A 141,984-nucleotide genomic window follows, 5' to 3' on the forward strand; every position below is an offset into this window, starting at 1 on the left:
CCAAGCCAACCACTACACCAGGCATGTCCAAACTTTTTTCGAAGAGTGCCAGATTTGATGAAGTGAACATGCGCGAGGGCCGACCATTTTGCCTGACATTCTTTGAACCATTAAAATTAAATGCAAATTAACTATTTTATGCAAAGTTTATTGAAAACGGCATACTTTTCATTTTGTGACTTGGATGACAAATCTAAACAGGTGTTAAATCACTCTGCCTTTAATATAAAAAAAAAAAACAGATCTATATTTGGGCAACTTATCTGTGGCGCCTTATCAATCCGGAACGCGGGCCGAAATTGGCCCTCGGGCCGGACTTTGGACATGCCTGCACTACACCTAAGGCCGGCCCAATTTAACTTACTTGCAGACGAAGGGTGGAAGGGGGTTAATCTGGATTTAGGGCAGTATGATGGTAACTGGGGAGTTGTGTGTTAGTCTGAGTGTCTGGGTATGTGTGTCTGTGTGTGTGTTGCTGTGAGTGATTGGATGTGTGTTAGTGTCTGAGTGTCAGTATGTGAGTGTCTGGGAGTGTGAATGTCAGTGTCTTGGTGTGTGTCAGTGTATATGTGTGAGTTTCTGGGTGTATGTATGTTAGTGTATGTTCATGTAAGTGTGTGTTAGTGTGAGTAGGTGTGTGCATGTTAGTTTCAGGGTGTGTGTTAGTGTGTGTATGTTAGTGTGAGTGTCAGTGTCTATGTTTGAGTTTCTGTGTGTGTGTTAATGTGAGTGTCAGGTTGTTTGGATGTGTTAGTGTCAGTGTCTGTGATGTTATGAGTGTCTGGGTGCATGTGTGAGTGTCTGTGTCTGGGTGTGTAAGTGTTTGTGTTAGTATGAATGTGTTAAAATGATCATGCAGGTGTGTCTCACTTGTCTCTGCTGCCAGTTTTCTCTATTGTGTGTTTCACTGTTTCCTTCTTTCTTCTCTTCTTTTCACTACTTCCACCCCTCTCTTCTTACCTTCTCTTATTTCTTCTTTCTGTTTTCTTTCTGGTTCACAACTGGTTCTGTCAATGCATTGTTTTTAAATATTTTCTTTAAAAAAATGAATCATTGGGTTATTCCATATTCTTAGGGCCATCTGGAATGAAAATTCTGTATAGGTCATGTTACCCTTTTTTTTTTTGCAGGATTATTCATTTATATATAAAATCATGGAACAAAAGCTGAGGACCTGCTCTGTCAAGCTCACAATTTTGCTTTATATACATTATATGCCCCACAACAGTGTCAGTTACGCTATGCCACTCACAGGAGTTTACAAGGGAGGCCGGGGAACAATGGATCTGTACAATTTCCCTATCCTAAACTCTTGCTTCATTTCTAGAATATAGAGGTAACTTGTATAAGATATGGATGCATTAAGAAGAAAGCTTTTTGATTCCAAACCTACGAACATTGTCAATTTACTAAGCAATAACCTGCATAACCCCTCCCTAGAGATCAACAATATATATCTGTGGGCACCACAGTAACCAATGGTGTAGCTAAGGGGATGGCTGCCCTAGGCCTTGCCCAAGATACCTCCATTGGCCACCTCCCCAGGTCCTACATCAAGCTGTGTGTCCTCTGTTTTGGAAAGTGGGACACAACTTCACTCACTGAAGTACGTGCAGCACAGGGGTTCCACTACACTACAGAAAAGTGTTCTTAGTGATCACCAAAAGCAGTCTTTTAGTGTATAGCACAGAGTGCCCCTATGTAAGAGATATACCATATAGCTGGGCTGAGTGGCACAGGAAAGGAGCCAAAGTATCTAAGCCTACAACTATAATAAATATGTTAATTTTAACAGACTCCTGTAGATCATTCAGTACAACTAACAAGTGAACAACACTGCTGCAGTGAGTGGTCACCGGCTAGATGTGCATGCCACACACTACGTAAACAAACATAAACATGTGACCTTGCATATGCAGCCATTGGCTACACTTGAGGTGGCCGCTGGTCTTAAAGTGCCAGGACCGCTATATCATTCCCAGACCATCCTTGCACTTACCTACTTGCAGCTACTTCTCACAACTAGGAAGCCACTTGGAGATCTAACACAGCTATGATTACGTCACATGCAACGTAGGATATATGGATAGCACATGTGGCATCCAATGTCGCATACACAAGCCGTGTAATGACGTAATACATGGCTTCAGGTATGTGGCCCCCCATTAAGTTTGAAGCTGGGTTGAGAAAGGCAAGACTGAAGAGATGTGAATACAATATTTACTGCCAGCCATTAATGACACTCATCAAAAGCTTCTGGTAACTTTCCCGGCACACTGCTTCACCTAGCACACGTTGCTAGGTACCCTTCTGACTGATTTACTATGCAATCAATAAACAAAAATGGTGGAGGTTCCTGTCTTCCACAAAAATATTGTTGTTTGCAAGTGTCTTGAGAATTCTGTGGCACAATATGATTTTAGTCTTTAAAGTGAATCACAATTGTTTTACCGTGCAGCCCCATGCTTTCTGTCTGAGGAATCCACCATTCTCTGTAGAGAGTGTGGGAGCAACTCGCAGTAGATGCGTCCTTGAACTTTCCAACTGTGAGGTAACGAGTAGCCAGGGACAACCCACAGTAGGCAAATCAGGTGTCCAAAATGTATAGTGTAGATGGAGTTGGTGCTGAAGAAGTGGAAAAGTTGCCAATATCAGTATTCTAAACAAGGTCAAGTTGGGAATCAATTTAGAAAGAGATGACACACTAAACTGGTCCGGAGGGGAGCGGGTGCCGACAGTGGAAAGTGGGGTACCGGTCAGGCAGCAAAGGAGTATAAAAAACAGTTGCCACCAAGACAAAATATTGGAGCTATTGGTAGGCAGTGCTGCTCATGACACCTTCAACATTACACTTAGCCCTTATTTATGCCATTCATTTTTCTATAAAATACATTCACAACAGAGTAAGTTAACATACAGTGTGGCAGCCACGTACATTGAAATATTGACATCCATTTTCCTCATGTCATGACTCTCATTTACTTTACCCCTCTTGCTGTCAATCAACTGGCTGCATTTTGTGTCATCAAATACTCCTCATTCCTCTATATAAGTGGCAAACCTTACTTCATTCTCACGACCCATCTTCCGCCGAACTGATTTTACTAAACATCTTCTTTGGAATTCTTGTCATGCATCCATCAAACTTTCCTGAGCTTTGAAAAAGAACTAGAATACGCATGATATCATAATAGGATCTTTACAAATGCAACATAAGATTGTAAAAGAGGCACATTTGTGACTTATTGAATAAAATTGGAATTGGTAGTTGAGTATGGAGGAGAGTTGCAATTTCAACTCACCAACTTCACTATACATTATGAAGGGTCAACACAACTTGGCCCTGTAAAATACATATGATGCAACGTAAGCAAACTCATCTGCCAAGTGCCATTGAAATAAACCCCTTAGGGAGGCAAAGAAAGAGTGGGAGAAGACAGGCCAATAGAGATAGGAACCAACAGAGAAAAAATAAATCATATGACGCACCGACACTCAAGGTGAGACTGCTCAGAGAGTTACAAGACAAAAGTTACTCACAAAGGGCTGCTTAGACACTTTGAAGACATTATTTGAATATTTCATAGCCATTCTATAATTGTTGACCTTTAGCTCCCTCTGGTGGAAACACGTAGTGACAGCTGTTTTATTTTTATTTACTTTAGACACATACAGTATGTGTCCAATACTGGATTCTGTCATACACTAGAAAATAACACAACTTTACACAAAGTGGCGGTGCTCAGAGTATTAGGGCATCAGCTAGCGTGAATCAGCTAGACCCGAATCCATAAGGTTATTCTGGGGCAACAGAGAAAAATATTCCAGAAATACAACACCTACTTACAGAAGTTTATTATGCCAAACAGGAGAGGGCTTGCACGATTAAGCCGTATGTCGAGCCAAAAAGCACCATAAATTAAATGTCCCAAACAACATTTGTCAGACTATATGTTAAATGGCCACTATCCAGCTCGGTCTTACAACGATGCACCAAAAGGGACTGTAGTGAAAGCGCATACATGGAGCACATAAATAACCCAGCCAATATGTCCTTCTTAAAGTTTTGTAACTTTGGACACCCTGGTGGCATAATGTGGAATAAAAAATATATATATACAGAAAGGGGGCACGGCCTCCCAAGTTGCTGCTACAATAATGACAAATATATACACAAAACAAAACAAGCCATAAGTGCATAAGGCGTAAACACCTATTTAAGACATGAATATTGGGAATGGTCACACTATATGGCCATATATTGTACCAGAAGAGGCCAGAATAATGCAGATAGATTCACGGAGAAAGATATGTGGAGTAACACAATTACCCCCAAATGCCTAACAAAATAAGTTAATAAAGAGAGGAGGCCCCTGTCGGCGACCAATAAAGTCGTTCTTATGGTTGATGCCAATCAACCATAATTTTTAGGTAAAATATGCCTGCAGGGGCCTCCTCTGGCATTAACCAATAAAGTGCAGGAGCACTTCATTGGTTGATGGCAGAGGAGGCCCCTGCCGGCGACCAATAGAGTTGCTCGTAGGGACCTTTAAAATCCTGGTGCCAAAGCTGCGTAGTGCGTACCACGTTAACCCTGTATTAACCCCTTCTACAAAAAGCAGCACAAAAAGGAACATAAAGAATGTACACGAATATTCGCCCGAACCGAACATAAGAACGGGCGATTATTCGTGGAACACGAAGATTTTTTTCCTCACGAAGACGAACACGAATAGTTAGCCATCACAACCATCCCTGGACACATTCATCAATTTGACTTTATTGTTGATTTATCTCCCTCCCACCACTACAGTACACCAACATATTAACTGTTGGGGTCTGTTTTTCCAAGCTGGTACATTTTGTGCCACTTCACAAATTACCCTCTGCCTAAGAATAGATAGTACCATCTTCATTAAACAGGTTAGCCTCTTGCATAGATTTCCCTGTGAAATAGTGTCAGATTGGGTAACTTGATTCATATAGCTTTTCTGGAAAGCCTTTAGCAGCAGGATGGAGATCACTCTATCCTACTCTATGGCTTAGAGTATCGCCCCCATACTATCACATGGTGATCAAAGTATTGAACAATATCTATTTACTTTTGTAAATGCCAATCAGGACAATTGGTCCAAACTTTTATCCCTGGCGAGTTACTCCCTACAACGAACTACTCAAACCTCTCCCCTCTACTGTGTATATGGATTACACTCTCTTACTCTTGGAACCTCTGACCCATGTGTTCTTTTTGGTGCATGCTGCTTTCGTGAATACCTCCACACCTGGAGAGAGGGTCTGGCTGTCTACTCATCATATTCGCTTACATGTACCATCCATAAAGCTGGCACCTCGGTACATAGGTCCTTCTCATGTCCTCAGATCTATTAATCACTTCATGTATTAGTCACTTATGAACTGGACTTACCTCACAGTCTTTGGGTTCCTCACAATGAGCAATTGTTTTACCAAGTGAAAATACAAAACAAAGTGGCGCATATATATGTGGAGAATATAAAATATACTTCCCACTTTACAGAGAAAGCCTTTAAGCAATCCCTGCTCAGGAGATCTTTCCTTAACGAACGCCTCTGTCCAAAAGGTGGTATGTTTTGATCGAAGAGGGTACTCAGATATATAGAGAGACCGACAGCAGCATATTGAGTATAGCAGAGATTGCTTAAAGACACTGGTGAATTTCTCTGTAAAGTGGGAAGTATCTTTTATATTTTCCACATAGATGTGCGCCATTTTGTATTTTCACTATGTTTTTGTGAGCAGTTGTGAAGATCGTCTCTTTTGTGTGCTGCACTCACTAAATATTTATTGTATGGCTATATTTACAAACCACTTAAAATATTGCGCTCATCAGCACCCATCGTTATTTAATTGTTTTACCAAGTTTATAACCCTTCTTGGCTCCTAACTGGCACATCCTCCATGGTGACTTTACAACATGTCGCATGTGCAGCTCACTTGGATATGATGCCATATATTGGTGCTTGGTATGGTTCATGGCGGCCATGGAGGTGTCTGGGGAATTCCTGCAGGTCAGGCCTAGCCAAGATATGCCTCTTCCTTATTCAGGAAGGAAGAGGACTTGAAGTTTGAACAGTCTTTCTCCAAGGCACATGTGGATTTCCATCAAATAAAAATATAATGCCAGCTTCACAGCTGTTGCATACTTGTCAACTTTTTCCCTGCAGACGCCCCAGGACAAAAAGCCTAAAGTGGGAAGGGTTACACAGTGCTGTGTAACCCTGCAGTATTGAGCTCCAGGCTACCCAGTACAGATACTGGGTGTCCGCAGCTCACTTACCGGAGTTTAGGCTCTGTATGTCTCTCAGACATACACAGTTTAAATACAATGCTGCCTGCCAGTATTTTTATGCTGGCAGAATTCAGATTGTTGCCAACTATGCTGCTGTTTACCACTCTTGTATTTGCTGTATATGACGGTTTCTGATTGTATCAGATGGTTTGATAAAAACCCCTGAGCAAGTTGAAACGTAGCCACATGTTTGGAATAAAACTGCACTAATTTATCCCATTGCTGTTCCACAACAACGGGTTTTAGACCCATTTGGGCAACACATTTGATGAGGAACTATGTAGAATCTGCATGATGGGCTATTATGGGGTTAATATTTAGAGAGTCTAAATGTTGGAGAATTCCCAGGTATGGATGTTACCCCATATCACCAGACACTGCAAGCACTAGGGAAAGTGTCAGGCAGCAGAAGTGAAGGTCATCACAAATTAATTTCTAGAAAATCTGATGTCGCCTGGTGGAGCCCCGTCGACTCTGGTGCCCATATCATTAGTCTTCATTCCCGGATAGTCTGATTCAGCAACCCATTTGGCAATGAAAGTAGTAATGCTTGTTTGGGAGGAGTGAGAAAGGCACCGTCCTGAAAAAAACAGCATACTATAACGCTCATACAGCTCATCCATCTTGCCTACAGTCTGTCTGCAAAGTCATGATTACTGGAATTAATTTGTATTATGTTCCAAACAGCCTCGCCAATTATATCTGCATATTAAATAAGTATAGATTGCTTTCTTGCCGGTCCCCTGAGAAAATATCTTGCAACTTCTAAAGTACAAAATGTCGCTCAAACTACCTAGAGGGTATGTGGGGGGTGCACTCTGTCCCGGGTGCCACTCATCAGGGGGTTGCCGCCAGGGCTGGCCCCTGGGTGTGCGTCCCTCCAGAGAGAGACAATACTGTCCGCTGCTGGAGGAGCAGGGTCGGTTGACGGAGAACATTGCCCCAAAACCAAGGTTCTAGGTCTGTTCTATGTGTGCAGGCTAATGTTAAGTGCCAGGGTATGACTGAAAGGCCTTATCAACGCAGACAAAGACAGAAAGAGAGGAGCTGCAAAAAGATAGACGGGGAAACAGGAAAGGTTGGGAGACATTGAGAGAGTGTGTGAGTTAAGTGAGTGTGATAAGAATTATAATGTCTTGCTCATTATATAGGGATAGGAGTTATGCTATACCACCATCAATGTCTTGCCCTGTATATAGTAATGGGAGTTTTGCTGTACTGCTATCTGTGTCTGGCTTGCTATATAACAATAGGAGTCATGCTATACCATTGTCAGTGTCTGGCTCGGTATACTGTATAGTAATGGGAGTTATGCTGTACTACCTTCTGTGTCTGGCGTGCTATATAATGATAGGAGTTATAAATTTAAACTATTTGTTTACAGCTGATGGTTTACTTGAAATGTTGCTTAATTTTGCAGCATATATACATCTAAATTAGTTTTTGTTAACTTTTTAATTTGGAAGCCTAGGTATGTGAGAGCATAGATGTGTAAGTGTGTGTGAACATGGGTGTCTATGTTTAAGTGTGTGAGATATGAAGTGTAAGTGTGTATAAGCATTGGTACGTAAATGTTTGTTTGTGAGCATGAATGTGTATGTGTGAGCATGGAGGTCTATGTGTAAGTTTCTGTGAGCACGGGTGTGTAAATGTTTGTGTGTGAGGACAGATGTATATTTGTAAATATGTGTGAGCATGTATGTGTAAGCGTGTTTGAGCATTAGAGTGTAAGTGTGTGTCTGTAAGTATGAGTGTTGATATGAGTGTATAAATCTGTGCAACTGAGAGAGTGTGTGTAAAAATGTGTGCCAGTATGTATGTGAGTTATTGCTGGTGCCAAATATACGATCCATCCTGGGTGCCAAATACTTTAGGTATGCCTCTGTGCTTATTTTAAAGAAGCCTAATTTATTTTTAAAATTTACCTGCATGAGAATCACCCAGAATTACCCTGTGACTGCAGTGAAAGAACTGATTTAGACAAGCAGAACTTTTATTAACGTATATGTAAATACTGTACTACATTCTTGTACATCTCATTGAATGATCAATTAAGGAAAATACATACTCATATCTATTTTTCCCATAAAAGTGCCTCTCATATTGCTGGGAATGCTATTCACTGCTTGTGGTCAGATGAAATCTCAGCTGTGCACGATTAGATTCCTTGGCTCTCCCGTCAAACCACACAGCGCCAACTAGTGGATTCTAGCTGAGCTTGCACTTTGCAGAAGCTCCTATGAAGAGTGCAGATGCCGCAGTGCTCGTAGCCCCGCCCAGTAAGAGACCAAAACCGATAAGGAGGCGTGGTATCGCGCCGTGCGTCAGAGCGATATGACGAATAGGCAGTTGTGATTATCCTCAGTTTTGGATCGGACCAATCCGCACGTTCTGGGAGGAGTTTTGCGGTGACCGTGCGATGATCGGCCCTGAGGCAAGGTTCCATTGCTTTGTCTACAAGAACCGGGTGCTGGAGGAGTGCAGGTAACAAACCGGGACGCAGGAGTGAGAAACCCACGTCACTGGTGTAAGTGTGCGCTCCGCTCCAGCGAATCATATATATCCGTCATACACCCATATGGGCAGCTAAGGACAAGCCGAAGCTGCACATAAGCGCCTGTGTCAGTGTATCTGTCGCTGTGTCGGGTATGCTAATATTGCATGACAGCTCTAAATGCCAAGTGTTTTGGTGCTCTAGAGTGCGGAAGATGTCACTCGATTAAGGCAGCCTTTCTCCAGCTCTGTGATTCAGAGCTTGAATGTTCGGCCGCTAGTAAACAATGTGGGCTCAGTTCTCCGGCAGGAGACAGCTGTCATCTAAGGGTCACACGCCGCACACACAGGCAAGGCAGTTCCTTCATAATATAGGCAACACAGCAGTATACAGTACATTGTACACAGTATAGTACTATACTGTATGCTGAAATAACACAGGAAATCTGTGATCATTTAAATGGCATCACATTCCATATTACTTATAAGTATTTAAAAGCAGATTTTATATATATATAAATATATATATATATATATATATATATACACACACACACACACAAACAAACAACCTTCTACCTGTCAAAGTATAGGTTGGGCATTAGATGAATACTGGTTCTTGATTACCCTTTGGTAATTCAGCTCTCTCATCTATATCAGTTAACCCCTCTTGTCTGTCATGTGTAATCTTTGTGATCACAATGGGTTAAACACAAACTCTGTGTTGCTAATTGTCATCTGGACGTGCATGTTGTTTTTGGCTGTACGTGAGTACATGAAATCTTCACTTGAAAGAAGCTGTTTGGCTTGGAAGGGTATGTACGAGTTCAGGTGTTCGGGAGGAAGTGTAGTTTATTAGGTTGATTTGTACCTCCACCTACCTTAGTAATCGCCACCTCTAACTATAGTTGTTGTTTGTTTTTCCTGTACAACTACCTCCCAGGCGTTTAAGGACATTTTTTTGCTTTCTGGTTGCTCGGCAACCTGTAAACGCTAAATGAGGAAGTGAGCAGTCCAACTGCTTTGCCTTTTATTCCCAGGCTCCTGTCTACTTATTACGTCTGTGCGATCATGTGTTCTGAGTGTAACCCATTCCAGGCAACGCACTGAAACAGATTTCCTGACAAGTTTACCGACCTTCCTTTTTTTCTCGTATAAAAAACACAGTTTTGAGCTGAGAGTGTATACGTCTAAATATGCAAATCCTTAAAGTATGGAGCATATCAGCATCCTCAAAAGAAAGAAATACATGAGTCTTGCCTCAGACCCTCAACACCTCCAATGACCGCAAAATAAGGGGCCTCGGTTTGGACACCGGGAATATTGGAGGTTACGTTCTATAAAGGTATCTCACCCTCGGCCTCGCTGCAGAATTGGGAGTTATCTTTTACCCAATCTTTCTGAAAGAATTGGAGAGAAAAACAGATTACCGGTACTTTTACCACCTAATGTCAAGAAACTCTCTTCAGTATTTTGCATGTTTAAGATTATTATGATTATTGAGTTAAATATTTACACATCTTTAGGTAGATCAGTTGACTTTGTCTTGTTGGTCATAGATCTCTGAGGTGTAAGACAACAGCCTCCAGTTCCATACCTCCCAACTTCTACTCACTTAAACTGGTGGCACTACTGTAAATGCGCAGAATTCTGTAGGGGACTGCTAGTTGCAATAATGTGTTCTGCGTCGCAAAGGGGTTAAAGGGGGTACTCCTTTTTTAATTACCATTAGCAGAATAAAAAAAAGTTTTGAAAATAACCTTGGACAGATGCATATCAGCCAATCTTCTTATCATACTGCCTGTGGTAAACAATGGAATGGCGCATTGTTAATCGCTTAGATGGACACTCTAACTAATGAAAGTTAATATTCCTGTAAAAGTCGAAGTGTGGTGTTTGAGCAGGAAAAGTTACCAGAGATATAGCTGACAATGGCCGGCTCCGCAGATGGGGCGGCAAGCAGGGTATAAGAAAGGGATGGTGGAAAGTAAAAACAATAAAAGTGTGTAGGAAAAAGAAGAAAAACTTGCGGGTGGTTTTTCGGGTGTTGCAGACGGGAGCTCGCACACCTTGTCTCTTCTCTTGTTCCGCCCAGAAACCCATCGGAGTCACGTGAATTTACATCACATTACTCTGCTCCGTTCCGGCGGGACAAGAGAAGAGACGCTGTGTGTGACCAACGCGAAGGCAGCCTTGCAGGAGTGCACGGGAAATCTGCAGTTCAGGTAACAGGGTGGGGGAGTTTGTATGAATGAGTATGTGTGATTGAGGGAATGAATGAGTGAATGAATGTTTGTGAATGTTGTTTGAGGGAGCGGGCGGGATTGGACACATATGTTGCAGGAGTGAGCAGTAATGGTCAGAAATTTTGCGGGGGGGGGTTAAGAAAACAGTCCTGCGCAGGGCTCTAGTAGAAACCTTGCATTGGTCTACCAACAATGGAGAACTGGGAGTCTTGCTAGCCCTGGAGAGAAAACCAACCATAGAGAAACATAGTGATGACTCATAAGTTATAACAGTATGATGCATCTCTATGGTGTTCTATGTGTGCAAATAAGTCCGCCCCGTCACTTGAGACAGCAAGACCCCAGGTCAGCATGACCTAGGTAACAGAAGCACAAAAAAGCGTGCGTTCACAGTTGTTTTCTAGGAATGCTTCCTTTCGTTCTTACACAAAGGGTTAGGATTGTTAACCTATGAACCAAACATATATTGTTTACTGTTGAAATATATTGTGAATATATAACCAAACTGGGAAACTGTGGGTATAAAGGTCCTTTTTTAAAAAAAAAAGCGTATTAAATTCCATCGTAACACTTTATTTTTCTTCAGAAAATAGTAAAATGTGGCAAAGTGTGGGCTTAACGTTCCTGGTCTTTGTGGCCACGCTGATCTGTGTCCTGCTATTTATGCTGTGCGGTGAGTACATTTTTTTTCCTTCCATCAACAATACACTGCTATGTCTTGTATAATCTAGCTTTCTACCAGTAGGCTTTATCATTGACCTGAAGATCTGATTTTACCACACAAATACTTGGGTCACTGTCTAGTTTTTTTTAATGTGATTTATATATAAATCACAAGTAGATGTTTGAACTGTTTTATCGAAAGTAGAGCTCGGTGTCTCGTTGACTCGTCTCAGTATCATTTATAAGTGTGCTGTTTGAGTTACTCATTGAGTTATTTGCTGTGTTCTAGTCCCCTGTTCATGGTGGTGACTTATGGTGGTGCTTTGTGAAAATTTTACTTTAAGGCTATCTTTATTTCCATTTAATTGTGATCATGCTCTTTGCAGGATGGTACGTGGTATGGCACCTCTTTCTTTCCAAGTTCAAGTTCCTCAGAGAACTTGTCTGCGACACCGGGTCTCTGCATGGAGAAGGGGAGTCCACGGAAACACCTTCAGAGCAAGAAGCTCCGCCAACTCCACAGAGATCAAGACCTAAGTCTGCAAGACAAAGAAGAGTTCCCCCTGAAGAGGCAACTTAAAAAAATAAAACACATTGCACTACAGGAATTATCAGTGGGCTTCTCTGACATCATAATTTTAGCATCTGCACTGTATGAATTAACACTATACTGATGGAAATACCAGCCTTGTGAAAATGTGGCATGCAATGGATACATAAATCTCCCATGTCACTGCTTATATCGGACTTAAAATCCATTTGCTGCTTCATCAATGCAGAAAAAGTGCTCATCGCATGACATATCAATGGAACATGGAAAAAAAACCTCTGGTAGACATCAAAAGATTGAATTTAAGCAGTTTAAACATTCCCTTACCTGCTTTTAGAAAGGTTGGGACTGTCCCACTAGATTGCCTGTAAAACCACCATGCTTGCTCTACAACTCTGGGTTTCTGCTAGATGTAATCATGTTCCAGCCTCCACAATGTCAGTTCTTAGACCATAGGTTTTCTGGCCTTGCCTTCTATACCTTTGACTTACCACCCCGTATGCAAGAAGAAAGACTGTGTTTCTTGAATCTAAACACTTAATCATGTACGTTTCCAATGCGAAATTACATTGAATTGTTAAGTGTACAAAAGTATATTCACATATATATTGATATATATATCACTTTTTACTGACCCTGAGCATTGATGATGGGTGTTTGTCAATTGGAATATCTCCTTAGTTCAGTTAGAGGAAATATTTCTCTGGAAATCTTCATGGACTTCACTCCAAAATGGACTTGTCAGGACACCAGCTGGATGTCACAAAGTAAAGTGTATGCAAAGAGGTGGTTAAATGGCCCCTAACCTTTATATGCTTTTATTTCTTTTTTTTTTGTTTGGTTTCCTGCATTTAAATTACGTAATCTTCTAGTGTCTAGGGAAACTGTTACTTAGTTTTTTTTTTTTTTCATGTAAACTGTTACTCAGTTTTCAGGGCTGAATTAACAAGGATTTATGGAATTGAAGACTATCGGCTGCTTCCAAGTGTGCGATATCATTGACCTACGAGGAGACGGGAAACAGTTTCCAGCTCAAGGCCCTCCAATCCCCTAGCCCGGCACTCTCTATTCTCTCCTTTCAAGTCAGACAGTATATTTAAATGTATATTAGAGCACCTGTGTATGTTATGGAATTTATATTGAAATAATTCCATGCTGCTTTATGGGTTTTCTTAAAGAAAAGCTATGTAGTGCTTGGTTACTTCATTTTTGGTGGCCTAGCTGCCAGGAGAGCATGCACTGCTCTGTCCCACCAGGTTTATTTCACTGAACCTGCAATGCTACTGGAGCAGCAAAGCCACCAAGTATTGATTCACTCTTACCTACCAAAAATAAAATGGGGCATTAATTCTCTTTTTTTTTTTTAATGCCTGGTTAGCGTAAATTAACCAGATTTTGTTGCCCGTATACCAAGCACATTTCCCTCAACTGACAGAATTCAGAGCAAGTTGTTGAACTTGACGGTTACTGGAGTAAGGTAGAACGAGTTGCTTCATGAACTATGACAAGCCTTGTAAGCATACTTGATTTTAAAAGTTACTTAACTTACAATGAACAAGTATCTTAATACAGTGCACTGATTTTAAATGTTTTTACGCAAAAACCATGACCTGTTTAAGCTACTAAAAACAAAGGAACCTATTGTTAACTATTGACGTGTTAACTTTGCTATGCTGTTCTTGTATGTCCAGGAACCACCCGGTCTGGTTCCAGTAGTTAAAAGAAGTTCTAGCAGTAGATGTGCAATGCTTTTTAAGTGAATATGTAACCCCCATCCAGTCATTTAGTTTGCCTGCTCCGTGACAACTTTAAATCTAGGTAAATGCTATGAAGCTTTAAAGTAGTCACGACATAACGGCAAAACTCTTAAGGCTTTTTGTGCCCCAAGGTTGGTGGCCCAGCAGTTTACATGCTCCACTATCCTATGTGGGCATAGTTTGTTTAGCAAATTGTTTAATAGTTTACACCTCATGAACAGCTTGTTGTAACTAAACTGATCAAAAATGTTTTTAACCAATATTTAGATTTCCCACAATGAAAACAAGGGACTGTGTTTTTTTTTTTGTTTTTGTTTAAGTAGTGCTTTACTTATTTTTTGGGTGTCATTTTTTTCATTTGTTGATATTATGTCACATGCAATAAGGGTCGGGATATAGTTTTTAAAGTATGAGGGTTTTTCTCATTCTTTTAGGAAGATGAGAAGCTGTAGCTGTAAGTGTATGAACTAAATTTTTTGGTGGAATGTGAGGGTTTTATATTCATCTGCAATAACGTTAAGTTGAGGCTTTCAATATCTACTTTTAGTGTACAACAGATTTGCCTTATGTGTTAATTTTAAATAATTTTCAAGGCATTAAGTACTATTGAAATATCAGTATCTCCGTATAAGCTAGCATCTTTAACCTGTGGGTCTTTTTTGTGCCTCTTTTTTTTTTTTTAAATGAACCGTCCAATTTGAATAAATACATTCAGATGTAAATTTTGTTGTGAAATTTTGTTTTGATTGTGAAATATTATTTTGTATTTTGTAGTACAATGTTTTTTTTTTTTTTTGTTTGTTTTTTTTTCCCTTTGTATGTTTACCCTTTATGGTTTATGTGCTTATTTTGAACCATTTGTCTTTTAGGATTAAGAATTGGAGGCTTTTTTTGTCTCGATATTGTGAATTTTTTTTTAAATGTAGAAAAATAATCCTTTGTATACTTTTTTGTTTTCACCCTCGCCTCAACCTACTGGTATTCTTATCTGGCATAAGAAATTGTAATGGAAAGGTAATACCCAACCGCTGCGGCACTGTGCATGGAAACAGCTCCGTGACAGCTCCAAGTCTGCAACATAAATAAATAATATTTTGAAGCACACATCCCATTTATCATTATTTTCTTCAATGGGAAAAATGCTGCTCTACGGAAGTATTCAAGGGGTCCAACTTTCTGGTTAAAGACTTATTTTATAGTAAAGGTTTTTGGTACCTTACAGTTATTGGGCAGGTAAGTACATACCAAAACTATACAGTGAATACTTATATGTGTTGTGTGTGGTTTGTTCGCACACATCAATTTTTAGTTTTGTAACATCTATTCCTTTCACAGACTAAAAGGTGTGGTCATCTAATTCCACTTTTGTGAGGCCTGGAATGAAATCTAGGTCTATACACTAATAATGAATGCATAATAAAGTGCTTTAATTTACATTCCGTACTTCATGCTAAAAAAAAAAAAAAGTACTTGCCTCAAAGCACATAGATGGACAAAAGTATTTGGACACTTGACCATTACACCAACAGGGACTATTACATTGCATTCTAAGTACATAGACATTTAATATGCAGTTGGTCCCCCCATTTTTAGCTAGAACCACTTCCACTCTTCTGGGAAGGCTTTCCACAAGGTGTTTCTGTGGGAAGTATGTGCCCATTCATGCAATAGAGCATTTGCGAGGTCAAGCACTTGCTCGCAAATTGTTCCAGTTCGTTCCAAAGGTGTTCGATGGGGTTGAGGTCAGGGCTCTGTGTGGGCCAGCCAAGGTCTTCCACACCAAACTCATCCAGCCATGTCTTTATGGACCTTGCTTTGTGCACTGGGCACAGTCATGCTGGAATAGAAAAGGGCCTTCCCCAAAAGCATTGTCCAAAATATCTTGGTATGTCCTCTTCTGCAACTAAATGCTCCACTGGTTTAATGGGCAAACATTCCCTCATAAAGACTCCAACATCTGATGGAAAGCCTTCCCATAAGAGGGGAAGATGTTATAGCTGCGAGGGGGGGGCGATTTTATAGTGTCTATGGATTTATAATGCAATGTCATAAAAGTCCCTTTTGGCTGTAATGGTCAGGTGTCCCAGTACTTTTGTCTATATTGTGTAGGTTTTGCCCTGAGTTTTGTGACTTTTTTTCTGGCTGCTATAAGCCAGTCACTCCTGTTGAAAGATGTTGGGCCTCCCTTGACACAGTACTATAAAGGTCCCAATATCACTATGAGGGTAAAAGGAATTGACCTTAAAATCCCCAGTAGGGGGGAAGAAATTGCACCATTAAAGGGAGACTTCAGCCATCATATATACAATGTGTATGAGCTGAGTGTAATGTAATAAGCTGAGTGCCCCCTTTATGTTATTGTTTTGTTCTCCTTGCAAATGCTTTCTGTAGAAACCTATCCCATATCATTTGCTATTTTCCCACCCCTGTTAGCTCCTTGGTTTGCAGCTGAACATGTCTGCTTGCACTGTACTCACCACCGGCCTGCTCTGCAGTTGGCTTGTGCAAGAGTTTCATTGGGCCTAATAAAACCCCTTGCACACATGCCCATTGATATCAATGCAGCTTCTCCTAAAGTAAAGCATTTTTCTCCTACAGGTTAAAGCATGCATATAAAGTACTTACAAAGTAATCTTCCTTCGTCATAATTTGGGATGTATGGGACACTGGAGAGCCCCTTTAATGAAGCACCTGTCTGATGTCTGAGCAAGCACCCCTTCCACACATGATCATTAGTGGTGTCCAAAGAGGGCTATAACTAGAGATTGGTACTTTGCAAGCTGTGGAAATACAGGCATATAGAATAAACATGATACATGGCTGGATATCAAATCTCCATGCAAAACTGGCCATAGAGGTCTCTGTTCTATAAATCCTGGCCCGATGGGGAGTAAAACACCACACGTAAACCCCCTCCCAAAATGCAGGTAGCCCAAATCTGTGTTCGAGCTCAACAGTCTTTAGAGTCTCTGGTAATTGGGGAAACGTTGCACTCTGTGCCCACCTCCCCAAAACAGAACTCCTTCCAGGAGCCCAGGGCACAGAAGCTTCCACAATACTATCTATGCTCAAATTTCCCAGGGCACTACAATAAACATTGAAAAGCCACTTTGCCCAGATGTCGATATACAGAACATCTGACCATTCGACCTGAAAAGTAACATTTTCTACCGCAGAAACACAAAAAACTATAATCTACAAACAGGGCATCTGTTCTGACACTACAGGTGAGATGTGATGGGTATCAACAAAACCTCAGGGCAGACTTGCTAAGCTCCAACATCAACAACATCAACAACTAGCTTAGCAGACTTGCTAAGCTAGTGATACAGTGCCAGCGTGACAACGTTCACATACACAGGGCCAACAACATTCCCAGTACAAACCTACAAAAATTTAAAAAACCACATAAAGGAAACCAGTAATTAGTGGTTACTTACATCCCTCAATAGCTTGTAGCTCACACTTACAAATGGGTGGATATGACCAATCAGCAAGGGGGCAATTTGGACCAAATCCAATCCAATCCAAATTTTTCCATCAGGCAGGTCCGAATTGGTTCGGCCTCCTTTAGGATGTCTGCAACGAGCACCATACAGGGTAAGTTAATACATATACAGTGACTCCGGTAGAGATTGCGCAAGAATAAGTATGTGCGTAGTTGAGTAATTGAACCCTTACAAACGCCAGACCCTCCATTTTCTAACATGACTGAAGTTGCCTCAGCCAATAAATGAATCTTTTCTTCCACTGAGGGCTATAAATTGCAGTAGAATGTTTGTGGTTTTAAAAGTAGTAACAATGCCTCGGTTTCATGGTAAGAAAATAGCCATTGAAGGATAAGATAAAACTCATCCAAATTCTGATACGCAAGATAGATAGGACTCGTCACACAATGTGACTAAATCCCAATTTTTTTTTAGGTGTTTCTAAACAGATTTTATAGGATTTTGCATTGTGTGCTCCTATAGCAGGATCCCCATATTACCAGGACCCCACAAAGTATCTTGTGTTGCCTTTAATGTTAATTCCTCATATCATGAGTTTCTCAATACCATGAATGAGAATGGATTGTATGTGGATGTAAATCCAACGTAAAAACCTTTACTGCCTACATTCATGGACTGCAAACCATGGCAAGGTCCACAAGGTGGCAATACACTACAGTAAATGGTGATTCCCCCCCCCTCAAGAAAACATTAAATGATAAATTGTTTTTTTCATTTCTAGGTGTGGGAATGGGTGTAACTTAATTTCTGAAATCTTAAATCTTTCTTTAATCACAATGACATTATTATGATTTTACTTTTACAGTACCAACGGTGTCATGTCTCATGGTTTATTTTGTATTTTGATTTATATGCTGTTTGCTACTGGCTAGTATGTTATTTGTCCCTGCTGGGCTCCCTTAGTCAGGTTGTATTCAGCTAACCCCTCCCCTTTCCGGCAGATTCTGTGCTGTTAACTATACTGTCTGGTAGCAGCCATTTTTATGTGATTTGTTAGCAAGAACTACTGTCTTTTCACCTGCATATCTGTACATGTTTTCAAGGATTGTCAGCCTGAAGATTAAAACTTTACTGACCCTCTTCTACATGTCAGTTTTGCTGAGTTGACACTGTCTGCTGAACTTTCATTGTGTGAGTACTGGTCAATACAGACTTAGCAGTTGGTCTCAGGAACCCATATCTCACAGCTTTGTTAAGTGAGGCAGAATAGTGAAAAGACAGTTACAACTGCTAGCAACACATCTTAGCAGCCCTATTGTACTGGACCTGTGTAGATAAGTAATACCTCTGCCTCATAAGCCTGTTAGACAGCCAGCTACCTCATCTGTGTGAAACATGGCAGAAAGAAGTAGCTCACTATCATCACAGGAAAAGCAACATGCCTCAAATGAGGAAATCATAGATGTCAATTCAGCTAGAAGCAAACGCAGCATAAGGCCTACCTGGAAGATCATTGAGGCACTTAAAGACATAAACTGTGAAACATTGCAACACATGGAATGTCTTTGGGAACAGGTGATGAGTTGTACCACCACTATCACACAGACCGCTTCTGATGTGTCATTACTAGAGGAAGCTCTAGGACAGCTCTCTACAGCACATTCACAATATCTTGCTCACAGCCAAATTTATGTCTCTAATTTACAGAAGATTAATTCAGAAGATGCTTTAAAGGAAATAGAACATTTCCAATGCCTTAATTCAGAAAGAGACAATTTAGTACATGAAACCAATGTAAAAGCCAAAGAGAGAATTGCTCAACTCCAAGAGATTGCTTCTCACACTTCGGCATCTAGCAAGCATTCAAAGCGCTCAAACTTCTCAAGGTCAAAATCCTCGCAATGTTCAAAGAGTTCAACACTCAACCAGCAGCTTATCCAAGCCCGTGCTAAAGCAGAGGCTACTAAGATACAGGCAGCCTTTGCGCAAAGGAAGGCTAAAATAGAAATGGTAGCTCTAGAGAAACAATGTGAGCACGCCACAGCCATGGCAACACTAAGAGTTCTAGAACAAGCTGCCAACGGGAGTGAGGGAGACAGTGCCAGCTTAAGTGACTTGGATACCGAGGATCCCCTTAAGCGCACCAATGACTATGTACTAAACCAAAATAGTGATCTCCTCATTGCCTCAAATGTTCCTGACAGTAGAGATATTCCTCCAAAGCAACACGGCACCGACTCTTTGGCAGACCCCTGCGCCCAAGGTCTGTACAATGCACTAACCACTAACTGCCCTGACCTTTCTTCACACACCATAATGCATCAGCAAGCTCAACACATAAAACCCCAGATGCGAATCTACTCTCCTGCAGTGCGCCAAATCGCTGGCAACAATACTGCTCCAAATGTATCCCTGACCAGGTCTACAGACTATAAACCGCCACCAGGGATAAATACCTATGCGACCCCATACTACCCTAAGTTGCTCAACCAGAATACCACAGACAACATGATCAACACCTTTCAACCTGCTATTCCCTGCCCAAACTTCGAGATGTCAGAGTTAGCAAAGTATATGGTTCGCCACGAACTCACCAAAACTAGCCTTTCCAAGTTCGATGACCAGCCTGAAAATTACAGAAGCTGGAAAAGCACCTTCCGAACTACAATTAGTGGCCTTGGCATTACTCCTGCTGAGGAGCTTGACCTGCTGATCAGGTGGCTTGGCCCACAGTCTACAGAGCGTGTCAAGAGACTCAGGGCTGTCCACATTGATAACCCCGCAGCCGGCCTCATCGCTGCTTGGCAAAGACTAGAACAAAGTTTTGGTAGCCCTGAAGCCATAGAGGATGCTTTGTTTAAACGACTGCAGAATTTTCCAAAAATATCCGGTAAGGACAATCAGAAATTCCTGGAACTCAGTGACCTTCTCTTAGAGCTCCAGCTGGCCAAAGCAGACGTTTACCTCCCTGGCCTCAGCTATCTAGACACTGCTCGTGGAGTAAACCCTATAGTTTCCAAGCTGCCATACAATATTCAGGAAAAATGGGTAACGCTTGGGTCAAAGTATAAAAGAGAGAATAAAGTCTCCTTTCCCCCATTCTCTTACTTCTGTGAGTTTGTCAAGAATATTGCAGAAACTAAGAATGACCCTAGTTTCTCCTACAATGAGCTCAATGCCCTTGGCATCCCCCCTCAGGCCTACGACAGACCGCACTCTAATCTTAGAAACTACAGGGGTCCACTATCGGTGAAAAAGACTAATGTCCTTCCACCTCCTACATCAACTCCTGACGAGAACAGTCAAGGTAAAAAGATTGAGAATCCTAACCGCCTATGTCCTATTCATAAGAAACCTCATCCCCTCAAAAAGTGCATTGGCTTTAGAAAGAAACCTCTCCAAGAGCGCAAGGAGCTCCTAAAGACATATGGGGTGTGTTTCAGGTGTTGTGCTTCTACTGAACATTTTGCCAAAGACTGCAAAACCCCCATCAAGTGCACAGAGTGCAATTGTGAGGATCACGTGCAGGCGCTACATCCATCTCAGTACATCCCTGCAACTTCTGCAGACTCCCCTCCTGTGTCAAGGTACGGCGGGGAGACTACAGACCAAGTAGCAACCTTAGTGTCTTCTTCCTGCACAGAAATCTGCGGACAAGACCTTTGTGACAAGTCCTGTGCTAGAATATGTTTAGTTAAAATATATCCAAAAGGTCACCCAGAAAGGTCTCTTAAAGCGTATGCCATCCTAGATGATCAGAGCAATCGGTCCCTTGCAAGATCGGAAATCTTTGATTATTTCAGCTTAAAGGGAGACACCTACCCTTACACTTTGGGTACATGCAGCGGTATTACAGAGGTCTCTGGAAGAAGAGCCAGTGGACTCGTATTATCTTCTCTCAAGGGTGATCTGGAGTTCCCCTTACCTACACTCGTCGAGTGCAACCAGATCCCATCCAATAAAGAAGAGATTCCCACACCGGAAGCTGCTCTTCACCATCCTCATCTTAGGGCTATAGCTAAAGAGTTGCCAGCCTTCGACAAGAACACAGATATCCTACTTCTCCTGGGCAGAGACATTCTCCCAGTACACAAGGTACGGCAACAAATTAATGGACCACATGATGCTCCATTCGCCCAACGCCTTGATCTAGGTTGGGTTATCATAGGCAATATCTGTACAGGCAAAATGAAGATACCCACCAAGATCTCTTCCTTCAAAACACACATTTTGCCAGATGGTCGCAGCCCTTCTCCTGTGGTGGCTATTGTCGGATTGAGTAAGACAGCTCAAAGAAGAGAAAAGAAGTATGGATCTGATGCCCCTATAATTCTGACCCCAGCTACACTACTCACCCAAAAGGTCGGGACTGCTCCAATTCCTCCTGGGAACTTTGATTGTAGCAATATTTTCAGACGCCAATGGCAGCAGGTACAACATCTGTCTAATGTATTTTGGCGTCATTGGAGAAACGAATACTTACACATGCTTCAGAGCCGTCACAAATGGCAGACGTCTAAACCTGACCTTCAGGTAGGTGACCTTGTCCTTTTGAAGGAGAATGAGATTCATCGCAACGAATGGCCAATGGGTATTATCACTCAGGTCATGCCCAGTGGTGATGGAAGAAACCGCAAGGTAGAAGTCAAGGTGACTAAAGGAGGTGCTGAACGCCGTTTCTTCCGGCCAATCACCGAACTGGTACTTCTTCTGCCAAGGGAAGAAACCACTTAACAGTCTATTACTCAGGTCACAGCTCGGCGGAACGCGTTTATGAACTGCCAGCTGTGTCACTCAAGAGCATTCTTGGAACATTCTATCCTCACTGGAGTATAACATGGGTTGGTGGAAGTTTTGGCCTAGTGCGGCTTCCCTAGCCTGAAGATCGGTTCCACTTGTTAGAGTTCTGAATCCTGTCATCTTGGACTATGGCTCACATCATCGATACATGACCTTTGAGACTTTCGGCTCAACTTCATGTTTATTCTGTTTATAATTGTATTATTATATGTTCTTCCACTCTGCATTCCCCATTGCAACATTTCTTTCACTTGTGGACTTTAATAGTTATTGTGTTTCAGATAATTTTGAAATCTAAAGATTTCATGCGGGGAGTGTCATGTCTCATGGTTTATTTTGTATTTTGATTTATATGCTGTTTGCTACTGGCTAGTATGTTATTTGTCCCTGCTGGGCTCCCTTAGTCAGGTTGTATTCAGCTAACCCCTCCCCTTTCCGGCAGATTCTGTGCTGTTAACTATACTGTCTGGTAGCAGCCATTTTTATGTGATTTGTTAGCAAGAACTACTGTCTTTTCACCTGCATATCTGTACATGTTTTCAAGGATTGTCAGCCTGAAGATTAAAACTTTACTGACCCTCTTCTACATGTCAGTTTTGCTGAGTTGACACTGTCTGCTGAACTTTCATTGTGTGAGTACTGGTCAATACAGACTTAGCAGTTGGTCTCAGGAACCCATATCTCACAGCTTTGTTAAGTGAGGCAGAATAAACGGTTATACACTGATGTGCAATGGGCTTCATAGCAGGGCCGTTCATAGATCAAGGGACACCCAAGGCATACAATACATACTCTTCATGGCCCCCTGCTTATGGTTTTGTTTTCCATTTTACATAGCATTATTGTTTTGCACAAGGGGAAGCTAGAGAAGCACGGGTATTTTACCCCACTCAGGGGCTACCACCACTTCAGACCTGTCTCCCTAGGAATAATATGCCCCTGCCTAACACCCCACTGATTCAGGCACCCTAAGCAGTTGCCTAGGATACCTGGTGCTAAGACTAGCCCTGTGGGCATAGTAGACTGGGGTGTGATACCAACTTCACATTCACTGAGCCCCCAGCCACTTCCTCTGCAGCCACCATCCTGACTGCTGAGTTCCTGAATATGACATGGGAAATCCTGATATACCACATCTTAAAGATGTGCAGAATCCTTTGCTCATACAGCTTGGCATAGACCCCCATAGTGTAAATGGAGATCTCCCTGCAACCAATCCATTGAGCAAAGGCACACTGGGGAGTCTAATCGCCAGGGCCAGACTGGCCAATAGGTATTCCTGGTAGGCCGCTTCACCTAGGGCTGGTCCTGAGTCTGGCCACCCGATTATATGTACAGCCTAAGAGATGTCTGTGACGGTTGTGTAATATCTGATGCGAGGCACAGATCTCCTATCCACTGCGTGTCTGCAAGTCAGTGCTGCACCAGATGTGACATCTCCATATCTGTGCAACACTGACTGACAGACATGCAGAGCAAGACCACAGACACACAGGCAGACTGGGGACAGGGAGTTGAGGGGATTACAACACACATGAATTTTGGTCAATATGGGGTGATAATGATGGTGGGAGGTATGAATAGGGACATTAATTATATGAATAATGATGTGCATGGGTGTGAAGATGTCAGGGGCATTTCTAAACTTTTACATATGAACACCCACTCACTCACACTCTCTTATATCTCACACACACATACATACATACATTCACACACATTCTAACACCTTACACACAGAACCACTCCAACACCATTCAATTGCACATACATGCACACAAAATCATGTACACTAAAACCATACACATGCTTACGTACATACACACATACACACCAACTGTAACACCGTACACTTTAGGCTTGTCTATTCCAATTCTTACGAATTGCCAATGTAACAAAATGTGCATATTTCGTTGATTTGCACACTTCCATTCACTCGCTCTCTCATGCTCTCTGAATGTCTCCATACCTTCTTTGCTGACTACTTCCATGTACAGCAGCTCCACTTTTTTTCTAACATATGCTTGTTCTTCATCTGCTTGTTCTTCCCTTTTCTGCCTTTCGACTTCTTTTTTCAACTACATATCTGCGCACATGACCTTCCTGTGAACGATTGGATGGTCGGGGAGAGAATGTCACTGGAAGCTCCGCCATTTTTGCAGAAGATCACAAAAGGTTATCTTTGGGTATGTGAGAGTATGAGAGAGTGAGTGATAGTGAATGTAGGCGTTGGTCAAGGAATTAAGCTTCCAAATTAAAAAAGCTCCGAAATGGAGGAAATGGAATTTGTTGTCTGAAAAGGAATGAGCCAAAAACAAACCGAAAAATTATTGGCTCATTAGCTCATGTCTAATACACTTACACATGCATACATTCTTTTTAGGATATTTATAAAAAAATGTCAAAGACCTTTCCATTAGTCTATGATTCTCATGGGATCTGCACCTGCAATGAAGGGTTTCCATGTGTTATTTAGTTGATCTCAATGTTTCCATGTGGTTCTCATTTGATCTATACTAGCAATGTATGGTTTTCACATGTTAAGCAGTTTATCTATATCTTTCCATGTAGTTCTCATTTGATCTGTACCTGCAATCCAGGGTTTGCACATTTTATTCAGTTGATATGTTTCCATTTGGTTGCCATTTGATCAGCAGCAGGTGCAAACTGCAGCGTTGTTGCTGCTCTGATAGCGCAGTTCACCTGCCTTGGCCCCTGCCCCTGCCAGTGCTGCCTCACAATAATTGCCGCTTGGGTCCAATGGAGCCATGGTAGGGCCGGCACTTCTTCAGGGCCATTTGCCAATGCTTTCCCAACAGACTCAAAGCAGCCAGCCGTCTTAAATCTTGAACACATTTTAAAGTTTCCTTTGCCAATTACATTTGGAGGCCTTTATGCTAATGTCAGTAGAGAAAGCCACCATGATGGAGCTAAACATTGACATCACTATTGATTTTATGGCTTCTAAAAGAAGCTTACTGCAAGGGATGTTACTGACTATATGACAGTACACCACAATACTGGCACATCTCCAAAACTATTATGCTGCTTGTTTATGAGGCATTCCTACCTATTGATATGCCAAACATATTTGTATATTTTGACCTATATTTTTTTTTTACTTTTCCATTAAAGGGTAATTAGAATTTTCAATTATTAAATCAATTATTGATTAACAAATGTTTTTCACAGTTTTGCAGATAGTCTAGCAAATCATTTTGCACATTGTTCACTTTAGTTATTTTAGTAGCGTTACGCATTTATTTGTGTGTGTATATATTCTAGGGGTGCAACTAACGATTATTTCCATAATTGATTAGTTGGCCGATTATTTTTTCGATTAATCGGATAAAAAAATTTATGTAAATTTTTCATTTATTTAAAATAATTTAATAAACAGGATGTTAAAAACAGTAGAATAAAAAAAACTGATAAAAATGCATTTCTTCCTTTTTTTTCCAACCTGACCCCCCCCAGTTGTGCACATTTGAGCCCAGGCTTGCCACGCTGCCTCCCCCACATATGCCTTATATACCTTATATGCCTTATACCCCCAGATATGCCACTCTGTCCTCCCCAGACAAGCAGATTGGGGGCAATGATGGCACAGACAAGCTGTTTGAGGGCAATGATGGCAGACAAGCTGTTTGACGGCAATGATGACACAGACAAGCTGTTTGACTGCAATGATGACACAGACCAACTGTTTGGGGGTTGGATGGTACTCACAAGCTGTTTGGGGCATAAGTGGTGCCCACAAGCTGTTTAGGTATGCTCCCTGGTATGGTCTAATTCCCAGCAAATGTAAAATCCACTGGAATCCATGCAAAATGTGCATTTAATATCAAAATATGACTTATGTGATTTTAATATCTCTCATAATTAAATCTTAGACTTTTTTTTTAACTTTTTGGTTTGAAAGTGGCACTTGAATACTTAATATTTCAAAAGCACAGTAAATGTTACCCACAGGATGGTTGCCCTTGAAGATCAGTAGATTGCTTCAGGCAGAAACTGATTCAGAACCATTCATGTCATTTTATTGTTTACCTTGTTTTCCATAATCAGTCCCCATAGTTTTTCAAATTCCCAAGGAAGTGTGAAGGGAAAAAAGCATTAAGCATAGATTGCATTGCTTGTATAGCTTTCATTTAATCTCTTTACACAAAATATTACATGCTCAATGTAAGGGATGACAATGGGAAATATTATGTGGCAGACAACGCATATTTTATGGCAGTAACTAAATAATGTGTTAAAAACACATCTTAACAAAACACTTTTTTTTACTTAAATCATAAAAAAAATCTACAAAAATATAACAATATATATAACTATATATTTATATATATATAGAATAAAATGTATTTCTAGTAAGTTATTCACAAGAAATGTACATAGGTATGAGTACCAATATCATTCATCACAATGAAGCCATCTGGGCCAATGAAAGTTTAAAATGTTGTGCCTGGTTAGACAGTTCTGTCACACGGTCCACCATTTCTTGTAATGATCCAGAGCTGGGATAGTTCAAGGCGGCCATTTTGGTAGCCATGACAATGTTCTTAAGCAGTTCGCACAGCTGGCTGCTGGAATTCATTAGTCTGTTACTAATATCCTGCGTCACAACGTGCCTAGACAGCGTGTCCCCAATAAACACAAGTTTGTGAGCACTTAAAATTACAAATTTGCTGTGAGCAACAAAAATCCTTGGTGGCTGAGCTGTGCTCATGCAGTTAAAAAAGGCGTCGATTGCATTCAGGAGTGATATGAAGAGTGTCTCACACTGCTCCGAGTAAAAAGAAAGCAGTTGTTTATCTTCAGGTGCCAGAGAGCTACTTTCGGCTGGGATGCTGTGTGGTGATTTCCACTTTGAGATATCATTTTCCACTGGCGCGGTAATCTCTTTCTCCAGCTGCTGAAACTGACTCAGCTGAAACACAGATTAAAAAAAGAAAAGGTTCAGCTCATTTTCATTATCATACCTAAAACTAGTAGTGAAAAAGGCAAAAGGGAACTGTGCTTACCTGATGGTTCTCCAGCTGTTGTTTGCCATGTTTAATTATATTCTCTTTTTCTAAAAGTTCCTTTTGTTGGCGTTCAAACTCTTCTTTTCCCTGAAAAAAATAGGGGGAATCGTTTTGATTTACTGCTTCAAGGTTTTCTATTTCAATAAAGCTTTAGAGAATTAGCATTAACTATCAATGAAAACAGTAAAAGTTAAATAGATTTTCTGAAGGGTTTTCTATTGGGGTTCATAACAAAATGAAACAATGAAACCAAAGTTTCAAATGTTTGAAGCTCAAACCAAAATACCATTGGAAACTTCCTTGAGTGGCTGTAACACCAGCATCATGTGTCTGTCGAGTTTGCCCAAGTTCCTGAATCGGGTCTTTCTTAATATCAATGGGCATCAACTCAGGACAACTTGAGCAAACTGGAGAAGTTGAGTTGAATATAACAGAAACACTAATATCCTCCACAATCAGATATATATCACTCTTCTGTCAGGGCTCATTCAACTGACAGGTAGCCAAAAATTTCTCTTTGCAATTAATGTTATTGCCCCAGCCATTAGGCAAATATTAGCTGTCTGCCTGCTTCTGTATTAAAAACAGATTTGTAGCATTTCATTTTTAAGGAATTTTCCCTCTCAGATTAGTTAGTTACCTGTAAGTGAACATAGTCGTAGTCATCCATCCAACTTCTCGATGATCCATCGCGGCTCTTGTGCTGCTCTTTCATCAAATGTGGCAGGGGCTGGACTGGACTTTGCATATTATCTTCCTGTAATACTGGTGTCTTAGACACATTGAATATATATTCCGGAACACTACTTATTGTCTCCGATGACTTCTTTTTATGTAAGTTGTCTGCCACTTGCTTAAACAAAATATCAGCATTAACACTGATTGAAGTTGTTAGCTGTTTAGCATCATCTACAGTTGTCCTAGCTACCATGACAAACCTTTCAAGGCTGTCACACTTGTTGTTTGCCTTATTAAGAGTGAGGATGTTCAATGACCAGTTGCAGTTGCTAAGTTCCTGGATGGTCTGTGTGAGGATCTGGCGGGAATCTCCCAGTCTCTGCAATTCCCTTTTCATTTTATTGTAAAGACCAGGTTCTGGAAGACAGGATGCATTACTTGTGGCTCCTTTTGCAAACTGGAGGTATTCAGCCAGAGATTGCTCTACTCTGTCCACGGCAGCATGGATTTCATTTATGTATCTTTCCATGTATGTGTAGGAACGCCATTCTGTATTGACAAAGGCTGTTAGTCTGTTGACAGAACTTTCCACCATTTGCTGCAGTCTCAACAACATTTCTATGGCTGTGTCTGGATCCAGAAGAAGCCTTTTGTCTTGCGATGGGGATGATGTTACAGAGGACTCCTTGGATGTTGTAGAAGAGGTGGACATGTTGCTTCTGGTGCTTCCAGTGCTGGAGAAAGACAATCTATTTACTCCATCTGTTACTTCGTGCAGTGCTTTACTGTCCTGATGTACCCGAGGTGGAAAATCATACACACCTTCCTGTTCGTCTGACGTAAAACATTCATTGTCTCCACAGAACTGAACTCCTCGGGGAAAGTCATAGTCCTCTGAATGTTGAGTTTGCTGGTTTCGTGGAAAATCATATAGTCTAGGTTTTATTGATGCAGGCTCAGTTTGTGTTGGACAAACACCATTTAACTTCTTGCACTGCTCCTGACATATAACTTTGGAGGTTGGGGGAAGAGTGTCATAGGTTGGTTCAGCCCTCTGGTTTAACGGAGATGGAGAGTCGTATATCTTATCCACTGTTGGTGATAAGGTATTGTAGACCTGAAAATACAAAGTTTGAATTATGTTTGGAAAGTCCAAGGGTTTTTATTATACAATAATGATAAAAAAAAATCTGCATACATAAAATATACGCTTCAGAGATTGAAGTCATACACGCATACACGTACCCCATGTGAAGAAGGAACATCATAAATTCCTTGTTCTATAAGGTCCCTGGCTGGACTTGAATGATTTATGCTTTTCATAGCTGGTGGAACATCATAGACCTGAAATAAAACAGTTTATTTTAGGAGTATTTATTATGTACACCTTTGTATAAGGGTCTTTGGCTGATATTTAGTACGAGTAGTACTGACATAACCTTGCCTTTAGGCCTTATTCTTTATGGCAAGTACAATAGATGAGAGGGAAACTTTTCCAACAGCAAAAGACCAGTATTTGTTTTGAGGAGCCTAAATTAATTAATACATTAAATGAATGTATTTCTTCTTTACTAGAAAAACAGCATAAAATTTTTATATTTTGATGAGTTAGAGGTAGTTTAAATAATGTCCCTGACATCCCCCTAAAGAATAATGCATTTTAATGTACTCTGAGTACTGTGCTACAGCTGTCCTCGTCTGTGGTATTTCCCCATGCACTTAAAAAAATAACAAGATGGAAATTTTAAGAAACTAATGCAGCTATCATATAATAAAGTGCATATTATCCAAATTCCTAGTTTGACAATACAGGAGAGTGTGGGAGCTGAAATGACTGAAATCCTTTTAGTGGGTACTTACCCCCTGAGGTCGAGTAGGAGGAACATCGTAGACGTTTCCCTGCCATCTGGGAGAACAATCCCATCCCATCTTTGAAGGTGTAATTACCTAAAAACATAAAGTAAAGATAATGGTTCTTAAAAAAGTCATACAGCCATACATCGGTCATATGTTCATTTCCGTAACAGGATGTTCAGGCTCAAGACAATTAGGTAAAAGGCAGATAAATTGGTTTACGGTCATTGTGTTAATGGTATTGCAATATTATTGAATGTGACATCTTCTGTCTTGGAAAATGTCCTGTAACCCAAAAGGCAAATGTGATTCACACTATATACTAACAGATAGACAGATGAATAAAATGATAAATACATACAGAGGAGATTGAAAATGTAATGTCTTGTTAGATGTCACTTAGCTATTTATTTTATCTGTTTATTTACAATTTCTCTTAGAAGAGTTTTATTATCTGATGAATGCACCCTCTTGTGACTGCAACAATCTCTTAGCTGGTGTAATGCCATATTAGCAGGAGATATGTTCAGCCAACCACTTTTTCTTGCTCGTGTTATACCTACTGCCAGTTCAATTGGAGTGGTTTTCTGTCACTGATTGGCTGCTGGAAGAAGCCAATCAGTGGCAAGAACCAGACTATTCATAAGGAATATGCAGCTTCTACATCAGGTAAGTGCTTTATCTATCTTGTAGTTTTTTTATATTTTCCAAAGATGCGGTGTGATGAGCTGGGCTGCTACCACAACATTTCAGGCTAGAAACTCCAGCACCCAAGGGGTAATTAATCCACCGGCAAACTACTGGCTCCCGGGTCCACTGACATGTGTGCAAAGTAACAACAATGTATAATTATTAGACTTGGGCACCAGGGGGCTCTTCGTGTTCGTCTTCGTGCTCGTCTTCGGGGAAAAAAAAATCTTCGTATTCCGCGAATATTCGCCCGTTCCTGTCTTCTCTTCGGGCGAATATTCGCGGACATTCTTCGTGCTCGTTTAATCTTCGTTTTCTTCCTGGTTGCCTAGCAGGGGTTAATACGGGGTTAATAACACATCACAGCAGCAGCAGCTGCCGTGAAGGTACGTGTGTGCAGCTCTATTGGTCGTTTCGGCAGGGGGCTGGTCTGGCATCAACGAGTGAATTGCAGAACTGCAGAATGCACTTCATTCGTTGATGGCAGGCGAGCCCCCTGCCGAAACGACCAATAGAGTTGCACACACATACCGAGGTGTACTGTCCATAGATGTTTAATAAAAGAATAGGGAATATTTTACATTTTTAAATTGATTTTGGACCACTTTACATGCCTAACATTTGCTACCTATTTACAATGGCATACTTTGCAACAACCCAACTTACTTATTGGACAGGACTGGAAAATAGCAGGACTGTCCACCAAAATCTTGGGTGTGTTGGCAGGTATGCTGATGGAAAAATGTTGGACAAGAACTAAAAAATAGCTTAGGGTTAATGTACGGTTATGTTTAAGATTAGTAGCAGTGCACTGGTTTGGTTAAAGATGGATTATGTCTAAATAATAATAATTTAATTTTAATGTTTTTTTTAAAAAAAAAATAGGGGTTTATTTAAATGTATTTTAAAGTTAGATTTATTATTTAGTACTTGATTATATTTATTAAATGTTTATAGTAGCGTTACCTACCGAGCTATACCTACCTATGTGTATTTGCATTTTGCATACCTAGTTTAGCTAAATTAGATGGGACAGGACTGGAAAAAAGCAGGACTGTCCCTGAAAAAGTTGGGTCTGTTGGCAGGTATGTGGATGGAAAAATGTTATAGGGTGAAGTGTGAGTTATAGTGTTAATGTAATGCTATTAGTGAGTGAAGGCCAGGGCAAATAACAAGGAAAAGGTCCTTGTGTTTTGTGCATTGTAAGTGTGTGTGTATGTGTGTTATGTGTGATGTCACTGTGTGTTATATGTGTTATATGTGTTATTGTGTGTGTTATGTTTGGTTGGTTGTGTATCAGAAGGAAAATAATGAAATGGAAAAGGAAATGGGAAAGGCAAATGAGTGGGCAATTGGCGACCCGCTCACCTGTTTCACCCCAGGGCAAAGCACCCAAACACTGTCAGTCTTAGACGTTTGGCAGCAGACTTCCAGAGCTCAGACACAAGGCCCTAGCGTAAGCTGGCCACTCCGGCGGAGGTAGCAGGCGTTGCCACACCGCAAACAGAGGCAGCCAGGGGGGAGAAACTGCCCTTACCATTAGGGACATTTTGGGCATGACTCTAGCCAGGAAGCGAACTGGCAGAGAAGAGATGCTGGCACCACCACCAGCAGCAGCATTGAAAAATGGGAAAGGCGAATGAGTGGGCAATTGGCGACCCACTCACCTGTTTCACCCCAGGGCAAAGCACCCAAACACTGTCAGTCTTAGGCGTTTGGCAGCAGACTTCCAGAGCTCAGACACAAGGCCCTAGCGTAAGCTGGCCACTCCGGCGGAGGTAGCAGGCGTTGCCACACCGCAAACAGAGGCAGCCAGGGGGGAGAAACTGCCCTTACCATTAGGGACATTTTGGGCATGACTCTAGCCAGGAAGCGAACTGGCAGAGAAGAGATGCTGGCACCACCACCAGCAGCAGCATTGAAAACTGAAAAGGCGAATGAGTGGGCAATTGGCGACCCACTCACCTGTTTCACCCCAGGGCAAAGCACCCAAACACTGTCAGTCTTAAACGTTTGGCAGCAGACTTCCAGAGCTCAGACACAAGGCCCTAGCGTAAGCTGGCCACTCCGGCGGAGGTAGCAGGCGTTGCCACACCGCAGACAGAGGCAGCCAGGGGGGAGAAACTGCCCTTACCATTAGGGACATTTGATTCATGACACTAGCCAGGAAGCGAACTGGCAGAGAAGAGACACTGGCACCACCACCAGCAGCAGCAGCAGAATTGGGAAAGGCGAATGAGTGGGCAATTGGCGACCCACTCACCTGTTTCACCCCAGGGCAAAGCACCCAAACACTGTCAGTCTTAGACGTTTGGCAGCAGACTTCCAGAGCTCAGACACAAGGCCCTAGCGTAAGCTGGCCACTCCGGCGGAGGTAGCAGGCGTTGCCACACCGCAGACAGAGGCAGCCAGGGGGGAGAAACTGCCCTTACAATTAGGGACATTTTGGGCATGACTCTAGCCAGGAAGCGAACTGGCAGAGAAGAGATGCTGGCACCACCACCACCACCACCACCACCAGCAGCATTGAAAAATTGGAAAGGCGAATGAGTGGGCAATTGGCGACCCACTCACCTGTTTCACCCCAGGGCAAAGCACCCAAACACTGTCAGTCTTAGACGTTTGGCAGCAGACTTCCAGAGCTCAGACACTAGGCCCTAGCGTAAGCTGGCCACTCCGGCGGAGGTAGCAGGCGTTGCCACACCGCAGACAGAGGCAGCCAGGGGGGAGAAACTGCCCTTACCATTAGGGACATTTGATTCATGACACTAGCCAGGAAGCGAACTGGCATCGAAGAGACACTGGCACCACCACCAGCAGCAGCAGCAGCAGCAGAATTGGGAAAGGCGAATGAGTGGGCAATTGGCGACCCACTCACCTGTTTCACCCCAGGGCAAAGCACCCAAACACTGTCAGTCTTAGACGTTTGGCAGCAGACTTCCAGAGCTCAGACACTAGGCCCTAGCGTAAGCTGGCCACTCCGGCGGAGGTAGCAGGCGTTGCCACACCGCAGACAGAGGCAGCCAGGGGGGAGAAACTGCCCTTACCATTAGGGACATTTGATTCATGACACTAGCCAGGAAGCGAACTGGCATCGAAGAGACACTGGCACCACCACCAGCAGCAGCAGCAGCAGCAGAATTGGGAAAGGCGAATGAGTGGGCAATTGGCGACCCACTCACCTGTTTCACCCCAGGGCAAAGCACCCAAACACTGTCAGTCTTAGACGTTTGGCAGCAGACTTCCAGAGCTCAGACACTAGGCCCTAGCGTAAGCTGGCCACTCCGGCGGAGGTAGCAGGCGTTGCCACACCGCAGACAGAGGCAGCCAGGGGGGAGAAACTGCCCTTACCATTAGGGACATTTGATTCATGACACTAGCCAGGAAGCGAACTGGCATCGAAGAGACACTGGCACCACCACCAGCAGCAGCAGCAGCAGCAGAATTGGGAAAGGCGAATGAGTGGGCAATTGGCGACCCACTCACCTGTTTCACCCCAGGGCAAAGCACCCAAACACTGTCAGTCTTAGACGTTTGGCAGCAGACTTCCAGAGCTCAGACACTAGGCCCTAGCGTAAGCTGGCCACTCCGGCGGAGGTAGCAGGCGTTGCCACACCGCAGACAGAGGCAGCCAGGGGGGAGAAACTGCCCTTACCATTAGGGACATTTGATTCATGACACTAGCCAGGAAGCGAACTGGCATCGAAGAGACACTGGCACCACCACCAGCAGCAGCAGCAGCAGCAGAATTGGGAAAGGCGAATGAGTGGGCAATTGGCGACCCACTCACCTGTTTCACCCCAGGGCAAAGCACCCAAACACTGTCAGTCTTAGACGTTTGGCAGCAGACTTCCAGAGCTCAGACACTAGGCCCTAGCGTAAGCTGGCCACTCCGGCGGAGGTAGCAGGCGTTGCCACACCGCAGACAGACGCAGCCAGAGGGGAGAAACTGCCCTTACCACTAGGGACATTTTGGGCATGACTCTAGCCAGGAAGCGAACTGGCAGAGAAGAGATGCTGGCACCACCACCAGCAGCAGCATTGAAAAGGCGAATGAGTGGGCAATTGGCGACCCACTCACCTGTTTCACCCCAGGGCAAAGCATCCAAACACTGTCAGTCCTTGGCGTTTGGGAGCGGACTTCCAGAGCTCAGACACAAGGCCCTAGCGTAAGCTGGCCACTCCGGCGGAGGTAGCAGGCGTTGCCACACCGCAAACAGAGGCAGCCAGGGGGGAGAAACTGCCCTTACCATAAGGGACAATTAAGGCATGACACTAGCCAGGAAGCGAACTGGCAGAGAAGAGATGCTGGCACCACCAGCAGCAGCAGCAGCAGCAGCATTGGAAAAGGCAAATGAGTGGGCAATTGACAACCCGCTCACCTGTTTCACCCCAGGGCAAAGCATCCAAAGACTGTCAGTCCTTGGCGTTTGGGAGCGGACTTCCAGAGCTCAGACACAAGGCCCTAGCGTAAGCTGGCTACATTGGCGGAGGTAGCAGGCGTTGCCACACCGCAGCAAGTGCAACCAGGGGGGAGAAACTGCCCTTACCATAAGGGACAATTAAGGCATGACACTAGCCAGGAAGCGAACTGGCAGAGAAGAGATGCTGGCACCACCAGCAGCAGCAGCAGCAGCAGCAGCAGCAGCATTGGAAAAGGCAAATGAGTGGGCAATTGACGACCCGCTCACCTGTTTCACCCCAGGGCAAAGCATCCAAAGACTGTCAGTCCTTGGCGTTTGGGAGCGGACTTCCAGAACTCAGACACAAGGCCCTAGCGTAAGCTGGCTACATTGGCGGAGGTAGCAGGCGTTGCCACACCGCAGCAAGTGCAACCAGGGGGGAGAAACTGCCCTTACCATAAGGGACATTTGAGGCATGACACTAGCCAGGAAGCGAACTGGCAGAGAAGAGACACTGGCACCACCACCAGCAGCAGCATTGGAAAAGGCGAATGAGTGGGCAATTGACGACCCGCTCACCTGTTTCACCCCAGGGCAAAGCATCCAAAGACTGTCAGTCCTTGGCGTTTGGGAGCGGACTTCCAGAGCTCAGACACAAGGCCCTAGCGTAAGCTGGCTACATTGGCGGAGGTAGCAGGCGTTGCCACACCGCAGCAAGTGCAACCAGGGGGGAGAAACTGCCCTTACCATAAGGGACATTTGAGGCATGACACTAGCCAGGAAGCGAACTGGCAGAGAAGAGACACTGGCACCACCACCAGCAGCAGCATTGGAAAAGGCGAATGAGTGGGCAATTGACGACCCGCTCACCTGTTTCACCCCAGGGCAAAGCATCCAAACACTGTCAGTCCTTGGCGTTTGGGAGCGGACTTCCAGAGCTCAGACACAAGGCCCTAGCGTAAGCTGGCTACATTGGCGGAGGTAGCAGGCGTTGCCACACCGCAGCAAGTGCAACCAGGGGGGAGAAACTGCCCTTACCATAAGGGACATTTGAGGCATGACACTAGCCAGGAAGCGAACTGGCAGAGAAGAGACACTGGCACCACCACCAGCAGCAGCATTGGAAAAGGCGAATGAGTGGGCAATTGACGACCCGCTCACCTGTTTCACCCCAGGGCAAAGCATCCAAACACTGTCAGTCCTTGGCGTTTGGGAGCAGACCTACAGAGCTCAGACACAAGGCCCTAGCGTAAGCTGGCTACATTGGCGGAGGTAGCAGGCGTTGCCACACCGCAGCAAGTGCAACCAGGGGGGAGAAACTACCCTCACCATCAGGGACATTCGAGGCATGACACTAGCCAGGAAGCGAACTGGCATTGAAGAGAGACACTGGCACCACCACCAGCAGCAGCAGAATTGGGAAAGGCGAATGAGTGGGCAATTGACGACCCGCTCACCTGTTTCACCCCAGGGCAAAGCATCCAAACACTGTCAGTCCTTGGCGTTTGGGAGCGGACTTCCAGAGCTCAGACACAAGGCCCTAGCGTAAGCTGGCTACATTGGCGGAGGTAGCAGGCGTTGCCACACCGCAGCAAGTGCAACCAGGGGGGAGAAACTACCCTCACCATCAGGGACATTCGAGGCATGACACTAGCCAGGAAGCGAACTGGCATTGAAGAGAGACACTGGCACCACCACCAGCAGCAGCAGAATTGGGAAAGGCGAATGAGTGGGCAATTGACGACCCGCTCACCTGTTTCACCCCAGGGCAAAGCATCCAAACACTGTCAGTCCTTGGCGTTTGGGAGCGGACTTCCAGAGCTCAGACACAAGGCCCTAGCGTAAGCTGGCTACATTGGCGGAGGTAGCAGGCGTTGCCACACCGCAGCAAGTGCAACCAGGGGGGAGAAACTACCCTCACCATCAGGGACATTCGAGGCATGACACTAGCCAGGAAGCGAACTGGCATTGAAGAGAGACACTGGCACCACCACCAGCAGCAGCAGAATTGGGAAAGGCGAATGAGTGGGCAATTGACGACCCGCTCACCTGTTTCACCCCAGGGCAAAGCATCCAAGCACTGTCAGTCCTTGGCGTTTGGGAGCAGACCTACAGAACTCAGACACAAGGCCCTAGCATAAGCTAGCTACACCGGCGGAGGTAGCAGGCGTTGCCACACCGCAGCAAGTGCAACCAGGGGGGAGAAACTACCCTTTCCATTAGGGACATCTGAGGCATGATTTCAGCCAGGAAGCGAACTGGCAAAAGATACTGGCACCACCACCAGCAGCAGCGTTGGAAACGGAAAAAGGTGAATGAGTGGGCAATTGACGACCCACTCACCTGTTTCACCCCAGGGCAAAGCATCCAAAGACTGTCAGTCCTAGGCGTTTGGGAGCGGACTTACAGAGCTCAGACACTAGGCCCTAGCGTAAATTGGCTACACCAGCGGAGGTAGCAGGCATTGCCACACCGCAGCAAGTGCAACCAGGGGGAGAAACTACCTTAAACATTAGAGAGAAAAAATTTAACTTTCCAAGCTAAGAGCTGGGTAACCCAATTTGGGCAGATTGAATTTAAGAAAGGCAATCTGCTCCATGAGATGAGGTGCCATGCGTGAGCGCTGTGGACTCAGTATGTTTCCAGTCATAGAAAACACGCGCTCACTTTGAACAGTGGTTGGCGGACATGATAGAAGCTGCTGCGCAACCCATGAGAGTGCAGGCCACACACTCTTCTTTTCATCCCAGTAGCTAAGAGGATCAACATTAGGAGCAGAAGGAACTTCACAGAGGTAAAGTTTGACCATTTCAGCAGCACTACTCTCCTTTCTGCTGCTAGCTCTGTCAGATGGTCCAACTATACTGCCAAGTGCCTCTTCCCAAAACGCAGCTGCTCCACTCAGCTGTGTTGTGCTGCTTGTGGCACTGCTGCTGATGCTGCTGCTAGGGGTAGCAGACCACATCATCTCTTCCTCCTCCTGCACCTCACCCTCCTCGGACAGCATTCCCATTTTACGCTGCCAGTCACGCACCTTGTTGACCAATTGCTCCCGGTAGCTACTGAGAACATTGAATTTCAAAGCTAGCTTTCCCTTAATTCTTGGATCACAAAGGCACGCTAGCATCATTTCGGGACTCTCTTCCATTCGCTTGCGAAGGTGTACTTTTAGCAGATCCTTCAGCTTCCTGACTATGGCTGCTACGTCAGGATGTAGAGTGCCACCTTGAACAGCCTCACGGTTTCCAAGGAACACATCCATCTTGCTGCCTAGATGGGAGAACACTGGGATTACCTGGGCCAGACTGGCAGTGTTTGAGCTTAAATTTTCTGTGGCATCCCTGAATGGTTTAAGGACTGCCACTAGCTGGGCGATCACTGTCCAATCCTCCCTATTCAATGGAGAGGTAATCCCTATATTGTGCTCTGAGGCAAGATTATGGATTGCCCTCTGCTGCTCCAAAATCCTCTCTAGCATGTCTAACGTGGAGTTCCACCGTGTACTGACATCCTGACGTAGGCAGTGTACGGGAAGACCTGACCTCTCTTGCTCTTCCCTCAAAAGTTGGCTAGCCTTAACACTATGGTGAAAGTGCCCAGCGATCTTTCTGCAGCGGGACAGAACTACTGCTGCCACATTAGTTCCTTCTGACATTGCTGCCTTCACTACAAGATGGATGATGTGGGCTGCACAGCGCACACCAACAATATGACCATCTCGCAGCGCTTTCACCATATTGGCACCTCCGTCAGTTACCACAAAACCAACTTCAACATTGGTGCCCGCCTCTGCTCCCACCCAAAGGCTAAACATTTTCCTAATCGCATGCAGAATATTTTGGGAAGTGTGCTTTTCATCCATCACTTCTGCATGGAGAAGGAATGATCGGTAGCCTGCTGCAGCAACTTCCTTAGACACACCGGGCTGCCACCAGTGTGCTGTCAAAGAAAGAAAGGCATGCTGGGCGCTAGGTGCACTCCACAAATCTGTAGTGAAATGAACACACTGACCAGCAGCCTTGGAAAGCTCCTCTTTCACTGCTGCAACACAGGACCGATACAGCGAGGGGACAATGTTCCTGCTGAAAGTGGAACGTGACGGAACTGTGTATTGTGGAGCCACAGCCGCCATCAATTGTTTGAAAGGCTCCCCTTCAATCATGGAGAAGGATGCCCCTCCAACAGCAATGAACTGACCAATAAGTCGCGTTACTTTATTGGCCTGCTGTTTGGGCATCGTTCTCTTGGAGTGGAATGCCCCAAATTCTTCCAGGGTGGGCTGGGCATGCAGTGCTCCAACCTGCCTTGGTCTCTGGCTGCCAGCACTAGTTGCTGCTGCTGCTGCTGCTGCTGCTGCTGCTATTGGCTCAGAAGAAGAAGCTGTTGGGGTTTTTCCACGGCCACCAGCTATGCTGCCTGCACTAAGTTTTACCTCTGCATCTTTCCCCAATAGCACAGCGTTGTGTTGAGTGCTGAGGTGATGCTTCATGCTAGCACTGGTAAAATGGCCAGACACTTTCCCTCTGCTTATTAGCTTCCCACAATGTTTGCACTTTCCATAGCGCCCTTCTTCAACATTTTCAAAGTGCTCCCAAATTGGGGCGCGCATAGCCTTGGAGTGTGCCTTGGGTGCTGCTCTTACTGCTCGGGGTGGATGAACAGAGGCAGAACTAGTGGTGGTGGGACTGGTGGTAACAGTACTGGCCATAGTGGGACTGCTAATTGCTTTAGATTTGCTAGGTTTTGCTGCTGCTGCTGGTGGTGGTGATGGTGATGATCGTAGCGGAGAAGGTGGAGGCTCAGGGGAAAATTGTGCACTAGTCATTTGGACACTGCTCCCTGAGGAATCTGATTCCTGACCACTCATCTCCTCTACTTCCTCTGGCTCATAGTCTAGCTCTTCATTAGCCAGATCGAATGGAATTCCTGCTAGGCTGGAGCTAAGACTGATATCGTCGTGAGACTCGTGACTAGTAGTAGTGCGAGCAGGAAGAATAGACTCTGCACTTGGCCTCTCAGTCTCAGGCTCCTCTGCTACCTCGCTAGGTGGAGTTCCACTATGTGTAGCCCTCTCTCTAACTGTCTTTACAAAAATTTTGTAAGGACTTGGTGGCTTGCTAGAGGTACTAGGAGGACATGGCGTGGCGGTACCAGTGGGAACAGTAGGCGCAGCACTAGTGGTGGTAGAGGCGGTAGAGGTGGGGGTGGTGGTGGTGGTTTTCCCTACAAAGGAATGAGATCGCTTTGGTTTGGGACCCCTCTGAGTCTTGCTGCTAATTTGGCTCTGCTTGGTACCTTGCATGCTGCTGGTGGATGGGGAAGATGCTGCTTGGGGCAAAAGGCACTTCTTTTTAGTCACTGGGCTGGTACTACTTGTGCTACCCTTTAACTTTGAACGTGCTTCTGGTGCTTTAGGCTTTCCGTAAAAAACCATAGAGCTTGTGGGCCTAGCCGCACTACTACTGCCTGCTTTTGGTGCCTTTCCTTTACTTGATGATCCTTCAAGCAATGCTTCCCCAAATGATAAGCGAGAGCTTGGCCTACTTGGCCGACTAGACTGACGCAAAGGCTGCATCTTAGAACTGGTGGTGGTGCTGGTGGTGGTGCTGGTGGTGGTGGTGGTGGTGGTAGATGGAGCTTGTCCCTCCTTAGTCCCAAAAGGAGGATCCATTTCAAATTTTGTGTTGTGTGTGTAGTGTAGTGTAGTGTAGTGTAGTGTAGTGTAGTGTTTAAAAAACTATAAAAAAAAAATAAAAAAATAAAAATAAAAAAAAGGAAAAACGAATTAAAGACAAAAAAATTAGAGGAAGTTCTCTTCAGTGCTACTGCTTAAAAAGTAAAACTATGCACTACTGCACTGTGCTGTGTGCAATCTGCCAAAATCCTAAAGTTATTTAAATTATTAACTCAAGATTAACTATTTAATAACTAGCAGTATTTTATTTTTAATTTGAATTTACACGGGCCTAAGAGCTTAGCCTACTACTATGCTAGCCTAAAGCTATATTTCCTTACTATAAGTCTACCTCTAGGCAGACGCTCTCAAACCCACTAAGCTAAAGTGAGGTTAAATCAGATTCAGTATATGATTTATTAATTAATATTAAGTTATATAATATTAATAGATTAGAACTAATTTACTTATATATTATGTATTATAGATAGAAGAATATAGATTATGAATTAGAATTTAGAATTAGAATTACTTATATTATAGATTATGAATTAGAATATTATTATTTATAATATATTATAGATTAAGATTAAAGAAGATTAGAATTATTTTAGTACTACAGCTAGTAGCTTGAAGCTTTGCTTAGTACAGCTCGTCACAGTCAATTTTTCTTGAAAAGAATTAGAAATAAAATAAAATGTCACAGCAAAACAGTTATCTTCACTGCTTGCTGCACTCACTAGCCCAACAAGTTCACTTCACTGATGGACTGAGGTGAGCAAAACACTAAGGGTACTTTTAATAAAATTGAAATAAAATGTAAAATAAATGAGAAAATCTTTGCAAAACAGTTAACGTCACTGCTTGCTGATCAAAAAAAAACACAGCACTTATGCGGCTGCACTCACTAGCCCAACAAGTTCACTTCACTGATGGACTGAGGTGAGCAAAACAAATGAAATAAAATGAAAGATTAATTAAGAAAAATTGACTTGGTCTCTTACTGTTGCTAAAACAAAGCACAAACTATAGAGCTGCAGCACCAGTACTAATAAGATTAGCTGAACTATACGCTAGTAGTAATTAATTAATATTATTACTTTTATTTATAGCTAATTTAATTAACTATTAAGATAAGAAAGAATTAGAGAATTATTGATATTACTGATTTTAGATTAGACACTAGTAGATGTTCTGAATGTCTACAGTACACTCTACACTAGTATACTATTACTAACTATAACTGACAAATATATATATTTTATAATGAATTCAATTATTAATTATATTAATTAATATTACTGATTTTAAATTAGACACTAGTAGATGAATGTCTACAGTACACTCTACACTAGTATACTATAGTATATATATATATATGACTGACAAATATATATATATATATAATATTATAATGAACTATTAAATTATAGATTCTATTAAATTGTAATTTATAAATTCTATTTAATTTATTTAAGCAGGACAGGCAATAGGCACTAGTGCCAGCCCAGGGCAAGGGCACCCCAGTGCCACTGAGGCACTGGGTGCACTGTCAACTCAACAGCACTTACACTAAAGTTGATGACAAATTAATTTTAAAAAAATTAAATTAATCAAATTATTATTATTAAATATATTAATTAAGTAGCACTGAAGTGAGGATGAAGTACACAGTGAGAAATGGCAGGCTAAGGCTTACCAGTCTCACACAGAACAGAACAATCTCTCTCTGTAACGCTCGGATGCAGCACAGCAGTGTTGCCAAAGCAGTCACAGCGAAAAATGAATGGATCTCTCAGGCAAGCTCTGGTCTTATAAAGGCGCCTTCAGAATTCAAAAAACAGCAGCACAGGCATTGGACGAGACCCTTAGCGTTACGTCACAAGAGTGAGCTGATTGGACAGACGAGGATCAGCTCACTCCTGTTTGAAATTTTGGCGGTTGCGCGGCAAAAACGAAGACGATCACGAAGAATCTTCGATTCTTCGTGATTGTGAGTCTTCGTCTTCGCCTACGGTTTGCCGGCACTGTATTCTGTTCTACGTTCCTTCGGAACGAACAAAAAAACGGCCTCTTCGTGCTCGTTTTCATGTTCGCCCGAAGACGAATGCACAAGTCTAATAATTATGGATCTGAATTATAGGCTTCAAGGTAACAGTAAACATGTGCCAAACCACACTCGCTATGAAAAAGTAAATGTTATAGGAACTTGTTATTGTTCATACTTGTATCACCGTATGCTTTTTAGTGAAATCTAAACAGAATCACTGTATCAAGTACCACTGAAACAAATATGCCCAGAAAACTAAATCAAGTTTATAGCGCAATATTTTGTATTATATCATGAGTGATATGAATAAAGTACCGATAGAGGTACGTATAAAGCAGGATTTTTGTTCCACCACTGGTATAAAGGGGCTACAAAAATTGGACTTGCAGGACAACAGTACATATAAGCCATTATCTAGGTCTCCTTTTTAGATCCGGTAGTGCAGATGTGTTGTTGAGTACACAAAAACAAATATGTATACATAGAATGTGTAATGATGTCATTTTGATTTTGGTGATGATTTGACGAACATTCTATTAAAAGGTCCGATCAACCACACTAAAGGGTATTTTATGCTTATAAAGAATACATCAAATTAGATTGATTGCTATGCCTGTCACCTATAAGCAATATACTTAAACATGCTTCCCCTAGGGAACTGTCTAATGAGATTTTGTTTGCACAAATTGCTTATGTTTCCAACAACATTGGTCTCTAGGGAAAAGAAGGATGGCAAAACAAAGCAGGCATAATCCTTGAAAAAAACATGTGTTTAATCTCTTACTCCAACATAAAGCATCAAACGGTTTTACCAATATTTTCATATGCAGGGTTAACGTGGGCCAACCTATAGCCCTTCAAGGTGGCACATAAAATGGTATACCAAGGGATTTACAGGCATATGGTGGCATTTCATAGAATGAAAATGGCTAGGGTCAATCAGAAGGTAACGGGAAGCCAATTAAAACTTGCGAATAGACACATTTTTAAGGTTACATACTAGAATCAGCACCTTTGTATTCTACTCTAATTTAAGTCTTTGAAAATCTAATTAAAGCGGCAACCTGAACAAATGTGAAATATAATAATGTACCATGCTTAGAATGCCTAAATCCACACTGTAAAATATGGATTTTCTTTAATGTTTAATCTAGTGCTTGATTGATTTTTGCTGTTCCAAAGGGGACATTTGTGAAATAATCCCCTATGGCATGATTACTATTGAAGATGAATGTCCAAGAGCCCTCACCTACTGAACTCCAAACAGAGACATTCCAGCTGAGCAAAATTCCTCTCTGCCACCAAGGCCAACGACGTGTACATTCCCTTGTTGTTTTGGAATTCACTTCCTTACTTACGTGTTAATGAACTGTAGGCCATTTTGTGTATTTACATTTCATCTGGATTCCTATGGTCATCTGGCTGAATAAAAGACTGATTCGCTGCTGGCGAAAGTCATCTGTGACCACCGTTACCAAACACACAAGCAAATAACATGCTATTAAGCAGCACTAAATAGACCGTAGAAATTTTAACTCCTTATTCTTTGCTAAAGTAGATGACTGGACAATATATTGCTGTTTGGGAATTTTGGAGATTGAAGTTCAACAACAGCTAAGAACCCACAGCTGGTCTTTAAAGACTTGGTGTGATCTAGATAACTAACCAAACAAATAAATGGTATCCAACAACATGAATTCTCCAGCACATCTCCTGAGGTTGTCTTGACTTGTTAGTTAAATACACAGTATCTCTTTAATCATTTCAAAAAGGTTTGCATTTTAAAGTTTACTTGTCTATCCAATATTATTGTCTTCTTACAAAGTGCCCTGAATAAAAGCTTTGTATGAGTAGCTTCTCTGTGAAGTCACTTTATGAAACCTTGCCCAAGGCATAGAGGGACAAAAAAGGGGCGATCTTTGTGACTGTGGACAATACCGGCTGTGCATGCTGTCCGTGAAAGACATGGAAAACTGCAGCAGGTCATAAGCAACAAGGCAATAAAGACACGTAGATCAAAACAATACAATGAAGAGCCATACTGGCTAAATGTTCTGTGATTCCCTCACTCAAGACACAGGCTTTATTCTATTTCATTTTGCTCACATTCCAGTTGCTGTCCCTTCATCTTTTTAGAGTTTTAATTTTCTCAGGGTGAGGCACGAGGTGGGAGGGGGAACAAATGGGGGACTTGTGTGAGAATATAATAGTGAAGCAAATCATTTATTTCCGGTCTTGGACAGACTCCAAGCTTCTGAAAGGAAAGGTGACAGGACTGAGATCACAGAGAAGAGATCTGACCCCTAGCTCTACCTTCATTGCCATTTCTTATGGACAGAGACAGCTGCCTCTACAGAAATGTCACTGAGGGGACCACCCTTCTGCCTACTAACTACCAGAATGTCATGTTCCTAAATAGCACCGTGATGTTAATAGTCCTTGTCATATGTATTTAGGATGAGCGACATATTCCATATTTACATCATCTTTTTATCCTTGCAGATTCAGTGGAAATCTATAATGGGTACCAGTACAAATGTAATGTCACTGCAGAAAGTGGTTTCCACAAGGGGACTTTTGGAGGCTTCCTGACATTGTTCACATTCAAATCAGTGTGTTCATATTTGAACAGCCCCAGAACCTGCTGTGAACACCAAAACAGCAAACAACTAATAAAATCCACCCAAAACTGCTTCCCGTGTCCTCATCACTGGACAAATCCCAGGACCCGGCAAAGGGATCTAATATATTATTTTGTCTGCCTAATTTTTTATGTTCTTGAATCATGTCAATGGCTACATCCTTTTTTGACTGCTAAAAAAATTGAACCTGCTTAAGGTTTTCTGTTGAATCCTGCTAGTGCTTGCGGAGCATTAATTAATGTGTTTGTGCTTCTAGCAGTCTCTCATAGTAATCCCAATCTTACTTACGATAAATGCTCATTAAATATATTTATTTTATGAATGTCAATAATAAAAGTGTGATTCTATCAGATAACTTTCAAAAGACTTCACCTTTAATGGCTGTGGTTGTCCCAGGTACAAATGTATAAAGCACATGGATCTGAACAAACAGCAGGTGTTCTCTTTGTACAAACAACCAACGCTGGAGCCTTAATAGACAACCTTCCAAGTCACGCACTTAGCTTAACCCTTTTAGTGACGGCAGATATTAAATGCGTGCCCAAATGAAAGGACAGAAATATTCCCTGACCGGCTGAGCAAACACAAACTGATTCAAATCGATTCAATAGAAGAAAATCATTAAAACTCTGAAATCTTAAAAATCCTTTTTGATTAAAATAGGAACTAAAGGGAAACAAAACACACAGCATTTTATTCTCTATAAATAGAGTTCCAATATATTTACATTCCTTTGGTTGCAGAAACTGGTACATTTTCCCTGAAAACCAAATGGTATGAAACACATGCTGTTTACTGCTTACTGGAAACATCCCACCGAGTCTCTGTTTTCTCTGAGGTTGTCTGCATTACTTGTGTGGCCAAAAAAATAAAGTGATTTCTGTGAACTAGGCGTATTCTGTCTAACTCACAACTTCTATAAAAAGATCAGGATCTGGACTTCATTTGTTTAGAGACCTAGCAACAGTCTCATGAATAAAACTCGCTTTGGGGTGGTAGGGCTGCATACTAAGTGATTGCTTATGTGAAGCTGATGTCTAACACCCATTTTATAATCCTTTAAGTGTCTGATGGGGATGCAACTTAGCGCTCTAAAGGTTAGGTAAACTAAAAATAATTTGCTTAAGCAGAGGAACAGTTGGAAGGATTTCACGAATAAGGATGACTACTGTGAGTCCCACACTAGATACTTGTGTTACAGAAAAGTCTGTAAATAAATATGAAATCTTTGTCTAAATACAGCCGACTTTATTTAGGAAGGGTTTAAGTTTCTTAGATTCCATATGAGCCAATAAAATTGGTTGGTTACTGCTAGCAGAACTTAGAAGCATCACTTAGATGTCAATGGTTAAAAAAAAGACCAAAGTTAAGTTTAGGGGGAAAAAACAATTGAACTTTGACAATAATCAACTTCAACTGTTGGACAGCAGAACCAGGACTCCGGTTCAGTTATAAGTGTAAACCGTGTGGTAAGGGTCTCGCGATCAGCTGATTCCTGGGTCCTCAACCCTCACCGCTAATTCAAAGAAATATTTCATTGTATTTGAACAATGATTCCATGCTGTATTTTACAGTGATACAAAATCACGGTGATTGCTGTAATTTTCCATTTATCGATATACTATTGTATCTAATTGTGCCCTTTGGGCAATAACTGGCTATTGGAGGACAAATACTGGATGCGAATGGCTGATTTTTAAATGTCACAAAGGCTCAAGCAATCACAATAATGGCTCTTCTTGAGCGCTCTAACCTTTAGAAAAGAAACTGCTTGGTCATTATTGTTTTCAACAAGGAGACCTTTATACTATTTTTTCCCCGGATGATTGCAATAAGGATACGGCAGCATTCAGATAACTACTGCTAATGCCCGTTTATTGAAACCACTGTTGTGTAACAAAAGGCTTTGATATTAAACTAGCCATAATCTCAGGCATGTTAATCAGTCTCTAACTTCACTTAAGCATTTGGTGACCAGACAACATCCCGTTAAGTATACAACATGTTAAATCTCCAGCACCATTTTCTTATCTAGAATATACCTAATTCCCAAATTAGATCTACTAAAGGGAAAGCATGTAGAGGATTTACACACTGGGGGGTTTTCGTAAGTACTTTATTACATTCCACGTCAACAGATATATGTCTACCCTAGTGGAAAAAGGTGGCCTCTGTAATTCCTTTTTAAACCTTTTTTTCTGAATGGATAGAGGGATTCGTATGGAATTAGCTCAATTTAACTGCCCACTTTGACACTATTTATTTTGAGAAGGTACAGTTAGACATGCGGAACCTTGTTTTGGAAGAGCATCAAAAACTGATCAATTGCATGAGGGAACTAACTCAGAAAAATTCTAAGACGCATAAAACTGTCCTGTTTTTCAAATTTAATCATGCATTACGCCTCTGATGTGGGTAGAACTGCTATTGGCTCTCCATGTAAAATAATTAGTGATTGAATGAGAAGGGTGTTAACTGCCTTAACTATTATCCTAATATTTTTTTTTTCAGCAGTACAAAACCACTAACTACGGGGGACGTAATAATCATATTAATAAGGAAATATTTTCATGCTTCAAAAGGCTTCCCATTCACGTGCATTCATTAGAAGCCAGTTATTAAATGCCACCAGCTGGGCCACCCACATGTACATTCATGTAAATGGGCTCACAATACTTTGCTGTGAATATGTCCATTGTATCAATTAAACTCATACCAGCTGTATTTGATATCATTAACAAAGAAGGACACACACACAACCAAAGGAAAAATGTGTTTAGTTAAAAGCGCTAAAAAAAAGGCTTTAGATCGTGTAGCCCATCAGTCTGGGTACAATACTCATTATTTGGGTAATATTCTGCACCTGGTTTCGATTGGAAAAAAGGGGGGTTAGTACAGTGTGTTATAAAAGGAAAAATCCACTTTTTCCAAAAAGGCATTATTGCTGTATAAAAAAGGTAGGCTGCCGTATAAGTCCCACAAGAATTATTATAAAAGATCTCCTAGCGACAGTATTAAGTCTAGAAAAGATGATGTCTGACCTTGTTGCCAAAATAAGCTGGCGTTGAAAGCCCCTAAACTGAAACAACTTTCAGCCAAATGTTTCCTCTTCTGTCCTCTCTGCAGTTATGTGAATGTTGAAAACATATTTACAAGAACGACTTGCAGACTAGCGCCTAGACATTTACTGAAGTATGCCCAAAATTATTTGCTTTCTTAGTTTTTCCAAATCTGGTCAACTGCATAAGTCTGCTTTACTGGTGCTTCATTATTCCATATGTACTCATGAGGTTAAAAACTAAAACATGTTAACAATATGGACGGAGGCGGATAATAACTATACAACCAAACTTATTTACTGCACAGGAAACACTGTATTAATTGTGTTATTTTGTTTACTAAAAGATGCAACTGGATCCCAACTTTATTCGCTCCTTAAAATCAAACGAGATTGAAGAGGAGTCTTGAATACTTTGCTAATCTGCTTTAAATATGGAAAGTTCATCCCACATATTTTTATTCTATGTCAAACATTTTTTTGGCAAATTGACATGTAATGCACAAAGCTGTCTACATTCGAAATGGAGCCAACTTTCCTAGCATTTACACCACTAGTCCACTGGAGCCAAAATTAAATTCAGGCTACAAATCTTAATTCATCCAATTGCATCAGCAGCAAACTTTCCTTTTCAATTTCATTGTCCACAGATGGTCACCAATAAAAGTCATAAGAAAAAAAAAAACTTACTTTGCTACAAGAAGAGTCATCGATACACTCTACATAGTGTGGTGAATCCTCTGAGTTGTGACCTCGGGGGCTTTTATAGACAACTGTGTTGTGGTGAGAAGGTGGGACTTGGTAGACTGGGTCCTGATATGAAGGCTGAGGTACTTGGTACACTTGTTGTTGGAAGCAGGATTGGAGTGGTGCCTCTTTCTTGGAAATGTCATGTTTAGGAATATCTGACACTGGTCCTATAAGAAGCTTCAGTCTGTTTCCTGGTGCAATGCCTTGACGGCCATGTAATGAGCATAACCACCATCCTTCTAGACCTCCAGTGTTTTGTTCAATGACTGTCAGGATGTCCCCTTTTCTGAATGATAACTCTTCTGCGCATTCTGGAACATTATCATACAAGGCCCTTGCCATGAGATTCTAAAGGAAACAATAAATACATTGTAATATATACACACTAGAATAAAAACAAAATACAGTTCAAGGGGTTGATTGAGCATCATCATCATGCTGGCTATGATGTAGTACATTTTTGGTAAACCAGTGGGAACATGAATTATAATGTCATTCACCTCACATACCATAGGTAGGTAACCCACACGTTTCAGAAGCAGAGCTTAACTAGGGTTTGGCTTGGCTCGGAAAGCCAAGGATAAGTATCCAAGAGAAATAATGCCATTGAAAAACAATTTTAAGCTCCTTTCACACATTTTTTTTAGCCCCAGGCTATCCCAGCTTTTTGATTCAAGCTTTGTCTGACTAAGCTCTGTCTCATCATTCACATTAAATGACGAACCAAGTTAAGCCAAGTCAAAATATATGTACTGAGGACAGGACTTGAAGGATATTTCTAGGAAACATATAGTGAAGTGAGGTGTATGAAACACTGGAGAATCAAAATGTTATTCCACGTAGTGGTTCTTGAGCTTGGAAATTAATATTGTCAGAATAACACTGAAGTTTTTCATTCTTGAGTCTAGTAAATATGCTTTTTATCCTTGCCAACAATTCCAAGCTTTGGTTTACTGGGCTAAAACTTTATTTTCCTGATGATAAACAGAAATAAGTGTTTTTACCTACTTTTTGTGGAAATTAATAGCTACAGAGATAGGATCGGATCAGTAAGAACAGCTTTGGTTTATTCAGAATTTAAAAGGAAAAAAAGAATGGGAGCAAACAATGGGAACAATAAAAAAAAGAAAAACTTTAGTACTAAAAATTTCCCACGTGAAAATGTTTCTGGTTGTGTGTTATCTGTGATCTTGTGGCCACCTGCCACACAATAAGCTAACGTACCCTGAATCTACATAGAATGCAATCTTGCTATAAATATTCCCACAGCTTCATTGTTACCATTCATGAATGGTCTGGCAAGCTAATTAACCCAGCAGCCCATGGTATGTTTGCATGTTTGAATTAACATCTTATAACTGAATAATGTCAGTGTCATTTAATACAATGGTAAAAAATACTTGTAAATATATTTATGGTAATTATATGTCTCATTTCTTTTTTTTTACCCACAAATGCATCATTTTCAGACGTAATGTCATTCCGATGTAACCATATGTAATTAAAATGTACAGTTTGGGCAGCCAGCGCACATCCTGGCTTCGTGAACAAGATAACCTGTACATTAAATGTCCCCAGTTACTTTATAAGTCACTGAGTGCAGGTTTTAACCATTTAGTGCCACGCGTATTCCTTACTTCTATGGCATTTAGAGTTAAGGAATAAAACCCTTCTCCAAACTAAGAGAAGAAGGAACACATTCCTCAGGAATGTCATAATAGTCCTTAAAGATGAACTGTTTTACAAAAACTTCTCCAACTAATATATCAATAATAAAGGGAGGAGGAAAAAAAACAACATGATAATCAAGAACTCGATATCTTGGTTGATTATCAGAGGGTGAGAACTTTGCAGCCCATAAACAAAGGGTGTGACGTAGGTTGCAGTTTTATGTTTATGAAGCTTTAGCAAACACACGCAGAAGGTTACTGTATTGAATTACAAACGCGTTTGTTTCGCAAGGTCCCTGGGGGGGACATCAGAGCACTTGGACGCTGTTCACATGGCTTGAAAAAAATTGTAAGAAGCAAACATATCTTTACACAAATAGAACTACTGTAAAAAGGGCTGAGGATTTGCTTAGAAATGGCAAAAAAACAACAACATTCATCTTTAGGGGGCATACTTGGAAAAATGACTAAGGTTTTGCATAACCTTATTGGTATATCCATGTCCTATGCAGATTTATGTAATTAATATATTGTGCACTACAAAAATATTAATATTTCCCCTTTCTTTCAGAAATCACATTTGTCAGATCCAGCTCAGACATAAGCACCCCTCGTCTACAACCATGCAGATATTTTACCTTTTAAGGAGAAATTTGGATTTTGTTGGGCTAAAATGACTAAATAACAGATTCCATATGGTTTGCACTAACGTATGGTTAATTACGTTCAAAGGATAATTGTACACCCAGTGTTAGGTACCTGTCTCTGGATCTGGTTTAAGCAGAGCAACAAATTGGGATTGTCACAATGATTGCCTATATGCATGGATGATCTCACTGCAATGTCCCTACCAGAAAATCCTCCGGTTCCCTGGGTTCCTGAGTGTGGTCTTCAAAATGAAATTCATAAGAAATAAATGAAGAAGAATTGCATGTGTATGAACGATAATCTCAGTTTACTGTATTTTAAAATCAGATAATCAAACCTAGGCGGAGCAGGAGCAGAGGACACTAATAAACTACTTCTAAATGATTTTAAAATACACCAATAAAGATCATTTACTCCCTGCTGGCAATTTATAACATGTCAGCAGTAGCTGTGCGACGTGTAGCGCGCACGTCTCATGCAGGTGAATTGAATTATGGGTCGTCTGATAAACTTCCTTTAATGTCATACAGCACGCCATCAGCCTTTATTGCTTTGCTACCAAGGAAACAATATCTCCTTTTTTTTCTCAAGCACGGGCGGGTGGGAGCAATTTCCGTTTGTGTAATGGCTAATAGACAATGATACGATAACCATTGTTGGCCACAGTCCAACTTACAAGCAGGAGGAAATAGCTATCATGATACGTTTTCTCCATCATTTGTTCTACTGGGGAAAGTACGCATGAAATGATGCTAAGAGGCCTATGTTTCTACAGATTTGCAAAATACAGAGAAATAAATGCAACATGTGGCTCATATCTTGCATTTCTACGTTTGATGAAAGGTAGACCAAATGCTTTTTACTATGAAATGTTCTGTCAAGCAGATTTAAGTTACTAAAAAAGTTCTACCCTACAGTATATGAGATTTAGAGAGCCAGAGAAGGGAATCGGTCATTTCTACAGAGTTTACAATGTAAACTCCCACAGTTTTTCTCTGATCATATCATATGCCACCCTTGACCTTTGCAACAAATGTTACCCAGACATCATATCACATTTAATTAGCTGCACTTGTAAGAGAGGTTGCATCATAAGAACGTGCGACAGCGATGTTTGCACAAGTAAAGTTGTACTCTGCACTCACTTTTCTACCAGGTAAACGTGCATTGTAGAACGTCGCCTCCCTGACTGTAAATGGAAAGGTCTGCCTTGTGAGCTAAAGTGACGGCATATTTACTTGGTCTCTTGAAATATCGCCAACAAGGTTTGACAAATTAAACAAAAGACGTCTAATGTTTAGTTTGTCCCCTCAAAAAACTTGATCCATGACAAAGAAAGAGAATTACACAGAACGATGGTGAAATGAAATGATCTCACCATGACTGGAACAAGCCACACCAAAGTAAAAGCAAAAACAAAAGCACATGTAAAAACGTAGGTTTACTTCTCCAGGCAATAGGGAGGAAACAAGGTGTGTTATTATGTACTTAGCAAAAGAAATGGAGGTGTTTGATGCCAAAGGCTACCGCAAATGCAAAACAGCGTCATGATGTTAATTAATGAGAAATGTAGTGATTTATAAGATGAAAAAGCCATTCATATGCTGCGTGTTTTGTAATCTTCACCTGTTTAACGTCGACGCGCAAGCTCCTGTTAATTAAGAAATGGATTTTGCACATAATTTGTGTTATATAGAACAAGTGCCTCTAGTACCCACTTTAAAATCCTTATAGCAAACTTATTAACGATCCAATAAGCAGGATCATTTCCTTAGTTGCATTATCTAACTGTCCACCAACATCAATTTTAATGCAAAATCCTGTCGTCGTCAACACCCTCCATGTAAAATTAACATTGTGTATACAAGGGTTTATAGCACTATGGAATCTGCTGGCACTTCAGCCTTGGTGTTGTAAAATAGTATCTAATATTTAAACAGTAGTAATAATGTATTATTTATTTATCATCATAACAATCTTGGATTGGCCAGTATTGAGTCATATTAACAAGGCCCTGGAATAATATAATACACACGCACGTCGTGGCTAATATGAAAGGACAAAGTTGTCCAAAATGTATGTATTTTGGTCCCCTATGACCATATTTGGAATCCATGTAAAATAATGGAGGCTAGATGTTGCTCTCATTCTCTTATGTATATGTACCGGTAAGTGGTGTGTGAAATAGGTCCTCTTCAATGATAAACAAAGCAATATGGCTACAGATAAGCATTTTTCACAGATGAGAATGTCCAGTAACATGGAATTTACAGATGCCATTACAACATAACGACGCTTATTTCAAACAAACTGAATTCCCAAGGCTCCATTGCATTCTCCAGCACACTCTGTCTGCACATAATTCATGAGTCTGCTTCCAGGGACATTCCAAAATAGCCATAAATGGAACACATTTCCTAAAAACCTCCAATTTGACTGCATTCCTATGAAAAACACATTATTTTCACCTTTCTGGGATATCAACTATTATATTTGAATTTCTGAATAGTAATATCGCCAGTGGTGACAGAAAGTGATACAGATTACCCTCAAACATTAAACTTGCTATGCTGCTACAAAAGATTTTATCTACTTATTGTACAGCAAAAATTGCGTATCTCTTGGGAGGAAATAGAAAACTAATTTTATGTTTAGGGTAACACAAATGACGGTGTGGCTCCAGAATTCCTTATTTTCCTGATTTCCTGTCATTTTGATGGCACACCCAAATGGTTTGGGAAGGGGAGGAATCTATCTTCAAGTAACATTTTTCTTTAATTACATGCATTGAGTATTTTCAAAAACATTACTCCTATATAAGTATTCTTTTTTCTTGTTATCAAGACAACAAATTACAAATTATTCAAATAAAAACATATATACATACCAACAGCCTTGTATTTCGCAAGACTGATGTAATTTAGTAGGAGGCTTATTAGATTAGACAGGCAGACAGGGATGGGTGTCAAGCTCTTGGGTGTGGACGGCTGCCTTTAATCCTCTTTACTAAGATAACAATAACAAACTACAGAGCTCCAAGCCCTAAATGTCACTAAAATTCCCAGCTTGAGATACCTATTACTACTGGACCAACGTCAAAATCAAAAACAGATGTTGTGGCACCCTTGTTCCTCTTGTAGTATTAGCCAGAGCCCTTAAATTGTATTTAAAGTGTCAAAACAATGGAAACATTAACATTGTGACTACTATGAGGATTGTTGCTTAATCAAATTAAATTAAACTAGTGTTCTCAAAACCTGCCCTGTTTTAGGCCTTTAGGAATTACATTTTAGAACAGCGGTATATAACCTATTTATCCGTCTAGAAAAACCAATCCCTGCAGGCAGAACCTGAGTAGCAGATCTGTGATAATCCTCATTGAAATATTTAAGTGACCTAGATACGTTTTCCTAACTCTTAGTTCATGGGTTTCACCAGCATTTTGCAGGTGGTAGGACCCTCAGAAATGGTCTGTATGCTCCAAATATTTGGTTACTAGAACCCTCCCTTTGACCAGATGGTGACCAGATGGCTCTTTTAACCCGGGACATATATCAGAGGGCCATATTAAAACTGTACTTGTTGCAAGCTAAACATGCTGATGACACTTATAAGGAACACCACAGACCGGGTATAAGTCATTTCAATGTAGCTCTGTAGAATGCATCTTTCCCCACTCTTTAGCGTGAACTCAAGTAAACCCAAAATCACAAGCCATAAAAAATTTACCAAGCTGTTTTTTTAGTTACCCTCACACCATTTAACAACTATTAAAAATTGGAATAACAAGGGTGTTATTCTGCTTGCAGAACAAATAGAGGTAATCAGTTATTGAGACCTTAGATAACTCCTTAAGATGCTTGTTTCTCTAGGATACGATATAAAAAAGCATACATTCCTTTCTAGGTGCAAAAATGCTTATTTCACTGCCCCTGACAATATCATTTTTCCTACATGCTAGAAGCTAGTACACAAGGGCTCCTTAACACAGTCCTCAAGTTTGCCTAAAGTGGGGCATTGCAGGATTATCTCAGCTTGCATATAAGCGTGATAGTCTGCGCTCAGGCGGCAATATCCTAAAATCCTGACCTGGGCCATGAGGTCAAACTAGTCTAGGAACCTGGATGCAGAAACTGGTCTTCAAAGTAAATAATGAAAGTGTATTCAAAGATTATATACTAGAGTGCTGACTTTGTAATACATATTATACATAATATTCTATACTCTGGATTCATATAAGATTTTTAAAACCTCATTGACCCAATCTTTAAAGGTCAGCCTACTGCATACCAATTTCTTCATACTTTCCCCAAACACTGTTGACAAAAAGTACAAAGTTTCCAGACATTTAACCTCTGCAGGAATGCAGGCAGTAAGAAAACAGATCATACAGAGTACAAGCAGTCCTTCTCTTCTCCTGTATATAGTAAAACCCCTGAAGTTCTTGCGTTGCCGAGGTAACGGGCCTCTACGCTTCGGCATTCCATCCCGAGCAGTATAGCAGAAGTTCCCATGTTGTGAAGTGTACAGAGGCTTTTAATTATGCCCTTTAGTTGCTGCCATTGAAATAGTATCTCATGTTTAAGTGGCTTAGTTTTTATAGGAACACAACAAAGTATCTTAAAGGCTAATTTAGAAACAGCAGCCTAGGGGCGCATCTCTGTAATTACTACATGACGCCAAAAGTCCAGGCTCATCTTGGACACATTAAAAGTTTATGTTAGACTGTCCTGTGAAGCCAACAATTTAAAATGCACTCATCCTTGACAGACATTTTGTCCAGAATCACTAGTAGACAATTAAACTAATTGCTATCTTGTTCATCTGGGAAGACCCCCATCGTAAACCCCTAGATGAAACATCATTAACTCAAACAAAATTGCATGGTAGACTGATACAGGCCCCAGCCTTTTCGTTTAGTAAATTAGTTTCCGCTATTTTGCACAGAGCGAGAAATTGCTTTTTAAAGCCTTGGATGAAGCCGCCTTTATGATCTGCAGACGTCGGAAGATTTTCTGTTTCTCAATGGCTTTCTGCCATGTAAAACAGTATTAGACATAGGGTAACCTGAAGGCATCCCAGCCAGTAGGAAAGTAACTGCCTACAGAGCTCCATTGATCAAAACAAGACTGGGTAACTGTACACTTGCCCAAATATTATACCTGACACAGTCAAACTTATTATTCTGTCCAAAAACTGATACTATCATGAAACTGCTGTTATGCATAACCTTGAGTGATTTCCTGAAATATATAAAGCAGTTATCTGATCTCATTGCTTACAACCATTGTACCCGGCAGGGGTATTTACAATATCGTTTCTTAGAAGTGCCATTTTGGAAAAACCCAAAGTATTACTTAAAACAATTTTACTGTAGCAAGGTCCTTTAGTTTCCATATTACTTTCAAGAACCTAAACCTCCATATTTGTATTTTTCTGAACATGAACTGTGTGTGAATGAGGAGCAACATTTAATGGAGAAGGCTAAAATTATAAGCTGGACATTGACCAGCCTGAATTAACACTTAATAAAAAATACACTTCATAATAAATGTAAATAAAATATAAAGAACATAAAAATGAGTTGGAGTGAGGGTGTAGCTTTAAATTAGACTGTTACACAATACGGTTCGTGTTTCACTTATCTTTCACCTGACAGACATTGTTAATAGTTGTAATATAGGGTTCAAGGGTGATAATCTGGTAACATGGCTAGAGTACACTGTTCATTGATTCATAGGAATCTCGCCTCACACAGGCTATACCTTACACCGCATCTGGCTATCATGTCATACAGACTATGCTGTAAAGTGACATTAGAGTAAAAACATGTCCATATCTTATATAAAAATATAAAATAAGAGGAAGTGGTCTCATAAAAGCTAATGAAGAAGGTTCTTAGGTTCTCCACTTGTCTATGGGCCCTCCTCATTGGATATGGTAGCGGTAAAACCCATAAGAATACTCCATAGTGTAACTTTTTTAAACCAAACTTTAAACTTAATTATTTCATTTTTTTACTTTATAGATAATTCCTTATTGTGTTTCTTGCCATTGCTAATTTATAATAGACAGCTTGCACAATTACTCAAAACATATTTGCAATTGAAACAAGTTTTTAAGTATGTATATTATATTTGGAACTCCCTATTATTTAGTTTTTATTGGCGACAGTATATGTTATGTGCTTCAGTGGGAAAGTAAAGATTTTTAGGTGTTTCAAAATGTAAATGTGCTTGTGATTTCTTTTCTAGATAGGCTGTACTCCAATACTGTGTAATTTGCCCTGAGGATGATGTTTGACTATGTTGAATGGGATTTTTTTTGGATGAAGCTCCCTTAACGTAAGGTCTTTTGAATATGCCCTTAGAATATAAAGCAGCATATCGGTGTATACTTTAAGAAAGCATTTGACCTGTCATCGCAACGGTGGTAGCCCTACGGGTCATACAGCAGATACATTGTCAATCAGAACAAGCACATAAATGTATGTGCATGCATGCTAAAACAAACATAATTCCTTACTGCTTGCAGGTACATGTGAATTTTGACCTCAGAATGATCACATTTACCTAGGCAGTAGCAAGATATGTATCATCCCCCAAGCAACATGTCAAAACTTTTATGAGAGATAACGCATAATATATTTCTCTAGGGCCACCGGAGTCATCTGTTTGATCTAAATGTAGCATACAATATTATTTAAACCATAATACAAAGTTCTATAATTCATTTTATATTTTGACAGAACTGAAAATTAATAAGCATATTTGTAATAACTTTAAGGTGCTGTAATCTACCTTAACAGACCAAACATTAATAAGAGCTGCTCAAAGAAACTGCAACTTTGTAAAAAGGTTACTAAGATCCCCCAAACTAAATATTGTTACTCCGTGTGACAAATATACTTAACAGGCAAATACAACTAATAAATAAATAAAAACTGCAAAACTAAATCACATATGAAAACAAACTGGGATTTTTCCCCTCTGGGAGTTGACAGTTTGGTTATGTTTAATGGAATATAAAGTTAACCTCTGTCTCACCAACATTCTTTCTAACATGAGTGATTGGCATGACGTCACTCAAGAACAGGCAGCACTTCTTTGTACTGAGGGGTTAAACCTTTGGCCAAATCTCACTCCCAAATAGGAGCTGGGAGCCTTCCAGGCTCATATTATTAATGAAAGCTTTTCAATGACACATCTCTGTCCGCAGGGATTAGTGTGTGCAGCTCGCGTACACAGTAGCAGATCTCCCCCTAACCAACTTCTCCCGCAGTATACAACACCAGCACATCAGTGGGCACACGAATGGCTAATACTCTTTTAACCCTTTGCTGAAACGTGTGTGTGCGTTGATCAGAACTCCACAACAGTGTTACTATTACAATACAAAATTCAATGGCATTACATTTTGTTTCCAGAGCGCTGGCAGAATCCGTAACGCTGTTAACATGACAATCCATACCTTTCTTTATATAATACACAGGATAGAAACGGTTGGGGAGGACATACCTACACACACTTCTACACTGAAAGCATACAGTGAGAGATTTGGAGGCTATGCAGTTTTTAAAGAGTTAAACCATATAACAGTTGAAGAAGAAAAAAGTTAAGCGTTGGCTCACCTTGTACTTCATCTTTCTGAGTTTTCCGTCGGCTGGCTTTCTTATGCAGTTAAAGAGCCTGCATTGGGACGCACAGGCTATTTTTGGGTTGCTGGGTCCAGGCTGGGGGGGTATGTGAGTGGCAGAGATTACAGGCAGCTCATACACACACACATACACATATACACACCGCTGGGAGCCCGCACGGCTATCTGAGGAGTGTGTTTTGGTAGCACAGTGCAGAATGGAAGCATCATTTGCATACTTCGCTCCCATTGGTCGGGGTGGGCGCGTCTAAGAAGAATAGGTCACGTCTATCCTTTTGGCTTGTGTGCTGTGAGCTGCGCGCGCTCCTAGCACGCAGGCGTACTTCTATATCAGGACATAGCATCATTTCACTAAAATGTAGTTAAAAAGGGGGGGGGGAGAGCTCACATAGCAAAGCTCTGACAAAAGAGCTTCCTGTGACCTGTCAGACTATTGTACACAGCAGTGATTCCCAAAGCCTGCCCCTTCTGAACTTTAACATAAAGTTGATATATAGGGACAGGCGAAGTGTTCGTACAAGCACGCCAGTGTCCTGGGTATAGTTTGTGAAGGTCCATAGAACATCATTAAATTCTGCGCCACAGACCCCAGGAAATGTCCACCACGAGCAATGTTGGTTCCTACCCCTGAGACAAAGGGATGTCTGTGTTGGCCTCTTTTAACTGGCCATGTTGATAGCTGTTTGTTCTTTGTTGGCTTTTTTGCTTATCTTCTCTTTTAAAATTTTAAGTGTTGCAGCTGTTAGGCTTAAACAAGCACCAAATGTATCACACAAAGTGGAGTATGTGCCTTTGTACAGCATAAGGGCCAAGTCCTTCACAAACCAGATTACCAGGGACATTGAGGCAGTTTATTTCACATTACCCTCATAGAAGTGCACAAGAATTACACAGCACCTGAGGCAAGGTTTACATTAAGATAGACAAGTACAAGAAAGTATACTCAAAAAAAAGTAAATATCCTTATTTTGGGAATAGCTCTTTTTTGGCACTAGAATCAATAATTTATGCTTGCCCCTATGTGTCTCTTTAATAGGAGCCCACAATATTTGGTGGTTATGAATTTCTAGTACCCACAGTAATCACACCATCCACTGGAAGTAATCAAGAATAAAAGCAACAAGTCTTTCCTTTACTTCACACTTTTCCATTACCCATTGCTATAGCGTTGCCCTATCGGCCATTTTTCCAGGACACATCTAATTTTTCCACGTTGCTAATCATCGCCTAAAACGTCGTCTCTGCATACACTTGGTGAGGTAATTGATTTCCTTCTTTGAGCTTTTACTTCCCACATACCACATGGTAGTACTATAGATGAAGGTCAGCAACAGGTAAAATTAAACGTGTTCTAGAAAAAAACCTCAAATGACAAACCAACGGCCATAGCTGAGAAGTCATGGTGTGGCCATGAGGTACTCCCCCAGCTTCACCACCTGTATCAAAAGGGGCTCTTTTCTACCCGCAAATGTTAGGACGCATGACATTATGCAAACCAAAGTACACATGATCAAGGATGGCATCGGGCTAAATGATAATTGGACTGGGGATGATGACCACTCTAGATGAGTTTCATTATTTTTTTTTTTTTTACTGAGGTGGCATCTTCTGAAACAAAGTTACTGATGGATGACTTTTAGCCTAATTGAAGTTGTTGATGAACAAATTGTGTCTCACTGGTTTATTTTTCTCAGTTAATTCTGTTGTACAGGTCAATATTTATCATGTGAAACATATACATATCAATGGGATGTTTACCATTGACATATATAGGGGAATCCATTTGCACTATGGTTGTCCCCAGCTTTGTCTTGATAATAACCCTTGTTGCATTTAAATCACAGAAGATATTTCATTACCCATTGACTGCTCCACCTTCTCAACTCCACCTGATCTGGAAACATCCGCACCCAATGGTAACCAATGAAAAAATGTTACTCCAGAAAAAATGAGTAAATTGGCCACATGAATGTTCCCCCGGAGCTCGAAACCAAGATACAGCAAATAGTTTTGATTCCCTTCTAAACTGTCTGCAGGTAGTGGCACTTTGAACAAACTGAGCTACAGCATGAGAAACATACATTTTTGAAAAAAAGATATTTCTTTTAGGAACTTTAATAATTATTGCAACACTGGATCACACATCTACATTTTATTGTTCTGCATTTTGAAAATAGACTGAACTGGCATAGTAAGTCACAAAAACCATTCAGACCCTGGGTAATGGTACACAATATAAGTAGACACTTAACGAGTGCCCATATGGTATGTATATATAGCATGATAGGAGAACAACTCTCCATAACCGTGAAGAAGAATAAGACTGACATCTGTGTGTTGTCAATACAAATTCCATTCCATTTTTTTTGTTACAGAAGGGAGAGTATAGGAGAGGGATTGATGGGGAATGCATGCGTTATGGTCGTCCTTCATTGCAAAATTGCATTGTGAAATGAATAATCTTTATGTCTGTTATTATTTATTGATTTATATCATCATGTTCCCGCAGTGCTGTTATTATGTGTATATTGTTGTAAGGTGAAGGTTATATTCAGGGCTGGACTGGGGATAATGACCTAAGTGTGTCTGATGGCTGGATACGGCAGGCGGCACTTTATGTTTTTGTGCTCGTCTAGGGTGTGGGCTAGCATATCCCGCAAGTGGCCGCACACTACAGCACCCAACTTGCTCCTAGAGCTGTAGATCAGGTGTGTATGGAGTGATGTAGGGCAATGGCCCACTAGGCATTTACCTGGTATGCCAGATGGTCAGTTCTGGCCTGGTTATACTGTACTTTGTAGATTAATTAGTGTTCTTTTGTTGCTGACATATTTGTAAAAATGAGCTTTGATATATAGCACTCTTGCCTATAAGCGGAATTCACCAAATTATGTGGCTAATTTTCAAGTTCCAAGCACTACTGAGTGACCCTTGGTAAGTTGAGCATACGCATTCAGCATCAACAACAATTAACTACATTTGCACGTGAACTGTTAAACATCAGTGTTTAAGAAATGTAGGCCCTTAGGCTGTTAGGAGCCAGCTAGAGATTACCAATTAACAAGTGAATAGCACGTCCCCAACCCTAAATATTCACAGGAGAGTGACAAAATGAATGCGTTTGTTTACCCAATTTCCCAAACCCACTACAATAAAGAGGTGTGGATGGAGCCATGGTGCATCTAAATAAAGGAAGCTTTAATCTTGAAGCTGGTCCATAGTAGCATTCTTAATGTGGAAGTTCGCTATAATTCAGTTTATACTTTATTCTTATGGATAACCAGCACTGATTGCTATCCAGCTCGAAGCTTTGTAAATGTACCTGCAGGGGGAGGAGACAATAATTGTATGGCTATATAAAATGTTCAAGGAAAGTTCCTTTAGTTTTTTAACAATTATAATGTGAAAAAAAATTTCTTTGTACAAAATGTACAGCACATTATACAATGTATACCTATTGATTAAAATAAAGATTGGGTCTCTTGACAGATTCAGTCAAAGTTTCACACCTACTGTGGACTTGCACGTAAATATTATTATTATTATTTATTGTTTTATATAGCGCCATCAAATTCCGTAGCGCTGTACAATGGGTAGACAAGACATAGCAAGAAGCATGTAACATAACAAATTGACTTACAGAGACAACAGGTGAGGAGGGCCCTGCTCAAACAAGCTTAAATAACCAGGGACATCTTCTAGTAGCAGTCCATATTCTTTCAATCACACAGATGAATTTAGCGCTTGACTGTAATACATTATTGATTATTTGATATATTAGTACACTAGCCTACGTGCTTACACTGGGGTATGCATACCTTAGGAAGGGAAGTCCCTGCCTGTAGGCCAGCTAATTCCAAGATAAATACACCATAATTGCTTACCTGTCTCCACTATAATAGGACGCTCCCCACTATCAATTTGTGTTACAAAATATTTGGACTTTATATTAACTTACCCATGCGTTTGTGCTCATGGTTAAGAATAAAAAACATAAATTTTAATGAGTTTTTTGCCTATTACACTTTTCCTATAGCTATCTAAAAAAAAGAAAAGAATCAAAAAGATCAAGAGAAAAAAAACATCCCTCTCTGCCAATTTATAAATGTGGAAACAAACCATGAAACAATTACCTATAAGACAGAGTAGGTTTGGCTGCCCTAGAGTTCTGTCAGACAGTGAGCTAAAGTGTGAGGTATGGCTCGTGAACACTTCATGTCTGGTCTGCTTGGACTCTGAATGAGCCTATTTGGCAGGTTTTGCCTCATTTTAGAGCAAAAAGCAAAGTGCGGAGGAATCCAAGCTATGCGTGGGCCAAGAAGAAGGAATGCGGGAATGCTGAAAGCAATCATAAGAAGGAGACAGGTTCCAATTCATTACAGGAGTTTTATTAAACCATGTATCTCTGATAGAGGAATTTTATCTCCTGTACTTTTTCTCCATTTAGTTATTTTTTCTCTTCTAGTGCCTATGTCCTTTAACCCTGTAATCTAATAATTTGCATACTTTCCTAGCAGTTACACAAACCTCCTACATGGTTAGCCAGACTCTTTTTTTAACATGGAAAGTGAAGCTAACAATGATTTACTTTAGTGTGGAATATTTTTAGAATTATTTATAGAAGGTAATTATTATAGTAATACTTCCCTTATGTTTCCATCCTGATGTGTGATGCTCAATGAGTGCATTCACACAGATAAACTGACTTTTTCAGTGATGGATATAGCATTTATATACAGTACATCACTGAAAACAATTAAAATCTTTCATTTTCGTGTGCTTTCCATTATGTAAATGTTTCTAGCTGACTGATTCTTAAATGGACCTGTGCAGGTTCAGTGTTATGGTCTTCACAGTATCTTTCGCACATGTGATCTCTGTCAGCAGAAAGAAACTTAGTTTGTAAACTTGGCTGTGTATTGCCATGCTCCTAGTTATTACCATATTCCACAACTCTGCATCGCTGTCCCTATCATTTATTAAGTACCAACATATGATATAATAATAGGCCCTGCTTGCAGTAATAATGCTCCTCATATGTGTTTCCCATCTGGATTTGCGATGTTGAGGCATTCAGCAACACCGAGATCGGTATCAGGGGCCATGTCTGTCCGCCATACACTGTATGGCAGCGGACACCCGTTTTAGAACAGCTTTTGAGCTTCAATGGTGTAGCTGAAATGCCTTGATAGCGAGACACCGAACACCCATCCCAGGACGCACTGTGACCACTGCAAGAGATTTTGCCACTGGCGAGATTAAAAAAATAAACAAGTTTTCAAGGTGGTCTCTTCAGACCCTCCTGAGAACTCTGGCTCCCCTTGCAGGTTTAATACAGGTACTGCATTTTACCATGCAAGTCAATGGAGCCCAGCTTTCTAATCACAATGTGAAAGAAGAAAAAAAAGAAAAAATGTAAAAAAGAAACTCCAAATATATATATATATCTATATATATATATATATATATATATATATATATATTGACAAACCCTGTAGCATGAGGGCCATACAATGTCACAGTTAGGGGTCTTAAGCACAGTCCTCTAGGGCTATCAGGTTCAGGAACACCAACTTGCAACAAAACAGTGATTTATTTTTAACTGCTCAAATGAAACACCCCAAAACAAAATCATAAAAAGAAACAACCTAGCTCCCAATTAGATCCCTCTCTAACTATACTATGACTGACCAGCCTAATCACCCACTATCTAGACCTCCCAGCCAGACCCAGCTAAACCAGGCCCAGAGAGCACACAAAGTTCCAGGCCGTTATCGCCTCACTTGGCTCAAGGATAGTCTTCAGGGCCTCACCTTGCCCTGGGAGCAAAGGGAAACAGCCTCTTCCCCAACAGTCTATCTGATCATCAGGCTCCAGAGGTTTTTAATGCCTAGCACCCATGCCTGATGCAGGCCCCATAGGAATCCCAGACTGGATCCTGCAGACTTCTAGCCTCTTGAAAAATCAGGCATGGATTTTGCACAGAACGGGGGAACAGATCATTGGCCCACCCTGCTCTCCAATTGCTCCACCTCAGGGATCCATATGTATGAGCTGCATAGCACCTGTACCCAAATGCCAAACTAATCATCTCCCTGGGGTTTACAGGGTCACTATATACTTAAATATTGCCATGTTAAATGCCCATGGGTGTGTAGTTTAAAAAAATGCATGATTTGATGGGGTAAATTGAATTGGCCGGGTTCAACAATGTCCCAAGTAACACAGGGGACGGGATGACCACATATCAAATTTCCAATGTCCCAAATACAGCCTTTTATCCCCCGAATGGGGGAGTGGAGTTAAAATACCAGCATTTGAAATACCCCGGGGTGTCTAATTTTAAAAAATATATGACTTGATGGGGTAAATTGAACTGACCGGCTTCAAAGATATCCCAATTAGCATATGTGGGCAGAATTTTCCAGAAAATGAAAAATTTGGCCTTTCAGTCCCCAAACAACCCGACAAACCCATGAATGGGTGGTATCACTGTACTCAGGTTGCTGAACACATGTTGGGATGTTGTGTGACGTTGACATATACCAGGAGCTGTAAATTCACATCTGAAGTAAAATGTGTGTAAAAAAGACTGGTGGTAGAATTAGTGCATGGAAATAGTTAAAATACTAGCATTTGAAATAGATGTTCCAAATAGCACATGGGGGCAGAATTATCAAATTTAGAAAAAATGGTTTTGAAATAGTAAAACGCTACTTGTACTTATTGACCCATAACGTGCAGATAAAAGCAAAAAAACATAAAAACATTGGGTATTTCTAAACTCAGGACACATAGTAGAATCTACTTAGCAGGTTTACTTCCATTAGCTTTTACAGATGGGTAAAATATTTTTCAAGTAAAAGTCAGAAAAAGTCCCTTTTTTCTCATTTTTTCACCATATTTTATACTTTTTTTATAGTAATTCATATGATATAATCAAAATAATTGTTGTCTTAAAAAAATTTCATATAACTTGTGTGGGTTCAGTAAATGAGGAAGAAAAAAATGACAGCTAAACACGAGAACCGCAGAAATTTTAAAACAGCCATTGTCACGAAGAGTACAAAAAAATAAAATCATCCATTGTCACGAAAGGGTTAATTTACCTCTAGTCACCATGTTAGGTTTTTTGTTGAAACAGTTAAATAAGGGATTACTGGATAGTTAAACTTGGTTTGGTGATGTCGGGCCAGCACAACACAACGACACACTCTTGTCTTTGAGTATTAATACCTTCATAATCTGTGCCATATGTATATCTTTTTAAAATAGGAGGCAGATGAACAATTGAATTATATTTTCCCATGTGTAGCTACACCCAGTTAATTTTAGCAACATTATTATTAAAACTATAATGATTCATCCCTTATCAGAAGGGCAGACAATTGCAGAAGCTATTTTAAAATAGTCCCTGCATCACTTGAACTGCATCATTGTGGAACCTCAGACTTTCTGAAAGTCTGCCTCCCTTGGAGTTTAGGTCACCGCCTTACTCAAGCACCAGGAGTGATTACCATGGTAGCAGAGATATGCAAGCAGACTAAACAATAGAAAATATAAATATTAACAAAATGACTGGGCAGTTGTACATCAGCACAATATGTCTGACCTGCTTGCTACAAAATGTCTATAGAAGATTTACAGGCCTCAATTTTAAAGGGACAACAAAGACTAAGTTGCAATAAACGGAGCATCTTTAAGAGTACTGGGGTATACATGTCCTGCAACTGTAAGCAACATAAAATAACGGCAAAAAAAAACATATGGCCAAAGTAGTCTGCCCATAGTTCATGATGTAGAGACTTAGGCCATAATTAGTCCTTGGTCTTGTCTTAAATTCAGGATAGAAAATAAATCTAAGAAAAAAACCCACATGTTTTATCCTTTGTAGCCTATAGCAGCAAGTTGCTATAAATATTTATGTGAGCAAGGAGGTTGCACCTGGACAACCATTTTATCTTTAAGAGGGGACTTGTACCATAGTTTTGTATCCTTTATTTATTGTCGTATGGTTCTAAGAAATATATATGTAATATTTGTTGCAAAATGGAATGTTTCTTAAATTTTAACTTTATCATTTATTTCTAAAGTTTCACCCAAGTACTCACCTACTCGTGATCCTCTACTAGTTGTGACGCTACTTCTTGTGACCTGGAAGCCTCCAGTCATCGCCCCAGAATGCTAAAGAATGACGGAATTGTCTATGCCATGACGAACTGTAAGGACTGCTGGGGAATGACCTCCCCTGTTCTTTTTGGGACTGCTGTGGGTAAACTTCATTCCCAACTGCTCCTCATTTTCCCGTTTGTTGTGTTATCGTTTATAGTCACAGTCGGATTGTGTAAAGTTATTTGGTAAAGGCAGGCTTGGGCTGATCATCTGGCACATCGAGCAAACACAACATGTGGCCTGTCATATCCAGCCGGCTGCCACACTTACGTCATTAGGTAGTCACCTGCCTTAAAATGCCAAGGCCGCCTCGTTATCCTTAGTCCGTCCCTGGGTAAAGGGATTGACGTTTGGTAGGTAATGGCCATAGGCCTAAACAGTAAAGGAGACTGAAAGATGGCACCAATTGCATGGTATGTATCATCTATTATTCAGCTGCCGATTCGGTTAATTCCGAGATTGTGTGCTAAAAGCGCTTTGAGTCCTATTGGGAGAAAGGCGCTATATAGATACTAAAACTGACAAAACATTAGTGACACCACACCCTAAGTGATTCACAAAGTGTGACTACCCTTTCACAGCACCCTCTTAAGTATTCCCCCAATACTATTATCAGAAACAAGTCTTCATAAATCAGGGCGCAATTATACAAATGTAAAACATAAACACATAAACATAGTGTAATATTGTAAGAAAAAATATAGTGAATGGAATCTTTCTCAATGCACTCACAAATTGTCAAGATCACAGAGGCTCATCAAAACCAATCCTTTTATTCCTCGGTTCTAAAACAAATAAAAAAGTCCCAATGGCACAGTATCATTGCTTATGCTTTGAATGCTTTGTATGTGATTAAGAGACATACAGATACCAGGAATTGGATATTTTTTGCACAAGCACTTTTTGCATAGTATTTTAAGTTAATTATTTGAATATTTACCTCCTGAAGAAGCTGGGTACATCCCAGGGAAACACATTGAGGAACTTCAGATGGATGACATCTACAACAGTTTATCTGTTTGCTGCTAGTTTTGTGCTGTTTGCACATTGGATTGTGCAATATACACTATAAATACTAGTAGTAGTTGTCATGTGACAAAGAGAGTAATGTAATGATGTAAATAATTATGCAAATATATGACCACAGTAAAAAAAAAAAATAAGAAGGAACTGTCATATTTTAGAAAAATATACAAATCTAGCAAAAATATATAATTTGTTATTTTTTAGAACTTATTTTCCCACTTGGACAACAAATGTCCTAAACCCATAAGCAGGGCATTTTATGACATTTTTACTGAATTCCCCTACACCCAATGTGGACTACTTTTCAAAAAGTGTACATGGACCTGCAGTGCTTGATATTGCTTACATCATTGACATTATCTGACTTTTTCATGTAAAGGGTTTTTTTTCTAGAAAAAATCCGAGCAAAGGTTAACAGGAAGTGACTGACTAAGCAAACACAAATACTTAGTAGTAATACACGTCGTATTAAATGTATTGTGGCTCTCTTCTGATAACATTGAAGCTGACCGTTAGTGGGAATCACATGACTCATCCGTTCATCTATGGTCAAACTGTACAGTTTATATATATTCATACAGGTAAAATGCCCCATTGCATTTTATTAGTCTTTATATCCTGACTCCCAATCCATTTCCCCTCTGTGACAAAAGTCATGGTTCTCATTCTAGACCTGCATCCATTCTTTTAGTATGTCTTCATCTCTTTTGTTGTCGGGGTACCTTCTGTAGTTCATCCATTCATTCATGTAGAATTTATTCTAGAATTATTTTACTTATTGACATGCAATCTCTATAAAGCTGGACAACATTTACATGTAAAGTGTCTCGTAAATACACAATTTTGAGACAGAATTTTTATGGCTAGGTGGCAATGAAAGCCATATGTCAGGCCTTGATTCGTTAGCATTGCCTATCTGAAAGGAGTCCCAAATTCAATCTTGGGATAAACATTGCCTGAATAGGTGGTATAATAAGCAAATTGTGTCAACAATTCAAACAGGTTAATTATAAGATCAGCAGTTTATCCTAGAACACCTGCTGGTAAGCATGTCCTGGTTTGAACACGGAACCTCAGACACTGAAATAAATAGCTTTAATTGAAAGCTGCATTTTTTTGGTTTTTAAGAGCAGCAAATAGGCTCAGTATACCTGCAAAGCTAACAATAGTATAGAATCAGTAACAACTAACCTTATTTATTTCATAAGCTTATGAATATTTTCTGTGTTATATCCAACAAATCAGCAAAATGTGATTGATGCAGAATCTATTCAGTACCAGTTAATCCCCTCTCATAACCAATTGGATCTTAAAAGATGGGATTGAAATATGGTTTGTATGGTAAATTTTTATGATCATCATCTTAATGCAGAAAGGAAAAGCATAAAAAAATAAAATCATCAACTTAGGTTGTTCCTCTTTACGTCACCAAGAATGAAAAAGATGACCAACAGTTGTCTAATGACTTAAAAATCATGTTTATCTAACATAAAAATAAGAATGAATAATGGTTAAATTGAGTGGTGGGGATACTATTTTTTTAAGTGGGAGGATAGATTTATTAGTTTAGTTTTTGGATTTGTTTCCTTGGAAACAGTTCTGGAAACAGAAGTTGCAAGAAACAAGCCGATATTTATTGTTTCCAATAAATGTTGAAATTTTTTTGTTATTCCGTACAGATCTGTGTTACCGAAATCAAATAAATTGGAGTAAACAAAATAATGGTTACATTCCTAATGAAGCATTACAAGCAAATCTGGCCTGTGAATAAAACGTGCTGGGTATCTTAAATTTAAGGGCCCAAGTAAAACATTGTCGCTGTATCAGCCAGATGGATATAAAATCCTTGTATTGACTTTTAAACCAAGAACTTCATGATTTTAGTTAACTTTATAACTTTATTTGCATTTTTGCTAACAAATCATGTTTATGAGGTGTGAGTATGTTTACATGTAATTGAAGATTTAATTTGAAAATTAAATGCAGTTTTTCTAATAGGCTGCCTGCAGATCTGTCACAATAATATCAATAGTCCATGGAAGATGTACGTTAATATGACATATTTATTTTTATATACTGTATGTATATATAGATATATATATATATATATATATATATATATATCTATATATACACACAGTATCTCACAAATGTTTGTATGTGAGGGGGTGTACTCACTTTGTTTAGACATTAATGGATGTGTGTTGAGTTATTTTAAGGGGACAGCAAATTTACACTGTTATACAGGCTATGCACTCACTGCTATACATTGTAGTAGAGAGTCATTTCTTCAGTGTTGTCCCATGAAAAGATATAATAAAATATTTACAAAAATGTTAAGGGTGTACTCACTTTCGTGAGATACTATATATATATATATATATATATATACTCAAGATTTATACTTTTATGTTAAATTTAAATTCCAAAACAAAGGGAAAAGTGGAGGCATTGTAAAATTATAAATCCAAAAGGGTTTCTTGGGTGGAGGCTGAAAATGCGTAATGCGCTTTTAAGATGTTGTGTGTAATATTTATTTTGGCATCTTTCCTTATTCAAAGAGAGGAAAGTCTTCAAGGACATACGTCATTTCCTTGATATAATTGTTTTTATGCCAACTGTAACTTCTGAGCCACACACAATGCATCCATTGTTTTCTATATGTCGTTGGAGCATCCATTCATTTGGTAATATACGCGCTTACTAACTTTAGACGGGAAGGAGTTGGCTGTGATCAGCAACTTAGTCCTCTCCAGCAACGGCTGCCCACTGAGGTTCCCCTAATTTTTAGTAGCTGGTGTGCACAGAAATCTTATGTTTTGGAAATTGTTTTCCTGTTATTAATGTATACGTGCAGTGAATGCTTGTGTCAATGTAAACCTGATATTGTTTTAAGATAAGTTTGGCACAACCTCTGTCTTATAACTTTTATAACTGCCATCACATCCAGAGCCCCTGTGTCCCCTTCTCACTGTCCTACAACTCTTTTCCTCCTCATGTAATTCAGGTATAGATCAAATAAACATCATGTGGAAACACAGCATTGCAGGTATAGATCAAGTCAATAACACACAAACCCAGCCTTGTAGGTATGGGTACGGAATCTGTCGGCGCTTTATAAATAAAGTTTAATAATAGTATTAATAGACAAACTGAAGAATCACACGCAAAAGCAGCACTGAATGTATAGCTAAAAAAAAGAATGCATGAAACTGCTAAATTGAAGGCATAGATCACAGGTCGCACGCCCCAAAGGCCAACCCTGGCATGCAGATTTCATCTACAGGACCTGCCCTGGAACCCAGATTGCATTTACAGGACCTGCTCTGGAACCCAGATTACATCCATAGGACTTACCCCAGCTCCCATCTTGCATCTACAGGACTTTCCCAGCACCCAGATTGCACACACAGGAATTGCCCGGCATCCAGATTGAACACATAGAATTTGCCCCAGCACCCAGATTGCATCCACAGGACTTGCCCCAGCACCCACATTGCACACACAGGAGTTGCCCAGGCATCCAGATTGCACCCTGAGAATTTGCACAGCACCCATAATACACACAGACGCAGGCCTTGCCCAGATTGGATCCAGAGGATTTACTCGGCACCCAGATTGCATTTACAGCGGTCTCCTCTTGGTCAGGGTTCCTCTCAGTCTGACTCAGTCGCACCTTTATTCATTCTATAGACTGTCAAAATACATACATTTACTCTACCTACACACATCTTACAAATGCTTGCCCATATATACACATGCCTTCCCTTTGTGGCATAAAGGTGGTATAGTAAGAGAAGTAGAGCTCTAGATTTTGTTCTAGTGCTCTTGTGTTATTTAGGGATGTCTTTACTACATTTAGAACCCCATGCTCCCATACAAAGCACACTATTAGGTCTTAAAAGCAAATTATCATACAAGCTCAACTTAATTTCCATACTATAGATGTTCCTTCAAATGTATCATATATTGTACATACCTTTTGAACTGTTTTAAATGGCCAGAGAGGCGCTCTCTTATTGTAGTGGAGTCAGAAGACCTTGGCAACCTGGCATGCCATTGTGCTAGATGTGAGCCAGCAGGGCTCATTCATGCAAACAAAACATCTCTAAATATGCAGGCTACCTGCTAAGCAAGCAGTTTGTCTCACTGCTGCCTGTGACAGAAAATGTGGGCAGTACGGCTTCTTTAAGTTAAAAACATAGGCTTTGTTGTTTATAGAGACAGTTTTCTGAAATCTGGGCAAGAAACAGGAATATGGGCCTCAAAGAGAATCTGTCTCTCCTAAAGAGGGACACTTAGGAGATATGCCCAATGTAGAATCCATCCTCTCCTTTCCTCTCCGTGAAAGACAGTAAAACACACAAAGAGCCCCGGGCCCTCAATGACCAATTTCTGGCTGTTTTCAGTTGTTGTTGCATCCCTGGTAAAAGCACTTTTCCTAGCTAGAGACTTGGGATTTTTAAACCCTCTTTTGTGTGCATAAAAACACATGATACAGAAAAACCTGTAAAATATAGTGTTGATGCAAACCACTCAATGTGGTTGTTCTCTGCAGCCTACATAACATTGGTTGTGACAACCTTTGAAAATAAATAGCTGTAAGCACACAGTTTATATTGTATTGCTTAATCTTTCAATTCTTTAATTTATAGTGAAATTTAACAAATAAGTTGCAAGCACAGTAGCAGAAGAAAAAAAGTATGATCTTGCTCTCAAACATTATCAAGGCTTTACAGATCTATTCAAACATTAATATACTAGGCGTCATAAAATATTGCTGAGATTTTAACATATTGTTGTTTCTAATCTATGGTGGCTCAGTATGAAGTAGCAATGAAATTCATGGTTATGGTAAAACATACTTCCCAACATTTCAAAATGTGAAAGAGGGAGACTTATTTTTTTTTTTTTTTTTAAATCTCGCGGAACTCACCAATACAGGCAATTGCACTTTAAAATGTCCCGCTTGCGTCGCCACTTCGTTTTTGTCAGCACAGTCATGCATATTAAAAATAATCAACACATTGAATTGAATTCCCATGAGGCTCAGCCAGACATACTACTTCCATGATGCTGGCTGAGTGTCATAGAAAGAGCAGCAACAGTAAAGCTGCAGATGCTAGCTGTGAACTAAAATTCCCATGATTCTCAGCCAGCCAGATGTCCACCATAATGCTGGCTGAGCATCATTGAAAGAGTAGTCCACAGCAGATTTTTTTAAATTAATGTTAGCCTCCCTCCCAGGATCCCTTCCCACTGCCTTTACACACACCTGCCCATAAACACACATATACACATACACTGCCCTTACACACACCTGCCCATAAACACACATATACACATGCACTGCCTTTACACACACACACATATACACTGCCCTCACATACACACATATACACGTACACTGCCCTTACACACACATATACACTGCCTATACACACACCTGCCCATAAACACACATATACTGCCCTTACACATAAACATATACATGTGCCTGCCCTTACACACACACACATATACACGTACACTGCCCTTACACACACACACCTACATGTACACTGCCCTTTCACACACATATACATTGCCCTTACACACACACACACATATACATGTACACTGCCCTTACAACACATATACATGTATACTGCCCTTACACACACACATATACATGTACACTGCCCTTACACACATATACATGTACACTGCCCTTACACACATATACATGTACACTGCCCTACACACAGACATATACATGTACACTGCCCTTACACGCACATCTACATGTACACTGCCCTTACACACACACATATATACTGCCCTTACACACATACATGTACACTGCCCTTACACACACACATATACCTGTAGACTGCCCTTACACACACATATACACTGCCCTTACACACACACACACATACATGTACACTGCCCTTACACGCACATATACATGTGCACTGCCCTTACACACACATATACAATGCCCTAACGCAAACACACACACTCTTACACATACAGATACACAAGCTTACAAACACATACATACACATACACTGCCCTTACACCTCTTTCTCCCCATCTCTTACCTCTTCCTCCATCCTTTTTCCTCGAGCCTCCATCCTGTACCCTGCATCCTGTGGTGGGAGCGCGAGGTCTGCCACTTCAGACCTCTCTTCACTACGCGCAGTACAGTGAGGTCTGAAGTGACAGACCTCGCGCTCCCTAATGTTGAGTCGACTAGAGGGAGATCGTGATCTCCCAACTAGGCTGCAGCTGCTGATCGGGCGGCTGTGCGCCCCCCCCCCTGCAGCTGCACCTGGAGTAAGTATCGCAAAGCGGGACAGAGGAAGGGATATGCGGGACAGCGGGACAAAGACCGAAAATTGGGACTGTCCCGCTTAAATCGGGACAGTTGGGGGGCATGGTAAAATGCCAAAATATTATCATACCTGCCCGTGCTGCCAGCACAACATGGTAAGAGCAGGAGGGATATAACATATGAGGCCCTGTTCGCAGACTATCATAGCTGCCAACACTCCAGACAAGCGTTTATGTACTGGTGAATGTCCCTTTTATTTGCATGCAAAGTATGGACACAGATGGTACAGAGCTACTTTGGTACTCAAGCCTTGTGTATAAAATTCCATCTCCAAGCTTTACCGTGGAGGGGTGAAGCTAGTATACTTGCATTATATGTGAACCTAAGTAAAAGTTACCTTTAAATGAGTAGTCAGTCTATGCTTTTCAAACCCTGGCAGTCCATTTCAGAGATATGCGCTGGATTGCCTAGGAACTGGCTGCAAAGGATTTGTTTACGCTCTACCTACCCACAAAAAAGAAAAAAAACAAATCCCCATTGTGTGAGGAAAGAATATATGAGATGAAAGGTAATCATCAGAGAAGGAAAGTGAGTCATTACTATTCATAGTAGATTGGGTGACCATCAACAGAAGCATCTGAAAAAAGGTGGAAATGTTTGCCCAATTTCCTGCGAAGTGATTACAATGTGAAAAAAAGCTAAGAGCTGTTTTGACATCACCTGTCATGATTTTATCTTGGTGGATGCACAGACAATGTCAGAGATGTATGTAGTATTTTATTTCCACAGCAGAAAGTACATTTACTTGTGGATGATGAATTAAATCTTGCCAATGTTCTACATTCTCAGACTGGGACTTCTCAGACTGCCCAGGTTTTTTTGGGATGGTCCTGCCAGTAAGACCTATATGCTATATGCTGAATCTCCAGAAAATTGCATGTTGTAGTATAAATGAGTTGCTGGGAAGTAATTGCGGGGGCTGGAATAGTTAGCAACATTTAACAAAATCCAGCACTGATCCGGAAGTTAAAGGTGCATCCAAGTCAGTTGCTGTCATTTAAGGCTCTGTGCAGTTCAAACACACTCTAATAGGCGTGATTTAATCATTATGACATGATATCCCCTCCCCCTCCCATTAGTGTTTTGAGAGGGAGGAAGAGGGGTCATCCAGAGTAAAAAAAAAAAAACAATAAAAAACAGACATACACAAATTGTTAATAACAAAAAAATACATTATTACTTTTTAATACATCATTATTACTATTTGATCAATTAGGTCACTGATTATTGATTGGTCTGCTAAATGTCAATGGGCTAAGCTTTTCACTTACAAGCGATCTGATGCTAGCGTGCTAGTTGGTTCTGAGGCACTGGAGCATTTGGAGAACAAGCTGGGTTTGAGACAGGAGTCTCAGGGGGAAAGAGGCGAGCGTCTCCTTTCATAATAAAGGTGGAAAGGCACAGAATATTGCTGTTAGCAATCACACTCCTATCATGCTAAGTCAGCCAGTACATGCTGGAATCTGTTTCTGCCTGGGCATGGTAGGATTGTGATTGCTGTTAACAATTATATATATATATATATATATATATATATATATATATATAATTTTTTTTGTCTAATTTTGGTGTGTTACTTACTTTTAATAAAAGTGTTATAGGGGTGTGTAGGGGTCATTTTCAGTTTGAATTTTCTGTTTGGGTCCAGAATTTTCATTTCGGTGCATCATGTATAGTGATAGAGATTACGCTGGACCACCATCAGTGTGTGCCTCAGTATATAGTGATAGGTCTTATGCTGTAGCACCTTCAGTACGTGCCTCAGTATATAGTGATAGGTGTTATGCTGTACTCCCGTCAATGTTTGCCTCAGTATATAGTGATAGGTGTAATACTGTACCACCGTCAATGCGTACCTCAGTATATAATGATAACAGTTATCCTGTACCACTGTCAATGTGTGCCTCAGTATATAATGATAGCAGTTATGCTGTACCACCGTCAATGTTTGCCTCAGTATATAATTATAGCAGTTATGTAGTACCACCGTCAATGTTTGCCTCAGTATATAATGATAACGCTTATCCTGTACCACTGTCAATGTGTGCCTCAGTATATAATGATAGCAGTTATGCAGTACCACCGTCAATGTTTGCCTCAGTATATAATGATAGCAGTTATGCTGTATCCCTGTCAATGTTTGCCTCAGTATATAATGATAGCAGTTATGCTGTATCCCTGTCAATGTTTGCCACAGTATATAATGATAGCAGTTATGCAGTACCACTGTCAATGCTTGCCTCAGTAAATAATGATAGTTGTTATGCTGTACCCCTGTCAATGTCTGCTTCAGTATATAATGATAACAGTTATGTTGTACCCGTCAATGTTTGCCTAATGATAGAAGCTATGCAGTTTTAAAGTGTGTGTGTGGGGGGGGTGCCACATACATGATCCGCCCCAGGTGCCAAATACTGTAGGTACGCCCCGGCTCCCAGGGTAAGGAGAGGCCCTAAAGAAGATCCCTGAGCCAAGTGTGCCATGCCTGGACCCATGTGTACTGTCCTGGGGAGGTTTCCAGAGCCTGGCTTAGCTGTGTCTGGCAGAAAGTGAGATGAGTTAGGCTGGTCAGTCTAGGCCAGAAAAGGATAACCAGAGAGAGCTCCAATGCTTAAGATCCCTAAAAGTGACACTTATGACCCTCATGCTAAAGGTCATAGCATATATAATTATTATTTCCAAATTTGTGGGGGTAAACTAAATGAGTGGATAAATACATAATAAATACATGAATAAAGACATAAAACACAAAAATACTCTGGTTCTTCTGGGAAAACTAAAGTAACCTAGGTCCTTAAGGGTTTAACTGTACAGAGTGAATATGGTAAGCCTAAACACCAGACTTTAGTGAAAAAAAACTCAAAAATGAAAATTCATACAATTACAGCTTTTTTCACATTGGCTGCTTATTCTCCCACCAAGTTCAAGAATGTGGCTTCCTGTTTCCTGTTTGATACATATGACATATACAATGAGAAACCAGTCTGAGGTTGATGTGTTAAAGGCTTACTGGGTTTCTTTAGTGTTCCATATCTCGATACATTATTACATTTCGGTTCCAGAACAAAGCTCGTTAAGCACATAACTTGGCATGTATGGTTTCCATCTGTGTGATATTACAAAGCTTAGGGGCAGTTAGGGGGTCTGTATCTCTTAAGAAAGCTTACATATGGCAAAAATCATTAGTTTATTAAATAAATTATTATAAAACTATAACTGAAAAAGACTGGCTACACATTACCTAAAATACCAATACAATAACTCCCAAATTACCCTTGAGTTGAATGAATACCATGCTTATTTCTGGGAAATCAACATTATTAACTAGAATCCTTCCCTGAAATAAATATTCCAGGTAAAGTTGAGCAAATTTAAACGGAGATGAAACATAACCCCAAATCAAAAAAGTACAGTCTCTATAAACGTAATATTACTCTTGCTCCTTGTCGTGACTCCATACAACCTTGGGTAACTGTGTCATTTCAAGTGATACACCTGCATGCACCTTCCGTCCTGATCAGGTACAGCAAAGCTATTCCCCCGTTTTCACATATCTCTCTAATATTAGCAATAACTAAAATCAAGAAAGGGAACCTAACTTTTTATGATACTGAAAGGGGCAGTAATGCCCTTTTTCTTTCTGAAGCATCAGTGAAGCTACATAGCATGGGGGGGGGGTTTAATATTACATATTTATTTTCAATTCTCCACGGTTATTGGTTTTTTTCCAAATGCTCGATGTTTAGTTGTCCAGTGGCATCTTTCCTTTTCGAGCATATTAACAGATAATTGCTATGAGATTAGATAATCTCTTTTCTTTCATCTAAATTATTTTGTCTTGTTATTTTTTAGTTAAATGTAATTGCTGTGGATAATGTATTTACAAGATATTATAAGCATGCAAAAGTAAACAAGGCAAATGGTTATACATAGCTTTGTGCACATTCTGGAAAGATCAGTTCAATAACCAGATGGCTTTTGGAACAAAATAATTTTATTTCCTATGGATACAAGATATGTCAGTGTAATGAGCCAGACACAAGAGAATCTGCTTTGTTTGGTGATTAAAATTGATCCACTCTTATGTATAACAAATGTACATTATTAACTATTTTTCTGGGCAGGGAATGCAGCGTCTCCTGATCCATCACAGGTAAGCCCAGCATGAAAGACTGAGGGAAAATAGGCCCCTTCTTTCACCTTACTTTTAACTCTTTGGAGCCCACAATAAAGGAAGTCCTTCAAGCTTAAGCCAGCAGTCATGTCCCTCCTCCTGATTGGCCCAAGTCCTTTCTCTGAGTACTGGAGAAGTGTTTAGCCACATTCGCTCCCTGCCCAATTCCTACCCACAAAAAGATGTCTAGGCCTAGTATAAGTATATATTTATGTTAGACTTGTACATTCATTGACTTGTTCGTCAATTTGTACACATTTGAACAAGGAGGGACCCTCAAAGAAACAAACGAGAAAAAAAGCAAAGGGCTCTAAATTTTCCTTTTAATTTCTTTGATTTTTGCATGCATCCTCATTCCCTCTCTCATTGCTTTTTTCAAATCAATCAAGGGAGAGGGTGTGCCCAGAAACTCCACCATTTTGCCGAAGTTCACCAGGAGGCCAGAATCCTGAAGACAGAGGTGCTTTTCAGGAAATCTGTCTTCATCATTTTGGCCTCTCTGTGGACTTCTGCAAACATCCATTGGAACACCCTCTCCCCATTGCTGCAATTGGGGGAGAGCATGTTTTTTTGCTCAAATTCACCAGAAGGCCATGCCCAGTTGTCCATGGAGAGAAATATTTTTTTTAATGATAATCACAATTACATAAGTCACTTTAAATATTTGTGACCTATGTTATAGTTTGTACAGAAATAAGGAGGGGGGTTAGATCTGAGTCACAAATGTGATATTTTATTGGAGTGAATCACAATGAATGATTGTTACAGAGTTAATAATAAACATTTAATATATGTGCCATAAAAGCCCCCTGTTGTGCAGTGGCTTGTAACCTTATGCAGTCCTTGGTGCCTGTTCCACTGAAGGAGTGTTCATGTAAATCACAGGATTTATGAATTCCCACAAAAGACTGATCCCCAGTACAAAAGACACAGCTATTAGAATTCCTTTTAAATGAGTTTAAATAGGCATTTGCTGTTTTAAGTCACAAAAGACACATGTAACAATACAAAGGATTGGGTAGTGACATTCAAGTTAAATTGAAAGATTTACTTTATGGTATAGGGTTCAGGAAAAGTCTTATTTAGTTTGGTGGTAAACATTATCAACTAAGTAATTTGTATAATAAAAACATAATGGCGGGTGGCATTAGAAGATTGCGGTGTAGTCCTTTATTAGTTTAAAGAATAAGAATGATTTACAAAAAGAGCCATATACAGGCACAAAAGGAATAGAAAGACAATGGTAACACTCTGCAATGCCTTGTAATGCTACATGATGTGGAAGAAGTGCCAACTTTAATGTGAAAAAAAAAATGAAAAACAAAAGTAAAAAGGGGTGCAATAGTTTATGTGACTACACATATTACTGAGCTAGCACTAGCAATTTATATTACCAGCATTAAAAAGCAAGAGACCTTTTTAAATTAGGTTTGTGTGGTTAACCAGAGTTCACGATTAACCTACTTTCTACTGCCAAATGCTGCTAAAGTTGATGACACCTTTTGGTCTCCAGCAGTGCAGAATATAATGATGCTCGGAATATAAGGAAAAAATAAATGTGATCTATTGTGCTTGCAAAAACGTTTACAAAGAACAAGAATAAAACATCCATTATAAAAATTAGACTGGCTTGATGTAACTTGTTTCAAGCAATTCACAAGTTACCAAAATAAAATACTTTAAATGCCCCAAATAAATAATTTATGAAAATATTAATTATATATTGCTTCCTGATTAGTTAGTTCTTATCTCCGACTAGGCATTCTAAAATAGTAGTTACAGGCAGCAACAGCAATCAATAATGCTTTTCTGAACAACTAACACAAAGGATACATATACAATATATTTCTTTTAGTTATAGTTTCAAACTTCATCAACAGAATGATATGAACTCATCTTTTATGACAAATATGTCAGAAGGTTTTGATGCTATTACAGAGGGAAGCTGCTAAGCTATTTGGTTGTTCCAAGAGTAAATGAAACATGAGTGAGCTTGAGGGAGCGGTTTGCTTGGGGAACAAAGTTTTTTTTATTACTTTGTGGTCAAATGGCAAATAAAAATATGCAGGTACTGCATGCTGGCAAGTGGGCAGCTTCATATACTTGTGATCAACTCTAAATACCTGGGCCACCAGAGCCCAGTTTGACTTTAACAGGAATAGTCAAGTATATACTAAATTCAGACATGCTAAAGTCTAATTTACATTGTTGATTTACTGAGATTCAAGTAACAAAGTTGCATGTTGCACGCATCTCTTTAACTATAATGGGAACTTTGTTTATGTAACAAATGTCCACATACAAAGCGTAATTTGTCCGTCATTTAACAACCCGTGGGATATGTACCCCACCGAGTACTTGAAGCCAGTGACTTCGGTATAAGGCTTGATTATTCTTAGGGCTGCATATATCAAAGCTTTGCTATTCTGGGTTTGGCTTACCCAGCAGAAACTTACAATTGGTTTCTATGGTGTTTGGTAAACATGGTACAAAACTGAAAAAAATATACATGTTATAGGGAATTTTGTTGGAAAAATACAAATATGATGGTAAGATATGATAGATATAAGTTGACTAGCCAACATGATCATACACCTTAAACAATAACATATTTGAATGCTAATTAAACATTACAATAGGGGGAACTCTGTTGTTTGTACAGCGGCTGTTCCAGTGTCAATGGTGTATTAAAATACCTATGTTTAGTGTGTTCATTCACTTTCTTACCATTGTTCACCTCTTCCTCTTTGGGTTAGGCAATGTAATGTTCACATCTGATACCAATCTCCATAGGAAATGCACCTTTGGGTTTTACGGCTTGTGATTCAAATCATTTGAGGCTTATTCCTTTTTAGCGCAGACTTTCCTTTCCTGGATTTCCTCTGACCATAACGTTTCCTTGCATGTTATATCCTGAAATCAAATTTCAATGACATCTGAATATGAAACAGTCTGGGTAGTGGATAATAAATGTACATGTCTGTCTGTCTATCCATCTATCCATACATCTATCTGTCTTGAGTCTTCAGGAGATATCTCTTCAACTTTGAGACAACTTTGTATTAAAAATGGTGCTTTGGTATTTATAGATACCCAAGATGCTCCAGATTGCCCAATTTTAGTCGAATACCTAATTCCTTCTTTAGTGTGTTGACTGGCCATTTGCTGAGGTGCAAAAAATATAACAATTTTACTTAACCCTACATTAAGACAACAGAAGAAAGTGAATTGAAGTAGCCTTGGCTTGAATTCACACAGAGGAAATACCAAGCCTATCTGATGTATAAGGAATGTTTATTAGCTCTTAGCATGCCTTTTATTATATAAATAAGAAATTGTTACGTGCAAGCTCTGTTTTTCCTTCAGCTTGTTTAAGCTGACATCTGCCTTAGAGATGCTAAAGTTAACCTAATATTCATATATAATATTTTTTTACATTCAAATAGCTATTAGGCAGTATACCTAACATTAATGAATGTAATGTGTGTGTAAGTGCAAGTAATGTAATCCTCTGATACCTTGTCTCTTTGTTCACAGATTTAATTATTCCCATGGCTGTCACATTCCTGAAAGTAGTATTGCAAAATATTTTTTTTAAAATTTAAGTTTTGGAGTGGTTTCCCCTGTTTTTGAGCCTATGACAAATCACCCAAACTAATGGCCAACTAATGTTTTAGAAATATGGAATTGATGTTAGGTGACAGAGCATATATATATTTTTTAAATGGGTGAAGAATAACTCCACAATTTCAGCCTTTTTAAAATATGTATTTATACAGCTAAATTACTATGACTTCAGTTACCTGTGTATACTATTTTGATTTTCACACTTCATTTTGCGCACCTTGTAATTCAATGTATGACCCACAATTTACCCTTTATTGACTAACAAAGTTGTGATTACCTCTTCACTTCTCCTGAGGAAGTCAAAGGCGAAACAAGTTGAGAAACAAGAGATTTGATTGTTTTAAAGATTTTTATCCGGACTACTTTGGACGTTTGTGGACTTTGTGACATTCAGGCTTATGTGCACAGAGACTGTTACTGTGCCATACACAACTGTAAGGCATTCTGATCCTTTACACCATTTAACCAGAGATATCACACCATTGCAGTCTGTTTGCCTTTTAGATTTTAATAAAGATATTAAACAGAATTTTATATTGAATCGTCGGATGGGCTCGATATTTTCAATTAGTTTGTGAGTGGATTTTACGCTTTACACAGTTCTACCTAGTTTTTTTGCATTATTGCGCTATTATTATTATTATTATTATTATTTTTCCCCCTTTTTATGTTCTGCACCCCAACTGTTTGTGGATTGATCCAATAGGAGAAAGAATTTGGATGATGGTCATATAGCAAACATAGAGAAAGATGTAGATTCACATATGTCTATATAAATACAAAATGGCAAATAAAAAATAAAACTGTATAGTCATGATGTTTGAACACAATTTAACTGCAGCGCCATTCATTCCTCACTGTTGATTCATTCTTGAAAATTCCTTTAGGCATATGACTGTTTAGCTAAATGGCAAATTAATTAAATAATCAATAGTTAAATGGATTTTATTATCCTTTTTCAAAACCAGGCATAAGGTGGATAATTGATTTATAGCCTGACATCAAGGACAATATAGGCTATTCTGACAAAGGGGAATTCCTACAGAGAAATGCATATATTTATTTGAGCATTAAGTTGTCTGCTCAATACCATTTTTTTTCTCCAATAAAGACATATATTCAGGCTGCCACTGCCATGTGATATTTTGGGTGACATTCAGAGCCACACTGTGCATATTGTTTATGGAAAACTAAAGAAGTCCTGCTTATCTTTTCCACATAGACCTTCGCTAGTCAGAGGGTCCCTATAAGGAAGACTGAGGCATTGTTTTGTTTAGCACAAATCTGCATCAAATAGTGTGTGCTTATCATGTAGAGTGTGCTGAGATAACAGACCTACTGTATAAGAAACCTATAATAAATAAGTAGAATACCGCATTATTTGTTTATTCAAATGGAAAACAATGTAAGCTTTTAAAAGCTGGCTTATAATATATATGTCTTATACTAATAGTTCCCCTGTAACAGAGGAGAAGAGATGTTACAATGACACAAGGTTGGCTCAGGATCATTACCTTAAATGCCTCTCTGCTATGGTTGGTTATTTAGAACTAATGGAATTTAAACAGAGCACATTTCCAGACCATGACCCGTATATGAGATCTTCACACCCAACAGAAGAATCATGGGGGTTATTTTCCAAACATACTTTCACACTAGATAGCTAATAAGCTTAGTGCTCCTTTCAGAGCAAACACAAGGTTTATTTGGATTTACAATTTTTTTTTTGTGCGACTAGATAAAGGTAAATATTTCATTAACACACTGGCTATATGCCAACAATGCAGCGTTAAACAACTATATAGAGACACTGTTAAACTGATTTGATGCAAATTGTCCTATGGCCCGTAGATTGGTAGTTAAAGTAAATCTGTCACTTTCCCCAAATAGTACATTTTACAGTTCAGTAACTATATATTAAAAGCACCTATGTAATAGTGTTACAAATGAATGTAATAGTAACATTTGTAATACTTTAGTTTATATTTTATGTAAATTTCATGATCTAACACTTTAAATCATATGTTCTTATATGTATTAAATGTAATGCGACGTGGACCCATGCTGCAGGACCTGTTCAGAATAGTAGTCAGAAGTGTCAGGCCAGTAAGGGTCTACAAAAGGAGGTTAGTCTCTGCTCTTCTTTGGAATCCAGATGAAGAAGAGGAAACAGGTCAGATGGAATGTGATGCCTAAGAGACTACGGAACATCTTGAAGAATAACTGGCAGTGGTGGGCGGTGAAGTGCAGAGAATGACCAGCACAGAGGGTACTGGTCTTTGGATGACAGAAGAATGTTTCAGAGGGTAGCTGGTAAGAAGAAACCTCCAGTGGAGTCCTCAATTCACAGAGAGCTGACTGACCCGATAGCACAGTGACGGAATTACCTAGGTCAGAAGTGGAGATGTACTTCAGACACAGTGCTAGTTGAGGATGGATTGGCAGACGGTCAGATGAAGACAGGAGCAAGCCAAGGTCAGGACTGGAGACGGTCAGGTGAGGTTAGGAGCAAGCCGAGATCAGAAGTGGAGATGGTCAGATGAGGCCAGGAGTAAGATGAGGCCAGGACTGGGGATGGTTAGACGAGGTCAGGAGCAAACCAAGATCAGGACTGAAGATGGTCAGACAAGGCCAGGAGCAAAGTGAGGTCAAACATGGAGCAAACTGTAAAAGACACACTATCACAGGTAGTGCACTGAAGTTCTCAGAGTGTTTAAACAGGGTTCCAATACAAAAACACCATCCTCTGGGATGAAATTGAGATGAGGAACGCAATTGATGCCTGTCCCTTTAAGAAATAACTGTACGGGCACACATGCCTGTGATCAGAATCCCAGGCGGCCATGTTGGAGGACCGACGTGCGAATGGTCGGTGTTGAGGGGCACGGAGAGGCTGCCCGGCAGTGGGAGAGACTCAAGAAATACGGGTTGTTACATTAGAAGCCCATCTGGGAGCAGTCATTTTAAATTCCCCTTCTCAACATCCCAAGTTGGCACAGCTCTCCATAGTTTCCTTCTGCGCAGCACTTTCTTTTAAAGTGGAGTGCCGGGATATGATGTCATATCTGACACCCAGAAATAAGGGAAGTAAGTCATTGTTGATGGTAGGCAGGCCCGGACTGGCCATCGGGCACAGCGGGCATTTGCCCGGTGGGCTGGGCCACGGCAGGGCCGCATTGACCCCTACCCTACCTACCGGGGCCGGGAAATCCCCACCAAGGCCGGCCTTACGGGTCTGCGGCCGCACAGGGTTTACATTAAAACATCGGGTTTTTTTTTACTTTATTTAACATCCTCCATGTTAAATAAAGTTTTTTTTAACTTTATTTAACATGGAGGATGTTAAGTAAAGTTGAAAAAAAACCCCGATGTTTTAATTTAAACCCTGTGCGGCCGCAGACCCCTAAGGCCGGCCCTGGTGGGGGCTTCCCGGCCCCTTAGAGCAGGACCGGCCTTTGGGGTGTGCGACCGCACAGGCCGTCACACTCTAGGGGGCGGGGGGCGGTCCGCACCGGGTGCCGCTCATCAGGGTGTGCCAACTTGCGGCACCCGGCACCCGGCACCCGGCACCCCTCAACCCGGCTTAAAATCACTCAAGGGAGCCGGAGGTCTGTTAAAGACCTCCGATACCGCTCCCTTGTGATCTGCACGGCAACAGCTGCTGTGCGCCGGGATCTGACAACAAACCCCGGCGCACAGCAGCTGTTGCCCTCTGAACCGGAAGAAGACAGAGAAGACAGAAGAACTGAAGAAGAGGAGCGAAGAGGAGGAAAAGGAGCTGTAAGGAGAAAAGAGGAAAGGTAGGAAAATATTCAGTGAGAGTGGATTAGTATATATGTGTGGATTGGTATATATGTGTGGATTGGTATATATGTGTGGATTGGTATATATGTGTGGATTGGTGTATGTGTGGATTGGTATATATGTGGGGATTGGTATATATGTGTGGATTGGTATATATGTGTGAATTGGTATACGTGTGGATTGGTATGTGTGTGGATTGGTATATGTGTGTGGATTGGTATAGGTGTGGATTGGTATAGGTGTGGATTGGTATACGTGTGGATTGGTATACGTGTGGATTGGTATATATGTGTGGATTGGTATATATGTGTGGATTGGTAAGTGTGTGAGAGTGGTGGGTGTTATGCTGTACCATTTCCAATGTCTTTTTCATGATCTAATTATGCTCTAAAAGTACATCATAACTCCCATCACTCTATACTGTTCCATACAGTGGCAGAGCTGGGAGGCAGAGGCCTTGCACCCCCACCGCAGGACTCCTGAAAGGTAAGTGAACTTCAAAGAGGGAGAGGGTAGATAGTTAGGAGGGGGTAGATAGGGAAAAGGGCGTGAGACGGGGGAAAAAGGGTAGATAGGGAGAAGGGAGTGAGAAGGGGTAGATAGGGGAGAAGGGAGTGAGAAGGGGTAGATGGGCAGAAGGGAGTGGGAAGGGGTAGATAGGGCAATCATACTCCTATCATGCCAAGTCTGCGAGTACATCCTGGAATCTGGGTATGCCTGGGCATGATAGGAATGTGATTGCTGTTAACAATCATATATATATATATACATATAATATTGTTTTTTAATTGTTTTGTCCTATTTTGGTGTGTTACTTACTTTAAATAAAAGTGTTAGATTTTTTTATGGTGTGGGGAGGTCATATTCGGTTTCGGACAGGTAAATGCTGCATTTTCGGTTTCAGTCCAGATTCGTTTCGGTGCATCCCTACTACTAAGCCAGACAATGAAGTGGTAGGCCTACACCACATCAATGTTTGGCGTAGTATATAGTGATTGGTGTTATGCTGCACTATTGTCAATGTCTGGCTCAATGTATAGTGATAGGGATTACGCTTTACCACTGTCAATGTGTGCCTCAGTATATAGTGATAGGTGTTATGCTGTACCACCGTCATTGTCTGCCTCAGTATATAGTGGTAGGTGTTATGCTGTACCACCGTCAATTTCTGCCTCAGTATATAGTGATAAGTATTATGCTGTACCACTGTCAATGTCTGCCTCAGTATATAATGATAACAGTGAGAAGAGGCAGAGGTGGTAGATAGTGATACAGGGGAATAGATAGTGAGAAAGGGGAGTTTTGTTACAAGTTTTTATTCCTTTCTTTTTTTGGGATGGGGGGCACCAGAGGAGTAGTCCGCACAGGGCGCCAGAACACCTAAGGCCGGCTCTGCCTTAGAGTGGCGGACCCGGTTGCAGTTGCGGCGGGCTTAAGGGGCTCTGCCTTAATGCGGCCATATTTTAAGGTACTAGCCTGGAGCTGCAGCTCCATCAGCCCCTAAGTCAATCCTGCCCTGCCACAGGCGCGGTCGCAGTTGCTGCTTGCTCTGGCAACAAGGTAAGTAGGGTGAGGGAGGGGGCTGCAGTGAGAAGGGGCAGAGGGGGGTTAGGTAGTGAGAAAGGGGGAGAGGGGATAGATAGAGGCGGTACATATTGATAAGTGGGGAAGGGGGTTACATAGTGAAAAGGGGGAACATAGTGAGAAGGGGCAGATAAGATGATGAGAGGGGGTATTGTGAATGCGTATGAGAATGAATGAATAAATGTGTGGATGAATTGTGTGAATGCGTATGACAATTAATGAATTCATGTGTGGATGAATTGCTTGAATGATTTGTGAGACTGCATTAATGAATGTGTTAATGATTTGTGTGAATGATTAAATGCAAAGATGGTACATGAAGGGTGGGCTTTAACAATAAATAAATAAATAAATAAATATGGGCTGCTCAGGCTTAAATGCCCGGGCCTATTTTTTGTCCCAGTCCGGGCCTGATGGTAGGTCTGCATTGACGCCTTGATAAAGCCACATAGCCTGCATGGAAAACTGCATATGGGAAATTTACAGAAACACAGGGAAGGACTGGCACCCTCTGGCCAGGGGCAGCAAGTAAATGAGCCCTGTCACACACATTACACAGGCACCTTGCCTGCAGCCTGTGCAAGCTGCTGTGTTTTTAGACCCGAGTTCTGTAACATCATCTTACATGACCCAACTGCAGTCCTGCCCCGATGAGTATGGCAGCCCAAATTTGACTGGTCCTGTTTCAAGAGTTGGACCAGTCCGGAGGACAATTGTCCCCCAGGCAAGCCCACCCCTGTAGAAATATCTACCACAAAGCCACTGCTGCCTACCTCTGGAACAAATCCAACAGAGTATATATGTTTTGTCAAGCATTTTGTCCAAATGCATTTTAGCCTAAACAATTACATTTGGTATATCATGTAGATTCATCATGCACAAAAATACAGACAGATTAAAAATGCTCCATCAAGATTATTTTCATTTTTCTGTTTGACCTCTGAATGAACTGAGTTGATAGGAAAATTGTTTTTCTTTATTCATGGTCATGTTTGAGTAAGTGGTAATATCATTACTTGTTTCCGCCTATGGGAACTACAATCAGTTCAATAATGCTTCCTTTGTACAAATTGACTGTAAATAAATCTGGATTAAGCACAGAGATGTGTGATATTTTCATATAAATCTTTTGCAAAAATTTAGGTTTCTAAGGGTTATTGTATAGCATCTGATCTATCTAACCAATATAAGACTTTCTTCACCAAAACATGTATATATATATACCCAATGGGTGATATACGTCTTCCTCATCCTGAGGTCCTCTACCAGAGGCCTGGGAGTCTGAGGGCTCTGCGCAGTATGCACAGTGCCTTAGCACTGCACTCTTCTAGACAGAGTGTTCTGATGTTGTTCCTGGAATCTGTTGGAGACACTCTCCTAGTTTAGTCACAGCCACTGGGACCACTTCACTCTCCACATCTTCTCTAATTCTTCTTTCAGGCCCTGTACTTCTCTAACTTTTTATACTGCTTCTTCCTGATGTTGCTGTTACTTAGCTCCGATACATCTATCACCACCGCTGTCTTTTGGTCCTTGTCTATTACCACAATGTCAGGTTAAATGACCAGTACCTTAGCACTGCTATTCTCCACAACCTTCTGTGAAATCTCCCATTTGGACTTGGGAGGGTTTAGCCCATACTCTGCGCAGATGTTCTGTATACAATACCAGCTACTTGGTTGTGCTGTTCAGTGTACGCTGTTCCTGCAAGCACCTTACAAACCGCTACTATGTGTTTGACTGTCTCGGAAGCCTGGCTGGTGCAGTAGATGCCTGCCTCTATGGATCTGGTGCTTAGATGCCTGCTGTTGTGCTGCCATTATCAGTGCCTGAGTGTGCTGTCTTTGAGCTCAGCCCCGCCCAGCCACTGGTAGGATTTCCCAATATCAGTAGAATTTCCCAATGCCAGCCACATTGTCGATGGTACATCCAATACAGGGTCTTGGCTTGCCATGGTACTTCCTCTACTTGATCTTCCTTCTATGTCTGTTGCTGGTTCAGGCACTTTCTCTTGTCTTGTACATGCATGGTTTGTTCCATTATCCCACGTGTCATCAGATTGCCCTGGTTCCTCAACATCTAACATGGACCTTGTTAATCCTTGTTAATCAGAGCCGACGTGACTCTTTCCTATTTCATGGTATATCTCATAAAAAAACCCCAACATTTCAGGATGATGTTTTATTTTAGCATTCATGTGAATGGCTGTTTTCTAAGTGACTTCAATGGAAGTGCCACTGACCATGTGCAAGAGCTTGCATACTGGTTTCAGTAGAAGCAATTGAGAATTAGTTGAATGAGACAGAAGTCTAATTTTACGAGTCCTGTTCTAATTAGCATTAAGCAAAATTAATCGAGGCACTTGCAAAATTGACTCAAATATGCATTAAGAATACGATATTCAATTTGGGGGGGGGTAGAATGCTCTTTAAAGTTTTTTGTATTGACTATTAGTACAAAGATGTTTCCTTTGTCATTTGTATGGTAACCATGGCTTTAGGCACAATGACATATGGGTATGTAGTATGACGAAGAAGTATGTATTGACTGTTGCTGGTACTTCTGGGTGTTTGGGCGACCAGGAGAGCCAGCTTCTGCTGCAGTTGACGAGTGTTGTCTTTGACATTACCAGGGCTAGCTTTTTTCATTCATCAAGTGGCTAGACTGATGATTTGTATGGATTGATCAAAGTAGCTTTTGTATGGTTGGGTGAGAAGTTATTGAGAGATAATTGATAAGCTATGTTAGTATTGCCTCAGTTTTCCACATACCCCCAGCTTCCCTAAGGCAAAAAAGCCCACTACTGTTAAAATCAAACATCTACAGTACAGCTCAATTAAACCAGGCAGTTTTAATAAAGTTAGTTATGCCAGAATTTTTTGTGTCAGTTCCATATTAAGTTGAAAACAAAAAGGACAAGGTCAGAGGACAGTAGTGAAAACTGGTAAGGTCATATATTTGCTACCAGCTTCTATCAGCACCTGCTGAAAAAATGTGAGCTTTGGTCGCAAATCTTTCAGCTGTTTTGCGGGAAGTGCTAGTCGTGCATTCAGTTTCATTCACCACTGTCATCATTGGACTGAAAACCTAATGGTCTTCCATTCTTTGAAGTTTAGCTTGCTTTCATTCATTTATCTATAACACACAGGTTTCTGAATATATGACACCTGGGACTGTGATAGCCACATCCATAAATATATTCTGAATCTATCATCTGCCTCTATCTATAAAGCCTTAGGATAAAAGCATCGCTCTGAAACTACAAACATAGAGGGGAGTATCAAATGGTATAAGCATAGCAAAGACAGCCCAAAGGTTTGTATCGGGTTCCAAGCTAAGAAGAAATGGAATACTGTGTTGATTAGACATGTGTAACACTGCAACGGTAGAAGAAGTCATATACACTTCAATTGCTTAACATACTTTATCTCTTGGACTCCATGACTAGGGCAAAGACATTGTCTGTGTATCTTCTGGGAGTTCAACTAGGAGATTAAAGCAAAGCCCCATGGAATTTTTTTCTTGAGCATAAAATACATTGCTGAATGCAATATTGTAGATATGCAGCGACAAAACCTGGAGGCTGTCATTGTCATTCTTTAGGTGAATTTTAGGTGACTTTTCTTGTTGAAACACCACACCGAGCTGATTCTTTATCACAATGCTAATGAAGTCCGGTCAACCATATGCTTTCATTAGTCAGAGTGTCAGACTCTGTGATTAAGACTCGGTGATTAAGACTGAGGTATTTTAGGAGTCAGGATGTTTGTCTAGTACATTGTGCTTGGATAACTGAGCTAGAACACATATGAATGGCAAGCTAAAAAATATATTATACAAAAACTACAAACAGCAAATAGTAAGATACTTTTCGTAAACTTATTTTTAATCTGATACTGGTAATAAAAAATGTAGTTGGACTTTCCCTTTAACTGAAAAGTTCAAGTGGAGAAAACTTGTAATCATGTAATAACCTCCCACAGCTGCTATACGACACGTAATAGGGGATATTTTAGTGGTATCATAAATGTGAAAATATAATAGATTGTGGCATAATTAAGATACAACCACAAAGTTCCGCACAAAAGCACAGACACTGGGAGCATTATTCACATAGTCCCACTGCTTTTTTCCTTTTTGTTGGCTTTAACTATTTGTGATATTCAGTTTACAGAAAGCCTAAGGTGCCCTCTTAAGAGAAAAACAAATTGACACATTTATGTGTGAAAATGTAACATAGCCAATTATATAACATTTTTTGTTAAAGGCAGGCTAAAGCAGAAGCTTACATCTTTTTCATACTGAAAGTGTATCGCTCACCACAATTTGTTTGAAACTGAAAAAGTAGCATAATTGCTACTAAATAAGTTGTGGAGTGATGCCAAGAGTGACTGACAGTTACATTATATCACATTTATTTAGCTTCAGCAGGCTCTATGGTGATATTAGAATGAGACACTGAAAATGAACAATAATATTACATACAGCAATATTATTATTCACAGTAATACTAACAGGCATTAAGACATATTGCTCTTGTAAGTTTTCAACCGTTAAGGAGATTAAGGGAAGATGAGACAGGAGAGGTGAAGTCACCGTTTAGGGGAACAAGATTTGATTGTAACAAGGGTGATGTCGGGAAGCATGGAAATCTCAAAGGTGGGAGGATGAATGAAAGTGAGGAAAGAGTGTATGATGTTCTCAACTCTTGTGTGAGAGAGAGAATGATTAATGGAACTTTAAAAAGAAAGTAGTCTGTGTGCTCCCTTGGACAATGCTCTGGACAATTCCTCTGGAATGGTCATTCATGATCCCCATGCTGGAAGTCTTGCGCAATAGCACAATCATGCAACACTTCCATTACCAATGATGCACCGCGTTCTGAATGAACGCAATGCTCCTTTCATGTATCAGTGAGGGAAAAATGTGTCGCAAGTCTTCCTTTGTGAACAATGTAATGCTCAATTCTTGTACAGTGAATGCTAAAATGTTTTAAAGATTAATCAATGAAAAAAGTTTACTTAAAATATTACATCTTATCCCTGCTATCATGGAGGAGATGACACATAAAAAAATAAAATACACAAATAAGAGAAAATATTTTTAGAAATGGGCTTTTTTGCTTTTCTCATGCACCTGCTGTTGTGGATTACAACTTCTATCATACTGAGCCAAGCTGATAAGGGTAATGGGAGTTGTGGCCCACAAAAGAGCGCCCACAAGAGAAGCAAAGGGCTTTTGTTATCAAAACAGTAAAGTGTATTATCATTTAACCCTTTATTTCTGTAATCTAGAGATGCAACTGAATTGCAGTTACACCTAATATGGGAAGTTTGGTTTAAAAAAAAAGAGAGAAGAAATTAACCTTATGGCTTTTTTCCAGATGTTGGTTATTGTTTGCATGATAAATATCCAAATGTTCCTAGTGAAATACCCTGGGCTGTTATTTTTTTGGTGTGTTTTAAACTGGTGGGCTGCTAAACAGCCCCCAATGAGACATAGGCTTTAGAAAAAAAAAAACTTTCAAGTTTGGAAAACGGGCATGTTCCATTTTGTGCCCTATAACGTCCAAACAACATACAAAAGCCTATGCATGTTGGTTTTTTCACGTTCAAGAAATATATTTATAAAATATATTTTGGGGTATTTTGGCCAACTGAACTGGTTTGGGCACCATATTCATGTGGTATGGTAAAATCTTAGAAAAAATGTTTTGTTTGTTTTCAAATTTCATTATTTTAATGTATTATTTATACTAAATATTGTACTTTCTATCAGTCATTGAAAGAAAGAAAAAAATATATAATTTGTGTAAAAAAATAAATAACATGCTGAAAAAGGTCTCAGGTTTTTGGGCACACAACACCCTGTGTGAAGAATGGGTTAGACAAGGGCTGTAGATAAGAGCAGCACTGCTGCTGGCATATGCTGTTATAGTTTGTTCTTTTAACTACATCTCTTTGATCTTCTGGTTACTTAACATGAAAAGAAAAATAACTTGACTCTTGTGTAGGGATCTGTCAGGCATAAGATTATAGGGCAGAAGAACACCCATAATAGATTCAAATTTCTATATCCAATTAAAATATAATACATTAGAACCTCTGAAACAATAAATTTAAGAAACATTAATCGTCCAGTGAACAGCATTTAAATTATGTAGACATGCCATTAGAATTACATTGGTAAAATTTTTTAGATTTTAAATAGATGATTACAAATAAATGTATTGTATGATTTTACTAACAAGCAAAAATATACACAATATTCTAAAAGGAAAAAAACTCAAAACATAATTTTATTCTCCAAATAGCCTAAAAACATAGCAGCCACATACATAGTTGTCTGAACAATACTCTTGATGTGCACTACTGTTCACGCTTGTTCAACACATGGTCAAAATGGATGATTATAAAATATAATCATAGTAACAGAAAATAGAATCCAGCCAAGTTTAAAATTATGGCTTAAGTTCATGTTACTCCAGATTTTCTAGTGGTTGTATAGGCAATGACAAATAAATCTAATAAAAAGCTTCTGATAATGGATCAGTATGATCATGCTGTACCTGTAGCTTGGTGTAAACTAATATATATTGGCTGACTGAGCACCATATAGCCGTATACTTAAAACAGAAATGCACTGGGGATGAAAGCACTTTAAGGCCATGGGTGGTTTACAGTGGTGGGCATGTATGTTTGTCTGCTGGAGCACGCAACTGTCCAGCAGGTAGCCCAACTCTAAACCACTGGATCAGAGATAAAGGTAAGTGAGAGCTACTATCTGGCACCCAGTAGCTAGTCAGGGCCTGAATTAATCAGTATTCCACGAGTGCCTTATTTTGATATTAACTAAAAGTATGTCTTTATATTACTTGTAATTTGTACTGTCTTGTGTTTTGCCTTTCAATCATTAAACCTCAACCAAAAGTTATTTGGTTGAAGTGTAAGGGTCTTTTTTACTCCAGACAAACTCAGATCTGCTGCAAAAGGAATCACACCTTCACAAGGATTATGACCTCAAGTCATGTCTTCTCCCCCACTCTTAAGTGATAATAATGTGTGCCTATCTGTATGTATATAGATGAATAATTATTATTGATACTATGGTTCTCGCAACAATTGTTGTCGTTTTTATGTCATAAGCCAAAAATACAATCTCATCTACACATTTTCTAACTTAAAGTACAGTATATGTGAAATTTCTTGCTTGGTAAAGTCCCACCTTGTTGGGAGGTTTATTTGGAGGTGGTTTCAATCTAGATCTACTCTATATTATTTTTTGTTGTTGTGAATAATGCAATCATTTCACCTTGGGGTTAATCACCAGACATTAAAAGTAGTAATTTCCACTCTCTATGGTGCACATAAACGCAGGGATATTTTATTATTTGAAACCACATAACTTAGTGACCTTTGTACCACATCTGCATGGGCTGTGCATGGTTTCTGGTGGTGATAATTAGGGAAGTGAAGCTGAATGAAAACACAGCTTTATTTTTCTTTATTTCTTTCTTATATAGAATAGTAAACCACCAAGTTGGAGTTCAATGCAGCCCTTTCAAGGCTGGAGGTTAAATTATGCACAGACACAGATAAAGAAACTAACCCCTTAAGGACCAGCTGTAACTTTCTTCTCTCCCATTTAGTGTACCCATACAAGTTATATATTGTGTGTGGGGGGGGGGGGGGGTCAGAACAAGAAGGGCTTTCTTGAGATACCATAAAAATATAACTCCAAATAGGGTAAACAGTCTTCTGCAGCCCTAGTTCTGTGACAAGCAACATCTCCTGAGTACAGTGATACCGCCCATGCCCAATTCAGGTATTCAACTTGGAATTTTGATACCTGGTCCTTCTGCCCCATGACCTAATTGGGCCATCTTTAAAGCCAGCCAATTCAATTTACCCCATTGAACCATATATTTTTGAAAACTAGACAACATTTTTCGTAGTAATTTGTTGGAACTGGATGTTTCCCCCAATGGCGACCTCACTGCATAATTATTTTAAAATGTTACCACATTCAACTATTTTTATTTATTTTCCATTTTTTTAAAATTTTCTAAGAATATTTTACTTATATCACATAATGAGACAATTATTACATTTCACTGAAAATACTGTCCTTATTGATGGCCTTAGGACTTGCGCAGTGGTGCATTAAAGAAACCTAATGTATTGCGTTAAGGATGCTTTGTGGCTTACTAGGAACCTTCTGATCCTGAGTAGGGAACAGGTCAATGTCTACAACTGTTGCAGGCTGATCAGATGGGCTGCAACACCTACCACAAACACTCTTGCTGGGTAACTCCCTTTTTTAAGTATTTTTTTTATTATTCAAAGATGAATCATACGTCACGAGACACATCATATGGTAGAACAACAAGCCCTCCATCAGTAAACAGTATAACCTTATTCCAATTTGTGAATACAGTCTGGAACATTAGGCTTTTATTAATTTAAGAACAGCATGTCTCATGTAAAAGAGTGACATTGGCCTGCAATGAGAAAATTACAGCAGATACTATTTTCCAGACATTGTATTTCCTGTAACCATATGTTTAACTAGAGATGATACAAAAATAAAATAGAAATTGTCAATATTACCACAGCAGAATAACATAGTGACACAACAGGAATTCTATGGCTTCTATCTGCTGGTTAACTCTCTTGGTGTTCTTTTTAACCAGGACCAGCCACAAACACGTCATAAGTGCAGCGAGCCTGGACACCAGAGAAAAGAATGCAAAGAACAAGCCTACTTTTAAGTGCTGGGACACAAAACCAAGAATTGCTGCAAAAGAATGTCCTGCAGACTCTCAGATCCAAGGAAAGTATTTCATGATTAATTTGGTCAAGGAGCTGGTCAGCGGTTGACTTCTGACATAGACAGTTCCTGAGCAGGGGATCCTATGTGGCTCATGTCCATGTATGCTCCCTAGAAAAGAAGGAATGTCTGGAATTTTTATAAACCCAGTTGACAACTGCCCGATTACTAGTGAATGGAGTGGGCATCAAATGCCCTACCGAGGTAACGAGACGTAGCTAATGTAGATAAACTGATCAAGACTTCCAAGCTTCTACGGGAGATCATCATAGAGGCATCTCCAAGGGATGTAATGGGCTCAATCTGTGCTGCCTCCATCAAATGGTCATGATGCTGCCCTTTTTGCTCAGTATGCTCCAGGAGAGACCATGGGGTCCAATCACTAAAGTGCAAGCACAGTTAAAAAACTCTGCATCAGCAAATTCACATGAGATAAACAAAAATCCAACTTGCAATCACTAAAGCTAACTTGCGTTAGTACTTGCAAAATAGGAAAAAAAATCAAACATACAAAAAAGAAATGAAAAACCTACTTACCCCTCTCACCTCTAAGTTCCCATGGTAGGGGACACCCTGGATGAGGAAGTGGAGGATTTGAGGAAGGAAAGACATGCAACTCTTTCTTCTTCAGGAAACTCCACTGTGATCACTGAGCTTCTACTGCTCGCAACGCGAGGTTCAATAAGGAAAGAAGGGGTCCAAAAGAAAGTCTTCAACTAATATAAGGACCTCTACTCCGCTAAGGTAACAGACTCGTCAGACAAGTTCTTGGAAGGTGTAGTTAACACCATTGATCCCATAAGCCAATCAAACACGAATGCCCCCCCCATCACGCTGGAGGAGCTGTATTCTACCACTAAATCCTTCAGGAAGGAGTGGACCCCATGCAGCGATGGCCTCTCCAGAGATTAAAGATGTATGAGGAGGTCAGGGCCACCTTTTATATTGATTGGACCTTGGGTTGGTTTGCCCCCCCCCCACTCCCTGGCATACAATCATGCCCTCCACTCCAACACCAAAATAACAAAGTAGTTACCACCCTGACTCTACAATTTAGGAGAGGACTGTCAGACTCAGTGCGGCCTTCCCTCTTTCTGACCCTAATGTGTCAGAGGAGAAGCACAACACTATGCCACTTGGATGGCAAATGATGGTGCAGGTTGTGCGAGTGACCTGAAACAGACATGCAAGCTGCAATCAGGGCCAGCTTAAGGTGTTCAGACACCCTGTGTGGTCCACCCCCGTGTTGCCCCCTTCCTTGACATCACCCTCAGAGTCCCTTTGTCCCCTTCTTCACTGTACCACAACTCTCTTTTCCTTCCTCATGTAGTTGAGGCATAGATAAAATAAACAACACATGGAAACACAGCACTGCAGGTATAGATCGACTGAATAAGACACAAAAACCTTCTATTTGCAGTATTAATAAATAACACATGGAACACAGCACTGCAGGTATAGAGCGACTGAATAACACACTAAACTTGCCATCTGTGTCCTCAAACAGCCTCCCTATGCCATCTTTGCCCCCAAACAGCCTCCTTGTACCAGAATAGTCAAACCTTCAGACACATAACATTTTATTAGGTTAAACAAATGTAAAAAAAAAATAATTATACTGTATATAGTCAAATTAAAAAATAAATAAATAAATTGCTTCTTTTTTTCCCCTCTCTCTGCTGCAAGGGGGGGGGGTCATCAGGTGTCTGTCATTATGATCAGATCACTCCTACTTGGTAGGAGTGATTTGCTCATCATCAGCCCACCTTTGACTTCCAGCTCAGTGAGTTTTTTTTCTATTTTTTTTAACTATTTCAATGCTGGTGCTCCATAGAAGCACAGCATTGACTGTGATTTGGTCCCCACAAGCTTGTGGGGATGAAGAGACAAATATTAACCCAGACATCCCAACTCTCCTAGAAGTTCCAGGAGTCTTCTGCACTTTAATAGTGGCTCCTTGATGCCTGCAAACTGCAACAGCCATATGGGAAGTAGAGCAAACGCGCAGAGAGTTCAATTATGACCACTGAACTCTCTCTCGCGCTTGCTCTCAAAAAAGTCTATGCTCTGGTCCTCCTCTGTGGTGCATCCTGATTGGTCTCTCTTTGTACTAACTAGAAACTGTCAGCCCGCTTCACTAAAGCTGCCTGTGGAAGCTGGGATGTGATCTTCGGTTTACCAATAGGATCGATCAAAGGCTCGGTGGGGCTCTGTCTTGGTGTTGCTGGTCTGCCTGGAGTTCATACCAGATAGCAGCAGCAATGCCCCCACGATCGCCATGACTGTGGTGTTGTGGTGGCATTTTTTACCAGGTGTCTCAGTGTCCTATATGGACACTTTGGCATGACGTACCTGGCATACTAAGGCAGCTAAGGGTTAATATACATTCTGCTTTACACGGGGTGTTCACAATATCCATATATATTCAGCAAATCTATGATTTCAGCATTAGGTTCAGTTAAATTCTGTCCTTGAATAAATAAGGTATACCCCAACCTAATGTATTGTTTGTTTATACAATATATACAAAATATATAAGCAATCATCAAAGGATACATTTGAACTTTGTCTATGGCTTGTAATCCTCACGAGAAGCTAGGTGTTGAATATATGTACTGCATAAATCATTGCAATGCTCTGCAGAAGATAAATATTATTATCTCCCTATATGTTATTATTATTATTATGTTTTATTTATACAACATATACAACGCCAGCAATTTACAAAGCAGTTTTTACAGTACATAAATTCAAAGGGCATGACAAATCTACAACTGACAAAGACAAACTGATACATAGGTAGGTAAAGAGCAAGCTTACAATTTACAAGTTATATATATACAGCAATCAATCTTTAATCTTTCTTTACAAGTTCAACTGATTGAAACCAGCACATAAAAGAGTTTAAACAAGATCACTTGCAAAAAAGCGCAGTACCGTGAAGGAATAACTTACCATGCAATGACGTTTTCTTTATATAACCAGTTTATTAAATGTTTCATCTTTTGAGAGAGCAGCAAAAGTAGTAATTGTATATTTCACTTATACAAATGTCTCTTACTACAATTACAACTTTTCTGTGAGCTAAGTTGCAAAACTATTGTTTTTTTTTTAAACCACAAGCTTTTCCTTCCGTTTTTTTTTTTTTTTTTTAAGTTTGAAACTCATTTCACACATAGTTGCCTCGGATGTTGTCAGTTAAGTGAGTTCAGATACAATTACAGATTATTCAGCAGATTAAACAACTACATTTAATCATTCTGTCCTGGAGGGAATATAATATTAGCACCTGCTCATATATTTGAGAATGTGACATGTCAGTGTAAAATATAAATAGCTTTTGCTCGGAGGAGGGGAAGCATATCCCACAAACCTAAAAGGTGAACCTAATTCCTTTTAAACAGTGGCCTTGAACATGGTGAATTTCTATAAAAAAAATAAAACATATATCTATTTAATCTGCAAAAGTTACATGTAATTTATACCGTATTAGCTCGATTATAAAATACCCCTCGTCTTATATTCAAGGCTGTCGTATAAGGAGACCTCAAACCAAATAGAGGTCTGACTACAAGACTAAGATCCAGATCCCCCGCAGCATTGTGCAGTCATTCACTGGCTACCAGAGAGGAGGATCACCTGCAGTGCTGCAGGAGACCTGGATACTCCTCTCTGGCAGCCGGTGAGTGGTACATCGGTAAATCGGGGGGGGCATATAGGGAGGAATAAGGCATGTCTGGGGGGCAGAGTGGTAAATAGGGGGGGTATAAGGCATATCAGGGGGCAGAGTGGCATATAGGGGGGTATAAGGCATATCTGGGGGACAGGTTGGCAAATAAAAGAAAATTTTACAAAATGCATTTTTCTTAATCATAGTTTTTATTAAATAAGAAAAAATTGTTTATGTGTGAATAAATATTTGCTAGTAACATTTTTTCCTATAGGGCAGTAGGACTTTTCTTTTTTTCTAAATTAATATTCAAATATAATCAGGGTCTTCCTCTAATCGAGCAAATGCGGTATTTACTGTATTTTTTTTCCTGGAAATGTATGTAATATTCAAGAACACAATTGTATCTATTTTTAATTTCAACTATTGCAAAAAATTGACATCGCAGAGTAATGTTCAAATGTATTTTAGCCAACTATCTCCCCAATCTATTGGTCAACAACATGTCTAATCACACTTTCCCTTTTTCAAAACATAAGAGGGGACTTCCCAAGAGCTGATTTTTCTGGTGTGGGGTTCTCTGTGGTGATGTTAACAATATGGGTCCCAAAAGGCATGGACATAGTCCCAATGGTTAAATGACAATGATCAATGACTAGGTAACCATCTATGTTACCCATAGGCTAGGGCCCTCATGGCCATTATCAACAACCCGTAGTTGCAGCGAGGAAGGATAAAATCAGTTAATGATCCACACAAGCAGGAAGGAAGGACAAGTCTGTGTCTCTACATATTAAAAAGTGTTTTAATTGTGGTCTTCTTACTTAAGGGAGTTGGAAGGAGAGTTTGCATGGTTTTGGTTTCAACTCCCTCACTTCACTATTTATTGTGAAGAACCTGCTCTGGCCAGGTTCTTCAGCTGACCCTGTGTAATTCATAATTAAGGACATAAGTAGCATATAATATAACAATTTGACTTACTGAAATAACAGGTAAGGGGGGACCTGCTCAAACAAGCTTAAAATATAGAGAGAGCTAAAACCTCAACTCTACTGTTATCTCTCCCTTTAGTGAATAGACCCAAATTTGTGTTTTTTTAAGAACCTACCATTACAAATCCTAATATAGACAACTCCAAGACACTACTTACCTGTGATTTACCTGATTACAGAGCTAAACAAACACACTTTTGAAGAGTTCTTATTTTCTCATTTGTTTTCAAATATAAACGACATAAAGGCAACACATAATCTTTTCAAAGTGTTGAATTCAGCAAAATTGGTGGAACATCACCTTTAACTCACGGACTGCTGAGTACGTCACAAACTGCAGTCATGTCAACTATCACAAATTCCTATTGCAACATTTCATCCAAAGTTACACAAAAAAAAATCAACAAGATGGCGTCAAATGATAAAAAACCCTTAATGGATTTCTGCATGGATACCCTTCGATTAACGTTATACTGTATGCCTTTATGTATTTTTAGCTCATCTATCCAGATAATTGAAGAGTGATACTAAACAGTATTTATCAATTTGAAAAGCAAGGTATGATATACACTTTTCACCGCAAGTGTAAACAGTATTTCCTTGCCAGACATGTCTCTCACCACCAGCACTGCTTTACTCAGTAATCAAGGGATAGACCTGATTATACTAGCCAGGTGTAAATATAAAGTTGAAAAGCCCTGGCTATGTTATGCCTGCATAAAATCCACTGTAAAAAACCCAAACAGCTTGTCTACTTCACTCTATATGTTTTGTGCCAAATATTTCCATTTATTTTTTCCATGAGACACATGCAAGACAACGCATTCTGTGATGAACACAAACATAAACATTTTTAACAACTATGAAGTTTAATGTTGGCATCACTTTGTGCGTTAATCACAATGTATAGGAGTAAGCTAGGAGGCAATGATAGGGGATGCGATTTTTACCATGGATAGTTTTTTTGGAAAAAAAATTTCAGAACTGTCTGTAAATAGGAAGAGGATGTCCGAAACTTATGTCAAAGCTCTTTGTAAGTTCCTTCAGAAAACTTTCCACAGTATGTGTGACTCATTTTAGTACTCTTTCAATGAGAAATGTTAATGACACTGGGATTACTTGCAAATTAGATGGGGATGTGCTTCTTCTGACAACCACCCCACCCATATAACATGCACTTACGCACTCAAACATCATACACCAATACACACATACTCTAACAATATATGTTGGCATACACAATCATGCTATTACCATATGGTAACAAACATAACACCATGGGCTCACATACACTAACACCACACTCACTGTGCAAGCTGCAGTGCTACTGCATTACTGCTATAGCAGGGCCACATAATGCACATTACATGACCCAACAGGGAGCCCCAGTTACAAGCAGAGAGGCCCAACCTCCCCACTCGCTTAGGAGAGAGAACGGGGAGGCTGGGCCCCCATGCTAGGCCGGGCCACCATGCTCGGCCAGGCCAAGTACACTAGTACTGGGTGTACCCCCCTCATATTCAAACGCACATTATGAATGCGGAACAATAGGTATAAATACATGTGTTCTGCAAAACTGGTTGTCAGAAGTTCTGAAAGCAGAACACGGCAAGAAGAAAGGAGTGTAGCTTAACATCAAACACCTAAACCTTTTTTACACTGATGTTCTATCTAATGCTTAACAATACCTATCCAGGGCAGGTTTGAGAGTAACTGGGAACAAAGGACGTGAATATATTCAAAAGAACATTTTTATACCTTTTGTGGTTTTTAAAGTAATACGATGGAAATAGGTCAGTCTGTTTCACATGCTTGACTGAATCTGCCTATGTGTATTACATTAATGAGGGCTATATAGTGAATTAGCTGTGTGTACTAGGGACTCTCAGATGTTTACTTCACCTGCAATGGTTTTAGAGTAAATTGTCATATTCTCTAGATTACTAAGTTCATATACCATTCTGATTCAATGTGTGTTAATGCTTAAGATATGTATCTATAAGTATGTATGGGTTGGAGGATTGAGTGCATGCATGTATGTATGTTTGTATGTAAGGACATTATACTAGGGGTGCTGCTTCTCTGTTTTTTTTAGCTGGACAATCTAGGTTTAGACAAGTTTGTCTGATGGTGTTTGGGTTTTGTAGGTTATTAAACCTAGAGAGCAAATGTTCGTGTCTCCTGAGAGATACAAAACTATCCAGTTTGTCGAAGCAGTAAGACACAGTGCTGTCACTCAGGAAAACAGCTTGTAACTTTCAGAGTACAAACATTTTCCTTAAAAAATCAAAGTACATAATAAAAATAACTTTGGTAAATTGAAAAGAAGCACTAGAAGTGTTGCGGTAGACAGATACGAGTGCTAAACAGGCTCACAGAATTCAACTTCACGTGAACATGCACTACTAGACACAGTGTGCAAGAGTGACTGTTCCCTGACAGGGGCCTAAGAAAGTAAGTGTATGTGTTAGTAAATGGGCAATTTGGGGGGTTTCTTAGTGATAATGTGAACATATACATAGAATTTGATTTTGATGGCAAGTAAGAAGCATTTGGCCCATCTAGTCTGCCAGTTAAAATATAACATTTACTTAGTGCCTAGCTTGTTTAGTTTGGTGCCTCTACAGTTTCAGCATGTTCTTATTGTCATTGTCAGCATTTAGATTGTATATTGAGTGTGAGCAGTGTTTGCTCTGTTTGAGGACACAAAACCTTTCTTTTTGGGTAATTTGCATTTAAACTTACAATTTACGGATATTTACAGTTTATAGTAATACGTCTTTGTTATGGATGCAACACACACTAATGGAAGCAGGTCAACTTCATAGCTCCAGTGTCTTAAAAACAGGCAACGAAAGGTGTAATTTAATGTATATGTATTTTAAATAACGTTATATAACCTTGTACGCCCAGCACATTATATATGTATAAATACATTTTTAAACGTGAACGTTTGGGGAGCCCTCTATTCATTGTGGTAAATATATCATGGGTTTCACATTACTAAAATGGGACACATATAGAAAGCATGTTCTTCTACTTGGAAGAATTCAATAAATCTTGTAGCAAGTCGACAAGTTAATCTTCTCTCTTACAGTTCACATCTGCTTCCTACTTATATGGTTGGCTACCCATAGACTCCCCCATCTAATGAAAAAGGAAATATAAGAATCAGAGGTACTTACATCATATTAATCAATTTCAATGTCTCAATTGTAATCTGGGCTTAAACATGTACTTACAAGTTCATGGTGAAGAACATATCATTCAATCTAATAATGTGAAGAAATAAAGTAATTTACCAATGTTAACAAACTTTATTCATGAGTAAAACCGTTTGTGAGATGACTTTTGAGAAATATTCCAGGGCCAGCTGAGCAGGAAAAAGTGCACTGGTTTGGGCCTTAATAAAGCATAGCGAAATAATGGAGATGATATTCTCCCCTATCCTATAAACATCTGACTTACTAGTTAAACTCAGTTATTCTTACAGAGTCAATTACATTAAAGTGAATAAAGAGTGTAAAGGATTCTGTGCCTGGGAACATTCAAGGAGGAAGGAAATGGCCAAGTTACTGCGGTTGTAATTTAATTGAACATACACCGAATGAGTCTGAGCTATACAAAATTGTCTTCTTGAATCTGGACTTTGTATCATTTACTACCTACAAAATTCGAACCTGCCTCCCTTCCTTAAAGCAATCTCAACAAGAAATCCCTTCCCTAAAACACCATACACATTTAATACACACATATGTTGAAATCCCTTATGCATATATTATTTTAAATAATAATAATAATAATAATAATGATATATCATTTTACAAGTGAAAAGTAGCTTTTATATCATGTGCATTATGCTCAACCTGTTCTATCTCTAATGTGAAGCCTTTGCCTTATTTGTCAAAAGTTCAAAAATTTGCTAGGCTGTTCAATAAAAGTAACATTTGTTCCAAAAATTGTAAATATTGTATCTCAAAATGTATATCTTTATTGAAAGGGACAGTTTAATCTCTGACAGAATGCGTGTTAAAATACCATGTGAGTGCTTAAAGATGTATTGATTACATTTATTTACGTAGAGACAGCAGATTCTGTAGCGCTGTTACAGTAGTGGACAGTTACAATATTTAAAACAGAGAGAATCTAAAATGACAACAACATTAACACATGTTAAAACATGTTACAGATGGATAAGAGGGCCTTGGTCTTTAGGTTCCAATTTATTCTTTAAAAAAAAGTCTACACACCCCTGTTAAAATGCCAGGTTCTTGTGATTTTAAAGAATGAGACAAAGATAAATTATGTCAGAACTTTTTCCACCTTTAATGTGACCTTGTAAAACAAACTGATTAAAAAAACCAACTCACAATAACCTGGTTGCATAAGTGTACACACCCTCTTATAACTGGGGCTGTGTTCAGAATTAACCAATCACATTCAAACTCATGTTAAATAGAAGTCATCACACACCTGCCATCACTTAAAGTGACTCTGATTAATCACAAATAAAGTTCAGCTCTTCTAGTAGGATTTACCTGACATTTGCTTAGTTGCACCTCAGAGCAGAAGCCATGATCTGCAGAGAGCTTCGAAAGCATCTGAGGGATCTCATTGTTGAAAGATATCAGTCAGGAGAAGGGTACAAAAGAATTTCCAAAGCATTAGATATACCATGGAACACAGTGAAGACAGTCATCATCAAGTGGCACAAATATGGCACAACAGAGACATTACCAAGAACTGGACGTCCCTCCAAAATTGCTGAAAAGACGAGAAGAAAACTGGTCAGGGAGACTTACAAGAGGCCTACTGCAACATTAAAGGAACTGCAGGAATTTCTGGCAAGTACTGGCTGTGTGCTACAACAATCTTCCGTATTCTTCATGTGAATGGGCTATGGGGTAGGGTGGCAAGACGGAAGCCATTTCTTACAAAGAAAAACATCCAAGCCTGGCTAAAATTGGCAAAAACAAACATCAATTCCCCCAAAAGCATGTGGGAAATGTGTTATGTGCTGATGAAACCAAGGCTGAACTTTTCGGCCATAATTCCAAAAGGTATGTCTGGCGCAAAACAACACTGCACATCACCCAAAGAACACCATACCCCCAGTGAAGCATGATGGTGGCCGCATCATGCTTTGGGGCTGTTTTTCATCAGCTGGAACCGGAGCCTTAGTAAGGGTGGAGGGAATTATGAATAGTTCCAAATACCAGGCAATTTTTGCACAAAATCTTCAGGCGTCCGTTAGGAAGCTTAAGAAGAAGTTCACCTTTCAGCATGACAACGACCCAAAGCACACATCCAAATCCACAAAAGCATGGCTTCACCAGAAGACTTAACGTTTTGGAATGGCCCAGCCAGAGCTGAGGATTTATAAAAGAATAATGACATTGGGGACCAATATATTTATGTTTAATTTCACTCAGTCTTTGCTTATACAGTCTCAGAAAGTCTAATTCTGTCAACCCCTGCAGTCCACACCATATAGTTAAATTAAAAGGTTATTATCTGCCATTTTATATCATAATTTCTAAAAGAGCCAAGTGGTTATAGCAGCAGCTCTAGCCCTATAAAACAAAAACACTTTTGGTTGTAAGTTTATGATATGTCTGGAATCTGGGGAAGGAAACTTGTAAGATTTATGACTTGTTACATGGCAGTAAAAATGGACCTTTTGGTCATAGGACCTAAGCTGCCGTCTTGTGTCAAAAGCATCTGCAAAACTTGTTATTTACGGTATGTCCAAGACATTGATGTAACAACAAGGATTCCTATAAAACACACTATCCAATAGCACTGCCAACATTTGGCCAAAGTGAGGAAGGAGGTTACCCAATAAAGCTACGAGAATGTGAAATATGGAATGTTAAACAATATTTATTCACTTCTCTATGTAAGACGATAAAGAATATTCCACCCCTTTCTCCATCTGCTGCTAATTTGTTTTTAAACAATGGAAATACTTAAGAATAATCTAAACCCTCAGTGGTATGAAGCCTCCACAAATTAGATTAAAAAAACAACTAATTCATAATTTGAGAAGAGTTCCAAAGTTTAAGAATTTTCAGAAATATCCAGTTAGAGATATAGTCTAAGATATAAACATTAAATTTTTCTTTCAAGTAAAGAGAAAGCTATATGGATTTGTTTATTTTCAGGTGCTGTAAGACAAATACTTTAATCACCATTGGCTTACAGTAATAGTGGATTTAGTGGATAGTGGGCTCTGTTGTGAGGCGGCTACCTCTTTTGTGGGCCAGCAGCCATAGAGATTAATTCTGCAAAAAGGAGGCTCAGGAGATAAACTACAGAGGGTCTCAGTAGCTGCCGGACAATTTTTTATTCACCCAACATTAGTACGTCTCTAGTTTGGATAGTGTAGGCCAAGGACAAGTATATATGCCTTTGCAGTTGGAGGTAGTTGTCTGCAATAGTTCAAGTGTCAATGGTCACCCACCCCTGGTTTAGAAGGGGCACTGTCATGACCCGAAGATGGTTATTTCCCCCAAGCCATATTTATGGGAGCCAAAGTACATCTCTCACAGCTGAAAACATGTCCGTTTTGGCTGTTTAAACAAGTTCATATAGGGGAATGCACCTGTGTTCCAAATCATTTGCCTTGCTACTCTCCAAGCTGAGTCATTCTGGCTATTATTGAAGTTGCTGCTACTCCCAGCTTCATAGAAACATAGAATTTAATGACAGATAAGAACCATTCGGCCCATCTAGTCTACCAGTTTTTTCCGGATGTAAAGACTCAGTCCTTAATTAGTACTTGGTCTTGCCTTAGATTAAGGATTGCATGTTTGAATCCCCTCGCTGTATCAGCTTCTCCAACTTCTAATGGGAGGTTGTTCCATTTATCACTACCCTCTCTGTAAAGCCCGCATTTCTCCGTGTTTTAGTGTACGCAATGGAAATTCACACAAATAAGTCTAAAAATTCCTTTGTTTGAGACATACACCCAGGTTTCAATGAACATTCATTTGTCAGATTGAACATACATCAGATTTTCTTCTAAACTCAGTGGAGGATTAATGCTTGTTATTTTGCTGTCAAAGTGATTATTCATTCAACCCTACATATTTCAAAAGTTCTGAAATCTCATTGTGAATTATGTTAACGCTGATTAATTAGAAAGGCATTGATATGACATATTAATTTCAAGTTCTCAAGTTACATCATACAGGCTCTGGGACATCTCATAATTATGCCTGGCAGGTTTGCTGTTTTCCATAAAAATGTTTTCTTTAGTGAAAAACAAATTGGAAAGAAAGTGTTTCCATATCAATTTTAAAAGCAAAAGTCCTGACTATTTTAACCAATGTAAGCCCTCTTTAATTAATATGCTTTGTTTGTATCCTCAGTACCATGTGCAATATTAAATGTGCTTAATAATACTTTTTTTTCTTCAACACATCATTATGATTCTATGAAGGTCATTTCGAAACTAAACGTTAAAAACAATATATAATCTTTGCATTACGGGCAGCAATGTCATTAGCCTGCGTGCTGTCCCAGGCCTAACCCAGGTCAGTGCCTAGCCTTAGCTCCCCCGCCGCATTCCCTACTCCTGAGCAGGTTATTGAGGATGCGTGGAGCTAGGTACAGCATGCTATGGAAGGCTATGCAGGCCAATCACAGTCCTCCATAGTGTAAATTGGCCGATTGGGGAGATGAGAGGTTGCCCTTGTAACCAGCCTGATTGCCAGATGCATCAGCACCCGAAGGGTAAAAGTGACAAGGCTGTGAATGGAAGCCTACTTGATAACCTGACAACTTTTGTCTTAGGAAACCACCCCAGGGTAGACCGCAGTTAAAGTGCATACCTTTAAATACCAGAGCCTACACAAGATACGAGCATGCAGTAGAGTTAATATGCTGCACTCTTCAACCTGCTTTGGCATGAATGTTTAATCAGACGCCGACAGCAATACAGCAACAGGACACAGAAATTTAATTGAGCCTGAAGGGCTGCATTCCAAGCCAAACACGGCTCACAATACACAGCCATCGGCTGGGAAATAACACATTGGAAAAGTAGTAGAGTCAATAGAATAATATGATGAAACGAGAAGTCAGATTTTCTGACATCTCATATAACACACACTGTGATTAGCAGTTTCCAGCTATTCTTTATTCTTGTTTTTCCCGGGGTGCTTTTTTGTTAGCTCTGTAATATAGACTCATAAATATTTCAAAGTATTATTTTGAAAAAAAAAACCCCTCTTTAGTTAACTTTTATTATGAATTTTTTTAAAATATTTCTGGGTATTTTTGAACAGTAGTAGTTCCTGCATTTATGTGAAAACATCATACTGAACTCATGCCCGTATTTAGCATTCAAAGTGACTTCATTTATGTATTAATGTATCTATTGAATTCTTCTGCCACCTATTCCATCTACAGTATGTTCCTCTGTTCCCCAGTTGCTTCTGTCTTCACTGCTGTTTTTGTACAAACACAAAGGGGCTATTACTTATAAATTCATATTGCTTTTCAAATAAGAGTCTGCAAATAGATTGTTGTAGGATAGATTTCTGAATAATCTGCTGTTTTTGGAAATGACAATTGAGTATTTCAAAGAAGACAAAGGAAATTATGATGTCTGGTAAAATGGCTGCTCGACCCTTCCAAGTCGTGTTGATCCAGGAGCCAAAAATCTCAAATGAACGTTTTCACTTCAGATGTAACCAGATGTTTCCTTGGATCAAGTATACCTGTGCTAAGGTTAAATACTAGAGGAAATACCTCTTCTCTTAACCTTAGAGGATGGCCATTTGTTGCTCTTTGGAAAGTTAAGTCTTTATTTTAGGCATGGAGTGGGAAGGCAGGAGAGGTTCTCTGGATCGCTGCATCATGGGTCTTTAGGTCAACTTATTATTGACCAATAAATGTTTAAAACGCTTGTTATTGCTGTGTTTGATTATTGTTAGAAATATATTGCTATTAAACACAATATTCAATTGCCCGTTTTTATGAAATGTTATTTCTTGGCCAAGAGGTTGCAAATTGTTAGCAAAATAGTTTGACAATTTATTTGGATTCGTCTAAAGGGAGATTTGACAAAGGATGAAAACACTGCTGGATAATGTATAATTGGCAATATACATCTATGACAGTATGTGAAAATCCCCTATAAAAGTTTGGTATAAACGTTACTATTCATATCCTATCTATCTAACTGGGTAGAAAAGTGATATCGTACATCTTGATATCTAATTCAGGATAGCTTTCTGCCTATCCCATACATGTTTAAATTCCCTCGCTGTATTAGACTCTACCCTATCTACCAATCAGCCATTGCACTTCAAGACACTTTCTTGTTGTCCGTAGCTGCAGTCCTCTCATTAGTATGGTACAAGACCCAAAACCGCCTGTGCTTTAGCTCATGTAACATGGAAGGAAAGGGAGAGAAGGGCAGTGAAGCAAGTGAAGAAGAAGAAGGAGGAAAGAACCATAGTGTAACATGGAAGGAAAGGGAGAGAAGAGCAGTGAAGAAGGTGAAGAAGAAGGAAAGAACCATAGTGTAACATAGAAGGAAAGGGAGAGAAGGGCAGTGAAGCAAGTGAAGAAGAAGAAGGAAAGAACCATAGTGTAAGTTGTAACATGGAAGGAAAGGGAGAGAAGGGCAGTGAAGGAAGTGAAGAAGAAGAAGGAAAGAACCATAGTTTATTCCATAAAAACACATCACACAGTGTTTTTATACAATACACTATGACCCTTTTCTTTCTGTATAGAATAAAGATTTGATGTCATCAATTTCTGACTTTTTTTCTGACACCTAATTCAAAGTGCCTGTAGGCTATTCTACGAACTATTCAACTTTTTTCATATCATACATTTCATTTTACTTACTTATCTTGTTATTTGCATATTTGCATGTGGCTTTGAAAGTTGTAGGTTTGTACATTTTAGGCATTATATCATATGTAGAATTTAACAGGAAATAATCCATACTGGTTGTGCAGCATTATACTGTATGTATTAGCCATTACAGCCAGTGGCATGATTGATAATGAGCACCGGAGTGACAGAATGACAGGATATGTATTAAGTATGTTCTAGCCGATCCTTCTACCCAAAGATTTACTGCTTACTTTCAGTAAACTGAAATATCTGACAGGTGAACTTTTACAGGCAACGGCATCTGACACGCAGATGTGTGTCATAGGAAAAACCCAAGCACGCATACAATAGATATCCTCTACAAGGCAAATATTGTGTGGGATGGTCTAGACAAGGGGAAAAACAGTATAACATCGGAAAAAAATCTAAATATTTTGACACATAACTGCCAAATATGATATAGAATATATAATTCTGTAAGAATTATGAGACCATTAGGATGTACTTTTTTGTCTAAGCATCAACGACGCACTACAGGACAGCTTTATAGAGCTAAACAAAAGAGTACCAACAAATTGTTTCCACAATGTATTTAACACGTGATTTGTTGGATGACTGATAAAGTACGACTGAGAGAGGACATAACTATAAGAAAATAGAAATCATTTTGATGTGTAACTGTGATGCTTACTTAAATGCCACATGAAACTCTTACTAATATAAACACGGATGTGTAAAAGTCTACAATTCACTACAGAAGACCATCTGCTCTGACACACCATTTAAAATTATGTAAAGAAACATAGAATTTGGCGGTAGATAACAACAATTAGGCTCAAGTAGTATGCCAGTAAAGACTCAGACCTTAGTAAGTCATTAGTGGAAATTAGATTCAGGATGGCCATATGCCTTCCCAATGCATGTTAAATTCCCTTTCTGTATTAACCTCGGCCACTTCTGCTGGGAGTCCATGCCGCTTATCTAGCATCTAGTATCTACAATACTTCACTGGCAGCTGTGGTTTGTATTGGACTTTTTATCCTTTTAACATGTAAGTAGACTTGATCATGTATGAGCCGTCCACACATTTTTGGGACTGTTTCAGCTCTCGTGGCCTGCGAGTGAACACTATTTATAGACTCGGGGGATCTGACATATTTTAATTTGTTTGTATATTTTTTCATTTGCTCTTGACACACAGATTTATCAAAGTACATCTTCTGCCAGCACAACAAACTGGACGTTACATGTACTGATACGACGTGAAAACACTTTGTTCAAACATATCTGTTTGGGGTTGTAACATACTTTTTATTGCCAAAATCTGGTAAACAATACTTTTTGGAATTCTGATTTCTAAGTGACCTTTAAAAAAAAAATTGCAGAAAACAAGTAATAACTTAATGTCACAATAATAACAAGAAGCAGATGACAGAAGGATGTTTGTGTTAGTTAGGGGTTAGACGTTTTCAAAAGGACCAAAGCACCATTTAGCTTTTGAAAAGATGGTGGATCCTTTAATTGAATGACAAGTATTGTATATTTTTTATTATTATTATCTTTTATTTATATAGCGCCAACAGTTTACACAGTGCTTAATACAATACATAAATTCAAAGGATATGACAAGACAAGAATTGGCCAATATCGGAAGACAGCTTCCAACAAAGATTATTACCGCCATGAGTGTAGCATTGAGATAGCTGTATCCCTGATGCATGTTAATGGTTAGGTCGGTTAGGGGGAATTGAAAAGAAGAGGTAAGGTTAAGCGAGATGCAGGTTGCACCATTCTCCAGTGTTATTGAAGCTATTGAATTTGTACATGTTGGTGATTCACTATTTAGTGTAAATACACTAGGGATGAATGTACATTCTGCATGAGGTGGATTTAACAAATGCAATTAGGATTAACCAATATATGAGTCGCTGTGATTGCAGTTAACGTAATTTTGGCTAATACTGATAATACCAATAATACAATTACAATTATTTATTACAGAGACTGTGGGCACACGGATGAAACAAATTAATGTAGAAAGTTTATCTTCCTGGGAGGAATGTTTCCCATATTGTTGTAATTTGGCCATGTCTCTGAGCAGCCACTGTGTCTTTGCATATGGCTAGACATGGTAGTTAAGTTGCTGTAAATATTTAACACCTCTTGCGATGATAAATAGGCAGAGAACATCCTTATCCTTTTGGCCTAGGTGTGTTTTGTGTATATGTGCTACAGTTTGAAATTTGAATATTTCAAAATATAGGCACTACATGGAATGGGATATTCATGCACAATATACATTTAATAAATGTACAAATATGAAACACAAAATTTGGTTTAAGATTTTATGATTAAACTGAAAAAAAATATTTTAACAGGTTTTCTTCTTAAATAGAAATTTGGATTTGTGGCACATTTTTGGCACATTTAAAAAAAAATGTATATATATATATATATATATATTATATATTATATATTTGTTTAAAATTAATTTGGTAACATTTATTAAATGTTACCTTAAAGTATTACATAGGCATAACTTTATTGTGATTGGAATGAACCATTATCATAAATATTTCTGCTGAATTCTCCGAAACCCATTTTCATATTTCGATCACTATTTAAAATATAGCTGTATTCAAGTGGGTTTCATTATTTTAAATTATCTTGGGTTCCTCTGGAATTTCAAGGAAATGGGACTCTAATTGAATATCGCTAATTAGCAGCATAATCTATGTCCTCAAAGCTTAACCCAATTAATTTGGAGACAAGAATGTGACCTGGCTACCCTTTTTATAGTCTAATGTGCTGGAATTCTGAAGCGGCCTGTTTTTGTATATAGCTGTTTGTATATTAAGTACCTGTTTCTTATCTAGGTTACTGAGCCATGGTCAATCGATTAGACATTTAGAGTCACAAACTGACCACAATTAAGACAAATTCCAGAAATGATGGAATCTCAAGCACAACCACGTAAACAGTGGTCATGCGATTAAACGAGAAAATAAATATACTAAAGATAATTCAAAACAATCAGTCTGAAAAAAAACAATAATATATATGAATACTTGGCAATGTTTTAGATTGTCCAGAAACTCTTGTATGAAATATAAAGGGTCAATAAATGTTCTTTTTTTTAACGTATTATTAATTTTAACTTGGGCAGAAGATATTCACTGTAAAAAAAACAAACCATTAACATACCGTATGTGCTCGATTATAAGACAATCTCTCTATCTCTGTTTCTCTGAATATGTCCTGAAAAAAAGTATATGTTTCCCAGGTAACATACAAGTCGCTTCTAGGGTTCTCTGCAACTAAATCCAACTATAGCAAAACTCTGAAACTTAGTCCAGGGGTTAAAATGTGTCCTGATTTTTAAAATCCACATATTTAATTTACAGAGTATAAAAATCAAAACTTCTTCCAATGGCTTACTGACCTCCATATTATTGGCAATAAAACATGACTCATTAAGCTTCAATGAGAGATGGTCCCGTCACAGTTGTGACTGTTGTGACCTCTGAAGTTACGCCACTGGTGGAATATATAGAACCTCAACTATCCTGTAAACTCTCCTGACAACTTTCCCTTTGGTGAATAAAACCCCATTATGTCCCTACTAATTTAAGGACTGGCCACAAACTATGTTTCACAGTAAAATATGCACTACATATATGCAGCTGACGTTCACTCACATTAATCCAGAGCTCAAAGGTAGAACAGTTTATGAGTGCTCAGGCTACTACAAATCCAATAGGTCTACTATAGATGGGGATTTAGGGCACCATACAGCTCTGGGGTCCTAGAGCAATTGCTGCATACGCCCCTGGTTAACCTGGCCCTGCTTTTACCTTGTCTGTCTCTTCCCAGCCTGCCTTGCTGTAGTTCAACAATATCATTTACTAATTTCCATTTTATTAGCTCAGAATCCACCCCTACTCGAATATACAGCTGTGTAAGTTTACAGAAAAAATACAGAGGTGAATCATTCTGCTTGGACAGTCCTGGAACATATGTGAAAAGGCATAAATATACTTAGCAAGTGATGTAATGCGTTCTTCTACAGTCATCTGCAGATTTGGTAGTCTTACTGCTTACACTGCTATTTGGACTAGTTAGGCAATTTGATTCTTAAAAAAAACATACTCTATGACTAATCACATTGCAAAAACCAGATATAGCACGTGTGCTTATAATATCACTAAAAGAAATGTCATGACTTTAACTAGCCTGCGTATGGAAAATTCCAACCCAGCATGTTTAGCGTGTGTAATATTACAATTAGTAACGATATCAATACAAGATTTAGCTGTACGATGCAGGTACGAAAGAGTCTGTGTGGCTATCATTGGAGAGACCGAGGTTGCAATAGTTATTAAATCTTTGAAACCATAGGCAAATGGCATCGAGGTGCTAGTCCGATGATTAGACCTTGAAGAAAGGTCAAGAATTCTTTATATCCTTCCGTTTAAACAAAAGATGTAATCTTCATCAAACATTTTGATTGAGCTGTGTGTGCTCAAAGAGGGATATCCAGAAATTAAGACCTGTTTGTGACCTTTGAAGGACACCTTTGAAGACATGATAAGGTGGTAAGGGGGGAGTATGTATCTTAGAGTGATTGTGTATGTGTGTGTTAGTATGAGTATGTATCTGTAAGTGTGTGCCGGAAGGAGTGTGTGTGTTAGCTTGAGTCTGTGTTAGCATGAATGTTGGTGCATATGTGGTGCTGGTGGGGCAAGGGGCTGATGGGGCCACTTAGCTTTAACTGGACCACAATGCACCAGCCCTCCCCTGATATAAAGATATAATATGCTTTAAGCATGAGTAAATCATGCTTAAAAATGAGTAGCGTATAAGCGGGGTTCGCAATTAATCTCTTCCTCTACTACCTCCAGTTGTGCTATTAGAAAAAATAACTCTTGTGGTAAGCACTTAGTCTGCCTTAACCTAACGCCTTAACCTAACATACAGCACAAAGTTTCAGGAAACCCCAACAGTGGAAAAGAACATGCAAATATAATAACGTGACCTTTTTAAGATCGGATTGCTATACCTCTTCACAAAAAAAAAGTATTGGCATTCTTTGTTGGCTTAGTTCAACTGGCCACAAACATTTATAATTCAAGACACGTGCACAAAGACAGAATTATTGGTAACAAGGATGTCTTTTATCACCAGTGCAAATATTCCTGTCGCAAGAGATTTGACCTTTGCTCTTACTACTTGCTTAGCTTTGGAATGTACATGGAAAAGGAACATGTTATTAATGTGTATTAATGAGGTTTCGCTTATACCTGAGGATGTCACACTTTGATAAATGTAGCGCTTTCTCCCCAGCTATAGATTTCAATTATGTATAGGTCATAATAAATGTAAGCACCTGGATTTATTTTGGTTGAATTTATGTTTATACAATATATATCTCTAAGGACCCAGAGTTCCTGAATAATGCACATAATTATGTGTATAATTATTGTCAAAAATTCCAAAAGAATTCCAAAAAGTGGTCAAAAATGTACTAACAAAGTCATTTGTTCCCCATCTCATCTTATCCATACATCAGCACAGATGGACTGAGAGGTCACTAATTCATCCATCGCCAAGGACACAGTAAAGGCCCAACAAAACATTAACATTATGGCATTATCTTCTTGCAAAGAAATCTGAAAAAAATAAGTTATTAATGTTCTGGAAATGTACCAGAACCTTCTAGCCGGGCCTGAGTTCCTCTGATTTGGAAATTTGGGGCCACAATCAGAAGCCTGTTTCTACCAATGCGTAGCCACTGTGGTAAAACAAGTAACAAGCAAGTCTATTCTATGAAACATCACACGCTCGGGAAAGTTATGGATTAAAACTGATCAGCCTTGATTCTCCAAGTTGCATTTTCTTACTTATATAACTCATAAGTACATCCCTATTTCTTTTAAACATACGTTTTATTAGTAAATAATTAATGCAAAAAAAGATTAGATTTATTATGTCCATGCATCCCATATTGTAGGAGCGCTGCTAATTGGCAAGAATCAATATGCAATTTGCTTCAACATGAGTTTTATTTTTGAAGTGTGACGGGCTAGATAAATGACTCCCTTTCACAAGAAAACACCAAAGGCTATGCAGAGCCAACAGACAGAAATATCAGTATGATGAATCACCTATATGGTGGGATTGGGCATGTATAGAGTGAGGTCATGTTTTACTGGAAGCTGGGATTTGGAAAAAGCAAATATTCCTGGAGGCCATGAACAAACAGTACTTAGTTTCTTAGTTTTTCGTTTCTTGAAACACTGATCTGATTTTAACATTCAGTGGATAACAGATTCTCTATAATATGATGTTAGAGAGACAGATTAGTGCCCCATGCAGCATCACCAACAAAGGATGCATACTAAAGTACTTACCTTAAGGAGAGGTTGCAGCTCCAATGCTTCTAACAGGCCTGCACTGACCATCTATCACACTGGGCAAATGCCTCGTGGGCCTCTAGCTGAAAGCACCACACACTCACCCGAGCGAGGCACCATGCGCCCAGAGGCTAGATATGCTCGGGAAGCAATAGTGAGCATAAAAACATAGCATGCGGCCACATAAAACCATAGCGCACGGTCGTATAAACACGTAGGGTTTGTAAAACAAAAGGGTTAGCGTGACCTAATTCTGTGAAAACAATACTCAGCTATAAAAATCTATGAAAATGAAATTAAAGAAAGAAAAAAAAATACAAAAAGGAAGACATGCAGTGTTCCACAAATAATATAAAATCTGTGAGAATGAGAATAATTAAGGAAACATTAACCAAATTGGTGGTACTACAGGGATCATATTTACATTGAAGCCAATTATTTGCTTATCAGTCAAGGGTTCCAGATTCTGTCATACTGGCCAGAGGTTTTAGCTATGGTGTGGGCCAATCTCCTCATAACTCTGTAACCCTAAGTTTTGAAAGATTTCTGACAAGGCCAGGGGGTGGGACACATTTCCACCTGCAAGCTATAGCCAGTTTTATTACTCGTAGAAAATGTATGAGCAGCTTTCTGGTTGAAAAAGGAAAGGGTGTCAGGTTTTTAAACAAAATTGCGAGAAAATGTGAGCGACGCCAGTGGATGTGCCCAGTTCTAAGGGAAAAACTAAGGATTCTGATTTTGAAGGAGGACAACTGGGCTCCAGCCTTCTTCTTGTGTCATCCCCTCTTTGTGGATTCAGAATACATAGTCGCTTCTGAAAAGTAACACTTGGAGGGGGGGGGTATGTTGTACATTGTTATCCAAGCATAGCATAATTAATTCATTTGGTATCTACCCTGACGCTTCTGTAGCACTTGTTTAAGATGCCCTAGCATAAGACATTTTGTGAATTCACACTTGGGATTGAGATGCTAGTTTCAAATAAGGCTCATTGCTGGAAATGCAGGTGTGATGATTCTGATAATATAAACAAAGCCCTAGGCATGAAGTTGAAACCTGTATTCTTTGTTATGAGTTCCTGTGTCTTTTATTACCTGCATTGTGTCCATGCAGTGGGGTCATATGTTTTTGGAACTGCACGTAGGCATGATATCCCCCAACCAACACTACTGTCCAACCTCATTACTCAATAAAAGCACACAGTAAAATAAGGGGGGACTTGGTTTTTAAACTCATAACTCAGCATACAGTGTGTTTCACAATAATTGTAATTCTTTCTGCAACAAGGTGCTAGGGAAATTCACCCCTGCTTTTATTCAGTTTTTCCCTTGTGGCAGCTGGGCTTGTCTTGGCAGGTATCTTCTGGTGCTCTTGGAGGTTTCTGTGGTGGTTTCTTGGTGGGTAATGCTGACAGATTTGGGCACATTGCTACAGCTGTTCTAGTGGCAATCTGTGGCAATGCCTACTCCTGAACTAAGTCTTTCCTAAAGGAGCACTGCATTCTTAAAGGAACACTACATTAATTGCAGTAGAAGCATGCTCAGACGTCGGATCAGAACAAGTGTGACCCCTACCTGCAAAAGGTAATAAAAGTTGTTACTTACATACTCCCCTGCACTAGCACCATCATGTTATGTAATGTAATATATTATTTAAAATATTTTTCAAATCATTATCAGATTTCTTATTTCACTTTTATTTTAGAGGTGACCTCTCTCCATGTGCTGAAGATGAGCACGCAACAGTGCTGGAAGCTTCAGAACGTCTAGTGTCATACATCTTTTTTGTTATTGAGTAAAAAAGTAAAAGTGTAAAAGCTATGTGCTAGTTCTAGTAATTATGTTTTTCCCTGTGCCTGAATAAGAGAATACTCCTTGAACACTCACATGTCTCCTGATGGCTCAGAGACTGTCACCAGATAGTGAACTAGGTATCCCAAAATAGCACCTAATTATAAAACTTGACAACTGCTGCTCACTTTCTGACGTCAGTATATTTTCCATTTGATGGTTTATGGGCTTATTTTGTTTAAATACGTCAAGGTGACTTTGGCATTATCACTCACATACCATATATATATATATATATATATATATATATATATATATATATATATATATATATATATATTGCACTTATGTTTAGCACCAATATTGTATTTAATAATGAAGTTAGCGCCAGGGCTACAAATTTTGATCCACGGATATTTTAAAAGTATAGGCCTGTACTAACGCTAATGTACAATACAAGACGTACTGTTATGTATATATTGTATTTTAAGTCTGTTGGACACGTTACAAACAATGCTGTCTGAATTCACTTCTGATTATAGAAGTATGTATATGACTTCCTAAATGTCTATCACAACTCGATGGCAGTCATATGTTTAATCTATTAATTTTTACTTTTAACTTTCATTTCTAGGTGGTCCTATAACCCTTTTAGGTTTTTATTCGATTATCCTCTTCCCTGCAGTATATGAGATAAGGGAAGTCACCTTGACATATTTAAACAAAAAAGCCCATAAACCAGCAAATGGAAAATATACTGAGGAACAAGGGAAAATAACAAGGTACTTAAAGCCTGATTAAAGCCTGATTCTAGAATTGCCACTACAGAATTACCTCTATAGTCAGCAGTAAAAAAAATCTAAGCTGGCAAACATGGTATGGCATATTTATTTTAGCACTGTGGTCTGGAATGTATTTCCTTTCCTGTTTTCACTCTCAAGTTTTATTAAGAAATAGATGCAGAAGTTAAGGCAATTGACGGTGGACAGCCAAATATTTGCAGATTATGCGTATTAGTTACAAGCACTGCAGATAAACTAGCAAGAGACAGGAAAAGGACTGGAAAAAAACTCTAATATTGGAAACCCGAAGGAAACAATATTTGAAATGTGGTACTGTCTACACGTGATGTAGCCTTAAAACCAACTACCTATGTAGCCATTACAAGTTGTTTTAAGTTGCCTAGCCGTGAAATGGCAGCTTCTCACAAATACACAGATTCTGAAACCTGAAACATGTATAGCGCTTTATGATTCTAGTGCTATAGTAAACATTATAAACAGTAAGAACATGGTTTATTAATTGGGGCAGTTAAAAGATGTATGGTATCTATTTCCATGTACCTATTATAGTATAATGGGCAAAGCCAGATTAAAGTTCTTTGGAACCTGGAGCAATTACAAAGGAAGGGTCCCTTCTCTGGATTACCTGTCTTTAGCAAGCTCTTGTTCCCCTGTTTCATCTGCTTTCTATCTCTTGTGGTTATTTTTCCTTCTGTTCTGTTCTTTCTTTTGCCCCGTCTATTATTTACACCTTATTTGCTGACATAATTTCCTCACTTTATATCTTCTTTACTTTTTTCTTTTATCTTGCTTGACTGCCTTTTACATTTTTTATTCTCTTTCTAAATTCTGTTCTGGTCTTGCCGACATATACATATACACACACTTGCACACATATACACATATTATATACATATACGCACACAAATACATATATCTGCACACATATATACAGTCATGTGAAAAAGAAAGTACACCCTCCTTGAATGGTTTTACATATCAGGACATAATAACAATCAACTGTTCCTTAGCACGTCTAAAAATTAGGTAAATACAACCTCAAATGAACAACAACACATGACATACTACATCATGTCATGATTTATTCAACAAAAATAAAGCCAAAATGGAGAAGCCATTTGTGAAAAACTAAGTATACCTTATAATTCAATAGCTTGTAGAGCCTCATTTAGCAGTAATAACTTGCAGTAATCGTTTTCTGTATGACTTTATCAGTCTCTCACATTGTATTGAGTCCTACAATATAAAAGTAAGGCATTTAAAGGGTTTTCACTGCCTTGCAAAACCTTATGTCAATTACTATACACTTAGGACTGAACATGGAGAATAATGGGGAAATATGAGACCATGTCCAAAAATTAATTGGCTCCAATGCCATACTTTTAAAAGCCAATATGTTAGAGGTATGTATCAGTAACAAAGGGAGTAGGCTTAAAAGAAAGAATCTCTTGGGACAACAAGAAGCTCACTGCAGTTAGTTTCCCTCCTAGAAGGAAGCAAGCAACATCAGCATCTTGTTAGTAGTTTCCTATAGAAGGATGGATCTCACCTGAGAACTGCAATAAATATTTGAAATGTGTTGTATCAAAACTCCTGTTTTAGCCTTTGCTTTTCTTTTGACCTTTTATATTCTAAAGGGTCCAAAGTTTCAGATTTCTTTTTGATGGAAATAAATGTGGTACATTTCTGTTACTTTGTGTGCTTACTGTACTTTCTGACTTCCTCGAAAATATTCTCCAAGCTAAGCAACTTTAGTCATAGAACTAAAACCAAAACAATGTTCCATGGGGAAAGAACACAAAGTTCTAATTTTGGTAACATCTAGGCAGTTCCACTATGTAGCTGACAAATTATTTAACCAAATTGTCTGAGGTTTATTTTTATTGGATTTTTCAGAAAATATACTGAGTTATGGAAAGCTGTTATGTAATTATGACTTATTTTTCTTCCAAAGTCAAGCAGAACTTACAATTACCACATGGTTTAGCATTGTCAATCCAAGCTCTTAGTTTTTTCCTTTTTTCTTTTTTTGTCTCTCTTACTTTCCCTTGCAATGATTCTAATGAAAATACTTTCCAGTGCATTTGTTGTGGGACAAAGATCTTGCAAGTCTCAACTGACTTTGGGTCATACTAATAATACAGGTTTGATGACCAAGGCATAGGTCAGGGGTGTCCAAGTTTTTTCTGCAGTGGGCCACTTCATCAGAATTGAATACTTGCGAGGGCCGCACTCATTTTTCACTGAGAGAAAATATGGCCTTTAATAAGATATGCAGATTAAAATAAAGTAAATGACACAAAACCTTTACTTTTCCTCTCACTGATTTCTAGGATTTCTGGGCCTACAAATTCAGGATTCTGGATAAGTAAAAATAAAATAGTTCTATTTATTTTAGGGATGCACTAAAATGAAAATTCTGGACCAAAACCGAAAATTCAGGGTTCACTTAGCCGAAACTGAAAGTGACCCCCCCACACAGACTTTTAATAAAAGTAAGTTACAAACCAAAATTGTGCAACAAAATTATATATTATGATTGTTAACAGCAATCTCAGGCATACCCAGATTCCAGTAAGTACTGGTTGGCTGGGCATTGTACCAGTAATTTTTGTCCAATTTTAGTGTGTAACCACACTTTTATTAAAAGTAACACACCACAATTGGACAAAAAAAATCAACATTATGACTTGGCATGATAGGAGTGTGATTGCTAACAGCAAACACTCTCTTTTTATACCCAGGCAACCAGTAAATGCTGGAACCTAGGCATGATGGGTCTGTGATTGCTGTTAGCAGATTGCTGTTAGCTGTTAGCTGTTAGCAATCACACTCCTATCATCCCAAGTCAGCCAATACATGCTGGTGCAGGGTGGCTGTAAGTGCAGACCCCATACTGCTGGCAGCATTAATACACAAGGGAGGCAGCTAGCCAGGTTCCTCCCTCGTTCTCCCCACAGAGGAAGCAGAACTGAAGCAGAGAATAGACCCTCCCACAAGTAAGCAGCAGGGCTATTGTGATCCTGGCTGCCGATCTCATGCGGGCCGCACCTCGAGGTTCCGCGGGCTGCATTTGGCCCGGGGGCCGCATGTTGGACGCCCCTGTATGGCATAGGTCAATAGGGAGTTATGTATTCATAATTTCAATGATATTTGGATACATGATCTTAAAAAAAATTATTCTGCAAAACATTTTAGTGACTCACCACATATAAAAGGTCTTCATGGGGGTGAAATGGCCAAAGATTCAGAATGGCCTTTAAATAAGTAGACCCTGTATTTTACCACTTCTTAGATGTTTCTTTTTTGGCAGTAGATGAGGGCACTGAACAGTCTGGCACCAAGGTAAAAAGGGCATTTCGGTTCCTTGTAGAGTCCTCAGGTATGATAATTGTCATCTCTTTTACAAGGTAAGCATCAGGTGTATACTAAGAAGAATCTGTCATGAGAACAAGCTAAATTAATGGAAATAAGAAAGTTTTAAACAGGTGGGCCATGGATGGAATGATGAAAAGTTTTCCAACAATATATTTTTATTTATGTATTTACATGTAATCTGTAACCACTTTAAGAAAAATAGTTGCAGTATTCACGATTTAGGTATAAAGAAAAGTTCTTCAGTATTTTTCAGTAGCACTGAAGTATGCATGACCTATATTGCAAAATTAGTCAACATCTCCAGTCAAAACTATTCAGAAGCCGAAGCACAGAGTGTTCCAATATGAGGCTGTGGTTAAAATGGGATTATTTAAAAACACACCCTCTTCTTTCGGGCTTTTGGTTTTGTTGACCATGTCACAGAAAAGAGAAAACATCTGTACTTATCCCTCTCTTGGCTAGAAATTGCCACAAGTCTTCTAGACAACTGGATTCCAGAGCATGACCTGGGAAATTCCATTCTTCTCCTCTAGACCACTGTACTGCTGTGTTCTATAATTATTTGCTTATGGGAATAGAGCCATCTTAAAGAAAAGCAGAAAAACACATGCCGCAAACCACCGGAAAGGAGCTCTATTGAAAAAATATATTACAAAAAACTTGGAAGAGATATGTTTTTGTTATAAAGTAATAGTTTGGCAGCTGAAATAAACCAAAACACCAAAAAACTATTATCCATCTGGGTGCCATTGAATGCTCTAGCAAGTAAGGACTGATTGCATACACACAATGTACCTCCTTATGTCTATTAAGTACAACATTATGTTCCAATAACAATGGAAATGACCTTTGCCTAGGGATGTATGTAATGTTAACTCAGTAACAGGACTCATAAGTTAATTTGTTTTGTCAAAGATGAACTAATGGCTTTTTCAATAAGGTTATTTTAACCCCTTGCATGTGGTGGTTAATCCTGTGAATATGTTACATCATTGTAAAACAGAATGTAATACTTGTAAAATGCTGTAAACATTCTTCATATACCCCCCATACACCAGTTTAGCAGATCTAAAGTTATATAAAAGGTATAAAAAGCATTTTCATAATAATAAACAGCATTTTCCTCTAATACAAATTGAAAAATCAGCATTTCCCATGTTATATATTATATGTTTAATAATGTTTAATAATGTTTAAGTGAACAACGGTGACTTGCCAAATGATTAAATAGACATTGCAATAGTGTCATTTTAAACCATTCTATTTAAATATAGTATAAAAATAATTCTACCCCTATGCATGTCTATTATGGGTTTAATAAATTGGTTCCATGAGGTGAGCCTGGAGAGTAGTTCATGAAAGTTTTTCACTTTTAGGTAGTTGATGAGATGGCTTTATTGCTTCAATTTTCATTTACAGGATAGTAGCAGTGGATTGTTGTGGGATTTGTGTGTTCTGCATCTTTCTTAATATATTCATTATTTCAAATTATTTAGTTGCTGCCTTCTATACCAGTTTTTTCAATCTTACTTCTGCAAGTATTTTTCTTAACAAACATTAGTAGCAAAAGTATAGTGAAAACATGAAATTAGGAGACCACAGACCTAAGAATTGGAAAATGAAAAATGGATCCCAGGTCTTTGTGGCATTAACCAAATAATTCAAAATGTTCTTTAAGCTTTTATGAGTTCTACATGAAGCCAGGAAATATTTAGCAAATGAGGTAAATATGTAAGAAAAAACAGTTGGTTTGGAGAACATGAATAAATTCCTCGGTTCTTGGGGTTTAACATTACATAATGTCTTATTATACATTTTATCCACAAATGCGCTTGTCAAACAACTAAGCTGGTTAATTTAACTTAAAAGAGACGATGAGGCAGAACTTTAGTGGAGTAGTTAGGTGATGATGCTTGGGAGAGCTTACATGAAATGGCCATAATATTAATAAACATAACAAATATCTGAATCTTAGTATGGCATGATTTCATCTTGACAGATTATGCAATTTTTCTAGATTCATAATCTTTTTAGGGCATATCAGGACACTTGTAGTCTTTTTCCTAAGGTTAGAATTTTAGCCTTGGGTTTTAGTTTTCATTGACTAATGACTATTATTCAATTGATATGTCTCATGGATCTGGCTAGTCTGACTGAGTATCCCAGTCACTAGCCAAGACTCAGTGTAGGGTATAACCAAAAACGAAGACTGATTTATTTTAGACACACAGGGATGAATATATCCAGCAAAACACACATTAACATAAAACAAGATATTGGAACACAAACCGCCCCCTTAATCTGCATCCCAGAGACAACAGGGGCAGTAACGGGATTAACAGTACAATAGGGTCCCAATTTCCACATCTATCACTGGCCAAAATCAGTTCCAGGGATGGCCGGGGTAAATGTCTGTAGTAGTGGCACTGGGGGTGGGGGTGGGGACACACTGACTTATACAACATTAAACTGGAACAATGGTGGTCACTCCCTGGTTGCAGATCCTGGCTGTCTGCCAGAGATATTCCCCTCAGCAAGTGATGAGATGATACTGCTAGGGGTGACACAGAAGTCTTTACAACGTCAGGGCCCATAGTCAGTAGGGAGGAGGCTGGCTGTCAGGACTCTCCAGTGGCCCCAGTGATGGAGGCTTCCGTCACAATATGCATTAATTTAAATTTTCAACATATGTAGCTAAATACCTAGATGTTATTCTCAAGCTAGACAGAATTAACTGTAATGGATATCTACATACAAACATTGGGCGGCAAAGACAAAAACAAGAATAATCAATAAAAAAAAACGCCACTGATGGCTCCAGTTCCATAAGAAAAATCGATATTGAAGTGGATCTATCCAATAAGTCTGATCTGTAACTGCATTTACAGATTAAACTAATCTACTGTATATGTGTATTAAAACCCAGCTTCCATGTATACAACAGGTAAATGTACCTTAGCTTCCTTTTGACATGATTATCCCTCCTCATTAGGGTATAGTAAACATGAGAGCACAAAATCTTGAAATGTAATAATTTAACCACTGGATGTGTACTGCATAAGAAAATTTTAAAACCAGTCCCGTTCATATACAAGTTAGAACTAAAACATTCAACTAGGCTAATCAGCTGATAGCTAAATATTATTATTATCTTTTATTTATATAGGGCCAACAATTTACACAGCGCTTAATACAATACATATATTCAAGGGGTAAGAGAGCCCTGCTCACAAACGTACCTGTTAATCATTAGAGGAGAATACCAGAACAACTCAATCAACTATTCTGATGGGTTCCACAATCAACAAGGAAGCATTATCATCTGGGAGGACGTATTATATGTGTCCTAACGAAATTAATAATAATTCATAATTCATGGAACTGTACGGCGGCTAGGAATCCCAGCAAACTGTGTCGCTACAGACATCCATTGTCCCACTACGTAGCTCTTCTGGAGTTACACTATGCTCTTGGTGGGCAACACTCGGAGATGGTTACGAAGAGGGAGCTGATTTGGGAACCCTGGCTTTATCACCCTTACGAAAAAATGACTGCAGTTTTTCTGAAGTAATACTGCAGTTTTTTGGACATGAAAAAACTGCAATACTGCACTTTTACTGCAGTATTACTGCACATTTACTGCAGTTTTACTGCATTTGTACTTCAAAGTACTGCAGTTTTACTGCAGTTATTTTTGTACGGAAGTACAAATGCAATAAAGCTACAGTACATTGAAGTACAACTGTAGGTTTGCAATATTAAAAAAAAGTGCGGTAAATGTGCAGTAATACTGCAGTACAGTGAAGTACAAATTCAGTAAAACTGCAGTAAATGTGCAGTAATACTGCAGTAAAAGTGCAGTATTGCAGTTTTTTCATGTCCAAAAAACTGCAGTATTACTTCAGAAAAACTGCAGTAATTTTTGGAACTTATGGAACTCTGGCCCGGCTACTATGCAGACTTTTGCCTGGGAAGTTTCCGACGTGTTATTGTGTGAAGATAACGTATGTTGCTACTGAAGGAAGTATTAACATTTCAATAAATATATATTGCCAAAGGATATTAGTATTGCTTTTTGATTTAATAAAAGTCTTTCATTTTAGGACACTGTTTAATGCAATATGTATCTTCTGCTGGTGTCAGACAAATATCAAACATATCATATGTTGTTTCCTGTGACCATAGTACAGAATGACGTGTCTACATTATTTTATTGCACAAAACCTTTTATGTAAATATACAAAGTCTGTTCCTTGGTAATAAATACATTGGAATCAGAGTTAAGTTTCTTATTGTTTTCTGATCTATTTGTGAACTTGATATTTTTGTAAAACTGTGTAAAAATAGTGTTCACACAATAGCCATTCGATTGTTTTACATGTAGATTGCCATGTTTATTATGTTGATAATTTTGGCCCATTCTTTTTTACAACGTTGCTTCAGTTCATTGAGGTCTGTGAGCATTTGTTTATGCAGAGCTCTCTTAAGGTCCCACCAGAGCATTTCAATCGGGTTGAGATCTGGACTTTGACTGGGTCATTGTAACACCTTGATTCGTTTATTTTTCAGGCATTCTGTTGTAGTTTATCTGGGTGTGCTTGAGATCATTGTCCTGGTACATTTTGGCCAAGCTTTATCTGTCACACAGATGGGTTCACATTTGACTCTAGAATACTCTGGTATACAGAGGAGTTCATGGTCGACTCAATGACTGCAAGGTTCCCAGTTCCTGTGGCTTGACAGTTGGTATGATGTGTTTGTGCTGATGTGCTGTGTTTCCATCAAATGCGACACTGTGTGTTATGATCAAACATCTCCACTTTGGTCTCGACTGTCCAAAGGACATTGTTCCGTAAGTGTTGTGGTTTGTTCAGATGCTACTTTGCAAACCTAAGCCATGCTGCCATGTTCTTTTTGGAGAGAAGAGGCTTTCTCCTGGCAACCCTTCCAAACAAACCCGTTTCTTAATTGTACTGTCATGAAATCTAACATGCTACCTGAGGCCTGTATAGTCTGAGATTGTTATTATGTTATCTGATATGTAAAACCATATAATTCAAAGGGGGTGTACTTTCTTTTCACATTACTGTAGGATAACTAACTCTTCCAATGCGTAGAGTAAAAGTGTAGAGTAAAAGCAACAATGTATCCTAGCATAGGCTGAGTAGAAATAAAGTGGCAGAACCAGGGGTAGCGAGTAAAGGTTTGGCATCATTACTGTACCACAGTTTTTGATAGGCTGGTTGGGGAGGTCAAAAAGCTCCCTCGAAATCAGCCCATTTATACCTCTGTAGTGTCTTTGTCCAGTTACTGTTCTTTGCGTGTTATCAGTTGTGGAACAGTGAAATGCATAAATATGCTACACTTTTATATGTTGTTATAACCTCCACCATGACATCACAGGTCTAATAAATGTGCTTGTATGTCATTGTAACAGTGGGAGCTTATGTGCCCAAGTCAGCATAAAGTCATGTCAATAATGACATTTTACGTAACAATATGTTATATGCTTCAGGTTTTCTTTCTTGCAGCAGAAGAGCTATGACCTTCATAGACCTGCCGTCGTAAGACTAGCCTAGTCTAGAATATACCACCGAGTGTCAGATATTATGTAACATGTGATCGTGTTAGTGTTGCATCATCAGAATGGCTCTACTTCACAGTATAACTGTGCCATGATATCAATTATTAATAAAGTTTTTTCTTCTACCCTAACACTAAAACCAGCAACAACTTTCCCTGTATTTCGGCCAAACTGCCTCAAAGTCTTGAAGTAAAGTAAGGCATTCATTTTAAACACAATATTTTGTACAACACAGAAAATACTCAATAACTCCCTTTAAAGCATATTCTAGGCCATTGGGCAAAATAAGTGAAAGGAAGGGTGTGACCCACAAGCTGCACATTTGTGTAATGTGTTAAAAACTGCTAGTGGAGGTGGCTCTGTCTTCTGTTTAGCATATCATAGATCATTTAGCACAATAAAGAATGACACAATGTGTTCACGTGTAATATAATACCACACTTGTAATCACAATGCTTAGTTCAACAAACAACGGTAAAACAATGTGAAGTGAATAAATCTTAAGGTGATTAATCCTCTCCAAACATAGTTTTCAGGGGCTTCAGGGTATGTTACTTAATAGGATTTTTCAGGGAGCTGCCCCATCTGAGTGAATATTTGGCACTGACTTTGAAAGGAAGTAAAGGTGTAGTCTTCTGAGAAATTATGTTAATCTATGTGGGTGTCAGCAGACACCAAGATGAACAGATCTGATCATGTTTTATATCTAATACGATAAAAATGAAGTATTTTATTGGAATAGATTGTATTTACACATGTAGTGGTAACCATAATTAACTTGTTCAGACTGGAATTATTTCTACTTGTATCACTAGACACTCAGCAGGATGAATAAATATGCTAGTGCAAATAAATATGTCTGTACAATAAATTATTACTGACAAGCTATTCTGATGTTCGGTAAGGTCAATCAAGGCTCACAACCTGTTTTTTTATGGAAAACGTAAGAAGAACCGTAAGAAGAGACCATGACCAAGGAGTTGGACCCTAGATAAAGGATTACCCTGGGGTTATGAACTGTGGTATTCACCTTAACAAATAGCTGCCCAAAGGTTGAGTCCAGGACACTGTTTATTGAGGTTACCAGGAAAGGGTCTGATAGAGGTCAGGGTAGGTGGGGTACTGCTGTGGTCAAGGTATGTAGAATGCAAGGCAGGCTGTGTTCTAGCAAAAGTAGTAAATACAAATTGGTAAGCAAAGACAAAAGCAAGCTCTTGTACAGACACCTAAGTGGTGTCTGAGAAGAGATTAAATTCTCTCCTGCACAATACATGCCCAAAGGAGGAGGGAGGGGTTGAAGAAATATGATGGCATCTCTGTGATTGTGCTGGAGCGTTCTTTTTTTACATGTACCAGCACCACCAACATGGCCTCTGTGAGCTTCCAGGAGCACTGACCGCTAGGGACAGAGGATCCCCGCCAACTCTCTAGCTCCAGCTACCCGGAGGTCCCGCTGACTTCAGTGATCAGTCTCGCATATGTGGCGGGCAGTCATGCCGAAGTCAGTGGGCTGTCCTGTGGACATCAGTGGTGCAGTCTCACTGACATTACAGGTGGTCCTGCTGGCATCGCGAGACACACAAATAATTTTTGGAGAGAAAAGGGGCCGGGAGTGGGGCATGCCTCAACTTCACACCCATGACCCAGAGTTACAAAATACTTTAACTATGCAAAAACTACCAGTTACTAAAGTACATGTGGATAAATCCTGGAGTTAATTCCCAGACACTCTCCCTAGTATATGTGAACCCTCTCTCAATCAACCGTTAGGAATGGGATATGTTCAGTTGAGGTCAGTAGGAACACCAACCGTACCCATTGATTCATATCGTTATGCTGTGACAGTAGGTAGTTTCTACTGTATGTATTATTTTAAAGATACCATTATGTTTTCAGCGCTCCTTAAAAGTACAAAGTGTTCATAAGCTATTAAATAAACCAACAAAGATCTACTGGAAACATGATCCTACTCAAATGTAATGAAATACACTTCTCATGGATGAACTTATATATGTACAAGGGATTTTTCCTAAAACAGAGTTAGAAAATACTGGTAACTGTACATTTTGGATTATGTTCCTCTCCATGTTTCAGAACTACTAGCATACAGACAGACAACAAACTATTCATAGCATGTCGTTCACATCTATATGTGATTTACCAGCAAAACCTTTAGAATACCTTATACAATCCCTACCAGGCATGTGCTATTTTTCTATTTACTGTGGTCTGCCCAGTCTTTTTGTGACCTAGTGTCATCATCTGTTTCCCATGGCATGGCTTGAACTATAGGTGCTTTGTGCTCAGTTTGCCAAAGTAGTATTGTGATGGCTAAATCTTAGTTTGATGTCTATGTACCAATTGTTTTCGCTCTGCCATCACCTGCTGTACACTCCTACACACAATATTTGTCCTTTGCTACACTTTTCTATAGCCACCTGCTGTTCATTACTCTTGTATCTTGGGAAAGTTAAGACTTTTAAACACAGTGAGAATTTGTTTTCTCATATGGAAACCTAAAGGTAATGTCTTTTCCTCCTACAAACATATCACAAAGCATCATTGTCTGGGAGCAAGTTCCATCACTTTGCCTCATAAATTATTGTAGTAATGATTTTCATGGACAATGGACTCTTGGATATAGTTAAGTATATATATATATATATATTGAGTGTAACCTAATGTTAGCATTTCTGGTAGCATCTTAATCCATAAAAATGGAAAATGCTAGTGTTTGTTTTATTAAAAATAAGTAAAATTGTTTGATGGCAGAAGAGGGACCCTGCTACTTACTTTCAGGGGAATGGTGGTAATGGGAATGTCCTCCATAGCTCAAACCTGGATCTGTGTTATTTTTAAGTATAGTGGAAAAACATTTAATAGATCTTTATCTGAAAAAGTTAAATTGAGGAAAAAAGTCAAGAGGTAACACAGAGCTAACAAGGAGATGTGATTGGCATAACTCACAAGGAGCAAACATTTCATGTCTGAGACAAGTGTTCTTTAAAAATCTCAAGACAGCATGAAAGAAAACGTAAAGGGCATTCAAAATCATTAAACAGAAATATCAAGAGCTATGAATAGCCTGAAATGGTAAAGCCCTTGAATTACTAACATCTAAATCACAGATAATTTGTTCATGAAATTCCTCGTACATGTCTCACAGGGATCACATCAATGAACAGCTTAAATGGGGTATCAGTCTCTCTAAATCCATGATGTTATTCCAAGTGGAGGGGAGGAGGTCAGGTTTGCATGGGATTACAGAGGGTCTTGTATTCTATGAGGGTGTGTTCAGCTTGTAAAGAAACCAAGTATTTTTCTAAAAACAACTCTACGTCTTCAGCTTCGCCTACTAGAAACACAACCGTGATGATTCCAGAAGTTTTAACACATTTCTCCTTTGCCACGTGTGAACACAAATGTTTTAGGTGAGAAGCTATAACGTTGTACCTGTTCTTGATCAAACTACTTCGAAATATATTTTGCTGACGTGTTTAAAAATAAGCCCTGTTATTATAAAACATGGAAGGTAGGCCTCAACAAACTTAGGGCGCAAGTCACCATGGCGAGAAATCACTTACTTAATATTAAATATTCATAAATATTTTTGAGCTAAATATAGGTATTCATTACATTTGATAATGGATAAAATTGATTATGCTGTTACTTCCCCATAAGTCACAATTAACATAACATGACATGGATGCATGTGGTGTAGGGTGGTTAGGTGTCCCACTTTACCAATGTCAAATTTCGTATAGTTATACCTATATAACAATGAATAAAATTGTGAATTCTGTGACTATTGCACATGGCAGTGAGGGTGAGCAGCAGGCTCTTATAACACAGTGATAAAATCCACTCTCATTACACAAAAGTCAAGATTTTTTTTTTTTTTACATTTTCACTAAATATAATAAGCATATTACAAAATCCTCATTTAGAAAATCTTCATTACCACATAAACATATTCTTGTATTTTTCTCATACAATATAATTTGTCTTTGTGACAAAAGCATATTTATTTTATGTTTTTTCAGTTTATTTCAAAGTCAAGTCTACCTTTTACAAAGCATAACTTGAAACTTCAAAGAAACACCTACAGCTTTTCTTTTATAAGCCACCTTCTGTAATTATGGCTGGCTTAGCATGGATAAATGAAGGATGAAAAGTAAATATATATGCACACATTTATACAAATGCATTCAGTATTCAGATGAATGATATGTCAGTTCTGGCCAAGGAGGCAAAAGGCTTTTAAAGGGTTGGAGTGTCAATGGGAGGTAACAGCACTTTGACACTCAAAGCAGTAAGAATCAGACCTGTTAGCTATGCCTGGACTAATGATCTTTTTGAACAGGTCCTCACCTGACTTGTAGAAAATGACATATGGGGGACATCTGTGAAATCAAACATGCATTTAATGGTCCATTTATGAACCTTTTGTCTATGTCTGCTTGTTTATTAGACAGTTCCAGGGCTAATGAACACTGTGCGAACAGGTGTCTTTAGTCACGGCTCAGAGTCACAAAGGCCCTTAAGATGTTTTGGCACACTTTGGGTCTCCTTGTGAAATGACTATTTTTGTTAATGTGCTAAAGCTACCAACATTTTGTCACATTCTACTGGAAATCCAAGGTTGTTTTTATCCCTTGAACACTTACAAGTACCATGTGTAATATTTTGTGGTATGCAAGTGATAAATATTTAGACAATCTCTTTAGCACCTTGGCTTCAAAGATTATTTACAAATCTGGTCTAGCTATTTTAATGATGTACTTTAAGTAATGTGGTTAGGTCCTCAAAATCTTATATAATGTATATTCACAGAGTGAACCAGTGGGTTACTGCCGTATCTTGATGTTATGGGCTTCTTTGTTGAAAGAATATATATGTATATATGTACTCTTTCTATCTATAGAAAGAAAGAGTTGAATGTCCCCAAGCTGGGACTGAAACGTCAAGTTTTATAATGTAACCTACTATAATTAATTTAATCTACCACTGTAAAAAAAAAGTCCTGTTGTGCCCACCTTCCTCTTTTATGTATAATCTGTGGCATTAGCCAATGAATGTCTGCGCGATGCACATAGACAACCTCCGCTGAACTGCGGGCAGCAGCTGAGGTTGTCTGCGCGTATAGTGCAGACATCCACCTGCTACCAGACAGGAGGATCCAGGTCCCCTGCAGCACTGTGGGGGATCTGGATCTCAGTTTTGTAGTCAGACCTCTATTTGAGGTCTGATTGTAAGACAACCTCAAATATAAGACGAGTGGTATTTTTTAGAGCATTTGGTCTGAAAAAAACCTTGCCTTATAATCAATCAAATACAGTATATATATATATATATATATATATATATACACACATATGTGTGTGTGTGTGTATCATCTTATAACTATAGTAATTTAAGAGCCAGTATAGTACTATAAATAATGTAGTCTTTTAATTCCAGTATTTCATTTTAAAGGATAGGACTTATAAGCATTATAAATCACACTGTGATTTTTATGATTATTATTATTAGTAGTGGTGGTAGTAGTAGTAGCAGAAGTATATAAAGCATCAACATACTCAGCTGCTCTGTACCAGAGTGTACACGTGCTGGTGGTATTTGTCAGTATAGGCAAATACAACAGCAAAGATTTGTGAACAAATTTTCATAGAGTAGAATGTTGAGTTATTTAAACTTTCAAGACTTCTCAGATCCAAAAAGCATTTATGATTTGATGTTCTACAAAAAAAGGCACTTGTCTACTGATCATCTTCTCTCTGAGCAATCCTTCAGTATTCATTTATCAATCAATAAAACAAAAACACATTTACAGAAAACATGGGTTATTTGCGTGTGTTTCCCTGGTGATACACAACTTACATGGGTTGCACCTTTATGCTCATAAAGGCAATTTAACACACATCAAGAGAAGTAAAGTGACAAAGGAAATGTGCTATTATTACATCCGAGCAGCATGGTGTCTATATCAGTAAAACAACCATGAAAAACAGACAAAACATCCATTGCATATGGTAACCTGTAAAATATCCAGAACAAAGTGCTGGGTAGTTACTTGTTATACGTGTTTAAAGGAATCAGACTAACAAATGCACTGGGAAACAAATTTACAGCAATGTCCACCACTTCCATATAGCCACATAGATGTTTACTTTAGGATCACACAATAAAGGTTTGTATGATGGCAGCTCAGTCCTCAGAAGAGGGAGTGATAACTTTATATGTGCAGCACATGTACCCATCAATTTACCCCAGACTATCTCTGATCATGGACTAGCAAGGTCTGATTGGAAGTCTTTTAGATGGCTGCTGTTGCACTTGGTTAGTTATTGGAGTGTCTACATACAGGATAACAAAACAAAAAATGGGAGGGCGCTAGAAAGTATTCTTGCCTTGGGTGCCATTTAGTCTAGGTCCAGCCTTGCGCCAATTTGTCAGAAACATTTTCAACAAACACTATCTAGTCCTGTCTAAAGGATATTCATCAAAAGGGTTGAACAGAATTCCATTCTGTGAATAGAAACACTTCAATTATGGTATAAACACTGTCCAAAGTAATATTACTCTGTTAATGCTATATATGGGATTACATGTAAAATTCACAAAAATAGAGGCAATGCTCCTGGAAGTGGCCAGGGGTGGGTTATCCAAAAGTTATTCAAGCACGGCCAGTCATTCTTGTGCGATCACATATCATGACCTGCACAGTGTACAAACAGCTATATGGAGGAGTTCCGGTGTGAGGTAGTGACGTGTGATGTGTGAGGTAGTGATTAGGAAATACAACATACATAAAGTGATGAGTACCTTCTAATAAATGCCTATAAATGCAAAAGCCCTAGAAATAATACATAGTTTGGATGGGTAGATTAAATGTGAAAAAACATAGTAAGAATGCTGAAAACACTCTTGTCTGAAAGTGTAATAAAGTCTTCTTGTTTGATGGGTTAAATTATATGTATTTTTCCATTAATAACATTCAGTGGAACTCTGTGAATTTGACCCGGAGACTCTGGGTGAGGAGCTGCATTTCCAGGTCACTTTCCTCTTTCTCCGAGAAAGCCCCACACGTTTCTGCAGGTAATCCCACCTCCCATGGCTAACCCCGCCCCTTAAGCAGCTAGCCCCACCCTCTCTCAAAGCCACCCCATCAGAAGAGGGAGAACTCTGGGTAGCCTACCCTGGGAAGTTCTCGGGTAGGATAACACACGCATACACAAATCAATACACAAATTCTGCAAACTTATGGTGACCAAAAAAAGCTTCCACTCTACATGGTAGAGCAATCAACATATGCGTAAGTGCATATGTTATTCACATATTAAGATCAGCACATCAGACCATCCAATGGAAAAGTTAATACTGCTGGGAGAAAGGAGATTCAAGGGGTCAGGAATGGAATTCAGATACATGTCACAACAGCTACCAAAAATGTCAGGAATGTGAGAAGAAAACACAAGGTCTGGACGGGAACAGGCTTCCTGTACTTTACTGGAAGAGAGGGCTCACTGAAATTAGATATATGTAATGTGATCTGACATAGATGAGCAAAGGATATGATCACAGGACTATAAGTTACCCAAGCACATACATTTACTTGAAGAAACGTATATAATCATCAGGCTGAAATGTAAAATCTATTTTAATTTTTTTAACTTAGACTAATTTAGCGAATTGTGAGATTTTTTGTGAGTCATTCTAGACTTGTGTCAATGACAAAGTTTTACATATGGCTCACACAGAGATGAAGTATGATGTACAGAAAAAAGTGTATCTGCCATTAGCAGAAGTGTGACACTCAGGGCAATGGAGCTGCTAATTTTCTCACTTACGCATTGCAGGGTAAATAAAAAGGCATAGTCTAATGCAAAGAAGGAAGACAGAAGAACAAGAATAGGCAATAGACACAGAGCTGCAGAGAAGACGGAAGCAGTCAACAGAGAAGTTAGGGTGATATTGAGAGAGTGAGCGTGAGAGTGTGAGAGAGTTAATGAGAATGTGATTGAGCGTGAGCGAGTGATAGTGTGAGAGAGCATGAGTGAAGGTAAGAAGCCCCTAGGCTTAGTCGGCTGTACAGCAGTGCCGCGGATCTGGGGTCAGAATAAAGTACGCACTCGACAAGGTTGTTTTTTTCAGAATTGCAAGTGAATCTTAAGTCCAAATAAACTAATTGAATGACAAAAGTAACCTGCATTTGGGACATTGTTTAACCTGAAAGCCTCTTCTCTTAACTTATTAATATTGGTTCAAATGGATATGACTGGCTCTATACATGGCGAACCTTGGTTCTGTGGATGGGGTTGCCAAGGGTTGTCTTGTTTTCCAACTCCCCTCCCTGACCCTAATGAAAGCAGAATAAGTACACTGTCCATACATGCACAGTACAAAGTGCCAACTTAACTTGCATATCCACAACTGTGGTCACTATTATGGCTTTTATACAGCGCCCCACCCTACCCATTCCAATTATAGACTTAGTTAATGGCATACCTGGAATCTGGGTCATTGCGTGGAAACTCCAGGTCATGGGAGGGGCACTGCGGCACACCCCCTCCCAGACCACTTCCTCTACAAAAATTGCGTGTGTCCTGTGACTGCCCACCAACATCAGCGGGACCTCCTATGCACATTCCTGCAAGGTGGCTCCAGGTAGCCGGAGCCAGAGAGTTCCCAGGTATGGTTTTTGGAAATGCTAAAACCAACACTATTACAGGTCAGATGATTGTCTTTCTTTCCTAAAACAGTGTATCTACTGGAACACAAATGGAATCAATTGTCGTAACCCAGCAAGCAGAAACATATTTATACTTTAGGGAACAATTACAGGAGAGCAGAACATGTGGTCCACGGCCTCAGCATGATAACGATGACATTCAACTATATAAATAACCATGCAAAAGACTCATATGAACATAAGATATAGGTGGAGCTTTTTCCTTTTCTTCTGAGCTAGTTCCTCTCTGTTGTTTTAACTTTTACATTCAAGTGGTACACTTCTATTAATACTGTTTTATTGTCCTGTGTCATTTAATCATATACAAGCAGAACAACATTTCTAATTAAGGATGGCTGGAGGCAGTTAGAAACGGCTCAACCTTCCACCCTAATGTAAATGACATCATTGGCTCAAGCTGATCATTTAATCTGGAGCCACGTGGCCACTCTCCATAAACTCTAGTGAATTCTTTAACCTTTATACACAAAGATAAATCAACATTGTATCAGTTTAAAAAATAAATACCATCAGAATGTTGTTCTTCCTTCTGTCTGTGAAAAACAGCATCCTACTGATGTGGCGCCCAGGCCTCACCTTTAATGGTAATTAATGTTGATATACTGCATGAGACAATTTATTTTATTAATAAAAAGTTATTCTGATGCCAAGATTGAAAAGTGTTTTTGTCACCATACAACCAAATGAATGGCTTAACATTCTTGACTATGACATTGGCGATAAGGCCATGTTTTAAATGTTACACCAGGCTCACTGTGTATGTATGACAGACAACGCAATGTTACATTAAAAGGTCTTTTCATTGTTGCTCATTATTTTACCATGGAAAAGTATTTCTAATGTGTTTCAAATGTATCTTTAGAATTTCCAAAAACTGTATTGTTAGGACCCCCTATGAATAATTGGCTAGGATAGGTGTGAAAGCTCTAGGAGATGAGAGTTGCTATTGCAGTTATATCTTAGAATTCGAACACCCTCTAGAGGCAATTGCTGGTAAAGCACATGGAGGGCTGCTAATGTTGACAAAATCTATAAACCCATGTGTGTGTATTAATTCTATTTAATTAACAACTCACAAACTGCAAAACATATTATTACTATCTATATTATTAAAATAATAATTATGAATGTAGATTAAAAAATGTCCATAGTAAGAACATCTAATCCTAATATATACAATATATCCACACAAAATATGGGTGAGACTATCTCAGCTGAGAACAAGCTTTAATTACTTTATAGTAAATCCCTGCTTCAGAGAATTTCAGGTTTAGCTCACTTGTGCTATTGCAGCGGAAAAATATTCCGCATTACCAAGTGTATTATACTGCAGTGCCCTCTCCTGGACTTTCTAAAAATAACACTTTTGATACACAATAATAGCAGATGAAGAATTCAATCCAGTTCTATCGTTCTATCGATATTAGAATGAATCTTCATTTGTTTTTATAATTTGAATGCTACATAGCACATATTATGTGGGATATGGTAACACTTTATAAATGAATATCTCATGATATGGGTTGTTTAGCACATTCAGTACTCATTATAGAGGGATTATGTTAAATATTACTACAATTTAACGTATTTATTATTGCACAGCTTAGAATCCAGCTTTAATAACAGGGCCGTAGGAAGGGTGGGGCGAGAAAGGCACTCGCCTCAGGCGCAGCTGCGAGGGGGCACACAGCCTGCCCGATCAGCAGCTGCAGCCTCCAGGACTGGTTGGGGAGAACAGGCCCCCGTGGTGAAACACATTGCTGCCAGGGGGTCTCGGGCCTCCCCCCAACAGGCTGAAGACACAGTTGTGTAAAAATGTACATATTAGTAGTGTTTATAACACAGATACTAAGTTTGTATGTTACAATGTGTATTCACATGTGTATTATGTTCATTCACAGAAGAATATTACCTTTGTTTTAAATTGTTAGAAATGCATGTGGTATTTTTTAGTTCAAATTAGACTTTGTATTCTTCTTTAGACCTCGGATTCATACAGATTTTAATGAAATTTGCCAATTTTTTTAATTTGTATGAATACCCCAAAACGAGGAGGAACCCCAAATGAAACAAATTTAATCAAATCAGAGAGCTGTGAATTTTCATTTACATTTTGTTGCTTTTTCACTCTTTCACGCTCTTACTCAGGCAGTCTCACATTCGCAATCACTCTCTCAGACTCTTACTCTCTTATGTTCTCTCACTCACTCATGTTCTCTCACTCTTACCACGCACTCTCTCACATTTTCTCTCAATGTTCCCCCACCTCTCCACCAACCACTTCCATGTCCCCATCTCCTTTTATGCAGCTCCGCTTAGTCTTATTTCTTTCGGTCTTCTTTCTTTGTAGACTTGTCTCCGGTATCAGCTCCATTAATCATGCCTCCCAGAGCCTCCATGTAAACCCTCTCCCCCGATTGGAGGAACATGGGGGAGAGGCTGTCCCTGTGGTATTTGTGGAGAAAGAAGTGTTTCTGCACCAGTCTCTTCATTATTCTGGCTTCTGGGAGTACTTCCGCAAAAGGGTGGAGCACTGTGGCTAAGGGAAAGCCATTCGGGGGAGAGGGTGTGCATGGAGCTTCTGCCCTTTTGCGGAAGACCTCTGGGAGGCCTGGTTACAATGGTGCTGATACCAGGGAGAAGCATCTATGGTTTTACAGCAATGGGCTATGCATCAAGAATATTCTTAAAAACATCAGAGAGGCAGGAAAAACAACCGCATTTCCGGGAGACTTGGGACCTCTGTACTAACAGATGTTACAGCTGTGAGCTATGAGGTTATACAGGTAGTCACATCACTGAAAATGTACGGATACATTAATACAGTACATATCATACCACTGTAAAGCTCATCCAGTGCATAGGGTTTGGAAAGTTAAACAGAGATAAACTCATACATAAGAGAGCTATAGTACTGTTTAACGTCACAATAAAACATATGAAAATATATTAGACAGTACATAAAAGACAAAAAGTTAAATTGATGTAACATTGCAGAACATTATTTTATACAATATATTATACAAGGCACTCACATACAGTTAGGTTTGGAACTATTTGGACACTGGCACAAGTTTTGTTATTTTAACTGTTTACGAAAAGAAATTAAAATTACAGTTAAATAATGAATATATGGTTTTAAAGGGCTTTTAATTTGAGGGAGGGTATTCACATTCAAATTGGAGGAAGGGTTGAGCAATTAAAGTGTTTAAATATGTAGCCCCCTCCTTTTCAAAGGACAAAAAGTAATTGGACAATTGTCTCAAAAGCTGTTTCATAGACAGGTGTGGGCTATTCCTTTGTTATTTCTTCATAAATTAAGCAGGTAAAAGGTCTGGAGTTGATTCGAGGTGTGGCATTCGCATTTGGAAGCTGTTGCTATAAACTCACAACATGTGGTCAAAGAAGCTCTCAATTCAAGTGAAGCGGGCAATCCTGAGGCTACAAAAAAAGAAAAAAATCAGAGATGTAGCCAAATCTACCATTTCAAACATTCTGAGGAAAAAGAACTCGCTGATGAGCTCTGCAACACAAAAAGGCCTGGACATCCACGGAAGACAACAGCGGTAGATGATCGTAGGATCCTTTCCATGGTAAAGAAAAACCCCTGTACAACATCCAGCCAAGTGAAGAATGCTGGTAGTCATATTATTATGCAAGTCTACCATAAAGAGAAGACTTCACAAGAGCAGATACAGAGGGTTCATCACAAGACGCAAACCATTCATAAACCTTAAGAGTAGATTACAGATCACACTCTGCCAAAAAAAACATCTAAAAAAGCCAGCCCAGTTCTGGAACAGCAATCTTTGGACAGATGAAACTAAGATCAACCTGTACCAGAATGATGGAAAGAAAAAGTATGGAGAAGGCTTGGAACAGTGAACAAAGTAGTGAAGGGAAAAAAAGACATTAGGCGGAAAAGTTCATGATGAATACAAAGGGGAAAGTTTGGGGGCAGAGACAAAAGGATATAGGTTAGAGGGAAGTGTAAGGAAAAATGTTTGGTGAAGAGGATCAAATGGTTTATGGGTAAATGTAAGGTGTCTAGAAGGGGCAATGA

At 39.5% G+C, this 141,984-nt stretch overlaps 2 protein-coding genes across 4 annotated transcripts; one reads left to right on the top strand and one right to left on the bottom strand.

Annotated features, from left to right (window-relative positions):
• The first annotated feature begins 8,719 nt into the window (after positions 1-8,719).
• Positions 8,720-12,320, top strand: SMIM13 (small integral membrane protein 13). Of its 2 annotated transcripts, none has more exons than XM_053468464.1 (3): positions 8,720-8,855; positions 11,654-11,740; positions 12,117-12,320. In XM_053468464.1, exons 2-3 carry the CDS (start codon positions 11,665-11,667, stop codon positions 12,308-12,310), a joined length of 270 nt encoding a protein of 89 aa, XP_053324439.1. In that variant the 5' UTR covers positions 8,720-8,855; positions 11,654-11,664; the 3' UTR covers positions 12,311-12,320. The 2 variants fall into 2 exon arrangements, with proteins under 2 accessions (XP_053324439.1, XP_053324440.1); XM_053468465.1 differs by having other exon boundaries at positions 8,724-8,812.
• Positions 12,321-26,418: 14,098 nt separating this feature from the next.
• On the bottom strand, positions 26,419-81,719 carry NEDD9 (neural precursor cell expressed, developmentally down-regulated 9). 2 transcript variants are annotated; one of them, XM_053468461.1, is made up of 7 exons: positions 81,568-81,719; positions 49,056-49,463; positions 29,855-29,941; positions 29,240-29,338; positions 27,957-29,111; positions 27,314-27,403; positions 26,419-27,219 (listed from the first exon to the last, which is right to left on the bottom strand). In XM_053468461.1, exons 1-7 carry the CDS (start codon positions 81,568-81,570, stop codon positions 26,710-26,712), a joined length of 2,352 nt encoding a protein of 783 aa, XP_053324436.1. In that variant the 5' UTR covers positions 81,571-81,719; the 3' UTR covers positions 26,419-26,709. The 2 variants fall into 2 exon arrangements, with proteins under 2 accessions (XP_053324436.1, XP_053324435.1); XM_053468460.1 differs by lacking the exon at positions 81,568-81,719 and adding an exon at positions 59,064-59,381.
• Positions 81,720-141,984: the final 60,265 nt, after the last annotated feature.

The sequence above is a fragment of the Spea bombifrons genome, chromosome 5 (genome assembly GCF_027358695.1).
Source record: "Spea bombifrons isolate aSpeBom1 chromosome 5, aSpeBom1.2.pri, whole genome shotgun sequence".
Classification (NCBI taxonomy): Eukaryota; Metazoa; Chordata; class Amphibia; order Anura; family Pelobatidae; genus Spea; species Spea bombifrons.

Bases quoted from the DNA above. Each gene is read 5' to 3' on its own strand.
- SMIM13 (XM_053468464.1), top strand. From the start codon at position 11,665: ATGTGGCAAAGTGTGGGCTTAACGTTCCTGGTCTTTGTGGCCACGCTG. The intron at 11,741-12,116 runs GTGAGTACATTT...TGCTCTTTGCAG, and splicing joins CCTGCTATTTATGCTGTGCG to GATGGTACGTGGTATGGCAC.
- NEDD9 (XM_053468460.1), bottom strand. From the start codon at position 59,318: ATGGGAGCGAAGTATGCAAATGATGCTTCCATTCTGCACTGTGCTACC. The intron at 49,464-59,063 runs GTGAGCCAACGC...TGTTTCCTTTAG, and splicing joins TCAGAAAGATGAAGTACAAG to AATCTCATGGCAAGGGCCTT. The intron at 27,220-27,313 runs GTAAGCACAGTT...TCTGTGTTTCAG, and splicing joins AACAGCTGGAGAACCATCAG to CTGAGTCAGTTTCAGCAGCT.